This window comes from Mytilus edulis, chromosome 4 (assembly GCF_963676685.1).
Source record: "Mytilus edulis chromosome 4, xbMytEdul2.2, whole genome shotgun sequence".
Classification (NCBI taxonomy): Eukaryota; Metazoa; Mollusca; class Bivalvia; order Mytilida; family Mytilidae; genus Mytilus; species Mytilus edulis.
The window spans coordinates 16,635,061-16,756,956 of NC_092347.1; the positions used below are offsets into that span (position 1 = coordinate 16,635,061).

Genomic DNA, 121,896 nt, shown 5'->3' on the forward strand with positions numbered 1-121,896 from the left:
ATGGCTGTAATTATCTGATGATAACCAGTTAACTTGCTTTTTCAGTTTTATTTTTCTGTTCTTGACTTCTCTGACTTTAATAACATTGCCATTGTAAACACTACAAAAACAAAATACTGATGTATCATAAAAAATAATATGTCTAAAATTAAATCAAAATATTCAAAGATACAACCAGAAAAAATAAAATAAAATAGTTTACACATAAAAAAATAACACAAACTGATAAATTTAATGGAGTTGTACCGGTACATGAAAATTATGAAATCATTAATTTTCCAAAGTTTTTAGAGCTTAACTTTGTGAAGCATGTGATATCTCTGTAACTTTTGTACAAAATTAACAGAATAACCTACAGTTTGAAAGTTTTCATTTGAACGATGTTATGTTTTGCCATGACATTTATGCATCAAAATAATTTATAAAGTTTCGTTGAATTTTATTTTATATAATTTGATACATTTTTATAAGCTTAAATATATATTCTATTTCTTTTTGTTATGCATTAGAATCAGGACAACATTAATACTGTAGTAAGTGTAGTTGAAGAATTGCCACCATCAATTGTGGATTTGATGGTTCTACAATGTAAATGTAAATCTATTGGTGTTTCGTAGCCACAACCTCAGTGATTGAGAAGATTTTTGCAGAAAAAGTACCTGTTATGTTTTTCCATAATACAACTGTGATTGAGAATATATCTGGGCAGAACAGCTACAGCTAGACCTGCACAAGCTCCTTTCTTGTCTGCAGCAACTGAAAGCTGCATTAACTTCTTTGTATGCACCAATTGTCTTAACTGAAGACATTTTACAAGATCTTTGGCTGTAGTAACTTTAGGTAAATTTTCTGCAATAAAATAAAAATAAGTATACATTTCTGCCTTAAAGCTGTTCAGTCATCACAACAATAAACCTCATTTAAGTCCAAGTTAAAATCTTGTTTATATTAAAGCTCATTTAAGTCCAAGTTAAAATCTTGTTTATATTAAAGCTCATTTAATTCCAAGTTAAAATCTTGTTTATATTAAACCTCATTTAATTCCAAGTTAAAATCTTGGTTATATTAAAGCTCATTTAAGTCCAAGTTAAAATCTTGTTTATATTAAAGCTCATTTAATTCCAAGTTTAAATCTTGTTTATAATAAACCTCATTTAAGTCCAAGTTAAAATCTTGTTTATATTAAAGCTCATTTAAGTCCAAGTTAAAATCTTGTTTATATTAAAGCTCATTTAATTCCGAGTTTAAATCTTGTTTATATTAAACCTCATTTAAGTCCAAGTTTAAATCTTGTTTATATTAAAGCTCATTTAAGTCCAAGTTAAAATCTTGTTTATATTAAACCTCATTTAAGTCCAAGTTAAAATCTTGTTTATATTAAAGCTCATTTAATTCCAAGTTAAAATCTTGTTTATATTAAACCTCATTTAAGTCCAAGTTAAAATCTTGTTTATATTAAAGCTCATTTAATTCCAAGTTTAAATCTTGTTTATATTAAAGCTCATTTAATTCCAAGTTTAAATCTTGTTTATATTTAACCTCATTTAATTCCAAGTTTAAATCTTGTTTATATTAAACCTCATTTAAGTCCAAGTTAAAATCTTGTTTATATTAAAGCTCATTTAATTCCAAGTTAAAATCTTGTTTATATTAAAGCTCATTTAATTCCAAGTTTAAATCTTGTTTATATTAAACCTCATTTAAGTCCAAGTTTAAATCTTGTTTATATTAAACCTCATTTAAGTCCAAGTTAAAATCTTGTTTATATTAAACCTCATTTAAGTCCAAGTTTAAATCTTGTTTATATTAAACCTCATTTAAACAAATTTCTTCAAATCCAAGTTTAAATCCTGTTTAGATTCATTAGTTTTCATCTATGTAGCACTATACTGTATATGGTGACACCAGTTATTCAAATATTTGTACCAATTGAATGTAGCCTCATTAGCATCAAGGATTTCTGTATTTCTCCAATCACTATTCCCTAACACAATCCATCTTTATTTAGCCAACTGAATGCCTAACATATGATTGTACTGAGAATAAAAACCAGAGAGTTATATGCAATGTTGTCACTTGTGAATTTTATCGACAAAGATGATCTGTAAAGAGTCACATTTTAGTGTCTGCCTTGTTTAGATCATTTTACAGTTTATTTTGTATTGTGACATAAAATGTTTCCTGTGATCAAGTTTTTTAAGTTGATATCCTTGAAGCTTAATTTGCATAAATCTTAAACACAACGGTTGCCACATGTGGATCAGGATCTGCATACCCTTCCGGAGCACCTGAGATCGCCCCTAGTTATTGGTGGGGTTCATGTTGTTTATTCTTAAGTTTCCTATGTTGTGTCATGTGTACTATTGTTTCAATGTCTATTTGTCTTTTTCATTTTTAGCCATGGCGTTGTCAGTTTATTTTCGATTTATGAGTTTGACTATCCCTCTGTCAGGCTCTGGTATCTTTCGTCAAGGACATATATTAGTTATACGTCCTTGCTTTGATCCCTCTTTTAAAATGTGCAGTTGAAAGAATTTTATTTGTTATTGAACATTATTTTCATTTATAAGCTAATGAATGATTTTCTTTAATCAACGATATATTTCAATATTCTGTACTGAAACTTACCAATCACAACAACAGCTTGACAGTTTACTTTTGGTATTATTGAAACAGTTTCAGACAACATTTCTACAGGTTTAAAATATGGAAACCATTTCCTTAAATTTCTAGAAATATGTTGCTTAACTATCCAACGTCTGTCATATACTGATACCAGCATAGATTTTATATTTGAAAACAGTGTCTTGGGTCCAATAACAAATACAGCAAATGTCAACATTCCCATCACAACCGTTGCAAACCATGTAGCACTAAAACGTTCCACTATAAAACCTATTGTATCTGTAACCATTGTGTTGTTTATGCAAGATATGCAATGCAATATAACATAAGAAAACTTCCCTATTTATAATAAATTGATTTGTTTAGACTTGCTTACCAACCTGTTGTGAAATATGAAATTGTTGTATAAACTAAATTTAGAACAGTTATCGGGACAAACTTGCTAATCCCGGATTTTTCTGTCGGCAGAATCGGGACTTTTTATAGTCGACTATATGATATGAGCCGTACAGTTTCCTATAATTATAGCAGCATAATTGATAGATGATATAACAATTGCGTAGTTATCCTAGGATTTCATATGGTTAGCAGATTTCCTTGCTTGGTGATTTCGTTTGTGTATTTGATCGAATATAACGGTCTTGGCCCATGCATTTCACGATCCCAACAACTTCCATATGGTGTCTCCATAGGCGGATCCAGGGGGGCATGGGGGGCCCGGGGCCCCCCCTTTCGTGGGAAAAATTTGGTTGATTATATAGGGAATCACTGAAGCATGACTGGAGCGCCCCCCCCCCCCCCCCCCCCCCCTTAGGTCAGTCAGCCCCCCCCCCCCCCTTTAGGCAAAGTTCTGGATCCGCCACTGGACTCTCTATCATGATTGTTGTTTTAGGGGCAACGTTTGTATGAAATCATTATGATTGTACACTTTCTAAAGTGAAAATAAATCTGCCACTTGCGGTCTCACTCTTCGAGGAGACAGAGAGGCCTCTCTAAAGTGTAGACGCATCAGCTTTATTTCTGATTTTTTCCCTGTAGACAACAAACAAAACAGTCATGTGAAAACAATCCGTTACCTGAAAATGTTCAGGTCAAAAACTTATTGATGGAAGTTAGAAGCAGAGGTTCATATATAGTTTTCCGTGTGGCAACTCTGTTTGATAAATAAATTTTGACACAATAGTGTGACAATAGTAAAGAAGAAGAAGAAGATTTAACCAGTTTGACTTTGTGATAGTTCCCACACCAATGTTTCCTTTCTTACGTTTTTGGTTTTTTTTTATTAGACAGCAGCACCTGTACAAGTATTTTCTATATTCTACACTTTGTTAACCCATAATTATAGTTGATTCAATAAATTGCATAAATTGCTATATGAGGGGGGGGGGGGGGGGGGTAGGAGGGGTTATGTTCCCGAAATCCCGGGCTTAAAAACACGAAATCCCGAGGTCCCGAATTTAAATAAATAAAAATCCCGGAAATCGAAATAAAGAATTCCCGGATCCCGAAGGGGTAAATCCCGAAATCCCGAGCTTAAAAACACCCGATCCCGGAGTCCCGATAAAGGTCCTATCCCCCCTCCTATATGATGGATCGCGCGCCCGTGTGTGGTTGCTGTAGATAACATGCTGTTGAAACTTAAACTGTCTATAGTTAGTCTGTAATGTAATTTAATGAGTTGAAATATCGTCTAGGCTGTTAACCTTTACTTTAAATAGTTAAAATTATATATAGTTGAATGAAATCAATTATGTATACGACGTGATTTGGCAAATTTAAACTTTCTGTAGGTTAATTAGCACTCGTAATTGTTTCATTGCTGATATCTAAATCGCTTTGTAATACCCCATAAGACCTAAAATTATAATCTTTGGGTATTTAATGTCTGGGAACTGATTTTGTGACACACATATATGAATTATAATTTTTCTTACACCTTTGCCAAATTGAAACTCCTACACATGTTCCCATATATAGTTACTTGTAATTCATGACGTCGTACCCACAAAAAGTAGTTCTTCTAGATGTTTATGATGTTATATACACATTTGTAATAACTTTTGCTACCTTGAATTTGCTGTTTACTTTCTTTCTTCTTTTTTTTTTGATTTGGGGGGGGGGGGGGGGTATTTCTAATTTCATACTAGAAAGTATTGGTTGTATAAACACCAATTTACCTATTAGTATAGTCCATAATAGTTTGATTCTCAAAAGACATTTCATACCTAATGCCTGTTTCATATTTGATCCAATATTTTCCGTTTGTCCTCATGCATAATTTACCAGCGAATCATGACGAGTTTTCAACAAATTACCATAGTGAATTTAGCATGCTTCAAATGTTCCGTCATCCGAACAGAAGAATCAGGCGCGTAGCTTGAGTTTTGATTACATAAAAAAAAAAGGAACAGTGATTAAAATAACATCGGCCTTGTAACGTTGTTCTTCAAAAAAGGGAACTGATTAAAATAACATCGGCCTTGTAATTCTTCTTCAAGGGCTTGTAATTGCGAATAAAAGTGACCGTCGGAAATTTACTTTTCAACCAAATGGTATCTTATATATTTGTTCTGTCAAAGTCTGAATCTACTGTTAATTCTACTCTCTTTTCTTTTGTTTAAAGCAATTCATTATCTGCTGAGATTTGTATGTGGTTTGCATTTTTGTCGAGCCTGTGACATACATTTGTATCGATCCTAAATTCTGTCGGCGGCGTTAATATCTAGTTCAGTTTCTGAAAAGTAATGTCCCAAAAATACTGAACTCTGATGTCAAATAAAATTGAGAATGGAAATGGGGAATGTGTCAAAGAGACAACAACCCGACCAAATAAAAAATTACAGCAGAGGGTCACCAAACAGGTCTTCAATGTAGCGAGAAATTCCCGCACCCGAAGGCGTCCTTCAGCTGGCCCCTAAACAAATATATACTATAGTCCAGTGATAATGAACGCCATACTAATTTCCAAATTGTACACAAGAAACTAAAATTAAAATAATACAAGACTAACAAAGGCCAGAGGCTCCTGACTTGGGACAGGCGCAAAAATGCGGCGGGGTTAAACATGTTTGTGAGATCTCAACCCTCCCCCTATACCTCTAACCAATGTAGTAAAGTAAACGCATAACAATACGCACATTAACATTCAGTTCAAGAGAAATCCGAGTCTGATGTCAGAAGATGTAACCAAAGAAAATAAACAAAATGACAATAATACATAAATAACAACAGACTACTAGCAGTTAACTGACATGCCAGCTCCAGACTTCAATTAAACTGACTGAAAGATTATCTGAAATCAAATGGAAAATTTAAATGATAAAACACATCAAACGATTATGGAGAAGTTTGCGTGAAATTTTACGTAAGTTTGACAGAAACTGTTTATGATCAAAAGTGTATCCAGAGGATAATGATGGAATTCTATACAAATATATCATGCTTGTAAGTGGTATTTGCCAAACATACCTGTTCAGAGGTTAACAAATTTCAAGATCCGTCAAGCGAGGAGATTTTTTTTCACCTTTCAACCGGTATTTTTTGGCAAGGACTATAGCAAATGTTTAATTATAAACGTAAAAAATATCAAAATGACAGTCCCACTTTAAGCAGAAAAGAGTAGGATAAGAAAAATCTTTTAGAAAAAATTAAAGTCAAAGAACATGAACATATGAACTAATTTGGAAAGGACGAAATAACTGATTAATGATTGCAAAAGACATTAAGAAACAAAAGACACACTCTTTTGAAACTGTTCCATGACAAGTACATGTATGACTAGAAACAGGGCCATGACAGTTAACAAGAACCAAGACGGAATACCACATAAAACATAGATACAAATTATGATAAATTACCACTTTATCCTGTAGAACTTTACAGTCATGCCTAAAATTGCACATGTATCCCATGCCAGCACACTCAGTACAGCATTTAGCTTGCTTTATAATTTAAGTGTAACAAGAAAATGTTTCGCTGTGCAATATGTTGCAAAGGTACATGTACTTATTTCAGTGAAAATAGGTTTGAGAAGAACTTATTCATTGGTTTCTTTGAAATATGTACATATTGGTCTTAAACTAATATCACAGGAATTTATTTAAAACTTTTAATATTAACTGGAACAAAATTCATGGAACTATGATATTTGTTCCGGAACTTATTTCACATTTGGTCAAAAAATTAGTTCCGGAACAAATTTTACAGTGCTGGAACATATTTTCTGTGATATAAGTTCCGGCGGTACATATTTCCTATGAAATTTGTTCCAGCGGAACAAATGTCACGCCGGAACATATTTTTTGTTACATATACACATGTGTATAGATGTCTCTGATTCCACCGAATGCTCTTTGGTTTTCCCCCATCTGCCGTGAGATTTGCAAACAAAGAGAGTAGATGTCACAAATGGAAATCACTAAATCAATGACAAATACACCCGACAGAGAAAAGAAAATCTCTGTATATAGAAAACTTGTAAAAATACCATTTTTCTTACCCAGTGAAAATACAGCATAAATACATATACCAGAATTATATGTTTCATTTTTCCGTATTTAAAAACTCTAATTTGGCATTATAATTAGAAAAATCATTTTATAGGGAACATGTGTACTAAGTTTCAAGTTGATTGGACTTTAACTTTAGCATAACTTACTTTGACCAAAAACTTTAACCTGAAGTGCGACAGACGTTGGACGAACGGACGCACAGACCGAAAAAACACAATGTCCCTAGGTTGGGCAAAACAAATAGATTCTAGAGTATGTTTCTATTGATGAGTTTTAATAAGAGTGGTAGTATCTCATTCTTGATAACTTGTTAGCTCCTCGAACCCACTATCATGTGACCAGCCGTTGCTTTGACCTGGACCCACTTGGGGTCCTAAAACCCCTCGCTGAGTTATTATTATAAAGGGCGTACACGTTAAAATGGTCTATATAAAGTTTGTACGTCATCCACATTCACAGCACTTTTGGTCTAAGCTAAGAAATATTGATGATGAATTATTCACTTGTAAGTGAATTATTCGACCTCATTGAATCCTTATTTATGTGACCTTCTATTTGACCCTTCACATAGACTCTATGTATCATAGAGATGAATAACTCATGCATATATGTTTAATAATCTATAATATGAAATTAAACAGACCTAGAAAAATCTAATTGCACGAGTTGGGTTTCTTTTTCTTTTTATATTATGTTTATATCGCTTATATGACCATCGGAGTTTGGAGGTCAACTCGATGCTTATTTAGACTGCGTTAAAACTAAATTACACACGAAACAACTCTACATATTATCTAGCCCATGCCCTGTAAATTGTTTATACTACTGAGACGTTTCGATAAATGTTCTACATGGTTATAAATCAAATATAAGAATTTGAGTCAAATCGGTGAATATGAATTTGACAGCTCAGTATATCGTGCCCCTTTGAGTTGTTCTGTTTAAAACAAGCAAACCGGCAAAGTTTTTCTCTCTTAAAATAATAAACTATGGACATTTGATAAAATGAAAACCTGAATTTCCTGAATAATTAATTTGAAACTTCTAGGTTTTCTTCGTAGGAACATGAAAAAACTGCACACATCACTTGTCCGTCCAGTCGTCGAATAGTCTTCCCCTGTCTGGGATCCGTACAAAAAACAACACATCACTCAGGTTGAGCAGGTACAGCGTAAGGCAGACAGGTTTGTCTTCAATGATTATAAAGACAGCTCACCTGGAGCAGTTTCAAATTTAATTAAATCATTAAAAAGTTTCATTTGCCTTACAGGTAATATTGTTTATATGTGTTCCCCAATCAAGATCATGGCTTATATATAGTTACGCCTAAATATTTACTGTCTTTTACTGCTTCTAAAACATGATTGTGCAATATATAATCAAAAGCGGAAGGTTTACTTTTTTTTTAGAAATATGAATAACATAACACTTCTCAGGATTAAAATTCATTTGCCAGTCCTCTTCCCATTTTACTAAACTAGATAAATCTTTTTGAAGTAATTGTGCATCAGAACTATTATTTACATTTCTATACAATAAACAGTCATCTGCAAAAAGTCTTGCATTGCAAGTAACATTTTCGGGTAGGTCATTAATAAAGAGTAAAAATAATGTTTGGCCTAAAACTGTACCCTGAGGCATACCAGAGTCAACAGCTATAATTTTGAAGATTTAACACCATTTAATAGTACTTGCTGTTGCCTGTCAGCTAAAAAGTCATTTATCCAATTTAAATTTTGATTTCTAATACCATAAAATTCTTATTTCTGGGCTCAGTAATCTTTGATGGGAGACTTTATCGAAAGCTTTGGAAGATTCTAAAAGTATGACATATATTTGGTTACCATATCCCAATGATTTTGCAAGATCTTGTATGCTGATGATAAGTTGGGTCTCACAAGACCTTTTACTTCGAAACCCATGTTGACTATCATTAATATGTTATTAATTGTAAGATGTTTCCTTATGTTGCTTGTTAAAATGTGTTCTAGAATTTTGCAACATATTGCAGTTAATGAAACTGGTTTATAATTAATAGCGTTATGCTTGTCACCTTTTTTAAATATTGGTACAACATTAGCCTGCTTCCAATCATTTGGGATTTTACCAGTATCAGTAGATTTTTGGAAAAAGACTGTCAAAAATGGAGACAATTCTTCTGCAAAATTATGTAAAAAATATGCTGGCAGATTATCAGGGCCAGTGGCTTTGTGTGGATTTAAGTTTTAATAATTACTAATAAATATGTCTGGCATAGTGGGGTGGGGACTTGTACCTTTATTTGGCATAGAAGATGTATCTTCGGATAACCACCAGTATACAAGTGTAGTCCATTTTTGTTTTTGAAAATACAAAAAAATACGTTTTTAAAAATCCTTATTTCATTTTTGTAGTTTATTCATATACTTTTTTTTTGTTTTTTTTTTTATCACAACAGCTATATTATCGTCAATACAAATACAAATGGCAATCTATTGACCTATAGATGGATGAACTTCTTTCATATTTTAATTCTTCTGTCAAGCGGATAAATGTAAATTATCCAGTGGGAGAGGAATATTGGTAACTGGTTAGCCCTGAACAAATAAATAGAAAGGCTGTTAGACACCTAAAATATTTTTGCAAAAATCCATCTGAACTTTTTCAATATTCGGAGCTTTATGAAAGTCCCACATCTCACTGCCATAGCATAAAATGCTACTTATATATGTATCAAACAAATTAGTGTATGTAAAAACTTTCAAATATAAGGATGATATTTTTGATTTGAAGGCAAATATAGCCTTCCTGCCTTGCTCAGCTAATTGTTTTTGAGTTTTTAAAAATGTTCCGTAATAATTCAACAGTATACCTAACTAACAAAATTCGTCAACAATTTCAATAACATTACCATCAAAATACCACTGTTCTTCAACCCTCACATTACCACCATTTCTAAATACCATATATAATATTTGTTTTAGCATTGTTCACAGTTAAACCCAATTTTTTAGTACAATAAAAGTGTGTCTAACATATCTTGTAAGCCTTTTATAGAATCAGAAAATAGTATCATATCGTCGGCATATATAAGCAAAAATAAAGCAAATTCCCGTACTTAATAGAATCATACGGTACATTACCGTTACTTAAAAATTCCATTTCAAAATCGTTCACGTACGATGAAAAAAGAATTGGAGAGAGTACTTCCCCTTGCATAAAGACAACTTTACTAGTGAAGTGCTCTGAATAAAAGATCATAAAAAACACCAATTTGTACACAAGATTTCACATTTGAATACATTGATTTTAGTAATGATAAAAGTTTCCCTGTTATACCAATTTTTGACAATGTCAACCATAAATTCAGTCTACATATTGTATCAAACGCCTGTTTGTAGTCTACAAAACAGCAATATGAACGATATTAACAGCTGTGTTTTTTTTTTTTTTTTTTACAAATACCGAATAATTTTGTTAAAAGTACATTTTTTAATTTTGTCACATAAAGAACCATATAAAACCGTCATCATACATGAGCCCCCCTCATACATACATACATACTAGGATCGCTCGGCCTCCAATCAAATAAAGTTATATAGGCCAAATAAAGTACGAAGTTGAAGAGCATATAGAGGACCAAAAATTCCTAATAGTTTTACCAAACTAATACAATAAAGGCTGCCTTAATTCTACTGTGTAGTTTTCTTTTTATTATACAAAATTGAGGTTTCCTTGCATACTCCTTTACAAAACAGGCGCGTAGCTACGTTTACATCAAAACGCCCGGGCGTACACTTGAATTTTGGTTAAAAAAATTAATCTAAATAAAGGAGTAGGTTCAGTAAGACCCCTTTTTGGCCCCAAAATATAGCAGTTTTACAAAATTGTGAAAATGTAATCTTTTAGCTATTTACTGGAAAGTAAAAAGCTTCTGCTACATAAATATGGTCTGTTTTTGACAATACAATGCACATTTACCGCGGGGTACTAGCATCATAAAGTCATGCTAAATTACAGAAATCTTCACAGTCCCTTCACAATTTTAGCATTTTAGTTCAATTTTAGACGGTTTCCGTCTTAAATGAAAGTGGCCGCATTCGTGTTCATTCATAATGTGAAATGTAAGTTGTATTTGATGATAATACATTACATATATAAAGGTTGAGGATGAACACGGATGCGGCCACTTTCGTTTTTGACAAAAACCATCTGAAAAGTGACGTTTTTTGGCATATTTGAAAAAATTGTCATATTTAAGCTTGAATCGGAGCGTTTTTAAAAACTAAATCAGTTAAAATCTTTCACATAAACTAATTGAATCCATTGGAATAGGCACTTAAGTGTTAAAAAACTGTCCAAAATCTTTCGTTAGATGAATCTCAAATTTGAGTCCAAAATCAGCCCTTACCGGATCTACTCCTTTAAAAAAAAATGGTTCTTGTAAATCTTTCTTCAGACTGTTAATGAATCAAATGGTAGCGTGTAATATTTTTGTTCATTTTCTGTCAAAGTCTGAATCTACTGTGCACTTATTTTCCCTTGGTTTAAAGCAGATTCAGAGATTTTCATAAAACATGGATAGAAGTCAATATTACGGGTCACGAAAAAATATCTAAAGAAAATGTTTGATTTTTGAAAAAAATAAATAATTTCTGTAATCCTTTTATACATATTTTAAAGTAACTGGTTTGGACATTTTCTTTTAACCCAATGACCATTAGATTCCAAATCAACACACTATGAATAAATTAGACTTAAGAGATAAATAAATTAGACTCTAAATTATGTGGCTATTGATGAGGTTTTAATGACAGAAATGGTTTTTATTTCTCCATAACTCGTTTGCTTCAGGGGGCTTCACACCCTCGAACCCGCTACCAGCTGGACCCGATTGGGAATTTAGACACCTCGCTAAGCTTTTGGGCGTACACTTGAAAATAGCCTAGCTACGCCACTGCAAAATCTGACAATGTTGCACAACCTTTTAATATTATATTTTTTAAAAAGCATGTTATATTTATAATGTTATTTTGTTATCAGTATAAAACTACACTTATGACTGTGTGACAAATTGTTAACCAATCTTAGAGGTGAACCCAAAGTCCGTTCCCCTTTCTGAAGATTTTCATTACTGTGTAGCCAATCAGATTATTTCCATATGCCAGTAGTCAATCGATAATGGAACTATATTCTACGCGCAAACACAAATGTGTAAAATAATTTATGAATGAGAAGTCATGTGACAGCCCGGAAGTTACTATCATTCATAAACATATACAGTCGTGTGAATGGCCACAACGAAACACAAACTTTAGGCAAATACACAACGAAATACTATGTTCTCGCGATAGTATATTCATCAGCTGCCAAGTTTTCTTAATGGATAACATTCCTGCTAATTCTGTGGAACCAGAAGAACTGGTAAACCATATAAAAAGCCAACCAGAATGCACTTTGATCTTGGACAGCCGTTCATTCATGTCTTACAACGAGAATCACATAGTTCATTCAGAAAATGTCCATTGCCCACCCATAGTAAAGCGGAGATCTGGTGGATTTGTAGCGTTAGAAAATATAGTACCATGTGAAGTTAAAAGAAAACAGTTAGAAAGTGGTATATTCAGGAAAATAATTGTGTATGACGGAGACACGTGTGACTTAACCTCAGCATCGAAAGATTCTAATTTATACTCAGTTCTGAAGAGTTTAAGACAACAGTTAGTTGATAAAATTGATCCTGGTGATATATGTTATCTTAAAGGTTTGTATATGATTATTGATCTTTTTGTACATAAAGGTGAAGTTCCTACATTATATAGTTTTGATTTACAGATTTCAGAAGGTCAGTGTCACTCTGGAACCAATATATCATATGTACACAATGTATCTTAATATATGTGTATTAGTTCTATCAGAGACATATAATACAAATAATTGTATTATATGTGGTTGTCTCTGGTTCCATGCCAGGTCAGCTTTGAATTAATTTCAAACACATGTAGATGTACATGTAAACTTCAGACTTTTTGTTATTGTACATTTGTTTGGCTTGATCATATTATACATGAACAATGCATATTTTGCCATTACATGTATTTGTTGTTATTTCAATAGTATTTAATTCTGTCTCATAGAACTAAAAAAAAAATTTAAATAAAAAATGATTAATTTTATTTAAGAGAAGGAAATATTTTTGCTTCTTCTTATACATGTACAGTAGCCATTCAGGAGAGGCCTAGGGGACAGGATCTTTTCGGGACGTAGGGATCAGGTGTTTTTAAGCTAGATGGATTTTGGGATATATATCCTTTCACTTTCAGGATCCAGAAAATCTTTTTTCAAATTTCGGGATGTCAGGATTTAAATTCAGGATCTCTGGATTTCATGTTTTTAAGCTCGGGATTTTGGGATCAGGACCCCTCCATCCCCCTCTTAGTAGGTACAAGTACATGCATAGTGTACATGTGTAATAGAATTAACTTGAAAGATAAAGAAATCAGTACATTCGTTCAGTTACATGTATCAACATACAAGTGAGCCATGAAATCAGAGTAAAAATTATAATGACTGAAAATATTCATCAAACTGGCCAATGGCATATATAGTAAATGGTTCATTCAAAATTACTACATTTTATGTTTACATGTGAAAGTAATTACCAAGGAATTTACCTTTAGGCCATGTAAGCATGAATGAATGAAACTAAATTCACATGATTTTCCCTGGATAATATAAACAATGGTAAACACCTTCACATGTTGAATAAAACTTACCTTTTACCTGTGTATTTCAAATGTATGTATACATAAGGATGAAAATTATTTAAATTACATGTACAAGACAGTGACAAACCAAATACTTATTAGTACAAATGTACATCAATTCACACATCAACTTTAGAACATTGTTACAGTTTATAGTCCATGAATTTGACTGGAACTTCAATTTGCAGACCCCCTTTCAAGAGGTAAACCCTTATTTGAAATAAGACACCTAATTGTCAGTGATGATACATAAATAGACCCTCAAATCTGCACAAGTAGTCATTTTAGGCATGAAAAATGTTTAAATGGTGTTTTTTTTCAGTTTGTATATTCATGCTCAATTACTACTCAGTACTGAGACTGCACTGTTGGGGGAAAAAGTTGTCTTTTTGTGGATAATTTTAAGCCATTTTTTTCAAATTAAGATTCTTCTCCAGGGGAAAAAGCTTTTATTCTCCAGTAATTTAAGTCAAACAATATCACTGGACTATGTATGGAGTGTTTACTTATCCCTTTTTACCCTCTATATGGAAACTTATTGCATTGTGCATTGTCAGAAGGGATTCAAAAGGAAGTTTTCCCTTTTGTAATAATGAATTATGAAATTATAAAAGCGTGCAGTTTTCCAAAAGTGACATTTAACATGTATGGAAAAGAGTCTAGAAATATAATAATTAATTAATTAATAATTTTCAGCTTATATTTAACTTGTGTGAATTATAAGAATTAAATATTTAAAGTTCTTTTAATAGGTCTGTATACAGCCTGTAAAATGTACATGTAGTTGACATAAATTGGATATATTTACATTTTGTTCTATAAGTTATATAGACTATAATTGTGACTTACAATTGAAGTGAAAGTGTTCCTTCTCCACCCTTTGCAATTCATTAGAAATTTCTGGCTTTAGGTTATTTTTTCTTTTCTTTAAATTAAACATCAACTGGTCACAAATTAAAAAAAAAATCAGAATATCAATGGAATAAACTTTTAATTTTTGTCAAACTTGTATCTAATGATCATTTGATTGCTGTTACTTTTTGTTTTTATATGACCGCAATAAATATTTTGGGATCGTGTAATGGTATGATGTCATCATCGTCATCCGAAGACACATTTGGTTTCCGGACAATAACTTTAGTTTAAGTGAGTGGATCTCTATGAAATTTAATAAGATGGTTTAATACATGTACCACAAAGGAAAGGTTGGGATTGAATTTGGGGATGATGGTTTCAACCGTTTAGGAAAAGGGGCCCAAAACAAGCATTTTTCTACTTTCAAGATAATAACTTGTGTATAAGTATAACAATTGCTCTGGAATTATACCACAATGTTTAATACCACAATATAATCATGGTAATAATATATCAAGTACACATACATGTACATGTACTTTCATGTAGATTATGAATTTTGTTTTGTTTGAGATGCCTCGATCACATTAATTTATCTTTGATATACCTCAGGGTTCTCACCAGGGATTTATTAGACAAGTACCAGTCCTCCAGTCAAGGGCTCATCATGGTTTTGTCCATGGTGAGTCCAGCAGTTTGAAGATGAATTTTGAATACTACATTATTTATCATTTCAATCTCCCTGACAAAATACATGTAGATTAAGGAAATGAAATAAAATTAAGTAAATTTTCAAACTTTTGGAAAAAAATAATGATGAATGTGCTCAGTACAAAATATACATGTAAAATTTATCAAACTAATTTCATCTTAAATATTATACATATAATATTAATATATATATGATATTAATAAGAAGATGTACAAATGTAGTATGGGTTCCAATGAGACAACTACATTGTATCATCAAACAATTATAGGTCAAAGTATTACCTTCAACACTGAGTCTTGGCGCACACCATACACATATACAGCAAGCTTTAAAGGGCCCCAAAAATTACTAAACAAGGAATTATGTGAATCTGGAATAATTTTGAATTCTGGAAAATTGATGAGAAATTTATGATGAAAACTAACCCAACGAAATAGGTTTAGCCATGCACATGGCTAAGGGAGGTTAGTTACTAAGTTAGTTCTATCTGAAATAATAGTGCAAGTGAAATTAACCTTTAAGCCATGGGCATACGACTAACTTTATTCAGTTGGGTTAGTTTTCATCATATATTTCTGATCAATTTAATATCCAGAATTCAAATAATTTCTTGTAACTAGTAGTTTTTCTGTCAAACATGAACCAAAAGTCTAGTCTATAAAAAAAGAAATGCATTTGAACCACACCAACAAACGACAACCACTGAACATGTTTTGATTGTAAAATTATTTAAACATTTTGAAATATTGATTCAGCATGTTCAGATTGTCCATGCCACTTTTCTACTTTGTTTAAAATTCATGTGATACATTTTTACATGTACTTCAAATTAAAATTTAAAAAGTTGCATCCATGTATATGTACATACAGGTTGTAATTTTGTACTTATAAGACAATGCAATTTCCCATAAGCACTCCCTTTGCGGCTAACACTGTGACACTTTTACTATGTTTCGTGAAAAATAACCCAGAAAAGAAAGTTTTTATGCACTTCTACTTTAATATTCCAAGGTGCTGCATATTTTCAACATTTATATTTCCTAAACATCTAAGAGTTTAAACTTATTCTAAATTCTATACTACCCTTACCTTCATTTTTGGACCTCCTAATATAAGTACATGTATTAAAATTTAGGCAGTACCATATTTTTCTATACTGGTTACATTCCCAAGTGATGTCTCATATGAGATGAAACACAGAGATCATATGAATATTATATATCTTCCAAAAAGAGGCATGGTTTGAGAAACAGCTGTATTTATAAAGTGAAACCTACAGAAAGATATTTCAGTGTATACAGCTTTACAGCATTGAAGTTTGAACCCATTTTAAAACCACCTAGTGGCACCTACATGTACATGTACATTGACCAATAGTCATTACATGATGAATATCATCTTCAAATCAGCTCTTCAACACCTTCCATAGCTCTCATTCTCCTGTCAAGTCAAATTCAGGTATCTTTGTCATACAGATACAGACCATGCATTGGTTGTCTTTTCCTTTATTGTTTGTTGATTGGTTGCTGTCCTATCAAGATTTACCCAAAAAATCCTAACTGACTAGTACTTTTCACCATATTCTACATTGTACTGCTATTTACGTGTACATTTACATATAGTTGTTCCTCAGAACCATCCTCAGGAAATTCTGTAATAACAATGCTGAAATGTCTGTCTCTCTTGAAATAAATATTCTATTAAATATTTTGGAACTTAATTTTAAAGACAATTTTTTGCCATGGCTTAATTAATAGCAAGGAATTTAAGGTCTTTATTTTAAATGCATTTTTGTGGTCATGTTACATTTACTATGTACATGCATGTATTTTATGTTTCACAAAACATGTATATTTGTTCAATTAATTAAACAGTCACACCTTCCTCACATTTCTATTTTTAGACTTTAAGGTAGATCATAAGTAAATATTTTTTGAGACAGAATTTTCTTATACTTAGCCAGAATGAAGATTTTAATATGCTCTTTTCAAAAATATAATAAAAAGGAGGGGTCACCGTGCTATTTTTCAAGCTATGAGTCGTTGAAAATTGCCTTAATTTGGTTAGATTGTTCATGGAAAAACACATTTGTGTGCATAAAAAAAAATCTATGAGATAGATTTTTGAAATAAATTGTGAAAAGATAGGTTTTGTAATATGTTTTAAGAAAATAAAAAGAAAAAATGGTGTCACCGAACTTGTTTTCTTGCTACAAGTAAAAAGAAAAAATTTCCCTATCTGTCCAGTATAATTTTTTTACTAAAAGAGTTATCTTCCCTTAAATGGCTGGTTTGAAAAAAATGATTCTAAAAGCAAGAAAAATGATACTTGTTTAAATATTTTGGATTATACAATAAATTGCCAAGTTTTCTTTATATTATTAAACAGTCTAACCATTAAATTGCCAATCTGTCATCAAATTTGCAGATTTAGGCAAATAACTAGACCGATTTTTTACTGTGATTGTTCAATCCAAGATGGCGGAATACCATGAATCTACCTTAACAGATATTTTTATAACTGTATGTGTCCTAAATAGCACTTCAGATGAATGTGATGTATATATATGTAATCAAACATTATCTAAATAAATACCCACTCCTTCCTGAACATATTTGACATGTCTATATTTAGACAGTGGATTTTCATTACTATTGTGTTTTGTAATATTTTCAGTTATATATGATCCAAACATTATCAAAATACATACGGTTTACTCACACCCTTCTGTAATATGACATTTCTTAAATACATGTATTATATATAGATGATGCAAATTCATGTACTTCAATTATTTTAACAATAATAATAAGGTATATATTTGCACATACATGTACATGTTATGAGTACAATGTTTGCCAAGTTAACAGCCATTGGTTTATCAAGGAAAAAACCATATATTTTTCTTCTTTAATTAAGTTAAATTAAATTTGACTGTGACTGTCACTATATTGCGTATATGAGTGGGGGATGGGTCTTTTAAGACATGTTCATAGTAGGTGGACAAAGGGCAGCCCTGTCATTGGCAATAACACTAAAAACCTAACATTTATGTCATTGTACATAGAGGTAAACATATGGGTATTAAGTGTCATGCCATTTGTCAAGTTATGAATAGGTCATAAGCATAGACAAATTGTGAATAAAAAAATCTGCTATCAACAATTTTCCCAGTGAATTTGATTAAGAGTGACACACAGAAGCAAAGATCCTACATGTTTTTAAAAGTTGGGCTAAATAAAAAAGATGTGTGTTTTCTATAACCCTACCCTCCCTACTTTTTAAACTAAAAAATAGCCTACCCTAAACTTCATTTTACAATAAAAACTGTTAAAGTCAGAATGTATCACCCATAGACTCATGCAATGTAAAAAAAATGTTAAGATAAAAAAAAATCCCTAATTACCTACCTTATTTTTTAAAAAGATGTAATAGGAAACATACATCTAATTTTTTTAGGCCTTGACCCGTCTTCAGAATCTTCTCATAGCTTACAAGTGCACAGTTCTTGTTCATTTTAATTTATTGGAAGTTTTGAATATTGACATATATATATAACAATTTCCTGTCCAATTCATAAGAAGAAACAAAGCAATGCATTGGACAAGAAATGGTCTAAATTAATATTTATTTGTCATATAAGTAACATTATACTTGTGAAATAAACAAAAGTAACAACAACAATAAAAATTAATGTTGATAAAATCTGATATATATATATATAAGTTATAGGTACCAGACAGTAATATTTATTAAAGGAACCAGATTGTATAATACAATTTATATAAGAATCAGACATGCTGCTTTATTGAATGATAACATAGGCTATGATAGTTCATTCATATGCCATGTTGTTCTGACATTCTGTTACAATGTAATGGGAGAACACTTCTGTGTAATAATAATTTTCCTAATCTGGGAACACACTGGACAGTGATAGGCTATACATACATGTATGTATATTTTGTGGTTTTATCATGTGACTGATTGGTGCAATACCACCTGCACTTATCTGTAAACAAACAGAGGAAATGAGTTACAATCTATTTATACCAGAAGTAAACATCCTCCTACACAATCCATGCATTGTAGTTATTGATAAAAAATCAAGGCTAATAAAAAATGTGGGGGATCATCCTATGACAGATCGTAGAATGATGCTGTATTGGAAATCATACAGCTATCTTCCATGGTCAACCAAAATGTATATACAGCCATCGTTGACATTAATTCAATGTTGTAATAAATTTGATTTTAAATACTTTGAATTAAATGTGGGTGGTAAATTTTCCTTTTTAACCACTCTTTCAAATAAGACTAAATTTATTTATAATTTCCCTGTAATCAAATGGAAACAATGAAGTGGGCATAAAGGTAAAATTGATTTTTAAGAAAGAGTGGGAGGATGTGTATAAAATATATGTTAAAGTAGTACTTGTATCACTGTGCTATATACTAGAAACATTATACAAGTACATTGTATATACCTTAATCCCTAAAAACTAGTTTAACACACAGACATACATTAGTCTGGACATAGTCTGAAACATCGTCAGTGGTTGTCTGAAGTCATATCATAACATTTTTGTTACATATTAATTTTTTATTTTAGAATTTGGGTTAGTTTCAGATTTTTATGCCCCATTTACGGGCATTTTGTTTTTTGGTCTGTCCGTCCGTCCGTCCGTCTGTCCCGCTTCAGGTTAAAGCTTTTGGTTAAAGTTTAGGCCATGGTAGTTTTTGATGAAGTTGAAGTTCTATCAACTTGAAACTTAGTACACATGTTCCTTATGATATGATCTTTCTAATTTTAATGCCAAATTAGAGTTTTGACCACAATTTCATGGTCCACTGAACATAGAAAGTGATAGTGCAAATGGGGCATCCCTGTACAATGGACACATTCTAGTTTTTCATTTTAAATTTAATTCACAGCTATTGAGACTATTTATAGAGCTTGACATATTAAATAGGCAGCTGTCTATTGTTGAAGTCTATATGACCATCTATGCTGAACTTTGAATGTCTTTGGGTAATTGTTGTCATTTGGTTGATGTCGAATTGATGTACAAAATGTATAGGTCTGGCTGATTAAAATATTAATGTTTCATGATCACCATTGAAAGGAGCCTTCTAGGACAACTAATTCTGCTATCTACTATCTGATTATGTCACATAGTAAAATAACATACATGTAAGGTAAATAATAAGTTAATTAATCAAATTCACTGATCTAATTTTTGTTTTATTATTTCAGGTGGATTTTGTGATTTCCAAAAGCTATCTCCACAACTCTGTGTGGGACAATCTCATTCTTTCCAAACATCACATTCATTGAAACCAGACCAAAGAGTTATTGACTGGATCACAGTAAGTATACACCACTGGCCCTTGTCACACAGTGAATCACACCATAAGAAGAGGGATACAGCTATTCATATATTTGAACCATACCAAAATGTTTTTGACTTTATTTAAAAAAAAAAGGGGGGTTCACCCTTTCAGAGGTGTATCCAGTCATTTAAAAAAAAGGAGGGGGGTTGTTGTTTCCAATTGATGTCCCAATTCAAATGCATTGACTGTCCCCCCAAAAAGTGAAGGTTCCAACCCCTGGAATGTTACAATGTACCAATGAAAAGAAGGTGTATACATTAGAAAAAATCTGGGTAAAAATATTGAGATTTAACCTCACCATTCTGATTGATAATTTTATATGTTATTTCACATCTTTACAGTTAAATAGATATGCATTGATTTTACTGTATAATATAGGAAGCCCAGGTAACCATATAATATTTCTATAACCATGATAAACTTAACCAACCCTTGGTGAGATTTGGTTACATTATTTAATTTATATGCATTTGTTTCTTTCCCTCATCCCAAACTAACACAGATACAAAGATGGCTAAATTATGATATATATTTATGAATAAAAGAAAGAAAATAACACAGATGCAAAGATGGCTAAATTATGATATATATTTATGAATAAAAGAAAGAAAATAACACAGATACAAAGATGGCTGAATTATGATATATATATATTTATGAATAAAAGAAAGATAAAGAGATAGATATATACATCAAATACAACCTGTAATCCATTTGCCTAGTCTGACTGACTTAACTAGGAGATTTGTGAAATCAAACCAGAATTTTTAATTTTAAAAATTCTGGTTTGATTTCACAAATCTCAAAAATTCAGATATGGCTGTATGGTGCACACATTTAATTTAGCTGTACATGATTTTGATGAATTGTACTCACATTTTGAACAGAAAGTTTATAGATACTTGAATGTTTAGGGCACTGGTGCTTTTTCTCTACGATTTTTAAATGTTAAGTAGAGTCTGAATATGAGATAATTATTTTTAATATAATGTCTACAGACAGTCTAGATCTGTAAAAGGTCATTTATAAGAATCTTAAATGAATTAACAACATTAGAGAGAAAAAAAATCTTTAAAAAAATACAACTTATGTAAACTACATTGAGTATTTTTGTTGTATTTCAGGACCAACCAGTTGAAATACTACCTCATCTTTACCTTGGTAATTTCCAGCATGCCTCCCAGCTAGACATTCTACAGAGACTTGGTATAACCTCACTGATGAATGTGTCCAAGAGCTGTAAGAATTGTTTTGAGGACATGTATGAGTATATGACTATACCAGTGGATGATAATGACTCTGCTGATTTATCATCCTGGTTTGACAGTGCTATTGCTTTTATTGGTAGGTATTAAAGGGCAAAAACTGTAATCTTATGCTATTGATTTTAGTGATAGGTACCGGTACTTGTTAAAGGGCAAAAACTGTAAACTTGTGCTATTGCTTTTATTGGTAGATACTTGTTAAAGGGCAAAAACTGTAAACTTGTGCTATTGCTTTTATTGGTAGATAAAATTGAGAATGGAAATGGGGAATGTGCCAAAGAGACAACAACCCAACCATAGAAAAAAAAGAAAAAAAAAAACAACAGCAGAAGGTCACCAACAGGTCTTCAATATAGCGAGAAATTCCCACACCCGAAGGCGTCCTTCAGCTGGCCCCTAAACAAATATATACTAGTTCAGTGATAATGAACGCCATACTTATTTCCAAATTGTACACAAGAAACTAAAATTAAAATAATACAAGACTAACAAAGGCCAGAGGCTCCTGACTTGGGACAGGCGCAAAAATGCGGCGGGGTTAAACATGTTTGTGAGATCTCAACCCTCCCCCAATACCTCTAGCCAATGTAGAAAAGTAAACGCATAACAATACGCACATTAAAATTCAGTTCAAGAGAAGTCCGAGTCTGATGTCAGAAGATGTAACCAAAGAAAATAAACAAAATGACAATAATACATAAATAACAAAAGACTACTAGCAGTTAACTGACATGCCAGCTCCAGACTTCAATTAAACTGACTGAAAGATTATGATTTCATCATATGAACATCAGGCACAATCCTTCCCATTAGGGGTTTACTATCATACCATCATAACATATATGAGAAGAACATAACCCGTTTCATGCCAACAACTGGTTTTTGAATAAATGTGTTTAGTTCCGATGCAAAGACCCTATAAGTGAATCAATATTAATGCCAAAATATGCAATATTTAATGATACTTGTTTAAGGGCAAAAACTGTAAACAGGGCTATTGCTTTTATAGGTAGATACTTGTTAAAATGAAATACTACATGGATTCATTTATTTTTTGTGGGTATCAATTTTCATGGATAGCGGGAAACTTCATGGATATATGATTTTGTGGTTTTGCTAAAGTCTGCATACAACCTGATGGAAGAATGTATAATTCATTGAACATTTAAATTCATGATTCAACTGTATCCACGAAAACCATAAAAAATTGGTATCCAACGAATACAGTACTGTAAAGTTATTTATTTACACAATTTTTGCTATAATAAAAAATAATTGACACAAATATTCTCTTCGATGTCAGACAACATTAAATGAATGTTTACTCTCATTGAATCCTTATAATGTTGCAAGTTGTTTCAAGTTGTTTCTTTACCATAATTTGTTTAAGCAACAAGTGCAAACATGTTTGTGTCATAACTTACCATTCAGTCATTATTATTTAATAATTTAATTTGGGATGTTACACGTCTTCTGATTGGCTGTCAAATGTTTTGTGTATCAGCTAATAGACATAATTTTGTCATGTGACTGTGATCTCATCAACGTTTTTTCATGATTTACTCCGGCTTAAAATGGAATTTAGAATTAAGTTATAAGGAATAGCTGTAATATGTTTTTTTACGTCAATTCAAAATAAAATAAAAAATGTGGTGCACACTTTAAAATAACATGCATGCTTTTGCGAGTTTTAAGTGTGCACTACATTTTTGTCGAGCCTTCGACTTTAGTTGAAAAAGCGAGACTAAGCGATCCTACATTCCGTCGGCGTCGATGTGGTCAGCGGCGTCCACAAATATTCACTCTGTGGTTAAAGTTTTTGAAATTTCCGCATTTTACTTTTAAATGGGCTTAGATTTTCTTCCAGTAAACAAAACATACAGCCTGCAGTTAAAGTTTTAAAAATATATATTAGATTCATAAACTATCCTGGATTTTTACCAAACTTGGACAGAAGCTTCTTACAATCAAAAGATAGTATCATGAGGAATATTTTTATTGATTTTGTTTCCTCATTTTTGTTGAGCCTGCAATTTACAGCAAAAGTAGGCGAGACACTGGGTTCCGCGGAACCCTTACAAATATTATTTATGTTACTTTTTCATAGCCGGAAATATATTAGTCATTCCTTAAAAGAGACAAGTATTCATTTTATCATACGACAAGTATGTCAAATTTTAAGATTTTTTTAACAACTAAATCAATTCTTCATGCTTTAAAACATATCAGCATCTACAACTTCAAAGAAGTCAGTATACTGTTTATCCTTTCTCTATCAGTCTGCCGTCACATGAATTGAAATATTGTCATATTTTAACAAGAACAATGAAATCAGAACTTCCTGAAATTTGTATCAATGTTACACCCTGTGATGTGTTTTCATGCACTTATCTGCTTCCTACATTTACCAAATACTTATATATTCTTACATACAATTGGGATGTATGACACATTTTTCTCAGGAACTACGAATCAAGCATTCTTCAATCATCATCTTTCAGTTACATTTTATTTAACATAATGGCCAAATACGGAATTATCATCATGAGTCACATTGAATCAGAGCCTCCTCAAATTATGTTTCAAGATTTATGTGAGCATGCTTTTGTGTGTGATATGTTTCCACATCCTCTGGTCATCAATTTCATGTTTAGTAAATACTTGTACTAGGGGGGATAACTTGTGAGCATTTACTAAGAGTTCATAGTTCAACTTGTTAGGATAAATATAAGCAAATGATATCAAAAGAATTATGATTTGTTTGGCTCAACCTTGTTACAGGAATCAAACAAACAAATTATGGGGGATTTAACCTAGACATTTTTATGGATTTTTCTTATTCTAAACAAATACATTGTACATGAAAAATATTTATATATAAATATATAAAGTCTCTGAATAATTGTATAATAAAAACTATAACACAAATTCCCATACGTTTCAGCCATTACGGCCTTCTTCATTGGAATAAATTACAACATTGAAACAACAATTACATTGTTTGGATACATTACGTTATAAAAGTGAAAAACGCGGCAAATGAACGTCATAGAAGTTATTATAAGTAATGTATCCAAGCAATGTAATTGTTGTTTCAATGTTGTAATTTATTCCAATGAAGAAGGCCGTAATGGCCGAAACGTATGGGAATTTGTGTTATAGTTTTTATTATATAAATAAATATATCATAAAAAAAAATATTTTTGGCTGTCCAAATACCTGATACAATATCATTTCAATATAAAAGAATGAAACATTTTGAAAAGTTGTGTATGAATTTGATGAAGTTACCTGCATGTATAACATTTCTTTCTATTACAGATGATGTAAAAGCTAAAGGTGGTAGAGTATTGGTTCATTGTCGAGCTGGGGTTAGTCGATCTGTCACCATATGCCTTGCCTATCTGATGTTTACCGCCAAAATACGATTAGAAGCTGCGTTTGAACACGTACGATCAAAGAGGAGCATGATCTCACCTAGTTTAAACTTTATGCGACAGTTAGAGCAATTTGAAAAGGAACTTGATTCGTCTATCAGTTTGAGTACATCTTCTTCAGATATCTCCATGGCTAGTTCTATGGACTCGTCCCGTGATATAAGCAGCTCTGACTCATGCTCACATACAGGGTTTGAGTTTACCATGTCTGGTTCCATCACGTCACCTACAACACCTCTGTTACTACCCAGTTAACCAACCAGATTTGTAGATTAATGTTCTGTTGGTGGCAGATCATGTGATAAAGAGCATCCTCTGTTATCTAGTAACCATAACTTGTTGTATTTTTGTTTCTGATTAAACAATTAATCTAAAGGCCATTAAATTTTGTATGTTCATTTTCATCCTCCTCTTAAAACAATTAGCTACATGGGAGAAATTACATTTTTTTAATTTTAATACCTGAATCTTTATTTTCTCTAGATCTAAATTTCAGGGATTTAGGGTTAAGATTTATTATGAAGTTGACACAGCATATTTGATAAGAAATACAAAGCTACTGGCACTCTGTCACACTCTGAGTTCAGACATGGATATGGTAAATATTCACAAAATGTAACTTAAGAAATAAAGATAAAATGGGGTGTCAAATTTAAGGTGAGGAGGATAATGTACATATAATTTTAAAGGCTTTTTATTTTGTATTTGTTAATAACAATCTTGTTCTCATTATATATCCTATATAGTTGGTAACTGGTAATACATGCCAGTGAAAAAGAAAATACTTTATAAAAATTATATTGAATCTTTATATATATATATATATAGATTTATGTTTATGTTTACATTTTTGTGAATCATATTGATAAAAATCATTTTAATCAAAATGTAATTTTTCAAATTGAGGATTTTTTCCACTTAAAAATGAATTGTTACAAATTGTTAAACAACATTTATAAAAAAAAAGAAATCCACCTAGAAAAGATATTATATTACTTAAATGTATTTTTATATTAATGAAACTCACCTAAAAAGATCTACAATCAAATTGTTTACAATAATTTTTTGTCAATTGTTTTGTTTATTTAGTGTTTACAGATGTTGATATGTTTATTTATACATTATTTGTGTATCTTCAGGTAAAATACATTTGTATACAAACTTTATTTCAAAACATACCGGTTATTGAGTATTTTATAAATATGCCAAAAAAAATATGTATTATTGTGCATTGGTTTTTGTAATCCCCATATTACTAAAGTTTTATTTGCTTGTGCAGTTAACATTACTATTCATTTCAATGTAAATTAATGTAATTGAAGTAAGGACATTACAATGTATTCTTATTATATATAATGTCATTGTTACAACATTACAATGTGTATACTAATGTCATTGTAGTTACAACATTACAATGTGTATACTAATGTCTTTGTATTTACAACATTACAATGTGTATACTAATGTCATTGTAGTTACAACATTACAATGTGTATACTAATGCCATTGTAGTTACAACATTACAATGTATACTTTTGAAATAACAAGCATACTAATGTCATTGAAGTTACAATGTAAATAAACTCATCATAGATACCAGGACTAAAAAGTCACCAAACTACACATTTTAATGTAAACAAGAATTTTTGGTGAAAGATTATTTGTCTCTTTTGTCAAAGATCAAGGATAATTTTGAAATAAATGTGAAGGATCAATTTCAGGATTATTTTCATGTTATATCTTTTGAAAAGATTTAACATCAACATCCAAGGCATTCCAGTGACAGATAAGGAAAGAGTAATAAATCAAATATCACATTCCACACAATTCATAGTCATGTCAAAATGAAAAGTTTGTCTTTTCAATCAGTCGTACAATCTTTTCTATTTCATGTTCATTTAAATGGCAGATCCAGAAATTTTTATAAGTGGAACCCACTGACTGCCCAACTGACTGCCCAACTGACTGCCCAAGAGGGGGCATGCTTCGGTGATTCCCTGTATAGCCAACCATTCCCCCCACCCTTTTGCAGTATCCCCCCCTTAATCCGCCTCTTCCTATCATAACACCATGAACTTAAAATTAAAAAAGCGGAGTAACTTAGATTCACTAAGCTTAACATTGTTTACATTGTTATTTCATTGACATTTCCTATGTACATTTCAATAACACATATCACAACAGGTTTTTATGGAATGAACTACATTGTACATTTCTACATTTGTTTAAAGGAGTTGGTATGTTAGAATTGGCCTATGACATGGTGCATTCAAAATCATCTGAATTTTGCACTGTTACACTTGAAATGTTTAAAAGTACAAAGGTATTTAACCATAAGAACTTTCATAGATTATAGCTTATCATTTTAATTTTAGAATGAAAGGCAATAACAATTTGAAATTTTCCTTAAAACACCAAATGTCATATTATTATTTTTTGGCACAAATATATTTAGAGAAACATTAAACACATGCATAAAGCACACTAAACCAAACAGAAGTAATAATTATTTTAATTTTTTTGAGAAACTGCTTAAAATTATTAGTTATTAAACCTTTAATACAAGTCTAGAATTCAAATTAAAAGTACAAATTTCAGTGAAAACAATTTGCCAAAATATGTTTGATTCCACTAAAACACATAAGAATGTCAATTCTAATGGAACTAATTTTACACATGCATAATGTACAAAATGGATCTTAAGTTCATAGGAAATTAATTTTTTGTATTTACATTAATATTTTTTGCTGTTGAATGGACACAAATGTTAATAGCATTCAAGTTTTTTTGGGGTTAAAAATAAGGTTGCTTTAAAACACTGTAGCGGGACTTCAATAAGTTAAACAGTCAGTTCTGTTCATTTGCCCTTATTTTGAGAGATTAAAACTTTTGTACAATAATCTGAATGTACAAACATCTAATGTTTATTTATAGATTATCGTTGATCATCTCAACGAGATTGATTTTCTCGCTTAAGCCGGGACGGTGAAAGCGAAAAAAAAGCAATCGCGTTGAGATGACCAATGAGAATCTGTTTATCACTATTTTACCTATGACGACGTTGTCAATTTCATGTCAATTTCATTAGCAACACCAAGTGCTTCCTTAGATTCTAGTGATAATTTTCCATCTCAAGCGAGTAGCATGATATGAAAAATTATCACAAAAAAAGAACAAAGGAAAAATGCACAAAATAGCGATTAAAAATGTTCTTACAAGTTTTCACTGTATATATTCATGTATATTTCTTTGTTCCTTTAACATATATGTACATGTACCTTACTGTTTTGTAAATTTCATATTTCACTGTTTCTTGTGGTTACATATCAAAGCATATAACGAGTTTGTTGATGTCTTTACCAAAAATAAGAAGCTTTATTTGACAAAGGCAGAATACTTTTCTTCTTTAGATTTTCTTATTTTATAAAATATTTTTCTTTTATGAAGCTTTACAATCAAACAAAATGTGTATGTGATAAAACTGTAAAATAAATGTTTTTTTTACAGTCTACCAAGTTTCTATTTTCATGATACTATGTGTGAAAATAATTCTATTTATAGAATGCCCTAAAAGTTGTAACACATGATATTGTATAAAGCCAAAAAATAAATACACGCAGATATGCTGTGATTAACAAGGATGTAAAAGAGTTGACAAAAATTCATATGTGATACTAATATATAAAAAAAGTGCAAAATATATTAAAATAGATACATGCAGGTAAAAAAATGGTGTCAAAGCTGTACCTATACTATAACTAACTATTTCCATGTTTATCAAAAAGGTCTGTATGAAAGATAGTTAAAAATAATTTTTCATACAGATATTTACAATTCCTGATAGAATGTAATTATACTGCATAGATATATAAACAAGCACTTAATTATCACTGAAAATATTAATAAACACTTTATAGCACCTTTTCATATAGGGTTTTATTAGACTTTGATTTGTCCAATTTTTCCATTATGAATAAATGTAATGCACAAATTGGTATCAACATTTGCTTCAGAGCCATATATATTATTTTACTAAAATATGCCTTGATAATTTTCCATGTAGGAATGTTTATGAGGTCAACAGTCAAAGTTAAAGTATCTATAATTAGCTTATATTTTAGAAATACTGTTCCTTGAATTTTTCATTGAGTCTTTTCAGAATTTATTTGATTTATCCCATTGCAAGTAATATATCTTCAAACACATTTTCTGGTCAATACTTGACTAGTGAGTGAGATATCTTTGGGAGTTTTACAATTTACTTTTAATTGATTGTTGATACAAATAAGCAAAACAGGATTATATTATTCTCATGCTCAAAATATTAAATTGATCTCAGATTCTATTATTAGATCTCAAAACATTTTTTTCTATTGTTCCATGACTATATAATAATATTTTCAGGTATTTTAAGTAATTAGAAACTCTTCATACCAAATTTCTTGACTCTTGTGTTTTACAGAATGATTTTGAAACAAATAATGGAACAGAATTAGAAATGTTTATTCATTTTCAGTCTGGTAATATATTGATAGGTAAAATTTAAAGCACACAAGTTCATTTTGTATCACCAAAATGTTTAATTTAAAAATTAAAATTTCTCAGTAAACTTTAACCTTAAGGATTAAAACTAAAATTGTGGATTCGTTTATTTTTGTGGGTATAAATTTTTTGTTGGTTGAGTAAACATTGGATTTTTATGGAAAATTGATTTCATGGTTTTGCAAAAGTTTGTACACAAGTCTATAGTAAAACACGAAATCCACGAAATTGATATTCAACAAATACTAATGAATCCACAGTATATGGTTCTACACATTGTGATCAGATCATCATTTTACACTGCTATGTATGTAAGCAGACATGTGATTGGTCAATTTGAGTTTGATGTAATAAGGGGTACCATTCTAGCAAATCTTGTGACATAATATCAACATATAATTATATTATGTTATAAGTAAGACAAAATATATAATATATATTGCCTGTTAGAATGTTTAGTTACTATATTTAGTTTATTTTGTTGTTTTTGTAAACACCAAAAGGGAACACCTCTTACATTATATGTAAGTGTATGTGTATTTTATATTTTCTTCACCATTTGAGTTATGACACCATCATGCAAAGGTCATGATAATTGAATGTGAATTAACATGTGTTAGAGTACATGCATTTAAAATGTGGAATATTACTGTGTTTTTTGTTTAGTTTTGTAAACTGGGTTTTAGTTTATAATAACATTTGTTATATGTGTTTTCTATAATAATAGTGCATAACTGTGGTGAATTTTGTGTATTAGATGGGTTAAAGATTGCAAATACCCTATGTACCCCATGAAAAAGATAAAAAAGTGTCAATATTGTTTAGAATAATTTAAAATTAAAATTAAGAACGATTGACAGTCAAACAACAACATAGTTTTCCAGTTTTATTTAAACACCAGAACAGCTAGTAGAACAGTTATAAAACAATAGTGAAACAATTTTTACATTCATAAAAAGCATATGACATTAATATGTTGTGCTCATTTTCAACATTGCTTATTAAGAACAAGTGGAAAGAACTATTTGTTCGATATAATTTGTTTTTTTGGCAATAATTTGTTTTTTTCATTTTAAAATATTGAGCTTCAGAAGGCTTATCTATCAGCTATAATGCAACCTATACAGTACCCTTACATTCCAATTTATAAAAAACATTTATTCAAGTCAAAGTACAGAAAGGCACATTTCTTTGGACTAACCATTCATATTTAAGGATCATATTCTCAATTATTTAAAGATACCTGTTTGAAGAGGACTAAGAGTTTGTCTTGATACTGAAGGATTACAGTTTATTGTGGCCATATAAACAGCTTGTTTTTTTTATCATCACATTTGGTATAAATTTTGTGTTAAAGACTAAATATGTTTTATTAATGTTTAGCAGTCTCTTATAATTATCTCTGCACCAATAATAAAGTTATGGTATATATTTGATAGATCTGTCCGACTGGATACTATAAATCAGAAATAATTGCCAGGCCCTTACTAATGTGAATTAAATGACTTGGCAAGTTTTACAATAATAAGAACACGCATTCTGATCATCAATACATCCAAGCAATTATTTGAATCTGGAATAATTTTGAATTCTGTGAAATTGATAAGGATTGTAATATGAAAACTAACCAAACGAAATAGGATTAGCCCTACAGATTCAAATATTTCCTCGTTGTTTTCAGATTTTATTGGGATTACAATTATTAATTTCTTAATTTTGCAAGTTTACAAAAATCACAATAGTTAGATACATGCATAATTTTTGAATTTACAGTAGATGTAGGACAGACAATGACAGAATTCTATAATTTCATTATTTACTGATGGATTCTGGGAAAATAAATTAAAGCAAGACTGTAAAGCAAGGATTGTTACTGATTTTTAAATGAAAAGTAATCCTTTGTTTTGTTTTGACACTGCCTGAGTGAGTTTTCATCATGTAAAGGTCTTCTTCAGTCCAGTCCAATAAGATTGTTTTATTGTAAATATTTCCATTTGAGTACTACCTCTAGTTAACTCACAAGAGTTTATAACAAATTCATATCATTGTTACAGCCATGTTATATCTACTGGTAGATTTTGATTGGCTGGTTAAAATATTATAATTACAGAGAATTAACATAATATGTAAATTTATGTAAGTTATTGTTACAAAAAATGAATGTAAAAGTAATAGAGAAGAAAACTGAAGGAAAATGAAAGTATATTATTTATTGTTTGGAGAGAGTTAAAAGGAAATATATTGTTCAGTTCATATTTATATTTTCTGTTTATAGAAGCTTTATTAAAGAATAAGTTCTTTACTTTAAATTTATAAATATGGTTAAATATGATTATCTAAGCTTCACCTTAAAAAGGGAGTTTAAAAAAAGCTAAAAAAGAAATTGTGATTCTTTTAAAAAAGTGGAAATTGATGACAAATTGTGAATAAAATTGTTGTTTTATACAGTAAGTTAATAACAAGTAACAAACTCACACAGAAATATACCAACTGACAATCTAATACCATGATATTTGTTAATCCATGAAAAGAAATTTCTCATACATGTACATAAACATAATCCAAAAGATATTTTAGTAGATTTAATATACATGGATCTTTGTTGACACAAGTTGAGGTATGTTGTTAATATTGAAAGCCCAATTGATTTGGAAGCAAGACTTTTTTTGAGTTTATTGTTCCAGGTATTTTTTGTCTGTTTTATAAGTATTTATATAATCTTTTGTTTATTTTGATTATTTGAATCTCTGGACGAGACAGTATTTAACATTGCCACTTCAAGTGCATAGTTTACATTATTTAGAATGATTACATCCCTTGTGAATCTGTTTGAGTTATCTCCACTTTAACATAAATTAGATAGAATCTGAAATGAATCTTGCAATGTTTTTCAATGATAAATTTCAAACTAAATTTCTAAGCTAAAGCACGAATTTCACATTTGGATTCAATGGACATCTTCTTAATCTTAAATTTTTTATTTTTTTTTATCAAATTCAACTAATTTTCAATAAAATGGAGATAAAAAATGGAGAAAATAATTTTCCGTCTATTTGTGATAATATTTTTTCCTTGAAAGGTATATATATATATAAATCAGATCTGAGCCACAAAAAAAACCCACAAATACAGACATTTACCAGTATCTCAAAACACAAATTAACATTCTATTAAGGAGGCTGGTAAAGAAAAAATATTTTCCTTAAGATAATTTATGAAATAAAATTATAAAAGATAATGTAAACTATGGTTGTTATAAATATTCTTTATTTTTGTTAAGTGCCATGTTGTACAGAAGTTGTTAGCACTCTTAGTTCTATGATTTATAATTTGGTTTTGTGCCATTATGTATAAAAGTTAATAGTCCTTTGATGCCAAAGAAATGTACTTATTTTGATAAATAACTAATTTTGTCGAGAATATATTGAAGATTGATGACAAACTTTTGTTTTTGTTATTTATTTAAAGCCTATAGTACTTATAAGCTGTACTAGTATAAATCAATTATCAAGCAAATTGTCAATTCTATATTGACTTTTCCAAGGGCTTTGTTAAAAAAGCCTTGTGGTTTAACCAACATTACTGAGCTGGAACTTGGGCCAAAAGAAGCTCTTGGTAAAATTGAATTTAAAATGTCAGATGCCAAATGATTTGTACACACATGTATGATTTCCATTGTTACACCATTACAAAATGTCCTAGTTTAAAGAGAATAAAGAAAGAGGCATTTTGAGGGTATAGCATGGCAAAAACTATTAACTTACTAGTTAAAAGTCCATATCTTCAAGCACAATTATTAGCGTCCAATGACAAAAAAAAATCTTCCTATCCAAACTAAATTTAAAATATCTTCAAGCAAGACAAAAAAAAATGTTGTCAACTGATTAAAATTGAGGACCATAACTGCAAAAAATAATCCATACCTAACAATAATCAAACTTTATTTCTAACTTGTCATTGTTAAACTATTGAGCAAATATCATATCAACATCTGCAAGCATGATGAAAAAAGTGCTTTAAACTGATTACTTATGAGAATTTTCTAAATCCAAGGACTGTAACTGTGCAAAACAATCAACATACTGGAACAAAATTCAAACATGATCTGCAACTTGTCATAATAAAACTGTATACCAAATATCTTTTAAGCTGAAAGAAAAAGAGCGTAAAACTGATTTGTAAGACTGACTGCAGGGAAGAGTGGCACATTTTAACCTTAAATGCTTTGCTGCTGGGGATTTAATACCAAACAGACAAATAAAACACCAGTTATCCACTGACTGGTTACAATCATCTTGTCGGTCCCATTTTTCCATGATGACTTTGTATTGGGTCAGCAGCTTGACTGTGATGAATCGTATGAGTGAGCACTTTCACTATCTGTCAGATATCTTTTCTGATCTATGATTTTTTTTTGAGCCTGCAACTATTGTCACAGAAAGATTGACATAGCGATAGTCCATTGTCCTTGGTCTCATTTTTATGGTTCAGTGACAACTTGAAAAAAGTTAAGATTTTTTGTAATGGTAATTTTTCTCTTAATATGATATATATGGTATGTGCGTACCTTGCAAGGTCTTCATGCCCGTCACACAATTTTCAGCTGCCCTCGACCTCATTTCATGGATTAGTGAACAAGGTCGAGTCCATATCTTAGATACTTTAAGCAATAGGTCTAGTATATTTGGTGTATGGAAGGATTGTAATGTGTACATGTCCAACTGGCAGGTATGATCTGACCTTAACATCATTTTCATAGTTAAGAGGTCAGAGATGAGTTTTTGTGTTTTGGTCGTTATTACTATTACTTTAGGCAATAGGTTAACTATAGTTGGTGTATGCAAATATTTTTTATGTACGCATCAGTTTCTCAGGTTTTATTTGACCATTACCTCATTTTCATCGTTCATTGCTTAGAGTTTTTAGGTTTTGTTCTGTTTTTCTATAAGCGATAGGTGTATTGAATGATTGTAAGGTGAACATGTATTGCTGGTTTTGACCTCATTTTCTTGGATCATTACTAATGAAGACTAGGACTTTGTGTGCCTGACAGATCTGTCGGACACCTTCTTTTAGTTTTCCAATACTGTGTTATTATTTGTTTGGTACAAATTTTTGTGGGTCTTCGTGTGTACGGATGAACCACAAATTTAAATGTTCAACGGATAAAAAAAATAAATTTCCATGTTGCTTGACATGAATTTTTTTTAGAACTGTAAGCCATTACATTTTAAGGTCTAGTTTAAAGTGTAAGACGTTCTTGTTTTAACATTGTTGAAATTAAATATGCGCTGAAGCTAAATCTAACAACGAATTTCTATGACAGCTGTATTTGTTGGTGAGATCAGCATATTATATAGTCATAATAATCACCATACTACTTTTCAATAAACTGTTGACACAGAAATATGTCTCGCTTATGTTATTTTGATAGTATAATGCAAATGCTGAAATTGATATATCAATTAATAGTTTAACATATGAATTATGTGAAACATTAAAAGTCGTCAATGAACCATGACTGAAGATGCAGGGCCAAATAATTTCAATGGAAATGAGAAATCTCAATTATTCTTATACTGCATACCAAATACCATTGACCTACAACTAGTTGTTTACCAGATACTGACCTAATCAAAAACTTTTACATTGTTCCATGGCTGCCAGTGTCTGAATCAGCACGCCTGTCACGCTTTTTACCTTGTTTTATATCAGTTAGATGGCCATATTCCAGGCCCTGTCATGGTCTAGTGACTTTGAATCAATAAGCAATATGGTTGTCCATCAGATCGTCTTTTTCTCAATTTCATGACGATGGGCAAGACATATTTCTGTGAGATAAAAACTTCATGGGGGATTATCAGCACAAGAAGACATAATTGTGCCTGCCTATGGTCAAGAGCCTGTTATTCAGTGGTTGTTGTTGCTTAATGTCCATCATATTTGTTTTTTTCGTAAATTGTCTTGTTATAATTTATGCTGTAACTTTCTGGTTTGACCTCAAATTTACTTATATCCACTTCATGATGACTTTGGAGAATAGTTGTCTCATTGGCATTCATTTAATCTACTTCTCTAGTTTTGAATGAGTATATATGTGCTTAAATGTATTTTTAACGCCTCTGAATACTTTTCAAAGTACTAGTATATAGTTTGTAATATTCAGTTTTCAAATTGTCAGGTCAACACCTATATTTTGGATTATAATCCCCTAACTAGGTGCTCCACAGGGCACAGCTTTATACGACCGCAGAAGTCAAACTCTGAACAGTTGGGGAAAGTATGCACACAACATTCAAGCTTGATACAGCTCTGAATTTGGATTGTGATCAAATTTTTGACATACCTTTTAATATAGAAACTTTTCAAAAATTTGAGAAATTTTGAAAAAAGAAAGAAATGAATTTGAAACCCTTAAAAACATTGGCACCACCCAAAACATTTTGAATCCCCCCTTGGAGCAATTACCCAAAACCTCGATCCCAACCTTTCCATTAAAGTATATGGAACCTTGTAGTACAATTTCAGAGAGACTAGAAAAATGCTTGTTTTTGGACTCTTTTTGGCCCTTAATTCCTAAACTTTGGCCCCATAACCACTAAAATGAATCCAAACCTTCTATTTGTGGTTTTAAACATTGTGGTACAATATCAGAGCAATTGAAATATTTATACACAAGTTATTATCCTGAAACTAGAAAAATGCTTGTTTTTGGCCCTTTTTGGGCCCCTTTTTTCCTAAACGGTTGGGATCATCATCCCAAAAATCAATCCCAACGTTCCTTTTGTGGTATTGAACCTTTTGAAAAAATCAAATAAAGATCTATTGACTTAAACTTAAGTTATTGTCCTGGAAGCAATGTGTATTCGGACGATAACGACAACATACCATTATACGATACAAAAATTTTGTTTGCATTCGTATAAAAAGTGAGAAAGGTCTGCTACAGTTATCATTTTCCACAGGATTATTCAGGCTAAGTTGACACCGGTCCTTCAAACAAGATAAACAACAACATTCAGGCATACATGTATTAGTAGTGGGCCATTTTAAAATATTCATATAAAATCAAACATACACTAACAGTACTGAGGTGAGCAATATAATAACAAGGACCACCTCTTGGTGCAGGATTTTTCACTGAGTTGAAGACCCATTTGAGGCCTTAGGCTGTTGTCTTCTTTTTGGTCATGTTGTCTTTTTGACATATTCCCAATTTCCATTCTAAATTTTAAATGCGACATTATTGCTAATGAACTAAAAACATCCCCAAAAGGAATAGCTTATAATAAGAAACACTACAGGTCATTAAACAACACATGACCAATAGCAAAATCCATATATATTTAGCCAATCTATGTAAGGTTCCCAAGGGAAAGGGTAGGCAAAAGAAGCTAACAATTTATATAAATTTTGTGTTTACTTTTCATTTTGTATGCCAAACAATATTAACAACAATATCTTTTAATTTGCATATCATAAATATTCATAGTCTAACAATAACTATTTAAGGATTTACATTTTACAAAGCTTTGAATTATTAGATACATCAGGCATAATCATACATTTATTTAATGCAATATCATTTTATACATCTTGAAAACAATTCTAAGGTATAAATGAATTTCTATAAAAGATTGAAAATAAAGTTTCAACTGTTGAACGTCATGGTGTATCTGAAAAAGTAAGTAATCATATAAACAGTCAGGAAAAATAATGGACAACGTTAATCAACTACACGAAAAAATGTACTATTTTTTGTAAGTTTCATTGTATCAAAACTGATTTAGCAATAATATACTGCATTCTTGAAATCTAAATAAAAATTTGGCACAATACTTGAGATTCAGATAAACTTTAAAAAAACATACTAAAATAAGTATTCTAAATCTTTGAAATATTTCAACATTTTTAAATACAAATTAGTGCATGTTAAAATATTAAAATATATAGCATTCATCAGGGAATTATTAATTAATTGTATAGAGTTCAAGAATAAGTATACTGATTGATCTCTATTTCACATTATACTAAAAAAAAATAGGTACACAGCATAATGCATTCAAATTGCTGACTGTAATTTTTACTGTATTATAACCTGGGCTGATTAGAAAAATTTGGATGGCAGAGTTATCTCCACTTTTAACATGCTACCTTTGGACTTACCATGAACACTTTATATTTATTGTCCAAAGGAATAAAAATCAAAAGCTTGGACTCATGAAGGATATTGTAACAAGCCAATATTTGAAATAAATATAGATTAGACCGTTGGTTTTCCCGTTTGAATGGTTTTACACTAGTAATTTTGGGGCCCTTTATAGCTTGTTGTTCGGTGTGAGCTAAGGCTCCGTGTTGAAGGCCGTACTTTAACCTATAATGGTTTACTTTTTAAATTGTTATTTGTATGGAGAGTTGTCTCATTGGCACTCACACCACATCTTCCTATATCTATCTAATTATATTGTTGAAAAATAAAAAATAATAAAAGTATATTCCTGTATGATTGCATTTTATTTCAATCCGTCCACGGAAATTAAAATCAAAATACATTCCTTAATGATTGCATTTCATTTCAATTTGTCCACCTGTGTTTGTTAATAAGATTTAACTCCCTTTAAGATTTCAATGCAAACTTTGAAAGCTACCTAGAAAATGATTGATTGATTGTTGCTTGTTTAACATTCAATGGCATTTCTTAGAATTTGCAATTGACATTAAAGTAAACAGGATTTATCAAAGATTTTCAAAGAAATTTAATTGTAAAAGACAAATGATATGAATTTATAAGCCCAACATACATAGCTTCTTGTAAGAACTTCCTTGGGCAAAGTTTGGTAACAAGTTTTAATGATTTTTATAGGGAAAGATTTTCATTAACCAAGCCAATTAACAGAAAAGGCCAAGGCAGCCATGGTTGTTAGAACATATACAAACACGTAACAGCATTTTGATAGAAACTTGTATAAAGCATTCTGAAAGTGTTTTCTTCATTCTGATAATGATTTTTCAGAAGATCAACATATAAAATATTTTTGGAAGGATAATGATGAAAACTTAGTGATAGCAATAGCTAACATGGCATTTACCAAGGTGAGCTCAAATGAGAGAAAGAGATAAAAAAAAAATGAAAGAATGTTTTTGTTAGCACTAAAGTTGGTACCAAAAGTCTTAAAGAAACAACTTTTTTTCAGACAATAAAAAAAGTACATTTGAATTCACAGAATCTGTGATTATACAGTTACACTTATCATAAAAAGAATTAGGTGACATACGTATAAATAAGCCACAAAAAGGACTGAGATGATCTGTTACATGGTAAAATTACAAAAACAATTATTAGAAATGCATCAGCAGTAGTTACATGATGAAGCATGACAGAAACATCTAAAAACAATACAACCTATTGAATGAGGTTTCATATTATCACAATAGTACAAAAGACCATATATGGGCAGTTCACATTTTATTCAGTTGAAAACTTATAATTTTCTTTCAAAATTTGGTAACTGGCTTGTTTAGCAAACCTAAAAGGCAAGTTACACTGACGATCTGAATTATTGATACCTAAAAGAGTACATAAAACAATGCTGTTTTTATATCAAGTCGTAGACTATATTAAGTTCTGTTAAGTGTTCTAATATAAGGTCATCAAAACATTTAGCAATAACTTTTATATTGATATGGTACTTTTACTAAGTCACTCTGTTTCTGACCAATAAGGTTAATTTAATTTGTTTCTTAACTTTTCAAAGTTGAATCCCAATGTATCTCTTTTCGACCAGAAATCTGTGCAAATATTGCATTTAATATTGTAATCTGTATAGAGGAAAGGGAACAAATGAACCTATAAAACAGTTTAATTTTGGTAAAGGATAAAAAAGACAATAAAAGCTTCATTATAAATCACAATAACATAATATTCACATGTAATTACAACTATTTACATAGTGTATACTTTTAAAATTTTACAAATATAGACAACGAAATATACATTATAATAAATAAATACATGTTATACAATTGAAATGATGCAATGTACATGTTTATCTCAAGTCAAACAGCAAGTTTTTTTTATACAAATTTCCCAAACTTTGAAATTTTGTCACTTGTTATATCCAAGTTCATCAACAAATATTCCTCAATTTAGCATAATTGTGTATTCAAAAGTATAAACATGTAGAATAGTGAATTTAACCTTATTCATGTAGAATAGTGAATTCAACCTTATTCATATAGAATCAGGACTTCTTTGTATTTAATGCCCATCACATACAATTAAGGAGTTTAACTATCCATTGTATTTATCATTGAACTTAAACCAAGTCATGAAAACCTACAAGTAAATGTTTTGAAACTGGTACGATCGAGATTCATACTTTTGGGAAGTACAGCATTTTGTATTTTAACATGAAGACTTGTTACTGTAATGAAATACAACATTTAACATATCCTTATACATTTGGTTAATTTGAGGTAGATTTTCATCACTATGGCCTGTCTGTATGATAATGGTGGTATTTCTGCTGTAATGTTTGACATTCAGGGGTTGCTTCCCTTTAATTTGACATTCAGGAGTTACTTCCCTTTAACATGTAAGTAACTACCTTTGATGTAGGCAGCTAATCTCTGTTCAATACACATATATAAAAGCACAACAATTTACAGGAAATTGTTTAAAACTTTGTGTCACAATAATAATAAAAATAAACAATAACAATAACAACAGCCATTTTGTTTGACTTGTAAACAAAAGTTTATTTCCATACCAATGAACAAATTATAAGGTTTCAGGTACAACCTCATGACTTTAAAATGTGTCTTCATTCTGACATAACTTGTGTTCTTCTCTGATATGTTATACCTGGTCAAATCTATTCCAGAAACTTGAAATATTTGAAGGATACTGCCCTCCTTCCCACCATCTGACATTGTCACAGTATGTCTTCTGCTGCATTTTTATCTCAATATAAGATACACATATGGCTAACATTTTTTACATCCACATCTTCTAATTACTGGTAAGTTATGTACATATGATGAACCATTTTTACAATATAGTCTCACTTTCCGTGTTTTGATTTTTTTAGGTTTACAACAGTCTTTTCCACAAGATCCTTCACAAACTCGGAATTTTATTTTTGTTCGTGATTGACAGTTTGTTTTTGGATCAACATAAATATTTTTGAAAACTTTACGGGAACATGATGGCGCTGAAAAAAAACCAAACAGATTTTTTAATAAATACATCAATGAATACATTTTTCAGCAAATAATAAGGACTTCAATTTCTAAAATGAGAAGATGGAAATTTATGAAACAATGCAAAAATTATTAATTTCATTGAAATATGAGTGAATTGTTAATGTTGGCTAGTTATGAACTATAAAAAAGTGCTTAGACATGCTGCAAAGTGGGCTGGACAGGGCTAAACACTAAATATATTATTAGCAAAAAGAACCTTAAATAACATTCATTATGTAATTACTTTGGATTCATTTATTTTCTTGGTTACAAATTTTTGTGGTTTGAGGAAACTTGCATATTCATATATATTTAATTTCGTGGTTTGATGAAATGTGAATATTTGTAGATATTTAATTTTGTGGTTTTAACAAAGTCTGAATACATTTTGTAAGAAAATTTATAATTCGTTGAACCCACGAAATCCACAAAAATTGGTATCTAACGAATATTAATTAATCCACAGTGTTCCTTAATGGAATTCATATACTATTATTTAAGTTTTGACTGATTAACTATTCAATTTAAATCTAATTATTTGGGAATTCTCAAATAAGCTTGTTTTTTTATATAGCAGCATGTGACAAAAAAACAATATGCTTACCAATATCACAGAATTTCCCAGAATATCCTCTCTTACATTTACACCTGTAACCACCTCTCTTTTTCCTTGGTTTACAATGTCCCTTTTTACACCGATTGTTATGACAAACATCGACTTTACATCCTGGCATTACTTTGTGGTTATAAATAGATGCAGTGAAATCTAATACCTTCCCATTCACAGATACTTCTTGGAAACAACCTGAAAATGTATAGCACATGGTTATCACATTGAAAAAAAAATAACCATCCTAAATTCATTTATGCAGCAATTTTAAAACATTCTATGCAATTTTATCTCAAATATAAAAACTGATATGTCAAATAAACTATTATAAAAACCTCCGGATTAATTTGCACTTTTGGCTTTGAGAATTCTGTATATATATATATATATATATATATCCTCTCTGATTCCTTTAGTAGGAAATCTTCTGAAATAATTTCTTCTTTAAATAAAAAAATATGATCTTTAAACTGATGTTTAAATTAGAAGTCTCATAGCATTAGAATTTGATACAAATTCTTGCTTATAGTTCGTTCTTTCATTGGTAAGCTGTCTCCCTTGATGTAAGCCTTACATCTCCTTTTATTCATATCATGTTCTACTCACCTTTAAAACTTGCCAGATTACGTGTGTGGAATTTATCTTTTGCCGCTTGTCCTACATCTTGTGGCATTCCACCGAGATAGACATCTTCATCGTGATTTAGAAAATCATTGTTCCCTTGGTTAATAACACTTCGTGGCTTCCCGTTATCAATCGTCATAGTAATATTACGTCTCTGTACCATTAATTGTATTTTATGAATCTTATCATCGTCAATGGTAACAAAACTGTAAATATAACTGTACATGGTGGAAGCATGATCGTCACCAGTGTAAAAACTTATTTTCACTCGACCACGGAACAATTCCACCGCTAAGTGAGGTTCACTTCCTGTGTAGAAGATAAGTCCGGACTTTGATTCTGTCTTCAGGGAAATGGTAATATTAACTTCCGACTGGAAATCTATCTTGGACATTTGAATATAAGAATCTTCTGCTTTGAATGTCACACTCTTTAATTTCTCACATTTTTTGCCTGAAAACCCTAAAAAAAAGAAGAAAAAAGAACTTGATCAAAGCTAAAGATTTGAACATATGGACTGGTAACACAAAATTTAAATAATAATGAAAAAAATTCTTATAAAGATGATGCAGGCATATTCATATATACATGAATAAATAAATAAAAACCTTTCTGTTTTCTATAAAATCACAGATCTGTGAGTATGTAGATTAGTTTACGCAAATTTTCCTTCTGAATATATAAGATACATATCTCCATGCAGCAGGTATTTATCATTTAAATAATATAATATTTACCTGATACACATTCACAAGAGTATTCTCTGTTGCCTTTCTGTGGATGACATACAGCATTGTTCTGACAGTCATGGTGCTGACAGGGACCAGCAGCAGCATAGAACTGTTTCCTTGCTGGAGGTACGTCACAGTATTTACCGGTGTAACCTTTAGAACAGAGACAGTTATATGTTCCCATACCATCGATACATCGGCCGCCATTCTGACAGATGTGAGTTTTACAGTCGTCGATGTTCACAGAACAATTTTTACCTGACCAGTCTTTTGTACATTGGCATCTGAAATATAAACAAAAATTGTATTGCCAGTGATACATTTTTATTAAACATATTGTTTCCATGTATTTGTAAATTTGTATGTGATCAGTTTCTATTGTATATTTCACGCAGTTCGAAATAACGTTTCAGCCAAAAAAATTATGGTTTTTCTTCCTTTAAATTAAATGGATTATGGTTGATAGGTTAATTTGTCTAGTTTTCACTTAAAGGCACTTTCTAGGATGAAAGTTTTACAGGAACTTCCTTAGTTTGCAATTTGTCAATGAACAAAGAGATGATATTTTACTCATTTTTTTTTACTCTGTAGTGTATTCAGATGAAATAAGCAACGACTATTTCACTTTATATGTAGCTGAAAAGTTTATAATGAAATCCTCTTAAACTTAAGGTTTGGTTTTCAAAATAAGGGTTGGTCAGGAAACCATTACATATATCTTATCTTTAGGTCTGAACAGTCTAATACACATTCTAACAAATGTTGTTTTTTGTTTTACGTACCTATAATCGTTGTCTGTGCTAATACATTTGGCTCCATTTTGACAAAAGTTGTAAACACCTTGACAGAAAGGAATCTTGGATTCACAGTGTTTACCTAAAAAAGAAAAAAAATACTCATACAAAGAAAACAATTACATGTACCCACAAAAAAAATAAAACTTTCAAAGTTATTATGAAAATGGTCAAAAGCTCAGAGAATTAGAAACAGATATTGTTTGTTGGTGTTTATTTAAAATGGTATTTAATCAAATTGAACAGGGAAATCAGTGAAATCATTATGATGACCTTTTATAGCGGACTATGGAGTATGGGTTTTGATTATTGTTGAAGGCTGTACAGTGACCTATAGAACTTTGATAATTCTGTGTCATTTAGTCTCTTGCGGAGAGTTGGCTCACTGCAATGGCAATCATAACGCATCTTCTTATTTTTTATATAAGACTTACCATTAAATCCCATGGCACATTTACATGTATATGTCTGTATTCCATCAACACATGTGGCATTGTTCTGACATCTGTGTTGAACACAGTCATTTATATTTTCTTCACATCTCTCTCCACGAAAACCATCAGGACAGGCACACCTATAGGATTTTAACATTTTCTCATTAAATAACAAAACAGAAATAGAAATGCTCATTGTATACTTGTGCATTTGCTTTTGCAAGTTCATCTTGTGACTTTAAGTTAGAATTTAAGCATAATTGTTCCAATAAATCTGCATCTGATGTAAAGATAGACTATATAATCGGTTTAAAAAGATCTCCATAACATTTTGTTATACAATGTCATATTTTGTTATACAATGCAGTAAAACCATGTTAATACGGTAATAATAATATTATTATCCATTACAACCTCCCTGACTTACTGAAATCTTCCATGATGTAACACACTGCACTCTCCATTATTTACACAGGGATTCCCAAAACAAGCGTTGATTTCATTTTGACATGTGTTGCCATAGTAACCAGGTGTACACTGACAAGTAAAGTTTTTGAAGTCTTGAAGCTGACAGGTTCCGTCATGGAGACAAGGGTTCTTGTGGCAGGCATTACATTTACTGAGGAGTCCAGAATCTTCTTTTGCTGCAGATAAATAATAAATAATACATAAATCATTACCAACAGTTAACAAATTGAAAATTTTTATAAATCTCACACAGATAAGACACTTGTTCCTTCTAATTACTATCAACATTGTATGTGCTATTTTTGACTGCTTCATTACAGTGCAGTGGATTAGTGTGCCCAAGGAGGCTACAATCTCATATAACCTCCTTAGTTTGCCAAACTGATTTACAATATAAAACTTTTTTATAGGATACTTCTAAATGTATAAGAGTCGTACTTATACTTGATCTTATATAAGAAGATGTGGTATGAGTGTCAATGAGACAACTCTCCATCCAAGTCACAATTTGTAATAGAAAAATCATTATAAGTCAAAGTACAGCCTTTCACAGAGAGCCTTGGCTCACACCGAACAGCAAGCTATAAAGTGCCACAAAAAATGATTGCCTGTTTCTAAAGCAAGAATACTTACTATTACACTGGAATGCTGTAGAATCTGTGGTCAATATAAGTTTATTGGTCATCTGTAGAGGCCCAGCACAGGAGGCTATACCTGACTCTACGTAGTCTTTCTTGATATAATCTGACAACCATTTCAAATTACAGTCACAGTAGAAAGGGTTTCCTCCTAAAGCTCTAAATGATAAAATAAGCAAACATAGATAAAGATACCTACAGAATCAAAACATTTATACACTTATGGCAAATTAAAGATCGATTAAGAAACTTAATAAAGGCCTGAATATGATCTCTAGATGACTTTCCTTGTTTTATTTTGTTGTTTAGTTGCTTTCATTTTATCAATATACCTCATATTTTCTTTTATTCATATGCTTTTAGTTTCAAAATATATTAATATAGTTTTTCATTTTGTTGGGTATGTACAAAAATACAATGATGTTTAATAATATTATATTTATTGTAAGTGATGGTAATAATTTGTTCATTCTCGTCAGTTTGCAAATGGAATGTCTAGTATTCTAGTATACATCATTGTTAATTTAGTTCTGTAATCATTTACTAACTAATCATACCCTGTAAGTGTAAGCATACAATCCATTACTAAGGCTTTATTATCTATACTTACAAATGAGTAAGAGAAATGAGATCCTTGAAGGCTCCATATGGAATGGTGGAGAAATTATTACCATGTAAGGATCTGAAAAGGAAAGTGTTCATGGTTTAACAATGTTCATGCAATTCTTATCTTTTATGTAATTAAATATACCTGTAATCAACAAACATTTGGTTGATGGCTGCTGTGAATTCGAATGCATATTTCAAAAATAAGGCTCAATATATGGATTCCCTAATCTAATACATTTTCTAGTTGTTGTCCATTCTTTTGATTTGTTTGAGATTTTTAGCCATTTGATTAGGGACTTTCTGTATTGAATTTTCCTCGGAGTTCAGTATTTTTGTGTTTTAACTTATTTCTAATACATTTTATTCATCTCTCATGAGTGTATCCACTGAAAACATTACTAAGAAAACAAGTTTTATTAAATTATTTGAAGAGTAACATGTTTTGTTTTTCTTCTTTTTTTTCCATAATAAATGTGTTTCTACTTACAGAACTCTAAGTCTTTTGAGGGAGGATAAAGTTGTGTCTGCCATACATTCTAAATGGTTATAACTCAATATCCTGTAACAAATAATAGGTTTGTAATTAATATCATGTATGGCTTGATTTCAAAATCAGAGTCAAGAAGGCATGTAACAAATTTCAAAAGACATCAGAAATAAATATTTGAGGTCAATACTTGTGCCTCTTTCGGCTGCCAAATGGTAAGGTCAGTATTAGTATGTAAAAAGTAAACTAAACAAAATGTCAATCAATATCTAAAGGCATAGCAAAACTGTTTGATTTGAAAGCAGAGAAGATTGGAATTTACACCTGTAATGGTGGTATCATCAGCTGATATGTTTAAGTATGTCATATGAAATCGTGATATGCATGCTTTTTCAATGGAAATTATGACGTCACAATGCATTCATAATAGTACGAAAGCCCATGAGACAAGGATATGATTGGCAGGGGCATCAAAGCAACAAGAAAACCACAAAAAGCAACAGTTTATAGTGTTTCCATCTTCAGTATATAATATCATCTAATTATTTTAAAATGAATATTAGATCTTACAGCAACACAATGAATAATAGCAAGAATGACATACACTTCAGAAACTACTTTTTTTAAACGAAACTTAAGAAATTGTTGCTGTTGACATGAAGCATAACTTGTACAGATTTGTTTATTATGAAGATTTATTATGAAGAGATATGTTGTACAATGTATTGTTTTTGTATATAAATATTTACCAATGATGGATTGTTAAGGTTTTTTTCAGTTTTTTTGTGTGTGACAAGAATTATGAATGATATTAGTACTATCATACTTACAATGCTGTTAATTGTGTACAGTTACTGAAGATATTCTCAGGTAAGGTTACCAGTAGATTATTACTCAGATCTCTGTAAATAGAACCAGTCAAAATTACAAAAAATAGTACATTATACATTGTACAGCCAAATCCACAACTTTTTTTTCCCCCATTCATAAACCAAACAATATTTTATTTCAATTACAAGCTATTGCAATTTGTATGAAAAAAAGAAGACATCAAACATCCAATTAAATTTCACTTATTTGCTAATTGGCTTTAAAGAAGGAACTAAATTGATAAAGGTTAAAAGGCAAAAAACAAAAATGGGTAAAAAAATCACTGCAAAAATCTTCATAGGTACTTACAGTCTTCTGAGGTTTGTCAGTGACCCTATTTCTGTAGTCAGGTGAGTTATCTTGTTTACATCCAAGTATCTGTTGAAAGTAGGATAAAAACAGAAACCATAAATGTTTTTACAGTAACACTTTTGAAAACAAAGTTTATAAAACATATTACGTCTGCAAATCAGCTTATTTGTAAAAAACAACTTGAAAGAGTTAAGATAATGTAAACGTTACATTCATCTGTATAATCAGCACATAATGTGTAAAACAGAATCATACATACTCTGGAGAAAAACATTTTAAAAATCTATGAAGAGAAGACTTCCCAAAAAAAAATTGAATTATTAAATTTTGCACTACATATCAACAAAAAAATGATTTGAATTTTAGAAATGGCAGTCATCTTAAATTGCGAATTGGTCATGAATTTCAGAATAACAACTAGTCGTATTCTATCAAGTGGTTTGAAAAAAGAAGATTTTTATACAACAAACTAATAAATAAACGTAAGAGAAAAGCACTGGATTAAACTTTAATTTCAGGCAAACCAAAAATAAACTTACAATTCTGTTGTATCTTGTGGTATCCCACTAGGAATAGTACTCAAGTTCTTTCTGCTACATCTAACCACAGTACCAGTACAAGTACAGCTAGGTGGACAAAAGGCTCTAGGGTGACAACTGTCAACTGACTCTACAAATATAAAAGTTCATTCAGTAACTTCCATAGTAAAAGTACAAGTACAGCTAGGTGGACAAAAGGCTCTAGGGTGACAACTGTCAACTGACTCTACAAATATAAAAGTACATTCAGTAACTTCCATAGTAAAAGTACAAGTACAGCTAGGTGGACAAAAGGCTCTAGGGTGACAACTGTCAACTGACTCTACAAATATAAAAGTACATTCAGTAACTTCCATAGTAAAAGTACAAGTACAGCTAGGTGGACAAAAGGCTCTAGGGTGACAACTGTCAACTGACTCTACAAATATAAAAGTTCATTCAGTAACTTCCATAGTAAAAGTACAAGTACAGCTAGGTGGACAAAAGGCTCTAGGGTGACAACTGTCAACTGACTCTACAAATATAAAAGTACATTCAGTAACTTCCATTGTACCAGTACAAGTACAGCTAGGTGGACAAAAGGCTCTAGGGTGACAACTGTCAACTGACTCTACAAATATAAAAGTTCATTCAGTAACTTTCATAGTAAAAGTACAAGTACAGCTAGGTGGACAAAAGGCTCTAGGGTGACAACTGTCAACTGACTCTACAAATATAAAAGTACATTCAGTAACTTCCATAGTACCAGTACAAGTACAGCTAGGTGGACAAAAGGCTCTAGGGTGACAACTGTCAACTGACTCTACAAATATAAAAGTTCATTCAGTAACTTCCATAGTAAAAGTACAAGTACAGCTAGGTGGACAAAAGGCTCTAGAGTGACAACTGTCAACTGACTCTACAAATATAAAAGTACATTCAGTAACTTCCATAGTAAAAGTACAAGGACAGCTAGGTGGACAAAAGGCTCTAGGGCGACAACTGTCAACTGACTCTACAAATATAAGAGTACATTCAGTAACTTCCATAGTACAAGTACAAGTACAGCTAGGTGGACAAAAGGCTCTAGGGTGACAACTGTCAACTGACTCTACAAATATAAAATTACATGCAACTTCTACTGTTTGGCTGCACTTCAAAGCAAACAACTCCACTGTCGGCTGGTAGCTGTGTCCTTGCAATAAAATTTTAAAAGGGGTATACCTAGCAAAAATGAAAGTTTGTCTTTGGGACCATCAATATTGTATATTACTTTCCAAAAACTACAGAGAGAAATAACTGCATGCAGATGCGGTTTAGGAAAGTAAAAACAGCATAAGTGTTTCAAGAGTCAACTAGCGAAGGTTGAGAATATTATATCTTTCAATAAAAGTTTTAAGTGATTTACAATGATTTTAACAGGAAAAGTTTTAAAAATGGTCTTTGTAATTCATGGATCTTCTACAAGCAGGTGTTAATGAACTTTTGAAGGATCACTTATCTTACCCAGCAATTAACCATTAACAAAAACTGTATGTAATTATACAAACGAAAGAAAATGCTAAAATAACAATAATCATTATGGATACTTTAATTACTCTGTCTAATAGCTTTACTCAATGAAGGTTTACAAATGGACCATTGCACTTCTTAATAACAGACTGCAACAACAAGCTTCGTGTATACAGTTTATAGGTGTGACAATAAATCTCAGATAAATAGAGATTTCATGACAGAATACAGTTTAGTTCCACATTTCTGCTAGTCTTTTGCACATGCTACTTGTGAGTAAATAGAAAATACAGCAATAACCCTATACAACAGCTGGATATACACCCTTCTTAAATACAATGGTTCAACAAAGGGTTAAATTATTTTATTTCCTCAGTTCAGAAGGGTTAATGCTTCTGTTTTTAACTCTGCAATCAAATTATATTACTGTGCTATAATATATATAGAAATGACTGCTCCCTAGAGAATCTGATTAACATATTCATGGAATATTGTATAACACATTTTGACATTTAGGCAATATAGTAATGGTGTACAACATAAGAGGTCGCTAAACATGTTAGCCATACCTGTCAACCTGTGACGATGAAAATGCAGGTCATGACCTGCATTGAAGAATCAAATCTCAGGTCATAACGCGTACGAACTTTTTCGAGCTGAATTTCAGTATTTATGGTACATTTTCTTATAATGTATATATCAAAGATACCAAAACATCAATGCATGTTCACTTTGTTAAGTCATTTTAAATCTTATTAAATATTATTTCATTGCACTTTTACAGATTTTTATAAATTTGTGGAACCCAGTCTTCTGTGCTTTACTTTTTGAGACAAAATACTACAATCATCAAACACTAGAATTTAATGTAATTCTTAACTGGTTGAGACTTTTGACTATATAACCTTTAACCATATTCGTTATCCTTTCACAAGGAAAGGAGTAGGTCCGGTAAGGACCGATTTTGGCCTCAAATTTCAGGTTCATCTGACGAAAGATTTTGACCACTTTTTAAACACTTAAGTGTCTATTTCATTTGAATCAATCAGTTTATGTGAAATATTTTAACTGATTTAGTCATTAAAAACGATCCGATTCAAGCTCAAATACGAAAAATCTATCAAATATGCCGAAAAATGTCACTTTTCAGTTAGTTTTTGTCAAAAATGAACGTGGCCGCATTCGTGTTCATCCGCAATCTTTATATATGTTATGTATTATAATAAAATACAACTTACATTTCAATATTAAGGATGAACACGAATGCGGCCACTTTCGTTTTACACGAAAACCGCCTAAAATTTAACTAAAATGCTAGAACTGTGAAGATTTCAGTAATTTAGCATGACTTTATGGTGCTAGTACCCGATATATGTGCATTGTATTGTCAAAAACAGCCCATATTCATGTAGCAGAAGCATTCCACTGTCCAATAAAGAACTAAAAGTTTACATATTAACAATTTTGTAAAACTGCTATATTTGTGGGCCAAAAAGGGGTCTTACTAGACCTACCCCTTAGACTATGATAAAATATAGTAATACAGTTAAAGGAAGTATAAATGTAAAAAATAATTTTCAACTTTAAAAAAAAAATTGTATAAAGGTATAAAAATAATGAAAAGTTATTTTTCAATATGTATTTGAATTTTATATTTTTATGATTTAATCTTTTTCACCCATAAAACGTAAATATAAGGAATAATTTTGAATGGTGACAAATAAGGGGAAGTAACTCTAGTTTAGTTTGTAAACTTTGTGCAATTTATTTACCAACTTAAGCTAAGGTAATTGGTGTTAATTAACAGTGTGTTTGACACCAAAGCTGTCAAGTGAAGCCATGCACTTAATGGGTCACTTAATTTGACAGTTTACATAGCTAGATGAACTTCCTGTTCATGGAAGAATTACAAATTTGCCGGTATTTCAAAGGAATATTACTTATGAAATCAATCTCAAGGCTAAGAAATACGGGTGAAATCGGGTCATTTTCGGAATTCCCGGGTTATTTCAATGACCCGGCGGGTGTTCCGGGTGGTCCCTCAGAATTGTGAAAATCTCGGGTCACACCCGCAGAATACGGGTCAGTTGACAGGTATGAACTGTTAGCTCCAAATGGAGCTTTTGTTAGAAGAAGGTACATTAACTATGTGTATCAGTAGGAAAAATGGGTAACCATAAAAATATAGTATATGCCAAACATATTTTGACAATTCACTTACCTAGTGGACCATCACTACAGCAGGGAGGTATACCAATATTACAACCTCTATCACTACTCTCTGTAATAAATGTGAGACATTGTACATTTAAAACACATTATATGTTACTTTCAATAATTAGATTACAGCATTTACCCTGCTCTATAATTACCATAATGAAAAATAAGGAATTGCAATGGATATAATATAGATACAAGAAATGAGGAAATTACATGTAATAAATCGATGCATTTTTTTTACCTTGTTTGAAGAATTCATTTTGATTTAAGAGTCATAAATTTTCATCTTAACAACGATTTGTTTAACTTATGTACAAAATATATAAATTTTATATAATGTGGCTAGCAACTGTTATTAAATACAAATACAGACAATGTCATGTAAAACTTAACACTCGCAACACATAATAAATATATGATCGAATTTAGACTTTCAAATGATGATAAGTTAAATTTACTAACCTTCACAAATAAAGTCTTTGGCCTTGAGATCTGTGATAGCTGAGTCCTTAAACTGATGAGGGGCATTACAAGTTGGGTTACCAGTTATAATGTTCCTCATACTCAACCACTCAGGTAACCAGCCCAGGTGACAATTACAGTTGAAGGGGTTACCTTCAACATTCCTGAAAACAAAACACAAGGTTTAGGTATTTGTACCAAAATACACCACAGCAGATTGTAAAAAAACACCTTAAGGACCTTAGTTTAATAATGTAGCTTAAGAATAAATATTTCAGTATACATGTACCAGTACTGCCTTCAAATGAAAAGAATTCATTCTACATGTTGATTTCACATGTAGGACTTAAGTGGCAATATGATAGATTATATGAATATGATCCAGTATTTCAGAGAAATGATGAGGACAGACTTTGCGTTAGGAGGGGTATTGTAATACAATTGATTTAAGTATGCAGAGAATACTTATGGTCATACAATGGCATGTATCTCCTTAGAAATCGCATTTTCTTATTTTTGACAATATGATCTCTGGAAATTGATTCCAAAACATATGCACTGCAATAAATATAGGAAATTCAAAGAAACTGACCACTATTTTTAATGTCACAGCAATGTGTTGGAACTGCTTAAACAAAGTAATACCAAGGTTACCAATAGATAAACAAGTAAAATCCATTTATCAAATATTTATAAATCTGTAATAGTAGTTCAAACTGATAATAAAACAAAAACCTTAAGTTCAGATTTTCATGGCTGGATCAAGTAATTTATAAAGTTAGAAATAACACCATTTTGCTAGTGCAGAGTATCCTGTTTCCATACTAGACATTCTATTGTTACTGGGACCTTATGCTTTAGAGAGATTTCAATGATATCCCCTGTATGTAACTTCAATGATTTTCAAAGGTACAAATAAAATAGGCAGTACTTAAGTCTAAATTGTGAAGAATGCAATAAGTTTTTGTATTACACAATCTAACTTTACATGTTATTGATAGGGTGACACTTTATCACAATAACAGTAACACTTTCATACACTTAATTCATCCTGATTAACTTTGATTAATTATGTATTTAAACATTTTGATAAATGTGAAGTATTTAAGTATTTCTTTGTAAAGGAAAAGATGAACTGGTCTAGACATTTAAGTATCTATTTATTGACTGATTAATGGACTTAATAAAAATCTGAATTGAAAGTCCTTGAAGTATATCTCAGGACACCTGGTATTCAATAAAATTCATTGACATATTGAATGGATTCTAAATTATTTATAGAATTCACTAACAGCCAATCAAATCAAAGAGTTAAAACGCTCAAAACATAAAGTTTGAATTCTTGGTCACAGTATAAGTATCCATATTCAATAATGTCTTGTGAAGAATTGAGGGGTTCCTATAAATCCCCAAAAAGGAAATATTCCAATTACTATGACTTGATATTTATAAGTCCAAAGCAAAAAATTTAAAATCCCACCTAACAATGTTTTTCCTTGAAAAATAACCACAAATATTTACATCCATAAACATAAACTGAACTTCTCCAAGTATTTGATATATATCTAATATCAATCATGTTTAAATGTCACATTCTACACAATATGCAAATCTTGCAAAGAAAGCATGAACAGGCCTACGGCATAAATAGTTCATTTTAAAAGTATACTAGATAAAAAGACAAAGAGAAAACTTACAAACGTGCTAAATAATGTTGTTTATCAAACGCACCCTCCATCACACATCTGATCTGATTATTAAATAATGACCTGAAAATAAAGAAAGTTTAGTTTTTAATATAGTAAATAATTATAATGAACATAAACTATTTTATAAATAAGATAACTATATTATGATATCTTTACAAGCAAACATATCTGAAGTTAAAAAAATGCACTGCATTCTTGGATATTACAAGTGTATTTTTATCTGATAAAATTTCCTCTTGACCTTAATAATATGTAATCAAACTGAAGAAACAATAATATAAGTTCTTGATATAATATTTATGCTTAAATAAATAAGCAATGATTTTGCCTTCAGAAAACTAGCAAATATAATTCTTGGCCTCATCAGTAACATAAACACTAAACAGACAGTAGAACTATGCTATGCTATGTTTGTTTATGTAATATATACGTGTTTCTCGTTTTGTTAATATAGATTAGACCGTTGGTTTTCCCGTTTGAATGGTTTTACACTAGTAATTTTGGGGCCCTTTATAGCTTGTTGTTCGGTGTGAGCTAAGGCTCCGTGTTGAAGGCCGTACTTTAACCTATAATGGTTTACTTTTCAAATTGTTATTTGTATGGAGAGTTGTCTCATTGGCACTCACACCACATCTTCCTATATCTATATAGCCTCCAGAAAACATTAAAGATTATTAATTTGAATAAACGATAGATTTATCTTGATACATCAGTAACAACAGCCAGAACATTTATACTGCTTTATATGCAGATAATTATCTAATTCTTCTGTAGCTGCTTCTGATAAATTGAATACAAATATTTCAACCTCACTTTAATACAGAAACATAACATCATCACTTTCATACAGCTTTTAAACGTAGTACCTTAATGTATATATCACCCAAAACTTGTTATTATGCTACATTATTACTACATGTTATTTCATTAGCTACCAAATCATATTTCTACTCTTACATAAAATATGACATGTATCGATCAACATTGAAATAAAGTTCATCACAATATCCTAATCAATAATTATGATATAACAAAATCTTGTAAAAAACAAGCATTTTAATCCCAAACTTCACATATTTTTTAACAAAGCAAATAAAAAGGATTTCTTGGAAATAAGCAGCAATCCTACCCACATTTATAAAAGAAAAAAGGCACCATCAAAACTGATAATGTTTATAAACATCAAAACAGACTGCACACAAGGACAAGTATATATATGAATGAAACTTTAAAGCTTGACAACAGTAAAACCCATCAAAAAGGTCCAACAAAAAGGCCAAACTTTCACAACTCTTTATCTGAAATCTTTCTCTTATTAAGGAGATGGCAAGAATTTGGATTGTCAAAATATTTGTCCTTAGCAAAATCTCATGGAGTATGTATATGCCTATTTTAGCAGACTTTATAATACCTTCCGTACTCATACTCAAAATCAATCCTGCATGTTTTTCCCATATTTATAATAAAACAAGCTACCATTTAAATATTTAATAAAGTAATATACTTCTATTTATTCCTTAATGTTAGGAGAAATTTTAGAGATATGTTGAAGCTTACTTAACTGTAAACACTTATATGCATTTCATACTTTGATGTATTTTGTATAATAGCTATAAATTTTAAAAGATTTAACAAAATCATTTACAGTTTATAGGAAAGAATTTATCAGCTATTATCAAATTTAATATCAGCTGGAAATAGCTTTATGTTATCATTTTAAAGTAACAGTTAATCCATTTACTTTGCAATACATAATTCGTGTAAAAGATTCTGGAAATATGCAACATTCCTCATGAAGGAAATAATTATAAGCATTAGCAGTATGTTAAAATAAAATAACATTATATATTCTTCCTTTGATTTTATTTCGATACACTTAAATATAGTTGAAATGATACTGATCTTGCTCTCTAGATATAGGAAGATGTGGTGTGAGTGCCAATGAGACAACTCTCCATCCAAATAACAATTTAAAAAAAATTTACCATTATAGGTCAATGTACGGCCTTCAACACGGAGCCTTGCCTCACACCGAACAACAAGCTATAAAGGACCCATAAAAGTACTAGTGTAGTAACTCTAGTATAGTATTTAGTATTATCACACTTTATACTATGATGTCAACAAACGTAATTGAGTATGCTGCATTTATCATGTTTTAAAATAAACCATTAGTTAAAATATCTGAAAATCTCCCCCTCCTTAAATATTGAAATCTATCCTTTTCAAATTATCATAATATCTTTGTATACTTTACATACACCCTATCATCCTAACATCCTAAAACATAAATGATGTACTGGTATTTTTTCCAAAATATTTGATAAAGACATTTGATAAGAAATAGGACCATTGATTAAGAGGGATTTCCCTTTTATCAATTATTCAATTTTTTAACATAGACTTATAAATATGACAAGCTGTCCCGCACTTCCCCCTTTATCCCTAAACTTCACCCTCTGATCTAAGGGTAACATTGTATACTTACAGGTGACGGAGATTTGGCATCTCTGAGAATGTTGTATTACTTATACATGTTATCTGGTTCTTGTCTAATGAACTGTAAAAGAAAATATTTAAAATTAAACTAAAACACTTCATTAATGAAACAAAATTATTTGCAATTTTATAACTACAAAACTCGAAATTATCCCAATTTAAATATTCAATTAAGATCAATTAATTTTTAGACAAAAACAAAGTCAAATTATTTCTGTTTTTAAAATGTGCCTTTAAGCTGTAGATAGAAACTAATGTTATAAATAGGCCTTTAGAGTTAAGACTTCTCAATTGATTATTTCACATTTTATCTTATTGGGGCCTTTAAAGCTGCCTATATGGAACAGAATTTTTCTCCTTTTAGAAGGCCGTAAAGTGGCCTTTAATTGCTTATCGGTACATCCAATTTATTTAAACTCTATTCTCCGGTGGGAAGTTGTCTCATTGTCAAATACCCCAAAAAAATTATTTTTATATCGGTCATAATTGACAATTCTGTTGTCTTTTGGTGCTTTGTGTCATTTTTATTGATGTCTCATCAATATTTACCCAGTTTTTATTTATAAATAACAAACATTATATTTAGGCAAAAACATTTTGTCTTATTCTGCTGCAAAATCAGCAATATGTTTTGATCTGTATCCAAACTAGCAATAAACAACAACCTGATTTATGATAAATTTGATAAGAAGTTATAATAATAATAATAAAGAGGTCCTTGATTTTGGCAATAGATTTGGTATAAAATCACAAGATTACTGAAGATCCTGGCATTGTCTAACAATAATTTTGGCAATGATTACAATAACAATGAGGAAATAGCTGTCAATAGTTTCCATATTAATCTGATCTATATGTCTAGGTTACTATGTAGGAGTATCATTGATAGAAAAATAAAAAGTCATTTTGATTCACAGAAGATAAGTCACATGCAATCTGTTTTTGGATTCTGTGGTAAATTTGCAGTTTTATTTGATTTTATCAAATGATGATGTTTCTGTCAAGCATCAATAAATTTTGCTACAATAATGTTTTTTTCTAAAATCTTTTATGAAACAGTTGAAATTCCATAATAAGTTTTCAATTTATACATGATGCATGTGATTTTATCAACACATTTTTAATGTATAGTTAATGGACAATCCTGAATGGTTAATTGGAATTTAAAATTTTGTTATATATATAATGAAGAAAAATTAAAGAAAAAACAATGCAATTAGAGTGTGCTGTCTGTTATAACATGCATTTTTTTTCTGGTCCTCAAACTGAATGATCCTGAATGGAAATTGGTCTGTTTATATTGCTTTTGGTGGAAATATTAAAGTTATGTCAATTAAGATGTCATAAATAAATGTCAATATTGAAACTACTCTTCCAGGATATTTTTTTTTAAAATTATTTTTTCATTAGAAGTGACTTAATTAAGGTATCCTACAAAGTAAGACAATTCCTTGGTTAATGGTACAAAAGAGAACTTTAACTTACATGGTATGTACTGATCGTAATCCATACAACATCTTCATCGAAAGTTTACTCAGTTTGTTGTCTGCTAGATTTCTGATAAAATTAAAAATTTATTTAAATGATTAATATTGAAAATTCAAAACAGGCATGAAAAAGCAGACAGTTGGTACACATTAATGGGACAGAAAACCAACAACACAAAATTGAAAAATAAACTAATGTCATCTATGATCAGATTATTAAGCCCAAACATGTGACAAAATAAACATTGCAGACATATTTAAATTATTTAATATTCTTCTTGGAAATGTCCAATAATACCTATTTTCCATTGATAATGATTAGCAAAAACTACCACACACCCTATGTCTAAATTCACAGTGGTTTACCTGCACAAATTACAGATTGAGACAGTTATATGTTTTATAACTTTTCTTGTTTGAAATATTCACATTTCTATTGTTAGGTCTCTGATATAGTAATAAGGTATGGGTTTTTCTCATTGTTGAAGGTCATATGATAAACCTATAATTGCTTACTTCCATCTCATTTTAACTCTGGATGATAGTTAATGGCAATAATACCACATCCCTTAATTTTTTTAATTTGAAATGCAAGACATTAAGACTATTAATAACCATATACATGCTACAAATTATCTACATAAAGCAACAGATTTTACATTAAACAGCATCCGAAAACCTGTACAGAACATCCGACATAGAATCAAAAGCCTCCTAAAACTTTCTGACCTCAAAAGTGCGATAGTTTGTCTAAATATATTCTACATCTTCCTATGAAGATATTAACATCTCTGATTTAGGTCCACCCTGTCTTGCAATTCTATATATTTTTTAATACTTACATTTCTAATAGTTTATTGGCCCCATCAAAAGCCATATCATGTATAGAATCTATCAGATTATTACTGAAATCTCTGAAGGAAAAAAAGGTTAACTAATCAGAGATCTAATGTACAGAAATAAAACCACAGATTTACCAACAAATTACCCAGTTATATATCATCAATCAGGTCTGATTAGATAGAACTACATGTTTAAAAATACTAAAAACTTTATTTTCATGTTTTTAAATAAATGGTAAAAAAGTGTATATTTTTTCCCTCACTTAATGTTTACTATGTCATCATAGACATTAACTTTTTTGACAGTGACAAGATATGATGGTCTTAGTATAGTAGTATCACACACTTAGTAATGTTACAGATCACCAATATCTTATCATAAATCTCAATCTTTTTACTCCAGAGGCCAAAACAAGTGCACTAATTCTTAAATCCAGGACAATTGTTGATGTTGATTTGTTTTATTTTATTCAAAATTCACACACTTTTTTGTCAATAACTAAGTAGAACTCTGAATTTGTTATTAATATCTGTAAAATCTTAGATATGGCATTGATAAGAACACATAAAATCATTTCTATTTGATTGCAAAATAGACAATTTTTTTTCACCAGGCAAAACAGGTTTCTTTTTAGCTCAAGGAAAACATAAATTATGATCAGCCTTTTTGCTATTTAATGGTCGAAATAAATTTCTGGAAGTACTAAATAACAGTTGTTCAAATCTTGGCAATAAACACTGCTTAATCTTAGGTTAATATTCCTTCTTATACTTACATAGATCGTAAGCCATCTAGCAGGGTCAACATTTCAGACAGAGAATCTATTCTTGTAAGCTTGTTCTTGTTCAACTTCCTGTAAACAAAGAAAGGAATTTTGTGTACGCCAAGAACATTACTTAAATTACATGTTAATAGTGAAATGAGGTTCCCTGCAACTAGAAATTAGAAAGTTGTGGAGCTTTTATTTGACACAAATTTACAGTTATATTTGTAATCTGTTTTTTGTTTTTGCTGTATGGCAGATATTCTTTAATTCACATCCTGACAGGTAAACATCCAATGTTCAAGTACAAAGATATTTGTCCATTCATTATGAAAACCAAATTTTATTAAAGTATCTCTCATGCACACTGAAGCATTAGGGAATACTAAAGGTAAAACTTATTTGCTTATATAGCAATATTTTAAACGAATGTATGCTGCTTTCTGGTGGGTTTTTTTCCTGTACATTTTTTGTTTTCAATGCCACAATCTCTTCCATTTATAATTAGTTTCCACATTTTAATGCAAAGCCAACTTACAATGATGTAGTGTAAGTGGGAATGCCTTTGGGTATAGCTGTAAGTCCTCGTCCAGAACAGTCCACTACAGTACCAAGACACACACAGGAGTCAGGACATGCCATGTCTACCATACAATTACCAGCATTCTCTGTTCTGTGATTTTCTGCACCTGCAATCATTGACACAAATTTAAAAATATAACTGTAGACTCACAAGATACTTTTATAAAGTTACACCAGTTATTAAAACTGTAAATTAGAGTTTTATCCAGCAAATAGATAAGTTGCAAAAGATTCAAACGTTATAAAAAAAAAGAAGATTTCACTGTATAAATACATGCATCCTGCAAAATCAAGCATTTGGTACAAAAATACAGTTATTTTGATCCAAAGTCTGCTAATCATTTACAGCATCTGTATCAATTCTAAGAATAAAACATCTAAAAATGACTAAAAGTACAGTAACAAATATCAAATAAATGAATGAAAGATGCCAATGTTATTCATTACAAATGAAAGGATTCACATAAAACTTTTCACAAATCATGCAATTACAATGCAAAATTCTCAAATATGTGGCCCAATTTGAAAAATGGTAAAAACACAAAATAATAAAACTTTATGTGTTCATTTTGGGAATGGTTATGGCAAAAGACATTTACATTTAAACAGGGTCAACTTAAAACAAACCTTTACATTTAAACTTGCTGACTTTAGCTGTAGCTATTTTCTTCCTCTCCATTCTACGAGGACTTTCACATCGAGCACCACTGGTCTCTATAGGATTCTTTATCAGGTACTCCACAAGCCATCCGAGGTTACAGTCACAGATAAACGGGTTTCTTCCAAGATGCCTAAAAGTATAAAAATAATCTAAAGGTTTCAAATTACACATGACATGACAATTGTGGTGCCCTGACAACAAAATCAATGATCTTCACAACTCTGAATGACTCACTTTTGAATATTTATCTTGGTAATGTTTTTAGGTTTATATGATTGACAATTATAAGTTTCTAGGTTCTTTGCAGAAACCCAGGCCAATGTGTTGTAAAATTATTTGAATATGACTGAAAGATAGTTTGAATTTAACTAACCAGTTGCGTGAAAATTGAAAACACATGAAAGAACTATGGTATAAAAAAATATCTTTATCTTTCTCTAGTTGTAAATACAATTTTTACATGTTTCACAGAATTCAGACTGTTCATAAATCTCACTTCTATTACTAGTATTTTTTTTATCATATCATACAATTTTACTATAGTTGTGATGTAGTTTTTTTCAAATTGTTCTGATTCCTAATTTAACTGTCTTGACATATGGCTTTTTTTTGCTACATATAATTGCCGTCACTTTTAAAATGGAAAATAAGGTATATAGCATAACTTACAATGTCTGAATATTCTGCAGAGGTACAAAGGTTCCATTGCCAAGTGATTGAATCTGATTATCATATAAAGATCTGAAGAAAAAATTATCTAAGTCAAATAAAACATTGCTATATTATTTTCTCAGATAAGAACAGTCAACTCCAAATTGCCATTTATCTCTTAAAATAAATTTTAGTTCATCAAATTGAAATTTATACAGTTTCATTTTCTGCATATATTTCAATACATCTATATTTGACCATAGTTTTTCTTTTCTCACGAAATTCTTGATATAGGAACATCAAATATCATCTTTAATATTCTTCCAAGACAAAACGTGAGTTGTAAGCTTTCTTGATGTTTAATAAGTTAAGATGAACCAAAAACAGTTTCCAATAAAGCCTAAAGATCAGACAAAATCAATTGTCTCACAACAGAAAATATATACATTGTTATTAATACATGTCTGATACCCAGATATGAAAGATAAAACTCACAGAAGATTAAGATTATACAGGTCTTTGAAAGCATCCTTCCTTATACACTTGATCTTGTTGGCATTTAATAATCTACAAATAGAAACATGCTATTAATGCAAAAACTAAATATGATGGATGTCTGCAATACATGTTAACAAGTATGACTTTTCTAAAGCAATGCTCCTGATTACTAGGTGATCAATTGTTTGAAAAGAAATAATAAAGTTTGTCACTGGAATACCTTGGTTTGACTATTTTTATTACACTGTTCTTACTACCAACCTTTAACTTATGCAATTCACTAAAATTAAATTATCACCAGTTATCCATTTCAAAAAGATGAACTCAAAATTTCAACAAAATTGATCAACAGGTTTATGTTAATCCTGTTGAGTGGAAAGCCTAATGTATAAGCATAGAAACACTTGTATGAGTTTGGTATTTTAATTTTGTTGCAAGTGTATTTTTTACTGTTGCAAATATCCCATTAAAAGGATTTCAGTGATATACATTTATGCAGTGTACAATTATTTAATGATGGCTTCATTGAAAACAAAACATTGTATACAACTTACAGTAACTGCAGTGATGAAAGACCATTAAATACACCATGTGGTAGGTCTACTATCTTGTTACCATAAAGTACTCTGAAATGATATACAATATATTGATGGCTCTCATATAACACATCTTTTCTTTTTAAATGTTAAATAAACCAGATTTTACTATATAGAACATTCTCATAATGGCAAATTGTAATTATAACTAGTGTAACTGCACTTTTAGAAGAAGTCCACTCAAATTATCAAAAATTTTGTGTTCATTACTTTTTGCTAAACAGAGTTATGACTTAAATTCATATTTAAAGAAAGCTTTCTAAATATAGATTTCTAAATATATTGTTATAGCTTATTTTATAAACTTACAAAGAATTGAGAAATAGCTGTCCAGCAAAAGCATCAGAATCAATCTTGGATATTTGGTTGTTGCTTAGATCTCTAGAAAATAAAGATAATATTTTTTAATATCAGTTTTACAAACTTAAAATAGATTATTTCTAACTGTTAGATATGGTTTAATATTTTTCATTATTTGGAGAGTTGGGTGTTGAAGATCTTTGATGTTTATGTAAAATGTTTCACTGCTTTTGAACTTGACAAATAGTATGAACACCTGCCCATTGTTGAACACTATATGTTGCCCTCTAGATGTCTGTTGGTAATATTTTGATGTTGGGTTGCTGTTTCACTACCATACACCCCACATGGTGTCAACCTTATAAAGCAAACCTTAGAAGGCCAGCTCTGTATTGCCCTACATCTTAGCCAAGTGCCAACCTTATAAGGCATGCTCAATAGTGCTCTAAATCTTTAGACAATGGTCAAATTATAAGGCAATTTCTACATTGCCCCAAATGTCAAATAGGTGCCAAGCTTAAAAGGCAATCACTTTATTGCCCTAAATCATAAACAGGTGTCAACCTTCTAAAGCAAGCTCTATATTGGCCTAAATTTTAGGCAAGTGCAAATCTTACATGACAAGCTCACTATCAACACACATCTTAGACAAGTGTCAACCTTATAAGGTAAGCTGTACATTGCCCCAGATCTTAGACAAGTGCCAACCTTATAAAACAAGCTCTTTATTGCCTTGAGTTTAGGTGCAAACAGATGCAACAGAGAGAACCTAATATCTGACACCAAATTCTGAATAGTCAAAAAATACAAGGAGACAGGGTCGACCACTGATAAGATCCTTACTTGATACTGGCATATTCCCTATGTTAAATTGAGGTCTAATTTAAACTTTTGTGCTAACAATAATACCACAAAACCAAGTATAATGACAATTCTTCTCAAAAAAGAAAACTAATTTAGATAATATTCTTTTATGTTAATTTACATCTTACTGACATGTAAAAGGTCACTTAGAAATGACCTTTCTTAGTGTTGCAGAAATTGAGAATTATATGAAATGATCAGTTGTCATACAAATATTACGTAATGGATGTACAGGGAAAGGATATCGTTTGTCAATAATAAGACAAGATTGTAATCTTAATTACTTCAAATCAGCTCAAATCTGCATTTAAATGAAAAATTCTGTAGGTTTCTAATTCAGTAGTAAAATGGTCAAATTTTACCATAACTTATATAATTCCTTTTTAATTCCCACACAAGAACAATTATTGGGTCAATAATGGGAAGACCAGACAGAGTTCAGTAACTGTAACAGCCTAAAAACAGGAATGTGTCCATTGTACATGGATGTCCTACTCTAACTATCATTTCTTTGTTCAGTGGACCGAGAAATTGGGGTCAAAACTCCAATTTGTCATTAAAATTAGAAAGATCATATCATAAGGAACATGTGTACTAAGTTTCAAGTTGACTGAACTTCAACTTCATCAAAAACTACCTCAACTAAAAACTAAAACCTGAAGCAGGACAGACTGACCAACAGAAAATTGAGATCAATATATAGTTTTTTAACTATTAAACATCATTGTTATATACACATGAATTATTATTTTAAAGTGAATGTTTGTTCCAGAAATATATGATGGCCATGTGTTCATGTAATAATCTAAACGTGCAATAGATTCAACAAATCTCAAAACAGATGCCAAGTCACGAAGAACCACAAATTCTATCCTTTTTTTTCTATGATGATTTTAACAACACCTTGTTAAAACAATAAACTAATTCATATGTCATAATAATTTGGTAAACATAATTTTTTTATCATTTATACAACTCTTCAAAGAAGTTAATATGATTTACAGATTATTAGGAGAAATCATTATAATTTAAAGCCTTCCATACATCAGTTTTACTAATAATAAAATGATGAATATTTTTATGACAGATCAGATGTTCTTATACAGGTGTAAACATCAACTACAGCATAGCAGGTGCTGTGATTTAAACCATGCATGAGATATGTTTTAGTGCAAGATATACTAGATTGGTCATGAAATGACCTGACTAAATCTTTAACTCAGATGCAAAATAATCTTTTCAATTTTTAAAGTCTAAAAATTCTAAACAATTTCATTTCTCTGGTTGGATGTTTTGTTCCTCATAAAAATAAGTAATGAATCAACAATTGAACTTAACTATTTTTCAGAATAATAAGGCATAGATTTCATAGGCGGATACAGGGGGCCCTGGGTAGCCCGGGCCCTACCTTTTGTAGGAAAAATTTGGTTGATTATATAGGAAATCACTGAAGCATAACTAGAGCGGGCCCCCCCCCTTAGGAAAAGTTCTGGATCCGCCACTGGATTTCAATAGTTTTAAAAACTAAAAAGTTCCCAGCATCCTAGCACTGTTCTGTTAAGTCAAAGTAGCAATAACCCTGCATGTTTACATGTATTCCTTATTGTACTTGATAATCTTATTATCTGATAAGGAACCTGCTATAAATAAAGATTTCTGGTGAAATTTTGTTGGTGCCACAAGCATAGCATAAACTGATGGCACAGGGTTATGTCTTTCCTACATGTTGGGGACAAATAATCTCCATAGAAATGAGATATACAGTTGCTAAACAAACAAGATGACTTAATATTAGTCAAACTGACCTAATCACAAAATTTAACATGTAAACTGTGCATTAGGTTCAAAATAGATAGACATGATAGAGGAGCAGGGCCTAATAATATGCACCAATGCTAATACAGATGCATATTGAATACATTTTTCATGTACTTTACAAGCCCAGTTTGAGGACAGTCTCTTGCATGAATCAGAAGTCCAATATATCACCTGTGTACTATCTAATCCACAGGTGCACCCTGAATAAACACCCATCTGACAAAACATGATTTGTACTGTCTCCTCCACAGGTGCACCCTGAATAAACACCCATCTGACAAAATATGATTCCTATAGACCTGGTAAATCATTTCTATGATGGAACCATTGCTGGGGAATCAGTTATGAGATTGGGACATAGCATGAAAAGTAGTTAAAACTCTTCAGGAAACCTCATTATATATCTCCAGGAAATCTCATTACCTATCTCTTGGGTGTCAACATGGTAGACATTAATCATCATATCAATCATACTTTAAAAATATGATATTCTAAAGACTTTTGAAATTTAGAACTCTTGCAGTGACTGAACCAGGACTTGTGGTAATATTTTCTTACGACTTTTGAAATTTATACTGTAGGTTAAGGAGTGACTGACCCAGGACAGGGGAGTATTTTCCAGATGCAAAAATGTCCTGATGTCCTTTAAACAGAGATTTTACAAATCAAATATATCATAAGTTCTGGATTGTTCATGAAGATTTTTAAGAAAAAGGCTAGATTGTCAATCAGCTCTACCTTTTATGTTACTGTCTAGTGAATCTTTGGAATTTCAAAAAGACTTTGGCTTTCAGAAAAACAGGAGCATTTTTCAATATCAACATAACAAATTATCTTTCTGACATTGTTTGATGTTTGACAACAAACATATTAAATAAGAAGATGTGGTATGATTGCCAATGAGACAACTGCATTTCAATCTTGGAGATTATATATACAATACATACATTGAATTCTTATAGGTAATCCCTTACATTATTTAATGAATAAATTAATGTTTCAAAGTGTAACCTTTCAAGAGTAAATTAACATAGAGTAAAACCATACAAGAATTTTATTTCATATAATTCCATAAATATGTCTTAGATCAAATTTAAGACTAGTTATTGTATCACATTAACGGAAATATTGTGTTTTCAATTATTTCTAATTGTTTACATTTTCTGAAGAATTAATGCAAATGCTGAATATAATGCAAATAAACATTTCTGACATATAAATCATGTAATTTCATTTGTATGTTACATATTACATGCTGTTAACACCATTCTAATATTTCTAATGGCTTATAAAACTTATATTATATAATGATCAGAGCTATTCAAAATCTTTATCATATTACTTTAAAATATGAAATTACAATAAATTTTGAATGCATCAAACTATCACATTAGAGATACATATCTAATACAAACCTAGAAGACACACAAAAATGCAACAAATTTCAGTTTGAATATTTTTATTTTACCAGTTTTCAGGATGAAATTTTCTTTGAAAACAGAGAAATAGAATTGCAACAAAGGAGAGGGATACATCAAATCTCTTCAATAAAGGTCTGGTATGATGGGGTGGTGTAATAGGTAGTCATCACTATATATATATATATGTATTGGCTTTCATTTGGCTGGTTTTGCAATTTCAATAAGATCATAAAAAATCCCCATACATAAATTCAATTTGATCAGATCTGAGAGACAAGGAAAACTTGAACATAAAATCTTGCAAACAGGTTAAATTAGGCTGTTAGTTTTCTTGTTTTCTTGCTTTACTTTGTCATTTCATGACCTTTTAAAGCTGACTATGCGGTATGGGGTTTGCTTATTGTTGAAGGCCGTACAGTGACCTAAAGTTGTTAATTTCTGTGTATTTTGGTCTCTTGCAGAGAGTTGTCTCATTGGCAATCATACCACATCTTCTTTTTTATAGCACTAGAAATCACTATTGAAAATAAAGGTTTTAGTTTGTATATTTGTAGATACATACATTCTTCTGAGTCTCTTCATGTCACTGAAAGCTCCTGATGGGATATGGACTATATGGTTCTGTTCCATACGTCTGAAAATATAGGAATTCACATACTGTTAAGGTATTTACATTAGAGATACTAATTGTCAGAATAGATACAGGTGCATTTATTTTCTAGTTTTATTATGTAAAACATCATTAATTTAATGTTTTACAGTAATGCAAGGACACATTACTAATTCTTGAAAGGTCCTGCATATACAAGGACAAAATGAAAATCAATACGCTCACAGTTTCCTGATCTCTGTGAGAACGAAACCTACACCTGAATTATTCTTTTCCTATTTTTATGAATGGTGTGGTATTTTTCTAACACTTCTAGTTATCATACATATATTAGCATATAACTAAATGCATTTTATACAAATTAATCACATGACAATTTCCTGAACCCTATAATTGCTACCAAGATAAATACATGTTTTTTTAGATGTCAAAGTTATATTCATACTCATTTTACTATAATTACATATGTTAAACCACATGTTCCAAATGCATGTTGTCTTTCACAATAAATATTTACACAGTAGCATGTCAGTTTATCTTCTCTGATGTAGGTAATACATGATAGTGATGCACTTTTTACCTGGGATTACACCAAGAAAAACAGCATCTTTTTGTGGTGGTGTTAGACCTGAATGAAGTTTCTGATGTTACGGTTTATTTTGCCTTAATTGTAGGGTTCTCTTTGTCACCTTTATAACTGTGTCTCAAATTATAGGTGTGGAATGTTACAGTAGATTTTCTTACAATAGTTGAATGGACTAGATCATTTTTTCCCAGTGGGTCACTCACTGGTGGGTTTAGAATAAATTAAATAGTCAGTAAGCTAGAGAAACATCTGACTTGATAGTATTATTGATGTGTTACAGTAAGTTTGGAATTTTATATTTATAATTAGTAAAGGTTGAGTGAAATGCAAGGTAGAAAGATGTTTAACTAAATATATATCTACACAATTGTGAACTTAAATTATATTTTTTCCCTAAAGACATCAATGTACAAGAATAACAACATTTCAATTAATCCCATTAACATTCTCATTCAAAATCAAGCATAAAGAAATTGCTGTGAGTTAGTTGTTTTTACTTACATCCAGGGGCAAATAGTTCAGATGTTTTCAGGACAAGAGCTTCGAGTATAGAAGATAAAAGTTATATATCTGATTATATTTATGCTTTATTCATACCCTTAATGTTTGATGTTGAAATTCAAAAAGACAAAACTCACATTTCAATGGTGTCTTCTGGTAGATTGGTAGGGATTGCTGTCAGTCCTAAATCTCTACAGTCGACCACACCCTCCATACATCTACATTTACTAGGACACCGGGCCTCTACTCCACATTTTGGTGCTTTGTAACTGTCCATGCCTATAAAGCAATTTACAGAACATTAGTTTTATAAACTTTATCAATATTAAGATGTTGTTTTAATTTTCAAAACTCTTTCTTTTCATTGTTATTGTTTGGTAGCTGTGTCCTTGACACATACTCCACTATTTCTTTTTTCACTTTGATGCCTCTTAGTTGGGACTTTATACTTTTATAAGACCACAACTTATGACAGCTGCCGATACTAAGTTTCAATGATCAGTGCAAAGATTTGGTATGGAGTTGTTTTTTTCCATTAATTCATTTTTGTCTAGTCAGCTTAAAATGAGAGATTTTAAAATTTTATACATCAATATGACCATGGCTACAATCTGAATAGAGGTCAATGCACTGTATGACCTCTGACTTCAGAATGGTTTTACCTTGACATTTGAACTGTGACTCTGGAATATCTACCATCTCTATGGACTGGAGTCGTGACGGTGAATCACATTCAGTGTAGAGACCCAGGCCTCGATGTGACCTCAGATATCTTGGCAACCATAGTAAATGACAATCACACATGAAGTTATTGTTGATCAATCGCCTGAAAAAAATGGAGAGAATTTAATGTTAAGGTATGTTTCATGCAACCATGCAGAATGAACAGCAATTGCCTTCAGACTTAAACACATTCATCAAAATCTTGTTACATCCATTGCATCGTATAATACTGGTAACTGGGAAACACATTTGAAATACCATAAACACAGCTCTGGGTTCTTTGAAGCTAAGTATGTTTTGTGTTTTAGATTCATAATATTTCATGTTTTCCCCATTATATGAAGCATATTTACACATATTTTGGCTAAAATGAAAACTATGGAAAATTAGTCAAACAAAAATATCTTATCTCTTACAGTTTCTAGGTTGTATCTTTATCAAGTTTTCGGGTAAGGCTTTTTAATTATTCATACCATACAAGTAATTTGGAAGTAATGGAGAGCTGAGAAAAACAGACAAATGTGCTACATCAATAGTCTGTGTGCCTACACCTGAGACATTAAATGTCAGAAAGTCAACATTCAAAGTAAAAACGTAATGTTTATACATTCATTAATAGCTTAAACAACTTTAGTTAGAAACATTTAATCTGAGCATTTAATATGGAAAAAAATCTTCACAACATGTCAATCAAGAAAGTAAACCATATCTAATGTGTTATTTACCTAGCTGTACCCAGTTAAGACTGACGCTTAAATTATAGTGATGACATCATTACCATTATCAATATCATTTCATTTAAACAGATTAACACACAATAAATGTACATAAAACAGATCTTTACTAAAGGGGGCTAAATATTGTCTTGAATTAGCTGAAAAAGGTATTGTCTATCAGGAATATGACAGTTGTTATCTATATGTTTGATGTGTTTAAGCTTTTGATTTTGCGATTTGATTATGGACTTTCTGTTTTGAATTTTCCTAGGAGTTCAGTATTTTTGTGATTTTACTTTTTATATCTATAAAGATAAATGCATTTAAGTTTAACAACTGTCTTGTATTTGTTTTATAATTTCATTTGAAGTTGAAGAATTGTAAGTAAACTCTCTTTGTATATTTGGTGTATAAAATGTATTTTTGCTGATAAAATATCCGAGTGAAGTGTTGCAATGATAAGATGATAAGTATACATTCAATCTGTCATACTTATAACATGATCTAAAGAAATATTTCACCACATGTATGACTGACTTTTGACCTGTGTAAATTAGTCTTGTTTATCGTCTATCATTCAAAACTGCTGTATCCTTTTATCTTCATTCCATATGTCAAAATTTAACTCTTCTTAAAACTTAGATTGTACTGCTTCATATTATCTGTATACCTTCTATGCTTGAAGGCACAGCATGAACTCAATGACTTTAAAAAATTCACTCCAAATGTTCATGTTTTTCTAAATTTGCTAACCACTGTTATGGCATTTGACCACAAAGAGGAATAGGGAGTTACCCATCTTAAATTTACATTGCCAATCATAGATTTCTTCATACTGTAAATAATTGTATGCATTTCTTATTGAGATTTTGTCATTTTAAACTAAAATTTGATTTATTTTTTGTGATATTGAGAAAAATCTGGTTTAATTTATACACAAAATTTCAAAATGTGAGTTTAAATTATTGCGATTATAACCCTGTCACATTTTCGCAACAATAAAAACATTACAATAATTTCTGAATTTACAGTATATTCTCTTCAAGGAGAAATGACTTTAATGAATAAAAAAATCAACTCTAGGATTAATCCAAATAGAAGATTATCTAGAAAACTTGGCACAAGGGTAGCAAATTGTTATAAATGAAATGCATTCAAAAGCTGCAAAAAAGCAGATAAAAGTCACACAGACAAAATTAATCCCAAAGTTTTAATCAAAGGACTCTTTAACATGGTACAAGTTTGTAAATAAACTTATCAATCAGACTTGTGTTTTCTTGGCTTGGAATGTAAAATGACTGATTACAGGGATAAAAAACCAAGTTTTGATAGATGTAAACTTGTACCTGTATACTTATGTAAATATTGATAAGGAAATACAACACTTCTAATATAACTTGTATAAACATCATTAAAGCTACTTACTCTATACAATGCAACCAAAATTTTTAAATATCATTTTAAAATTTCTGACACGAATATTAAAATCAGACATAAAAAGATAAATGCATTTTATAAACAAGTCCTTAACATAGCGAAAATGACAACAAATCAATTGACCCCTGTAAAGGTCAAGTACGAGCATGCAAAACTTTGATTTTTCTGCAGCGCTTTAAAGCAAAACTAGGTATTTCCTATCAAAAACCTGCAAATATGCAGTTGCACAATGACTCAGATAAAAAAACAAAATAAAATAAATAGGTTTCAAAATGGAATCAAAAATATGTGGCTTAGAGTAATGACGTTGTATCACTTAATTTTTCTCCCATGTTATTATAGAATGCTAATAATGAGAGTTAATTAAGGTATATCTAATATAATTATCAAACGTTAACTAAAATAGATATAACCTCCGATAAAAGTTCAAAGTCTTCTAAAATAATTAGGCATATTCAATAAATAATGTTAAAAATACCTTGCTTTCTATATATGAAACTAATCAAAATGGAATGTTAAATGTTTCAACAAAATGCACAATTATGAAAAAAACACGCTAATGTTGACTATTATATACAGGGTATTCGTCATTTTGTGTATATTTATACAAATGTATTTATCTTCCAATGAAAAGAAACTGGTTTTCATAAAATAAGGAGATGTTGTTTGATACTTGATGAGACAAGTCTCTAAAAGAATACTTATGAGGTAGATTAAGCAATTAAAGGTCAAAGTTCAGCCTTCAACAATGAGAAAAACCCATACTTAATAGTCAGCTATAAAAGGCCAAGACAGAACAAATTGAAAAACGATTGAAACCAAAAAATTATCGGACTGATTTATGACATAACAACCATTTTTTTATTTTTTTTATCTATATTTAATAGATCTGTTTGTTTCTTAAAGCCTACATACATTAACCTTTAAAAAACATCTTATTATAAAGTTATAGAAAAAGAGAAAACGATTGGTAAATAATATAGCTTATGTACTCTTATAACCTGGTAATAACAGACTTTTTATGTCACGTAGACCTCATCAAATGTTTAGACCATCATAACATTAAAAGTGGTTAAATTACAGCATTCATTACGTTACAGTTATTATAATATTGAGACCTTGCTTTTCTGTTAAGTATTTATTAAAATCTACATTTTAATTTACACATGCAAATGAATCAACCTTAAAAAGTGAAGACCATTGAAAATGTACTTTAAAAAATGAAAAACAAAATATCAAAACATAATTAAACTTTAATACATTTCATGAGAAAGACGCAAAAGAATAGAATTATTTGTATATAGAAGAATGTGAATGACCGACGTGTAAACAGTATTGTAAACATTATAGAAATTTACAAAGGTGTTAGACATCAAATATTTACTGGTTAAATAACAATCATGTAATAATCTATTAGCTTCAGATTTCTCATATTTAAATTCTAACAGGAATTATAATAAAGACCTCTGATGAGAAAAGAGGGGCGATGTCCTTTACTTATACTAAAATATGACAACATTTTACCACCTAAAAAGTTAATATTAGCAAGGTGTGGTGAGAAAGTCTTCAGTTTTGTTATCTTTTTATTGTAGCAGAATGGCTATTTTATTGTTAATCCTGGGAACTTGTGGCATAGCAAACATCTAGTTTTATAGTACCAAGGAACTATCATTTATGGAAGATTTACTAACTCAATGTGTTATACTCTATTTTCATTATTCTCCATTCAAATATGGAAAAATAACACTTTCATTATATTATTGTGAGCTTCACAGATTTTTTCTAACCCATGGCATGATTTCTTGGCTCTTTCTCATTAAACTTTACTCTGTACTTTGAGTACAAAATTTTTGCTCAAAACCAGTAACCAGTATATAGATTTGCTTCAATGTTTTCTGAGTCGGAATATGATAACCATGCTCCAAAACTCTATAACCACCAGTGCAGAACTCTTAATTTCCAATTTACAAGGTTTTTTTATTGGATGGTATTTCTCCCCCTCTGGCTGACTGTCAACTGTGGAAGATTAAAGCATTCTTACACCTTGTACAACAGCTTTAATGAAAGGAACACAGCACAGGAAAATACATTTGTTAATTAGGCCTCGCTGATGTAACCAAATGTATCAAATGTGTAAAAAGCATTTGTACCATTAAGATTTACACGATAGTAATATAGAGGTGTAAACATCTATTCATCAGTTTTATCAAAGGTTGTTCTCCGAGAGGGTTTTTTGTTGAAAATGCATTAAGAAAAAAAATTATTCACTTATATAATGACATTAAATGGAAAAACAAAACAATATTCTGTTTCATCTTAACAAGATATTCTATCTAAACAATAACTGGTTTGTTATCATTACTTCCATTGCATTTTAATGAGAACGATAGCATTTTTATTCAATTTTCACCACTTATAATTCAGAATGTATCAATATTTCAGAATTGTAAGTAAGATCTTCAACAACCAACAGACCAAAATGCTAGGAGTACAAAATTTACCATTAGGTAAATCTAACTACAGAAGTTTTGATGTTTTGGGTTGCAAGAATTTTGTTTTATTACACCTGGCTGTTTCTGTCCAGGTGAATACCAGAGAAGGCTACTTACAATATTCTGAGATTTGTCATGTGATCAAAGAGTCCTCGTGGTAATGTTGTTAGGTTGTTGTTGTTCAATGTTCTGAAAATATTAAAAGCAATAGTTTTTATAAATGGTAACTACAAGAAAGACAAAAAGTAGCATCATACATAGACTCAGATCCAATATGTGTGTGTCTGCTATCTAATTGTGTGTGGATAGCTCTCAGGGATAGCTTTGCCTTCCTTTTGTTTGTATTGTATAAATATTGCCTTTGAAAAATTATCTGACAATACAACCCTACTCTCTTGTATGTACTGCACTCTGAAGCAACTGCTCTCTACACAAGATTTCAGTTAAAAAAAAGTATGTTAATTTTGAATGTTTTACTGTATTATAAGTGTTTTCCATATAAAGAAATTTTGTGCAAGAACTCTATTGCTTTGGTTTTCACCAAATTTCTTTGAGCAATGGTCTCCTGGATATACACTGATTTACAAACTTAAGTTAAATATCCTACTTACAAAATTTCCATCTTTTTCAATGGTCTTAGTGACTCTTCAGATATACAAATTATCTGGTTATGGTCTAATTGTCTGAAATACAAAAATATACATTGAATTTGATTGGTTCTTTACATATTTTGAGAACTATAGGGATACTCTTACTGGAGGTGATTCCAAACTGATTGTTTTACAGCTTTAGCAAAAAAGATTGATTGTGTTATTCATAATTGAAAAAAATCAGGACTTCTTCGGCCTGAACACCAAAAAAAAAACATCGGAAGTTATAAAGACTTCAAAAGGGTGGAGGGAATTTTCAGCAAGGAAAATAGAAGCTGTCACAAAGATGTAACATTGAATTCAGTCACTCTTACTTAAAATTCACTGATGTATTCATGATGAATTTTTAATTATGTCTTTGGGACTGAGGCCTTACTTTCTGTAGGACAATTTTTAAAGATGAAACATAAAATTCTAATTTGAGGACAGAGTTTAAATAAATATTGTTTGTATAAATGTATGATATTTACTTCAGAATGAGGACCTAATATCTGTTTTGTTAAATAAATATTCACCATCCTATGAAATAACAATAGTACTTTAAACAAAACAATCATCATTCCTTACAACTAAGGGAAGATAAGTCTTGAAAGCAATAGATACATCTGTGAGTCTGACAGCAGAGGCGGAGTTAGATGGGGGCCAGGGGGAAGGGGCCCCAGATTTGTTGGCAAAACTTGGTTGATAATAAAGGGAATTGCTGAAGCATGACTGGAGTGAGCCTAATTATGCAGTTAGTGAGCCCCCTCTTATGGAGATTTCTGGATCCGCCACTGGACAGCAATATTTGAGTCTGAATAAATATCTAAGTTATAAAATTAAATCAGTTCTTTTGTGTGAGTAAATGAAAAATACTATCGGCATAGACTTTATATCATTGACTGGGGACTCACCAAAATTTGCATTCATGTGACTTTTTGTAAGGGCAAGTTAAAAGTGACTAATATTGTGTACCAAATGTCAAATAAACATTACAGGTCTGTAAAGGACCGAGCTCTTGTTTCCTTAAAGGAGTAATGCCATGAACAACATTGTTTGTTAATGTATACAGCAATGATGATGTATTTTCTTATCAAATAATTAATCAACATAGACAATAATTATAGATAATTAACAACTAATTAACACTAATTTATGGTGACAAATCTCATCAAATAAAATGTGTTGGTCCAGAAAATCAATTATACCTTGCACTAGGTGTGGTTTTGTTACCAATAAACACTCAATAAAAGGTTGGAGAACCAAGACCCTATTTCCATGATGAGAACTTTTCTATTAAGATTTTAGAATACAATGTTAAAACATATGCTTTACAACTTAAACTCTGATCCAATCTGATCGGTAAATTCTTCTTAAGCTTCCAAATTATAGGATTTACAACATATTTTACGGCCTAGATCTGATTTAAATTCACAAAATATCTCATATAACAAGGCAGCCTTTTATTACAGGACTAATTAATAAAGACTTGGTGATCCTTGGGTTTGTTATCTTTAGGTAAAGTGATATGTTGAATGACTTTCTTTCACTTTAATACTGAAAACCTAAAGATATTTAACTGTCATTCTTCCATTCAAACTTCTTTATCTTGTCTGTGAAAAAAACACAAATTTAAACAGTCCATTCACAAATGAAATACAAGCTTTCAACACTTTTCCCTTCATTTTGTTGTTGGTTATTACTATTCCGTTTTTTTTGGCTTTTTGGGATTTGGTAAAAAAATAATTATTGTGTAAGAAAGTAACTAAATTTAAATATTGAGGATTATCACTGCTATTTTTCATTTACTTAAAAGCATATGTCATCCATTTCTGAAACAAAAGTATGGAAGGTCTTTTCAGGCAATCAAAATAAATAACTTAACATGCTAACATATTTTGTATGATCTTCTATTTCAAAATTCAAAACAATTGGTTAATGATCGTTAATAAGCAAACAAGTAACATTCAAGTTTAAATTTCCCAATCCTTCAAAAAAAGTTACAAAAATTGAAAATAAAACAATTGTTGATTTAATCGGCATGCGTTATCAAATATTCTCCAATTATCTGTTCATTGGTTATCTATAGAAAATTAAGGGTGGATTTTATACATAATTGTTAATAGGACAATAAGACAAAGACTAACAAGTTAATTTTATTATCAGATTTGGCAATAAGTTTGCTTTTATGACATTTACTTTCACGAAACACGATTTTTTGTCGGAGTCAATTACTACTACTAAGAGATTCTAAATCATATTTTTTCAAATACTTCAGATTAAATTTCAATTTATCAGATCTTAGATATACTTAGTTTCAATTGTAATAGTGAAAGTGTGAATACTTTTTATTGTTGTGTTTAAAACCAAATTAATCATAAATCAAACAAACCCAACATTTTATTTCAAAGGAAGCCTATGATTTTATTGTATTTTCTCTATATCCAATATATTGAACTTATTTTCTTTCAATTTTAAGCAAGTTTATGTATCAATTTGATTTTACTGGCTTCTTTCAGTCTACAGTGTATTGAAAAACCAAATACTTTTCATAAAGAGCAAATTTCATATATACAAATATGTTGTGAAAAAATAGCCTTAATAAAGTCAAAATATAACAAATCAAAGCAATATTTTTTTTGTTCTTATTATTTGGAATCAAGTAATAAAAATTTGAGAGGATAAAATTAAAGATTTAAAGTCATAACCAATGACAAAGGCACACACTTTAATATTGTTTTCTGTAATTCAAAATTTAGCTGAAAAATATTTTTCCAGATTTTAACACCTAAAAACTGGATCCCAAAATAGCAGCAAGTGTCTTCACATATACTGCCACCGGGGAAAGTAAAACTTATACATTTCTAACAGTAAAACCATGACCTAACCTTTTAAATACTCAGACGTAAGCCAATCATTACTGGTACTCAATACATTCATGGTATAAAGGCACATTATATGAATATATATACTACCACAGCCTAACACCACTATTAACCCTATTGAAGCATGCATATCTGAAGCATTCATTAACTATTTTGTAGTAATATTTTTTTCTAGTTTGACAACCTACATAATTCTACAGGTTTTGTATGTCTTTTATAGTAAAAGGCAAAATGAATTTCTCACAATAGTATATATGTGGGGGGGAAAACACCAAAAAGATCATAATCATTACATTAGCATAAGAAGCATGCAAGCTATAAAATGATATGTGCTTGTAGAAGTAACAGATATAAGTATTTAGATGTGTTAGTATGAGGCGAATGTTAGTTTGAAACTTACAAATTTCTTAAACTTAGAGAACCCTGTAGAGATTTTCTGTTGATAGATTGCAGTTTGTTGTAACTCAAATCTCTGAAAATAAAGTCAAAACTAAAGCAAAAAACATAGGTGGTGAAAAGCAACAGAAATAGAAAAGATGTGCATAAAGTAGAAACCCAAGAAAATTTATGAACAAAACACATAGAAACTTATATCTTGTAAAAAAAAAAGTAATAAAGGTCTTTTTCTCTTGAAAATATAGTAAAATTATATAATGAAAATGAAGACAAAGTTAGTTACAGTAAATTCTTGTTTAACACTTCCAAATTGATAAGCATGATATAATTAAACATCTATACATATAAAATAAACTTGTGTGCACAAACAGTTGTTACTGGTTCATGGTTAACATCTCATATCAATCAGTTTTGGTTTGGAGCAAACAGTACATATGGAATTCTTTGGCTCTATTTTTGATGACAGTTTGCACATACTTGTCAATCATAATGAAAAAATACACATGTTCAAGTACTAATATTCTATATTTATATCCAAAGATCATATGTTCTAAAACTAATACACAATAAAACATCATCCATTCCTCTATTATAAGACTGACATGAGTGGTTAAAATAAACAAGCAAATCTAGCTTTATTTGAAAGTCTTTGGGAATTTCTTAACCATTATTTACGAATCTATATTTTTAAATTTTACTTGCTTAATGACGTATTATTTTGAATCAAATATATTTCATTTTCTTATAAATTATGATTTTCCTAGACAGAGCCTCAACATCAAATATATGGAATGTCAAATAAATTCATTTCCTTATATAACTATAATTTTTGTGTGACCATATTATATACATGTTTTGATTGGACCTGTCAGCAGTAGATTATTGATCTTAGTTCAGTTAGTACAATTTGTAATATGACATTTTGACCAAGCATGTTTTTAGGAAGGTGACATGTGACCAAGTACCAATGATAAGATTTTACACCTGTGAGAATGTCATCAAAATCAAGTCATACTGACAGAATTGGTGACATTCTAACCTCTCAAAATAATAGTATCTCATACCATATAAGACAAAGATATCTAACAAATAAGTCATCTCTTCAAATATATTGTGTCTTTATATCGCTTTTTTAATTAAATTTATGTATTATCTCTCAAAATTTATGACAAATTTTCAGAGGATTCAGTAACCAAAAGTCCCCCCTTCTTATTATTTAAATCCCTGTTGTGATTTATTGAGTTTAAGAAGTGGACTTGCTGATTAGATTGATATCATATTATAGGTTGCTTGTGGAATTACAGTCAATCTCTCCTTACAAGCAAAAAAATCCCCCAAATTGAAGATGACCGGTGACTAAGAAATACATAGATACAAAAAATTTAGACAGGAAAACAACATTATGAAAATGCCACTTTCAATATGTCAAGGTACTAGACACCCACAACTTGTACGTACTGTGAAAAATGAAAGTCATGAACTTAAAACAAGGTTAAATGGATCATTTGATGGAGACTAAAGCTGATGGCCATTGCATTAAGATGACAAGTTTATGACAATGCCATTACTGTCCATATCTAGTCTGTTGTGAAAAATGTGCAACATGACAAATTTACACAAAATCAGATTAATATCTGACAGCTATTTGTAAGAAGAACACAAATACTCTGAAAACAATTTTCTTTTGCTGAACACACTATATATTGTAATCATTTAGTTTTAAGTTCAAACTGAAAGAATTTCACCACAACTGTTGTATTCATTTTTTTCATGAGCAATTCACTACATAAAATATTGAGCTCTCAAAACAAATGAATTCAGTCAAACACATATTGAATTTTTAAGACATATTTTGAATCTGCAAGCAATGAGTAATCAGTAATCTACAGCAATTATCCATGTTTGTTTCCCCAATTTTATTTGCAGAATTTCTGTTCTATTTAGAATTTGTTAATGAATAATTATAAAATATTGGTGAAATTGAAACTTTGTTAACTGCAGGTAACATACATAACATTACTTTTACCCAATTTCTACCCTACCATATCACTAGCTATCATTTCTTGTAAGAGCATGAATAATCATAATAGAATTGGCTACTAATGAAACTAATTTGGCAAATACAATTGGGTGGTTTGCCTTGTAACAAGTTTTCCTTTATAATTATATCAAATTAGAGGTCAAGCAATAAAGAATTCCCTGTTTTGAAGTTCTTTTTTTAACAACCTCAACAAAATGGTCTATCTAAAGTACAAAGACAATTAAAAGTGCATTAGTCAATTAATATAACAATTAAAGCTACTATCAGTAATTAAGAAGCAACTTAATATTTTGTTATTTCTTTGATTTGTGAACTTAGGCCTTCCGTCTCGACAACCGCCATGAATGTGCAGTAACACCCTGAAATATCACCCCAGGTTGCACAGCCTTTCTGTGACTTGCAAATATTATACAATTACCTTAAACATTGTAAAAAAGTGAAAAAAGTCTTTAACTTTTTAATATTTAGTTGATCAGATAATGGGAGTATAAAAAAGTTTTTAATGTTTACTGAACTTCTGATTTACAGATCTGATCAGTGGTCTAACACACGATCTATTAAATATCTAAAGTATCCGATATTAAAGTCTGCGATGAACTTAGGCTCTGAAACACTCCTGATAGCCATCCAATCAGATACCATGTTAATCGATACAACTTTCATGTTACTTTTTGTTCGCACCCAGACATTTTCAATATCAATTAAAAATCAACAATCGACAAACATATTAGGTGACTAAATTTACACAAAAAGGTATAAAAAACCATTTATCGAATAGATTAATAATAAATAGGACCACAATTTTATGAAATGAATTAATTTCCGCTAATGTGTATATTGATGCAATCACTCATAATCGATCAAATTGTTTCATAAATTGCCTGAAAATGAAACATCTAATATAAAACCATGGCTCATTTTTGTGACTATTACAGATTACCGAACTTCTCTTACAACTGATATTAATTTTGTATACATATTTTGTTGCAATTAATTTACTTCGCTTCTATTTCCATATTCCTGCTTCAAAAATGGATTTGATGAAAAGGGGAGGCTAAAAATAAGTGTTAATTTCAGTAAATGACACATATATACCCCACAAAGCCTTGGATAGTAAATTTAGCTTTTTTCTGCTTAATTTAATTTACATCAGTTTTAATCAACACATTGCTCAAAAATCTATAAAAAGTCTGTTAATCAATTAGCTGGGACTATAGTACCATAATAAAATTTCTAATTAGCTGTGCATCAAAGCACATGGGCTGCTTGTATATAAAGTAAGCAAAGCATAAAAAATACAAGTTCTCTCACCAGGGAATTAATTTCATCAATTTCCACATGATTTTTACTTAAATATTCAAAATGGCTATTTCTATAGCTTTAAACAAGTTACCTAATACCATTAATTAAGTAAGAACTTTTAAATAAATCAAAAACAGCTAAATATTCTATTTACCAGAAACCTTGAATACAGAGGTGAAAATATAAAACAAAATTATTTCTGTTCAAAAATAAAAGTGTGCTATTTTGATACTTAAAAGCATCCAATTTGGATTCCAAAGTTTGGGAATAATCAGAATTCCATTATTTTTGGTATAATGTTAAGACCACCACTGAGATGATCTCCTTCAATCAATCAGCTGATATAAAATAAAAAAGTATGATTTTTTTTTTTTGAGTTTTGAATAAGTTTAAAATAGGGTTTAGAAACTCTTAATGCCTGGTAACTTTAGTACATTCAACACCATTGAAAGATACATGTAGCTGAAACCTTCAAAACGTGAATTTTCTTTTGTTAGTAAATTCTGAAAAAAAGATATAAAAGGGAACTATTTTCAAACATTATTTTCAGAATATGATGATGGCGGTTTTAACGACCTTGATTTCCACTAGTCTTGCCCTGTCAGTTTTCAGAATTAGCCCCAGTTCCAAAGATGAAAGTCTAGCATACAGTAAACAGAAACTATTCCTATATATATTGCTGATGAAGATAGATTATGAAATGTCATTTTATGGGTGTTCTCCTGTAACAGTGACATGGACAAGTCAACACTGCAGGTTTACTAATAAACATCTGTATCACCCTGTCAAATCTAATATCATTACCATCATATTAGTATATGTTAGGCTTGTAGAACCAGGGGATGGTTATTAACTGGAACATTTAAGTAAAGGGATGCATGGGATTAGGTGATAAAATTTAAAAAGACTTGTTGCATGTATTTGTACCTGAAATATAGTAAAAGAATTGTTGCTAACTGACAAACATTTACACGCCAATCCACTAACCAAATCAAAGTTGGTATTTTTGAGAAATATTTTTGTGAGCATTTTTGGCAATATGCACCATGAACACTTTATGTAATTGATCGACAGAAGGTATTATTAGCAACATGAAGATATGCAGTTCAGACAGTAGACAATTTAACTTCTTGTTGACCCATTAAAGTATTTAAATTGTGTAACTAGGTCCTTCATGATATGCTACACAATTCAATCTTTCTGTATACAAAAACTGATTTTAAACATGTCTTAGACAGAAATCATCTAGCATGTTAAGGTCCAAGTTTATCAGCTTTCCGGTATTTTTAGCCTTTGTGTTAAAACCAAATATCACAGGGTAGATCTACCGAGTAATTGTATCTTGTCAAAACTTCTATTTATTTATGACAAACCATGGAAAGAACCCATCCTACAGTTCATCAAAAAGATTACCCCTTCTCTGTTTAAATCCTATACCCAAGTTTAAAGGTTGAAGACATTTCCCATAATCTTGTTCCAACTCTAAAAGCATCAAACAAAACATAAATTTACAAATTCCAACTATCATTGACAGTTCTAGATTAAGATAAACAGATGTGCAATTGCTAATTGTTTATGTGTTAATTGAAAATTATCTGATTAATTAAAAAAAAAATCAGATAGATGATATAGCATATAAGGTTTAATAGATTGTAGATATTTAACATACTGTAATGACAGCTCAATTAAACTGACATAATATTTCTGTTAATACAGGGGTCCAAATTCCTGGTTTTGTAACCTATAACAGAATTAAACTTGCTATATTGACTTCTGATTTACTCAGTTTCATTCTATGATCTATTTCTAGCAAGGAAAACACATGAAGATTTATTACAATTACTATTTGGCTGAATTCAAAACTCAAATAACTTATTGACAAAGTTAAGCTATGATGAATGGTGTCATTGGGCTTCAGACCAAATGTGAAATTATACCTTTTTTAAACAAGTGCCAGTTCAGTGGGCTCCAGACCAAATATACAATTACCGGTATACCCTTTCCAAACAAGTTCAGACAACAAAGTTCTAGTTCAGTGGGCATAGTTAACTTTTTAACTATCAAACAGCTTCTAGACTCTAACCTTCAGGTGGAACACAATAATTCTGAATTGTTTTCCTATATATTATACTTTATTATGTCTATTTTAACATTGTTTTGTCATTGTAGTACCTTAAAATCTGTGTGTTTATGATTGCCACAAGGAAAGGAGTTTTTCACTGAATTTTTATGAGAAGGTTAATATCAACAGGTCATTTTCAATATGCTTCACTTGTATATTTAGTGGACTCAATTTACCTCCATGAATATAATGTATCTTATGTCGAAAGCTTATCTATTCCTAAATGATTATGTATAAGTGCTGTATGATTGTTAACTACTAAAAAAAATATAGAAAAAAAAAACAGGAAAAGAAAAAAATAACCAATCACAAGGGATTTTTTCCACTTTTTTTTTGCCGATTACCTAGATTCTATCTCGTACATGTAAACGGATTACAATCCTCCCTTGTTATACCTAACAATTTAATTCTAATGAAGACATAAATAACTATGTAATCTGGTGCATTTATCAACTGCATTTAATGTCATAATCGTTACCTGATCAGGTAAATAATATGGTACAAAACTCAGGTCTTTAATTCATCAGAAATCTGATTCAGATTTGTGCAGATAACTTTAGATCTAAGGAATGTAACCTCATGTTTACATGTTTGCTACAAAAGTCAGACAGTTTGTTGACATGGAACGAAATTTATATACCATCAAGACCCATAAATAAAACAAACCAACTGTATCTTTTCCCAAACAAAACTCCAGTGTTAAATGGTCTAATACTCATTATGTGTGGTATCTGAGGGAAAAGTTTGGTAGAAGAGAAAAATTACAAACTGAGTGAGAAGCAAAAGGAATTTTCAGAGGGAGGGTTTGAGAGGAAGTTCATTTATCTTACCTCCTATACATTTCTAGGAATGTGATTGGTTAAACGCGCCCTCGTGGAGACCGTGTATATTTGATATTAGGTCAGTAGGGAGGCGGGGCTTATCTCATACACGGTTAGTAGTGGTGTTACGTCCCTTTATATTCCATATAAGGTAGTAGGGAGGCGGTGCTTATTTCATACACGGTTAGTTGTGATGTTACGTCCCTTTATAAAAACAAAAAGGTACTGAGAAAAAATCGTAAAGGTTTCAACAGATGAAGAAATTAATGATTAAGATTGAAATCAATTCATAAAACACATTTAAACCTAGCAAGTTGTTATTGTTGGTATCTGTTTTTGTAGGATCAATGGAAGTAGTTTCTTAATGCTAATAGTATTGAAGACTTACTCATTTTGATAGGTCTAAATTTCACGTTAAGACAGTCGGTAAGATAAATTCGTTACATAGTGTGCTAGAGACCTAATACGGTATATATGGGGTCAGTAAATTCCATATGGGGATTCGAGCTTCGCTCTCACCCCATATGGAATTTACTGACCCCATATATACCATATTAGGTCACTAGCACACTATGTAACTAATAATATTTGTCAGACAAGTCAAAGGAATGGAAGTGAACAGCAAGTCACTGTTCCAGTGTATTGAGACCTGTTGTATGTCATTAATAGTTCTCAAACATATCAGTTAAATTCTTTATTTTCCATATCATTAGACACTATCTATTATCTAGAGCCTACTTAGAACTAAAAATGTCTCGTTTGGATTCTTTTTGTGTTGTTAGGTTACTGTCTCATTGATGTATACCTTACATCTTCTTATTTATTTTTTAGTATTTAAGTCAATTGGATTTGAAATCGGATCTCTAATTGCAGCAAGAATCTATTCACAAGCTGTTTATTTCTAAATCCTTAATCTGGATGCACTTCATTGTACCAGTGGATAAGATTTACACAAACAGCTCTAGTTTTTTGTCAAAATCAGTTTCACTATCTTAACAGGTATATTGAATTGTGATTAAACAATATTTATTGACTTATAATACCTATCTGTTCAGCAAATGTCAGAGATAAACACATCTAAACAACATTAGGAAGAATTTACACCCTAACATACTCACTTCTTATAGGCCAAGTAAAACACATTCATTTTCAAGGTTCTCAATGTTAAATTACAAAAAGTGAACAAAAATTGTAGCCTACAAAAAATACTAAAAAATATCATAAATTGAATAAAAAAAACAATTGAATTGAAATTTTTATATGTTTATCTTTTATAGTTGAATTGATAGGTAATTCATTTTGTAAATATAGCTATTTCTTGGGGAGGTATTGGGTTTTGCTTATGGCCATTTTTTCCAAGAAATGATTCCCATGTTTCTTCTCGTAGACACTTAACTAATGAATTTACCAGTATAAAAACAGCCAGAAAAGGGTGCTTTCATTGTAATACATGTATAATTTTTCAGTAAACTTTATTTTATATAAGGTGCAGTTTTAGGTATAAAGGCAAATCATATTGCAAATTGCACTACTGTTTCTTACATAATTGTACCAATAACTTGATATGCAAATGACAAGGGAATTCTACCTGCTATACACTCATTTATAGCAAACCCTATCATAGTTTTCCATAGATTCACCTGCAAGTTACCTGTCCATTTAAACTTTTGTAAGTTCTATTGTCCCATTGAACAAATACAACAGGTATTGTTCTCTGTATAGTTTATTTGATGGGACCTTTAAATTTCTTCCAAGAGAAATCTATCACTCATTGATTAATTTACCAGAGTAAAAAAAAATTCTTCCAAATAAATGAAAATACACTTGTAATTGTTCAATATACCCTGGTTGTTGTTTTTTATTCTTCATTCAAAACTGAGGTTTTGTTATGTTTTCATGAAAGGATGTCAATAGTGTATTTATTAGGACAGAAATCAATATAATAGATGCCCAAGGTGTATGTATGTGTGTTTTTTGTTTATTTTTCAAATTCTGTAAACCAACTTATTTTCACAAATAGTTATTCATCTCAACTTATTCCTTTTATGTTGATTTCTCAGCTATGTATCTGAATAGATTAATAATTTTCTTGCTGTTTTTATGTAAGGGAAGACCAAAAAATAACATTTGTACAAAGATTTATTTGTACTCTTATAATAAGACACAACACCACAAAATTGCTTGCAAAAATTAGTTGGTTTACATATTTATACCCCCGCTTTAAAAAAGGGGGGGTATACTGTTTTACCTCTGTCTGTCCGTCAGTCCGTCCGTCAGTCCGTCCGTCAGTCCGTCAGTCCGTCCGTCAGTCAGTCCGTCCCATGAAACTTTCGTCACATTTTTCTCAGGAACTACACATCCACCCTTTCTGTAATTTGGTATCAACATTTATATATGTTAGCCATACCGTGTGATGCGTTTTCAGATTCATCACTTGACAACTTCCTGTTTACCGAACACTTGTATGATTTTACACATAATAGCCAAGTTGAAAATTTTCGTCACATTTTTCTCAGAAACTACACATCCACCCTTTCTGTAATTTGGTATCAACATTTATATATGTTAGCCATTCCGTGTGATGCGTTTTCAGATTCATCACTTGACAACTTCCTGTTTACCGAACACTTGTATGATTTTACACATGATAGCCAAGTTGAAAATTTTCGTCACATTTTCCTCAGCAACTACAATACAAGGATTTCTGAAATTTGGTTTCAGGATTTATATAAGTCAGCTATACCGTGTGATGCGTTTTCAGATTCATCACTCGACAACTTCCTGTTTACCGAACACTTGTATGATTTTACACATGATAGCCAAGTTGAAAATTTTCGTCACATTTTTCTCAGGAACTACAATACAAGGATTTCTGAAATTTGGTTTCAGGATTTATATAAGTCAGCTATACCGTGTGATGCGTTTTCAGATTCATCACTCGACAACTTCCTGTTTACCGAACACTTGCATATTTTTACACTATTAATATTATCCACTTGCGGCGGGGGTATCATCAGTGAGCAGTAGCTCGCAGTTTCACTTGTTGCATATTTTTTTTCTATTTGTATTTCTTTCAGCTGGATTGCAATAAATAAATAGGGGTAAATGCAGTGTAAAATTAGGAATCTTTTGTTAATAAGTGATTCCAAATCTTCAAACACTTTATGGAAGTTTTGCCATTGTAATAATGAATATTACATTTCTTATGAAGTTATTGTGTACAGATTGAAAATTTAGTCTTAGAAACATGATTTTTTTTATTAGTTGTTAGTGCCTTTGAACTAACTGTCAGTTAATTGCAAGTACTCTCAGATCTGTTTTTAGTGTCTTTTTGTTGTTTTGATGTACATTAGTACCAGGCCACATTCACTTGTATTTTTGTTAATCTGATGAGTAAAGCCTTTTCAACTGATTTTAATAGTTTGTTCTTATATTGTACTGTTATACCACTATCACAGGTTAGGGGAGGGTTGGGATCCTACTATCATGTTTAACCCCGCCACATTATGTATGTATGTACCTGTCCCAAGTCAGGAACCTGTAATTCAGTGGTTGTCGTTTGATTATGTGTTACATATTTGTTCTTTGTTAATTTTTTTTATAAAATGAGGCCAGTAATTTTCTCATTTGAATTGATTTACATTGTCATTTCAGGGCCTTTTTTAGCCAATTATGCGGTATGGGCTTTTATCATTGTTGAAGGCCATATGGTTACTTATAATTGTTATTGCGAAGCCTATCAAAGTTTTCCACAGATTCACCTGCAAGTTACCTGTCCATTTAAACTTTTGGCAATTCTATTGTCCCATCTAACAAATACAACAGCTATTGTTCTCTGTTTAGTTTATTCAATGGGACCTTTAAATTTCTTGCAAGAGAAATCTATCACTCATTGATTAATTTACCTGAACAAAAAATTGAACTGTCAATGATGGAAATACATGTACAAATAAGTAATTATGAAACTGCATGTGATGTTGTATTTATTCAATCAAAAACACATTTTCAATTTGTTTGATATAAACACTGATTTAAAAATTAAAAGTTGATTTCTGATCAAATTTTAACATTTAACCTATTAAAATTAGTTTTTTTAGTCTGTTCATAATTTAAAACTTGAAATGATAATGTTTAAATAAAGGTCTTCATAAATGTATTCTTTATAAGGGACGACATCAAAAGTTCAATGTAGGATAAAAAACTTAATTCACATAGTTTTTTCACTGACCCCCCTACCCCCCCTCTTAACTTAATTTGGAAAAAATTGATTTACCAATAGGGATATATGTAAAAATCGATTTTAGATATACAAAACTTGCAGAATTTTAACCCCCCCACCCCCAAACTATTTGATTTAAGTTTTTTATCCTACATCGATCTTTTGATGTCGTCCCTAACTGAACAACCACAAAAAACATGAAAATTCTTGAAAACATAAATGCATACAGTAGTTAAAAAAAATCAGAAATAAACTTTTTATAATTAAATCAGTGCTTATATTGAACAGATTGAAAATAAATTATTGATATTGAATAAATACTGTATCACATGCAGTTTATGTGAGTTTATACATGTATTTCAGTGAACAAAGAAGATATTTTTTTGGTCAGGCAAATTAATCAATGAGTGATAGATTTCTCTTGCAAGAAATTTAAAGGTCCCATCAAATAAACTATACAGAGAACAATAGCTGTTGTATTTGTTCAATGGGACAATAGAACTTACAAAAGTTTAAATGGACAGGTAACTTGCAGGTGAATCTATGGAAAACTATAATAGGGTTCGCAATAATAGTGTTTGTTATTTATATCAGATGTGTAAACAAACAAACAGCATGTTCTAATTAGTACCTACAATAAACTGAGACATTGAGGTCAAGTAAAGTGGACATTAATAGTCTACAATAAGGCCAATTCAGGTCAGACAGCAGTGATAAGGATAATTATTGTACAGTTATAGGCTTTCTAAGGTCACACAAAGGTGTTACATATTCAAAGGATGGCAATTTTTTCAAATAGCATAATGCATGAAGATAATATGCAATGACAGGAACAGTCATGAACAAATAATAGATGTTGACATTATAAAAATAGCTGATTGTATATGGGAAACAGCAGATTGTATATAGGGGGAAAAGTTTGAACTTTTCACTAAAAAGTGTTTTCACTAAAAAGTTTTTTTTTCTTTTTTTACATATATCCAAAACTTCACATGACATATATGATCATATATTGGTGAATATTGAATACTATTGCTTTCAGAATGTTTATCTATATCTATAAATTAGTATTACCCACTATATTTATGTTTTCAGCTCAATCAGCTTTTTAAAAAGGTAAAGATGGAATGAAAAAGACTCAACCTTCGATCTTTCTTTTAAATTATAGTGATCTAGTGGTTTGAATTCTAAATACTATAACTTTTTAAACCAAAAAATATTTTGCTTGTCATTTTAAGCTTTTGACCTATAATTTTCTCTTGAAAGCGAAATTGTTTTATAGATAAACAAAGAAGTAAATTTTATTTTTGTTCTGACTTGTATCTCTGTTCATTAAGAAAATGGCCAGATGCCATTTATATTTTTCATAAAAACTAAAACTCATCAAATGGGAATAAAATTCATCAACTTCTAAAGAAAAAAAGATTATCATGAATTCTTGATACTTTGATGTCTATATCAAACTACAATGGTGTATCAATGCTGTAAAGATTTACATTTAATGAAATGGTACATGATATCATAGTCATATTAGTATTATTTCTATTCATTTCATTTCAGGTTTCTTATAAAGACATCAGTACCAGACAACAAATGGAAGTTTTTAACGACCTTGACTGGCTATACAGCCCTTGCACAGTCCACATCTACCAGTGGCAGATGCAGAACTTTTTATAAGGGGAAGGGGGGCTCACTGTCTGACCTGAGGGGAGGGGAGAAGCTCATTCAAGCTTCAGTGATTCACTATATAATCAACCAAATTATCCCCCTCATGATCTGCCTACGTCTACTCAATGTAATATACATAAATATTTGAATTCAGATTTATCAGATCAAATTATTTGTTTTCAGTTTTATTATGAATTATGAATTTTTAATACTATTAGGACCAAATATCAAGAACTAGAAGAAGTACCCTTTCATATTCCTTCTTTTATTTTTTTATTGGATGATGAATAATTGGGACAGGAGGGTCCAGAGACACAGGCATAAAGGTATTTAGGGAAAAAATTCTGACACGAGTGCCTGTCAGGTATATAGGAATTTTTTTTTCTGAGACGAGTGCCTGTGTCCAGAGAAATACCATATATATTATAATAGGAAAATCCAAACACTTGTATATTGCTAAAGACTTAATATATGATGATCTCTACATGTCTTCTGATTTTGTGTTTTGGGGTTGCTGTCATATTGACATACCCCACAATCTCATTTATATTCATGTCTGAAATTTTTACATTTAAGGAAAGAAAATATGTATGCAAAAAATCATTTATTTTCTATATCATGATCATAAACTTTAATAATCTATCAACAATAGTAGATTTGCATCAGATACTAATAATTCATACATAATAAGTTCTTTAAAGTGGGAAATATACGTAATAACTTTGTTACCTTTACAATTTGTCAACATTAAAACTGTCAGAAAATGAAGTTTTTTTGTTTATGACAAACAACAATGGCCACCAACGCAAGACAAAATGTTATCTGAGGAATGTTAACAGCTTCATTTGTCAGGCACCTGTCACCCAGAATGCACTTCACTTTGTGCAGCCAAAAGTAAACACAATCAGCAAACTGATCTTTTTAAATTTACTTGTCAACCCTGCAGTGACAATACAAGTGTTGATTATATATCAGATTTCTCTTTTACATAAACCGTTTGCACCTTTTCTCCTCTTGTCAAAGTAAATTAACTATATAAATATATTTTACACTAACACCAAAGGGAGATAATTTCTTTATGTAAGAACTTTTGCAATACTAATTAAAACATAATTTTGATTTCTTATAAGTACACATGAAAAGAAAAGCTTAATTTGCACATTTTTTGATAACCACTATGAATGAAAAATTTTAAGGCAATAAGACAGCATCCCACAAACACTAGTTCACCAAAAATAGATACTTAAAGAGGTAATTATCTACTGAAGGCAAACACAATTAAAATATCCTTACAGGGATACAATTGTTGTAGCTGTTTTAGAAATACACACAATATTTGTTAATAAATACCAATTTAGGGTGGTCTTATAACCATGGTAAGTGTACTTGTAATGTCAAGATGTTTTCAAGTGTTTACAATCTTCTCTCAAATACTGTATTTTTTACACAAATGGAGTTCAATTCATATCCCTTGATTCCCACATACAAAATTCAATAATATAATAATTTGGCTGATCTGGATTTAAAATAAGTTGTACTGTCGTCTGCTGTCATGTCCCAAGGACCAGGTGTTAAAGTCAGGTGACATTTTGTAATTATAATTTCATTAAAATTCCACTATGGTGTGCAACTCTGTGAAAACAATTTTTCATTTACAACATTTTTCAAGCTGAATTAGCTGATCCTCTACATCTACAGTTTTATCATGTAGGAGGGAAATCTATCTTTTATCATGTAGGAGGGAAATCTATCTCTTCTTCAAATATTTCATGGGATACTATGTATACAATGTTAAAATTTATAATTATCAACTCTGACATAGCAAGTTGTTATAATAAGAACCACTTGGACTATGATATAAAAAGAAGATGTGGTATGGTTGCCAATGAGACAACACTTCAAATGACACATAAAATTAATAAACTATAGGTCATCCTAAGGCCTTCAACAATGAGCAAAGCCCATACCGCATAGTCGGCTATAAGTGATGTATAATTATTTTACATATTTTATGGCAAAAATGAATTTAAAATAAAATAAAGCAATTTATTTAGTTACTATTAATCAAAAGTTTAAGGTTTAACATGACAATTTAATGTTAAGTATAAGCCTTGTATTCTTATATTTTTTGCAATACTTTCTTGCTGATTTTTATACTTTCCACTATATTTTTACCAGGACATCAATGAATTTCAATCCAAATGATTCACAATTATCAATCATCTTTTCTTTCATCGATGAAACCTTTCTAAACTTAAAATTAAGAATGGTTTGATAGTTCATAACTGACAGAAAAAGAAGAAATAAGTAGGTTATGCATAAAATTTATTTGTTCATACAAATTGTAATACTAAACATGAGAAAAAAATTATTCAGGGAAAGTAAGAGGCGATTACTTTATTACCCTTGGAAAAAATACAAATAAATGAGAATAGAGTAAGTCAGATAGACTAAAGGTGTTCTTGATGAATACCTTTAACATTCATTAGTGAGTATCCATTAATTTCAGTAAAGTGTGATTAATTATAGAAGTTGAGACTGCATCCAGGTACCAGATAATAGGAAACCAGATATGTATGTCACACACCATCCTGACACATAAATATTCCTCATAACAAATTACTAAGCCTATAATTAGGTGCTAGTAATATTAATACCCATAGATTAAATACTTATATGATATCTGATACACATGCCTTTCAATTCCTTAATGTCAAAAATCTTCTCTACCATATATCATTGTGACGATTTAGAGTAGGAAAAGTGTGAAGTCATCTGTATGTTTTATGTGATGTGCTATGTTCATACTGTTACAAACATTTCATTCAGATGGATAGCAATTAATAATAGATAAATTTTGATGAATGTTTGTAGATTGAATGGAATTAAAATGACATATACCTCCTGTATAAAATGTTCTTGTGACATAAATAATGTGCACAAAAGATGCCTTGACACTTGTCAGGGTGAAAACTTTCACATGGAAATGTGTATTAAAGTCAACAGTGTCAAAACATTCATTCACACAGGTATTTTGTGCAAGAACACCCATATGCATGTAATAATGAGTAACAGAAAAAAATGTAATAATCGATGTAATAATGAATGCATTCTTCAGCGAAAATGAATATTCATCTTTAGATGCAAATTATAGTGTAAAGGTTATAATTTAATGTTGACATGTTTTCTAAATATCTGTGTATCTTATATAATACTCCTCTTTAAAATTCATTTCAAATTAAGTCATCATAGTAAAAAATTATTTTTATGCTATGAATAAATATCTCTTGTAAAATTGTAAAATTCTACACCGGTAAATAAAACATAAAATTTTATGAGTTAAATAAACCACAAAATTTTCAAATAAATTAACACATGATTATAAAACGGTAATGTGACTTTTCAATGAAGCGCTACTGTTGTATATCAAACAATGTGTATTTGTGGGTTTCGTCTCATTATATGGTTGGCTACAAACGTTAAAGAGATGGCACTATGATGTATACAAGATACCTAATTACAGAAAAACTTATTACTATTGGTAAAAGGGAGGTGATAGTTTGAATCCAAACTATAGAGAACCATTTTTCACTTGTTTCGTTGATTGATAGCATTTGATTTTGTCAGTTTCAGTGACGGATCCAGGGGTTGGAACCCCCCCTTTTTTTGGCCGATCAATGCATTTGAATGGGGACATATAGTTGGAACCCCCCTTTGTCCTGGGTTGGGACCCCCCTTTTTAAAATGGCTGGATCCGCCACTGAGTTTTATGGACATCCTATTTTTGATATGCATTGTAGTTTGGTATTTTTGTTATACTTTTTATCAGACACAAAAATAATGCATGACATTAAATTGTATGTATATAAACTGGTATATAGCTCTGACTCTGTGTATCACACATTTGTATTGTTACAAACTGTGATAGTTTTAACAGAACTATAAACAACTACTGAAATGAAAACTTTAGGTACAAAGAAAGTCACAAAATTTAGGTCAGTCTGACAATTCAATCTTTATCAGGTCAGTATATAACACTTTTATTTCTTATCTAATGAAAACCAAAACAATCCAACAAAAATGAAATTTGTTTTGGAAAATAATCTAACTAGTTTCTAGTGTAGATATGCATTGAGACAGTTGAATTCCAATATAAAAATCAAATTTGTTCATAGATAACATTGAAGGCTGCAATAGACCTTGAGAATGCTGAGTTATCTTTTCTGTTACATGTTAAAGTCTATGAATGTCGAGTTAACAAGTACTGTCTCATTAGAACTAGTGATAAAGTAATAAAATAATTATAGAACTTGATAAAAATACCTCCCTCCCCGACACAAATAACTCTGAGAAAGAGAGGAATAAAGCATACCATGTATTTTATAAAATTGCTAACAGTTCTAGAGTGGGCAGTCAATTCTAGACATTCTACTCATTCTTTTGCCAAATTTCTGCCATGACAATGTAATAGATCACTCTAAATGCATTCATTAAGACTCTAAGTCTCCTAGAACTCATCCTATACACTGGCTAATATGTTTTTTTGTAGAAAAATTCTATAAAATAACTGTTGCAAATCAATGCCTATAGATAGCACAATAAATAACCAGCGGTACTGCTAGCTGTATTACAGTTGTAACCTGCCACATTACATACAACAAATTATTCACCATTATATGGAAAACTTATGTCAATGCTGAGGTTCTTAAGCTACAAAGTAGTTAAAGGCTCATTTAGAAGCCTAATTTATTATAAAATTGGCCTTTCAGAATTAAAGATTGGCTAGGGAATCATGAGGGTCAGTTGAGCCAATGGAAACATCAGAACCAATAACTTTTTTCATATCTTCACTGATAGTTTGGCAGCATGCATACCGGTATGTGCTTTTGAGTGGAGAACTGAGTTGTTTAGACATAATTGCAGTGCAAGACAAAAAAACAGATAGTACTATAAGACATATAACTAACTTAACTATCTTACATCACAAGATCTATGTCATAATGTGATGTACTTATGTAATATAAAGTGAATGAGAAACAAGAGACATTTCCATTATTTCACATGCATATTACATTCCATTAATTTAAGAGTAAAGTGTTCATCTTCTGAAGTTTCATAGTTGAATAGTAAAGTGCTCATCCAATAAATGTTTATGACAGAATGAGAAACGTTAGTGCATTCTACTAACTATATGTCTCCATAACTGTCTAATACACCACATGAAAACAAAAGAAACAAGAACTACTTGAGGAAATTAGTGATTAGAAATCTTGTTGCACAAGCAGAAAGACAAGATATTATGTATTGAAGACATACCTAAATACATTAACAAGTAATTCAATTACTCAGGACTTATATCACATATTCAAAGTCAGATACACTGATGAGTTATAAAGTCTGTTAAATCAAAAGAAGAGACAACTGATATTTTTTTTAATTTTAAAACAGAGTACATCTTATTTACCAAACATGCTTTACTAGACAAAAAATACAGTTCTCAGATCAGAAAGAAACCTATTAAGGAAAAAGCCAGCAACCATAACTATGCATTGCTAATGACGAATTGAGAAAACTGGTGTGTATGACCAGAATTTGAAGAATGTACTATAGCTCTGCATAGGACATAAAAACTGTCACATTAGTAATACTTGACTGGAAAGAAATTACAAAATTTAGCTTGAATGTCAAATAACTCACATTTTATATAAAAAATGAATAATAAAACCCAGAACTTATTGTCATAACAGTTAGTCTTCAAAGACAAGATCAAAGGTTTGCTGATTACATAAAATTACAATACACAAGTAAAAAGACACCTTTAGATGAATAGATTAAGTGGTAATTTGTAGCAATTTAGATATAAGATCTGTTTTGGGCCAACTGTGGTTTTTGGTTGTTCAATTTTAGGGTTTAACTACTTTATCCTATTTTATTAGTAAACTTTTATGAAGATTTTATATGTTTATTTCTTTACACCACACTCGTTTATAAACTTGAAGTAAGATTTTTAACCACAAGTCTGTCTGAATTACCAGTACAGTCTAGTAATGTAAATATGATGGTTCAAGAAGTCTTAACTTATTAATGTACCTTAAAGTTCTTGATTGTATTTTCTTATATCTTTTATAACAGACTATTCAATGAAACCTCAGAAAAATTTAGTATCTTGCTGTTTAAACAAAATTGAGCATTTTTTCAAATTGTAAAGGGCATAAATCTAGAATGGTAAAAGTGTCTGCATCAACATTTATAATCCATGTTTTGAAGTAATAAGCATTGTGTATCATAACATTTGGTTGAGGCAAACCAATTGCAGGACATACAGACGGATACATGTACAGACAGACAAGGATAACACTTCAACGCTACAGTGGGGTGTTAAAAGAAAAAAAAATTACAAAGGACAATTTCTATCCCCTTCTTTGTCAGATCAATGCACTTTGTAACTCAGTTTGTATCATCTTTACTATATACTATCTCTTTTCTGTCAATAGGAATAGTACATGATCTGCTTTCCCTGGTATTATCCCTTACTTATGATAAAACAAATATCAGTAAATCCGAGCTTAAGTTCTAACAAGTACTGATTAAGTAGAAGATCCATATGTACCACTGTTTGTTATGTTATATTTACAAATATGTAAATTCTGTCTGAAAGATACAATACATCACACATCAAAATAAACAAAAGTTCAGCCTTATTTACATGTAATAAATCAGATCTGACAACTTACCAATGATAGATAATTTGAACAGAACCATTTTATTGATAAAGCAGAGAGGTAGTTAGCTAAATCTGTGTGTACTTTACAATTAGAACTTGCCCATTAAAACATAAGATGGTACAGTTTAACTAGTTTTTCTGGTAAATAATGACTTCTTCACAATTTTTAGAGTAATTATCTATGACTGTATAACTCCCAGCATCTGCTAATAAAGAGAAGCTTAGTATCCATCTTTAACCAGATGTTTATAGACAGACAGTCTAGGAAATTAGTAAAACATGGACAGGTCTTCAAACAGTACTTTTTATCCATTCTATTTTCTTAATTGCAAAAAAGGGACTCAATACATAATGAAACAGGTGAAAAAAACTTTTTTTTCAAAACAATATTAATGTTAATTTGAAATACATGTATATTATGTTCCCTTTGAAAAATCCATATCATAACCCACTCTGTTATTTAGTAATGACCAATTTTCTGTGAAACAGCTTAATTTCTTAAGAGTAAACTTTTCAGCCTTAATGCCAAAGACAGTTTTCTCCACCAGAGATGTTTTAATAATTAGAACATGAGGTTTTCACACCTAGATAGTCTTTCAACACAGTCAGACTTAAATAAGACAGGATTACCAGATGTGTTGTGTATTAAACATGATGTTTGTTATGAACAGAAGTCACCAACAGTCATAATACACTGTTTAGACAAGCCAGTTTTTCTAAACAGACGACTGCTGAATTTGTCAACATTAAATTCTTTATTAAATTCTGCTGGTTTTATGTTTCAAACAATAATTGTCCTTAAACTCACAATTCAAAATATTGTCAATGTTTATGACTGAAATAACATTTTATTATACCACATAAAGGTACAGAAACCAAACATGTTACAGACTGTTTTAGGTTTTATTGGCAAAACATGTAAATATTTTACATTATACTTTGAATCAGGTCCAATTTTACTTCAAAAGGACAAGACACATTTAAAATCTTTATGTGTGTTACGTCAGAAGATTAATACAAAAACAATGCATTTGCACTTCTATTGCAAACTTCTTGTTAAACATCAGTTTGATTCAGGACATATTTTTATTTGCTGAGTCAGCATATCTAAATATACAGCTATAGATCTTAAGCTGATATGTTAAAGTTCATGATGTTTTAAGTTTAGATTTTACTGGTATGTATAGTTATTGGGTAACCACCAAACAATAAAGAATAAGAACAAATTTCAAAAGGACATTAAGAATATCACAAAGTCACTGAAAACCTGAAAAACTTTGGGACACCAGTAACGGTCTTGCAGAATTCCTGTCTTTAAATTAATAGACTATAGTTACTAAAAAAAGAATATCTATGTTCTCCAGGTGTTGAATGGCCTTATATATTGCCCTGATACCTGTTTTTTTCAAAGTTCTTAAGGCAAACAGTCATCCCCTAATCTTGCAAGCATATATTTATGAAATACCTTGACATGTAACTAGTTATGGAACTTTTTAAGGGTGATATCACAATTTGTGTAATGATTTATTACGTTCACACCTATTGCAAATCATGGAAAAACTGCTGATTTTAGCAAATTCAAATTTTTTAAATTCTTTGATCATATTTCATAACATATAAACTATGTATTTTCTTTTTACCACAGATGTTCAAAACTTTGGAAATAGAATTAAATCTTTCAAAATTGGCATTATCATCGGTCTAAATCTATAGTTAAAGGGAATTTAGAGGAATATACTTCTGCGAATATTTACCTTCCCACACCTTTAACCAGATGATATCTTATCTGTATTTTCTGTGGTTTTTTATTACCCATGTCAGAATCCCATGTCAAGTGCTATAGAGATAATCTTGTATGATAAACCATGTTAATCTGCATCATACCCACTGATAAAATTTGTTAATCTTCCCAATTCTTGCTAATAATAAGAGTTGTTTATGACCGGTTCTCTGGACTGTTATGTAAGACAGGTACTGGGAATGTTATGAAATCTCTATTCCAGTACATTAGTATGAAAAAAATGTTTACTACAACCTACTTATCAGCTAATGTTAAACTAGAAGCTCAATTGATAAAAGGAGCTAACTAAGGTTGCTTGAAATTCATAAAAAAAAGGGTAAAGATTTAAAAATATAAAGATCAGAAAGTCTATGTCTGAAAGCATATTTTACCCTTCTTTTCCCTTTTAGGCCCCTTTTGATATACCCCCAGGACTCTTCATATATTTAATAGGCTCTGACTGATCTAACATTTAGCTTAGACTAATCTAACATTTAGCTTAGACTAATCTAACGTTTAGCTTAGACTAATCTAACATTTAGCTGAGAGCTTCACCGTTGAAAGGAATCCAGTAAAGTATCGTATAGTATCTAGCAATTTGAACATAACAAAAATGTGTACTTTAATTTACAGTGAATACATTAGTCCTATGGGGCTATAAGTGTCCACTAACAGCAAACTTAGCCTGATGGTAGAACAACACATGATAACTGACCAAAGCCAATCTCTAACAGCTGCTGGTCAATAGATAAGTGGACATTACTGATATGAAGATGGCTAAAGGTCAGTTCAATACACAATGACTGGACAATTCAGTTTTTTTGACAGGAATTACAAGAGATCAGAGCTAATCCTACAGAATTTATTTACTTGGTCATACAGTTTATGCAAATACTGTATAAATCTGCTGGCTTGCCACCGTTTTGTCTACTGAACATTGTATATAAACATTTTATAAAAAGATAGTAACATTTAGTGTAATGTACACAAGACAGTAACATTAATTTTAAGGTCTAACAAATTACTTTCATACTATAACCTCTAAATCTACTTGATGTGTGGCACAAAAAACTAAAATATACAATACTTTACTGCTGAAACTGTTATAAATCATCTGTTTTTTTTAGCAACAATTATGGCAAAAAATTATACTTTTCGTGATAGTGTTTTATTTTCATGTAACTGAAATTGGTCTTGTTCATATGTTATTTATCTTGTATAACATATCCATCAACTGAACACCACACACACCCAAATATATCACACACGTTATTTTTATATATCTCATTTCCTGGTTTAATGATAATGTGTATAATATTCTAACCTTTTCTTTTTTTTTAATATTAGCCCATGTGCAAAAACTTGAATCAGGATGGACCTTTATCTGATATCTATTAAACAATTACAAAGTATTTACATAAAGGGGACATAACTTATCCTTTCAAGGGGGAATTCAGAAAAATAATTATTATATACACATGTATAAAAAATTGAAAATTCGACTCCAAAGTTTTGTATAAAAAAACACTCATGATTAAATTTGCCTTTATTTAGCATTTGGTATCATTGCTCTTTTATTTCCTTGTTTTAATTTTAACAAATAACTTCATTTCTATGTGTTAGATTTAAACAATAACTTTAATAACAATGACAACAGACTTGAAGAAAATTGGCCTTATCATGGATTTTAGAAATATGGCCTCTCACATGGATTTTAACACTGTGCATTGTAAAAATTCACTCACATTCCAAAAGTTTAATCCTAGCTATTTGCTGACTTAATAGTTATATAAAAGCTTTTTTTAAACATGTAACCCTAAAAGTTCACTCTGAATATGATCTTACATATCAATGGTCCTTTTTAGTATCTTCAATGAATTAAAAACAAAAATGCATTTATCAACCAAACATTAAAAGCATAATTCAATGTTGCAATCTAATCAGAATTTAAACAAGAGTATGAGACTTGATAAAAGAGTAAAAAAAAAATTTAAATCAAGTTTTGTATATATGTGCTGTTTTCTGTATGTAAAAAAAAGATGCAATTTTACAGTATATCCATACCAAAAATAAAGTAAGGGTATACAGAACTGAAGTGAATAAAATGTGTTTTTAATAATGACATCAGATTGTTGGCTTACTTAATATCCTACAAAAGAGATGTGTTTTATGAGGGTTGAAAAGATCAAAGGTGGATGTGTATCAATACTTATAATTGATGTGATATTTAGATTAAATATTTATTTTGAGGATCTAATAAATATAATATTAAAGACTATAAAATTCACCAAATGAAAAAAAAATATAATCAGATCTTACTTGTGTTGATTCATTTTAAAAAAGACAAAAAGGGTCTTCTTTTAAACATGCTCTATCAACCTGGGAAAAGCAGTCAAGCTTAAGTCTTTATTCATATCAAATAGAAATACAATTTTCAGAAATTCGGATTGAAATAATTTTAGATAAAATGAATGTTATCAACATAAACAATGATATATCTATAATGTAATTGGTATCTTAAATATGGTGTTTAAGTTTTTGAATGAGTGACCACAAAAATTCAAGATTTAGGAAATAGCTGACCATACTTTGAAGGGTACTGACCGGTTTATGTTGAAACAACCTATCTCATAGGACTGGTTTGTGTTGAAATAACCTATCATGTAGATTCAAAAGTTCAAACTTAAGTAGAATAAGGGTAGGTGAACTTGGACATTTATCATTTTATTCATCTTAATTTATGTTGTTTTCAAAATTTATTCTTTTGAACTTTAATCTGTCTTGTATAAAAACACTGGCCTGAGGTAAACTTGCCTTATTTATTTGCCACATTAGGTTTTATTCCTGAACGGTCAAACATAAATTAAAATTTTATCTATTCTGGAAAGAAACTCCATTGGGAAAACTTATAAAACAATCTAAAAATAGTTAACCCATAGTTAAAACATTCAAATGAAAATATGAATTAGTCAAGTTTCTTTTTTAGAGTGGTGATCCCATTCTAATTACTTAAAATTCTTGATCACTCACTACTATTATCTATAGGTCAAAAGATCGGTTTCAGCTTGAAACTGCAGAACATTTGAATTTCTAAAAACAATAACCCAATGGAACACTCACTCTGCTGCAAGAGGGAGTTAAATAGCAAACAAACCATTAATTCTAAATGGCTCTACCATTGATATACAAATTTTTGGGTCTGCAAGCTGGAATTTATTGCAATACATAATTTGTACCACTAATATTTTGTCTTTTACTACATGCACAAAATCCAAGAAGTATTGTAGATGCAGATATATTAACCTTGACAGAGTCAATGTAATGAATCTCTAAAAGCTTTAAGTTATAGTAAATCTGTGGTGTTATTGTCTGCATTGTGTGACACAATACATAATTATAGGTGTTTCATGTATTTTATCTTAATAAATACACTGTACAATTGTGTCAAACTTGATTTCTAAACACTACACTACATTTTCACATAACTCGGTAAATATAGGTTTCAAGTTCCGAACTTCAAATAAAATCAAAATATTTACTCTATGTTTTGTGAATAGATGTCTATAGTTTGTATATTGACAGTGCATTGTGCAATAAAGAAAGAGGACCATATTTCAACCCAGTTTTGTTTAGACTAGGACCATTCTTCAATACACTTCTTGTTTAGCCTGTCGTTTTTCTCGCATAAGAACCTCCAAGTTGTTGACAGAGCAATTTAAAAGGTTACTATATGAATGTAATGGTATACAATATAGATCAAATTTTAATACACTGTTTCAGATTCGGCTGGCGACAAATATCCTTGGGCAAGACAAATATCACCCATATTGCTTCTTATTTATCAATGAAACTTTAAGAAATTCAACATTTTTCTCATGATTAAATTAAGTTTGGGAGTAGTTACTGTATAAAATATTGTCTATTATACAATAATCTAATAGAGCTGTGAATTGTTATTAAAAAATAAAATTTCCCATACCTTCTCAAGCAGACATACGTTATTTAGATACCCGTCATAAGAGTACAGTTGAACAAAATAATCAGTGGGAAAAACTTCTTTCTTACTTCAGAAAATTGATAAATGGAACTCATCAACTCATATTCAGAATACCAGGAAATATGTATTTTAATATATATTGCTTCAGCTAAAAGAAAAGCCTTCTTAGTAAAAATAACTTCTTTTTCCTTTTATAGTTAACTGCATACTAGAAGTTTAAGCATTTAAATTGTAGAAATGACTAGGAACATATATAAGTATTGATATATATATATATATACTGTTCCCTGAGTAATGACTAATAAAATCAAGTATATGTTCCAGAAATAATGCACATTAATGTACATTAAAGAAAATGTTAAAAACTATAAACAAATGACAAATTATTTCAAACTTTTATGATGTGATATGATTTAATGCCATGAATCATCACTAAAATCTCCAGGCAATATTTGTACATTTTATATCCTCATTCTTTTTGTAAGACACCTAGGTGAGGGGGGGCAAGGGGTTTAACTGTTATGCTGTTATGGGGCAATTTAATTCTTTGTTATCTGTTATTTTGAAAATATATTTGCTGTTAGCTGTTATTGTCTGATTCTTTGTTAGCTGTTATTGGGCTTTTGGTTTTTTTGTTATCTGTTATTGTGATAATGTATTTGCTGTTAACTGTTATTGAAAATTGGAATGTTAGCATTTTTTTGACAGTCAATATTCGGTATAAATTGAAGATCATTGGCCATTGGGGTCTGCCACTACTAATATGTTTGTCCCGTATTCAAAGAAGGATTCCATAAACATATACCCATCACAGAAGTGAGGTCCAGGACAATTCAAGTACCGGTATATCTTATGATTCTTATGATTATCCTTTGTAATAAATTCCATTTTTTTTATGAATGTGTATTTAGAATTATCTTAATTTTTTGTATGAGAATAATGTTCCTTGTTTTCCGTACGAACATATTAAATTAAAACAATTCTTAATATGACAAAAAGGAAAACATATGGCCAGGAATATCTGACAAGGATCTCAATTAAGGACTAGGTCCTAACAACCACTTAACCTTTTATATAATATGGTACATAGACTCAGCTCGTTGATTCTTTTCAAAGCAGAACCAAATGCATTGTACAATGAAAGTTCCAATCATGAACTTCGGTTCGAAGCTGCACATAACTCATTACAAACAAAGATTTATTTCGTTTCAAGCCATTGTTTCCCTACTAAACTATGTATTCTACTTACTAGTACACTTGGTATAATCAAAAACCTCAGCTGATAAAAAAATGTTCAAATAAGGCCTTTGAAAATAGTGGAATAAATTGCTTTTAGAGTGTCAAAATTCGTTCGAAGTACTTGATAAATTGCATGCTTATAATTGGTGCTTTTGATTTTTCTACCCTATATACCACTTTGCCTCATAGTTTTATTAAGAAAAATTCACACACCTCATTAAATGGTCATTTAGAAAAAGTCAGAATTTTCAAACTCTTTTAGGTCACTTTTTTTATGAGCAACAAAGGGAGCTTCAGTCAATATATATAAACAATACACCAACGTTTCATGAGAACTGCTGGAAACATTTTTGTGTTAATGTCTGAAAACTGGAAAATCACCCCTTTTTAATTAATAAAACCCGTTAACTCGGAAACGTAAAATCTCAAATTTATAAAAATTGAAAGTTACCTCATGTTAATAGATATAAACAATTCACCAAAATTCCTTGCTTTGTGAAAGCATTTTTGAGATATTATCAGAAAACTGAAAAAAACACCAATTTTATTGAATAAAAACCCATTACCCAGGAACTTAAAATCTAAAATTTATAAAAAAAAAAAAAAAGACCAAAAAGGGAGCTCACGTCAATAGATATAAACAATTTCCCAAAGTTTAATGCAAATGGTTAAAGAGTTTTTGAGTTAATGTCCGACATGTTGACAACAGACGGACAACAGTATACCACAATACGTTCCGTAAACGAGCGTATAAAAAATATAATATATTGAGTAGTAATTTAAACACATTCTAGATACATAAATTAATACTAAAAACATAGTCATAAAAAAATGGAATGCATTACAAAGGATTATATCCGTAATAAGAAATACTGATTTGTGAAAGACCGAATTATTTTAATATTTCATTTACTGTTATCTGTTATTGTCCATTTTAATTCCTTGTTATCTGTTATGAGCCAAATCAATTTGCTGTTTTGCTGTTATTGGGACCCCCCTTGCCCCCCCTCCTAGGTTAAAAGCTTTTAACAAATTTATGTAAGAATTTTATACTGAGGATAGATGCTGGTGCATAATTGTAGATGCATTGCCATGAGGTGTTTAAATATGTAACTATTAAGACAAGGGGCTGGTACTGACAGGGGGATATCAATGACAATATAATGTCAAACAGATGATCAGATAACCTCAGATTGCTACTGGTTCTTGCTCTAAAGATGATTGGGACCATTTATTCCTATGATCCACTCTTATAGACAGGACAATCTTGTCCAAAAATGTTTGTAGTAGGAACATCTCAGCTGTATGACTTAAAAAACTAACTCAATAATCATGAACAGACCAAAGTTATTTCTATATTTCAGGATGGCTTAGTTGTTATCCTAACAAAGTAAAGTTTTCCTGCTAAGCTTAGTTTTGATTCCAACTGCAACAGAGCAACATTGCTATGTCGTTGATTCATAGACAGAATTATAATTTATAGCTTAATACCAAAAAGAACTAGTGCACACTGGCATGTTTACTAATAACAAAGAACACACGATAAAGTCTAAATGAAAATTGCAAGTTTAAAGAAAGAACACACTGCTATCTGGTGAAGTCTAAAGTAGGAATGTAACTTGTAACAAGAACACTTTGCTATCAGGAAAAGTCTAAAGTAGGATCATAATTTACAGCAATGAACACACTGCTCTCTAGTGGAGCTTATGTTACAGAACCACTATTCAGTACAAGATACTTTTTGAACAACAGAGTACATATGACTAACTGAAGTTGCTAAATAAAAAGTAGATAGAACCTCATATCTGAATCTTCACTTATCCTTCCGTCAATTCTCAATTTATCAAATTTAAATAGATTTTACAATCAGTTTTCACATTTATCTAATAATTTTTAATATATTTATCAACAGTAATCCTAGCTTTCACAGCTTCCCTTCAATCAAACAAGCACCTGCTAAACTCAAAACAACCAATCAAAGCTGTACTCTAGCTGCACAAGAATTCCTTCAATCATAGAAGTACTGGCTGAACTAAGCATGTCAACAACATCAACTGGTTCCCACATCAGTCTGATCTGACAATCATAGACAAATAAAGGCCAGGTTTACAACAAATATTTTTTCCTCACTTACTTCTACCAAACACAGGAAAACAAACACCAACAATTAGGCTGGAAATATTAGTAATGAGGTGAAATTTTTCATAGGTTTTATTACACAACATAGGTTCTGAAATTAATTTCCTGGTTTGTCCCCAAAATTGTTTTGTTAAAATTCTAATACAAAACACAGGTACTGGAAAGCAAGCCTTTGACATCACAATTAGCAAAGTTACTAAGATGAAAAGATAGAAAAACCAGAAACATTGTCCATATTAATCTAGGCAAAAACAAGTTAAAATTGGAACACTATCAAGAGTAGCATTGAAACCAGTAAGGAGTTAGAAAGTAAACCAAAATGATCTACGGTCTTTAGTAAGTGCTTGGTCATTTATAATTCAAGATCTGTGTATGTCAAGGGACAAAACACTATATTACACCTTCTATCGTGTATATTAAAGGTAAAACTTGACAAATGTTTAATTCACATTTATTTGTGAGAGGTGTAAATCAAGCACTTTACCACCATGTGAATATTTGGTATTAAATCAGCCAAATTTACATAAAACACATTACAAAGTGACACTAAATCTACTGGTATTAAAGTGGTTTCTCCTTCAATGCAAAGGAAATTTTATTAGTGTGTCCAGATATAATTAATAAAACTGATTTATATGATTTTGATCCCAGAGGGCTTTTCCTTATCATAACTGATGAATGATTCGACCATAAACTACCTGTATTTATTGATGTACAGGTGTGAACTAGTTATGATAATTCATATTTTGATGGATAGATTAGTCTTATTTATTGTTGATGTTTCAAGTGGTAAGCAAGGCTAAGAAATCTCCCCAAATAATATAGAGGTCAAATATACAATCACGATTCATCTGTTCAGGTCCAATGGTCATAAAAGGGACAAAAATGTGGAAAATTGAATTTAAATTTCACAGATTTATCGAATTTGTAAATTTATAAAAGTTTTAATAGTACAGAAATCATAGCAACTTGAATGAGTTTGGCAACCCATCAACTATGCGAGGATTTTCATGTATTAACTGCTGGGTAATGGCTATTGAAAAACGTTATAAACCTTAGAAATGATAAAATATTATCACTGGTAAAAGGATACCAAGATAATCATATCACACAGTAGCCTTACATTGGGTACAAATTGATAAAAGCCTCATAACTATCCTAAATAATGACAATTTTATCTCTAACATGACAGCTCCATATTCCGTTTGCAGAAAAAGCTACTTATGATAGCATTGGTTACTGAACACTTTTTTGAAATTTAAGTTGAGAATGTAAAGATCAAACTGTGAAATGAATTGATAGATATAAAAGTCATTGGACATATGATATGGGGTAACACTCCTAAGAAATTACAAGTCTTGATTGACAATTCTAAGTCATTACTGGAATCTATCTAGATTCAATTTAGATTAGTATCAGAACTTTATCAGAGATGTACCAAAACTGCAATAGAAATAATTAAAGATGGTAAAATATAGCACAACAGGATGTCCACAGGACAAAAGTTCACATAAAGTATCTCTATAGATGACAGCATTGTTGTACTGTTTCATTATGCAGTATGGGATGATAAATAATATTAGGTTGAATAAACTGGTATTTTCAATGCAGATATTTAAAACAGAATATAAGCTCTAACCAATAGCAGAAGACAAAATATGAGACCTTGAATACATCAAATATGTCTCAGAATCAGTGAATAATAATAAAGATGAAACAAATCTTGTATTTTTCGTTATTTTTTATGCTCTTTTATATTGTATAGACAGCACTGTAAAACCATAAACAAGGGAGATAATAATTCTCAAATTCATTTATAGTAACAAAATTGTACAGTAAATTTTAATTTTAGTTAAATTTAATAATACCATTCATCAATAGGCTTATACATTTGATTCTGGACAAGAATTATAATAATGATACACACTTCTTGTAAAAAGTATGAATAAAGCAGAAATTACAAATAAAGGTTTTCATGGTAAGTACTTCCAGTTCAGAAGACAAAATGTTGATATTTCCACAATTAGACTGTAATAATCTACCAATTAATGACCACACATGAAAGGAGTTTTAAGTAGAAACACTTGATATCAATGAAGATGACCACTCAAATCTTTTCCTATCATTTATTATATCTTAATTCTTGGGAAAGGATGAAACTTTTGAAAGACTGACCACAAGGTTCTTACTTTACCAAAAACCTAATTAGATCACTTATCCTCTTTGAAATGACCGTTTAAATCTTTTTCCTCTTAAATACACATTGAAAATGACCACTTGAGTCATGTCAGGTCAGATATATACAAATTGTCAAACTTTTTGAGAATGTCTTAACTATTTGATTTACTTCAAGAGGACTAAAAGTCTTGGTCATTAAATTTACATGTCATAATAACAATAAACAAAGCATTTAATAAATATTTATTCTCATTTCTAGTTTAATACATTTTAATTGTATATAAAACAGGTATTTAACAGTCTGTTTATATAAAGAAACAATTCAATACATGTAATCTTTCTTGAGAGTAAAGCTTATGTGAAGTCCATTAGGAAATTCAAACAGTAGCAGTATTGAAATCAAACAATCAAAGCACAAAAGTACTCCTTTAATCAAAATAGTGCAGGAAGAGCAAAAGTTAAAATTAAACCATAATTCTATTCAAACATGAATATAGTAGTTTCATGATAGTCAGAGAATATGGAGCTCAAATTATCCACCATGCAGAGACTTTTTACACAGGGGAAAAAACCTCCAAGAATATCAGGTCATTGTCTTTCAAAATTATAATTAAAAAGAGTTAATCATCCCTAGCAAGTACATGAAGTATATATAATTCAGTAAATTATGGTCAAATATATTGTTGTAAGCAGCTGTGGTTTATCATTTAAACATTATGACAAATTAGAAATACTGTATGTACTTCAATACCTATATAAAGGGATGTAGTACTTATATAAGACATTTAATGACTATGGTTATACTTGAAATACTTTATATTTAAGGAGAAACTTAAGTACTCCCTAATAATTTGTTCAGCACAGTGGGGTACTTTTATACATAACTACCCACAAATTTCCTAACCAGCAGTTGGTTAGACATTTAAACTTAACCTGTCATATTCTTCATAAGGTACTCCATTCAGTTTTACCATTCATGCTGTATTTATATATTTGTAGAAGTATCTTTATTCACATTTGTTGCCTTTAGACACATTCAAATGAGCAGTTACATATATGTAACTTAAAACTGTTAGATAAACTATATGATAAAAAGAAAAACTTGGTCATAACTAATACAGCTGTGAAATGGTAATACATGTAATTACAACTGGTTAAATGTTTTTTTTTTGTAGTATTTTCACATTAATTCTTTTTGATAACTTTTCAAACTTTTGAAAAACACAACACTGCTTTAATATTTTAAAATCAAGCTTTAGATTGCTCTCTGTACAGGTTTAAACTTGACCTGATGATGATGATTCTAAATACATATATATACACTGTTAGAAGAGCTAAACATGTATACTGATATACAGTGTATATATTTTCCCAACAAGAACATCCTGATTATCAAAACAGATCTGTAGAATAAAATGGCTGCTGATCATTAAATTAATATGAGGCTGTGGAACAGATAGATTGAAGTAGTGGAAAGTAAAACACTTATAGAAGGTCATTTCTTAAGAGAGTTCATTAGTTAATGGATAGTTTGTTTCTGATCTTCTAGTGATAACAAACATGTTTTATTATATCCCTCTAGGCACTATACTGATACCATCTTTATTGGGGATATCAGTATTTTTTAATCTACTGTTTATCCATTAATTGCTTTTTAGGGATCAGTCACAATGTCCAGCTCAGGCCAAACAAAACGGACTAAAATTCCTTGTTACTTGGCAGCCAATCTAAACAAACTTGTCCTTGCAGATCAGAACAATTCGCTTCTTTGTGTCCAAACGGAACAATAAATATTAGTTATCGCAAGGAGGTTATATTACCTCCTTGGTTATCCAGTACTCAAAATAGAATTTAAGACAACATCAAGTTTTTTTGATATGGCCTACAAATTTTTAATTGAACTATATCTGAAAAGGCCAGACATCCTGATAAAAACTGTACAAACACATCACTTGACCGCCAAACAATGACCATTACAAACTGATTATTGTACATGTATACAAAATGCTTTCTTATATCTTAAATAAAATTCAACTTAGTCAACTATTTTTTTTTGTTAAATTAACAGGTTTTGTAAATTTTTATATCTTTGTTCAGATGCACCCAAAAAATATAACTTTGGTTTTCTTTTTCATGTTGATGATAAATTTAATTCTTGATCTTTAATATAACTAATTAACCTTTAGTTGAAATACATGTTGATATGTTTTAAAAAAAAATCTATTTCTATAAATTTGTTGGTTGCAATTTTCAAAAATATATAGTTTAATTGTATATAATATAGACCGGTATATATATATGCAAAAAAAATTAGAAAATACATATATCCAAAGTTCAAACTTCTAACCATTAAAACTTCATTGTAAGAAATATTTGACTGCTTAAAATATTGTGTTTAGCTTCAAGTGGCCTAAAGTACAGTTAATATGTTACGACAGATATATTAACAATGGACTTAAATGGGCAGCTCTCTCAGAGGGGCCTGGAGACTATATAAAATACCAAATTAACTGAATGGTTTATTGAATAAATAATTAGGTTTTAATTCAGGGAATAATGTCCAGATAATTGGGGATAACAGTCTCATTGACAAGCTTATGTAACAAGGGATATACATTTTTGTAATAATGTTGTGTAACAGGGAACCAGGTTATTGTTCAGAATGACAAGGAAAATGTAGAAATTTGTAATGATATATAAAATAAATGTCCAAATGGTGACATCAACGGCCACTTTATCAGATCAGAAGCTTAAAATGAACAGATTGACACTGGTGGATGTTCCATTCAACCTATCATCAAAATTAAAATTTTATTTTATTTCAGTTTAAACTGTGAAAAGTTTTTCCCCTGAATTATTTGGATGAATCTTGGTGTGTAAACTGTTGAAATAATTATAGTAATACATTTAGGTCTTAGGATGGACTGTGGTGAGATAAAAAGATGTATTGTCACAGTGTCCTGTAGGGTAAAACTACATGTATATAATTAGTTACGGCATGTTCAACACATACATGTATAATGATACGTGTTAATTCATTCGCGTTAACACCCCTAAATTTTGATACAAACATATGTATAAATCATCCATTCAAAAATGGTAATTGCTTCAAACAATTTCTGTTGAATAGAACCTTACTTACAAAACAAATAATTCATAGTACAACTTAATCCTAATTTTCATTTTCACCCAAAATAACTTTTTATTAATATGAACCTGAACCTGAATGTACTGTGACGTAAAGATTTAATTTTTGCATGGATTATTGTGATATGAATTGTAAAGCCTCTGTAGATGAGTAACACAGAACTTATTGACAACACTCAGCTTAGGTCTTATACAAAAGTCATACCCTTATTGTTCAAATCTTCATACCAAGGTGTAGTATTGTTACCTAGATCTGAAGGTGTAGCAAATAAGAGGTAAAGAAGGGGAACAACAGCAATTAACATTATTAAGTCTTTATATGTTCTTTAAACTGTTTGATAAAAATTGCATTCGTTTTCAATGGAATTTGTTGGTATCTTAAAAAATGTCACTTAGACTTCTATATATATAGAAATCATCAAGATAACTGTACCACTGCTGTTTCATATAAGTACCATTTTAGCCATTTTTACAATTTCAATTGGGTGTTTGTGACTTTGCCTTTAAAAATGCTACTATTTTTAAGATGAACCTATTGAAACATAAAAATCATTCCAAATTAACATGATGGTACATGTTTTGGTATTAACATTAGCACTGGATTTTTGGATAGTTCACTGCAAGGTAATGGTATATATAGTAAAGAATATTACCAATATTCACTGTTTCTATTCCAAACAAAGAGACAAAGTTTCCAGTGATCGTAATGGATTACTTTAATGGTTCATAGTCCCATTGGTGACCATAATGTATTTATATGTTGCTTGCAATCATCAAAAAAATAATATAACAAACACCACTTCATCCTTCTACCCTACAGTGCCCTCTTGGGTATCACTTCATAAAATATAAAGAAGCCCCAATCTTAGGACTAATACTTATAATTTCCAATAACCTGTAAGATTGGGTTTTATTTAATTTTATATTAGTTTTGTGGTTAAATTTATCAGTCATTTTATTTGAATACTGTTATAAATCTGTCAATAGAAATATGCAACAGCACTATATCAATCAATTGGAGGATAAAATTATTTCTAGGTTTTATACTTATTTGTTTATATGGACCTAAAATCTTAGATATAATCATTTCTGTTTAAACAGAAAGTGAAATGAATTCAGTGAATTAATACAAAATCAACAAATCAACATACCATTACATCTATTAATATAAATAAATTATGATTTAGCTTAACATATTCAGAGTCATGGATCATCAGTGATCCAAATCGTTTGGTTGCTATATCTTGCAAATTAAGCATTTTGTTATTGTTTTCAGACTCTTATCATAAAAATATGATGGTCTATAACTTGAAAATCATTGTCATTGAACATTCAGAAACATGGACCAGAAAATGAAGCAAGGATATAAATTTATCTTTTTATATAGTTTAGACTGAATTATACCACTTGACGTTTGTAGACTTAGAGTTGGTTAAGAGCTTGACATATATACATTATATACTTGTCTAAAACAAAAAAGACCGTAGTAGTGAATGTTGACCCCAAGATATCTTTTTTCATAAATGCATATTCTCAATTTTTCCTTCTACTTTCCCTCTCAACTAAATTCAAGCAAATAACTTAATATCTGCTGAAATGTTAACCAGCAGACATAATGTTTGTGCACACAAGCATGACAAATTTTTAAACATATAAAATGTTCTACTTACAATCTCTCCAAGTTTGGCATTTCAGAGAACAGTTCATCAGGGATATTGTCTAGCTTGTTTCTGTCTATTCTCCTGCGGATATAAAATTTTGAAAGTAATCATAACTGTCTAAGATGATAGAAGATCTATATTAATCTGGGCACTAGAAATTAATGTATAATTTTTTTTCATTCACTTTTCAGATAGTTATTTAACACAGTAGCATCATAGAACCGAAGATTTAGTGATTAATCAATATTATCTTGATGTCCAGTGGCAAATATTTCATCCATATTCAGGATTAGTCCAAATAATCAGTGGCGGATCCAGAACTTGACCTAAGGGGGGCCCGCTGACTGACCTAAGGGGGGGCCGCTCCAGTCATGCTTCAGTGATTCCCTATATAATCAACCAAATTTTTCCTACGAAAGGGGGGGCCCAGGCCCCCCAGGGCCCCCCCCCCCCCCTGGATCCGCCTATGATAATTAGGAAGGCATTACAGAAAAAAATAAAATAACCTTTTAAAATTCAAGTCGTCATAAATTTTAGGACTAATCAGAGACATATATATAGTACAAGAGATTCGCAACTCTAGTGCATATCTTTATAAAACCAGAGACATACAAGTCTCTGATAAAACTATTTAAATTCGTGATGAGAAAACCGGCATTACCCGCACTATCCAATCTTTAGTGGAGTATACAGAAATGAATGTGCCCAGTGGCGGATCCAGGGGGGGGGGGGGGGGGGGGGGGGGGTTCCGGGGTGCGCACCCCCCCTTTATTTTTGCCGATCAATGCATTTGTATCGGGACATATGTTTTGCACCCCCCCTGCACCCCCCCCCCCCCTTTGCCCTGGGTTAGCACCCCCCCTTTCGAAAATTCCTGCATCCGCCCCTGGTGCCTGAATTTATAGTGTTAGGCATTGGATTTTTGACAGAAATAAAATGTTAAGAGTTTTAAAACAAGTGAGTGTGCTCTATAGTATAAAATGTTATTTTCCTAATTTCCTTAGTCGAACCAGACTGAGAGACATATATACACACACATATATATATATATATCGTCGCTGTTATGCAAAAACCTCGTATCTCAATTTTTTGCGGAAATCTTTTTATCGATTATTAAGAATTAAATATGTATGTTCCACTGAATGCGAAAATATCTGATCTTCTAACCAATCATTAACCCGAATTCTGACAAGTGACGAAAAAGTGTAGTCGGATTGGTGAGACATTTTGTTGTGCGAAAATATCATATCTCAAAAGAAAAAAAAGATGGCACTAGCAGCTGAGATTATAACAGGTTCAGTTTTGTCTAATATATTATGTATAGCTTAGAAAATACAATATAGGTGCAGAAATTTTTGCTCGCCTTGGTAATTGATTGGTTAGAAGATACGATATTTTTGCATACATTGGAACATAAATATTTAATTCTAAATAATCGATAAAAAAAATCAGTTTTTATTGCCTGGTGTAAAATTATGAAAACCTTAGATACGAGGTTTTTGCATAACAGCGACGATATGTCTCTGGTCGAACAAATGCAGTAACCCGGAAGTCATTAAACTAAAAGTATAATTATCATTGAATGGACACGATAATTTTCCGGGAAAAGACCGTTATTGTGATAATTTGTAGTCACAATGTCTGCCCACTTATGTTTTTGAAATGCCCGTGGAATTTTTATCCAGGTGTCAAAAAGATTTAGCACCAAATTACGTTGTCTAACCAATCGTTTGATCATAATCTAATTACTTATAAAAATTAGTGATATGAATAGAAAGCCCTCAGGGTTACGGCTATCTGATGTACAAATCAAAGTCGTAAATTTGTCAAAAATCAAATTGTTTAATTTTCAATTATCACGTATTTATCACTCGCCAGCAGCAAAAAGGCTTTCCCATGATGTACAACAGCATTGCAATACAGAGAAAGTGTCTGTTTTAGTCCGAACTTGAAATTTCAAACGTTGTACATATTTTTTTTTTTAATTCTTTACCTTAGGCCTGGGACTATAATACTAAGGACTATTATACTACAATAACTACAAACATATTGTTGCTTTCATAAATATATATATATATTTTTAAGTTCATGCATTTTAAACTTTTTTGTATTTTTTCTTATTTCCCATTTAAAAGTACATACACAGAATTTATTGTACTTACAGTCTTTCCATGAGGACAAGGTCACGGAACGCGCCTCTTTCTATTGTCTGGATTTGATTTTCTAACAATTGCCTACAAAAATAAAATAAAGGTGCAATGAAATTTTATCCAAGTTCGATTTTAATCTGCATGGGTGGTAGATCTGTTAAATATGGAGAAAAAAGAAGAATTTCTGATATAGATAAAGATACATAATTGCTTTGCCATGCGAAAGGGAGCGATTTAAACAAAAGCTTTAGAACTTATTGATAAAAAAAAAGACTGTTACACATAATTACGACCTAATTCGGAATCAAAGTCAACGTTATACTACATATGTAGTATAACGTAATCAGAGATCAATATTTTAATCAGATTGAATGAAAGTAACAGTATTAACTTTGTGAAGACACAATATCTGCAAGTTTTCTTTATAGTGGCATTTACACATGACATATACAGTACTATATAAAATTCCGAAGACAGTACACGGTGCTCAACAGCTGATGTCGAATGTTCGATGTGGTGGTTTAAAAAAAAGTCATATTAAGCAGGGAAGTTTTAGATCATAAAATGAAGATTTGTATCCTACGCTATGCACATTAATGTTAAGACATGATATCCTCGTTATAAAAAGTCAGAGTTTGTTGATTACAGTGGGGTCTGGAGGAATCATTAATATTCTATGCAACCGTGACTTAATATTATTTCTATTCTGAAACAAAATTCCACACCAAGGTTTATGTTTTTTCTTTAATTGATATGTAAACATACATTCTGACTTAGATAGAGAGTTGTCTCATTGGCACTAATATCATCTTCTTATATCTTTTCTGAGGATAACTCCTTTACATATCGGGAAGATATTAACGAGCTTTGACTTAGCGTCGATAATACAATACCGATACATATGTACAGATACACTTAACTGACAACTATCATGGAAAAGCTGACGATCTCCTCGTGTTTTGGCTGTTTCATTCTAAATCCCATTTGGGGTATCAGTGTTTGAAATTTACTTTAATTGCCGCTAATAATCCATATATCTTGGTTTGTTTGTGTTGGAATTAATGGTTATAAAACGAAGGTGTTAAAACCAAATCTATTTCTTTTGTAAAAGCGCAAAGTGATGTAAGATTTTATATTTAGCATATCACTTCAGAAATTGTCAAATAACCTGTGAAGAAAGACGGATTACCGAATGTAAATATAAATGTTTGTTTAATTCTTATGGCCGAAATATAACCTCTTTTCGATCAATTGTTCTTGGCTTAAAGTAGATTTAGACATATAGTGCAACTCGTAAGATGCAAGTTGATGTGTGATCGAGCAGAAATGGGAATACAGAGTTCACAGAATCGATCATTTCCAAAAGTGTGACACTATTATACTTATAATAAAATAGTCCCAGCTAAAGTGTGGTTTTGTTTCGGGTTTTGCACGCTAACCCTGATGGTTCCAAAAGGATATATAAAATGTATACATGTAGGTCTTGATATATATTTTAATTTGTGTCACTCAACTGATTATAATCTTGAGCTGAAAGCATCTCTTGCATTCATTCTCCGATTGAAATTTATCAAATGAATTATTCGAGTAAAATAAATCGGGATTTTTTTAACGGAAAACGAGGACTTGCACATGTCTATTCATCTAAAGAGAACCGATGTATGATGACTTACAATACTTTTAATTGTCTCAGACCCTGGAGATCATTCTTTCTCATAATTGTCAAATTGTTTCCTTGGAGTTCTCTGTAAAAAAATAAAACAAACATTATAATATTGTGACAGTAATATGTTCTGAGTTTGGCGGACAATCTACGTATTTGAGTAAAACTTCAAGGTATTGTAAAAATACCTATGTAGATGTAAAGGTTGCCTGTAGATATTTGCCTGTAGGGATAAAACGTTAATTGGTCATTGTCGTGAAAGAAATACAGTGTTATGCATTGCACTTTTTTTGCCAATATTTTACCATTGATACCGTGTTTAGTGAATTGTTAAAAAATACTCATATAGTTTGTTTGACAAAATTGTGAAAATAACAAGAATCCCTGGATATTGCTAACCATAACTTTTGTTCTAACTGAACTTCTGTGACTTTTGTTTACATACTATGCTCTCTTGGGGTATTTTTTTTTTTTTTTTGCAGTGGAATTTTTAAGAATTCACATACAACAGAGACGTATATATGTCTCTGCATACAATTTGTACTCTGATATATTTGTCCATTAAAATCAATTTTAGTATGAAAATAAATCAGTCGCTTTTCAAACCTGATTTATCTTATTCCATTGATGCTATATCTATTTTATATGCTCCTTTATGGATATCATTTAGCAGTGATTTTTATATAAAATGCCTGCATATTTACAAGGTATAGTTGTATTGCATGTAATTTAACGAAACATTAAGAAAAAGGCTTTTAGCAAAACATGTCTTTAGAATGCATTTTTTTCAATTATGAACATCACATGAAATTATACTTTAAAATAAAAATTGTTTGTTGCTTGTTTGTCTATACATATCGTCCACCTTTCCGGGGTTACCAGACAAATGTCCACGTCAATATAGTTCAATATATAATTTATCAGTTTGTGTATGTTAAATATACGGTATTACCCATAGAAGTAACAATAGGCTTGTTATGTTTAATCTGAATGTAAGAAATCATTGGCCATGTACATGTAGCATTGTGGCAACGTCGTCACGTTAAAGTCGTCCGTCGCCCGTTAGATAATGTGTGAAAACATGGAGTAACAAAATATCTCAATTACTTTATTGACTTAAGATTGTTTTCTTTGTGATATGTATCAGATAAGACAATCACTAAACGAGAATTATGCAGGTTTACTGATATCAATAAACCCAGACGGATTAATTTCTATTTAAGCGTATACTTTGAAATGTACAGTAATTTAATTCAAATCCGGTGCAGAATGTATAATAGAATTATAATACTTCAAAAGTTTATATACTTAAAGGTCGTTGTAAAAGTGTGCACTATAAGCAAGTTGAGCAACTTGTAAACTCAGTAGATCATAAACATATAGAATGGATTTGGGTGCCTCTACCAAATCAGAGTTTTGTTATTTAACTTTTTTTCCATCGGTAAAGGGCTTTTTAAAATTTCTTAAATGCATTCGTGATATTCCTTGTGTGATTGGGTATTGTTTTAAACTGAGATGAAACAGAGATTTAAAAATTGTCTTTCGAAAATCAATTAAGCTGCAAATGGATAGTTGGATTTCCTGTAGTGACAAAAATAACATTGCACAACGTACATGTTGCCTTTGATGTACATGTAAATATGTAAATCTGACATACATTAACAAGGTCTCTATATTAAAACTTTTATATCTATATTTAACAGTTGTTATTGCTTAGGTAGTATTTTGAAGGCAATTAGCATTACAAGAGAGGCGAAAGATACCAAAGGGACATTCAAACTCAAAAGTAGACAATATTAAAGCTTCAATTGTCGTATGGTTTGAGGGTTTTCGCTAATGCAATAAAAAGAAACTGAGAAATAAAATTAGATCGATTCGTTGTCAAATAAAATTGTAGACACAAACTGTGTCCACTGAAACTGAACAATATACGAAAAGCTCCCCAATACGTCACTATTTATCTTTTAAATCATAATACTTACAACTTTTGTGTGTCTTTTGGAATATTTGTAGGTACATATGACAGTTTTCTGTAACTACAATCCACATTTTTACCCTGACAGACACATTCTGTAGGACATCCTAGAACACTTTCTAAATACACAATTAAACTAATTAAACAAATCCAATGAAATCGGTACTTGAATGGATGTCTTCCTCCCATTTTACAGTAAATATTTTATATTTTTCACAAAAATTTTAAACTCCTAGTATACAACAAAATCAATCACATTGCAAGGCTAGCCCTTTAAACACTCAGGTATTGACTATTAAACTTGATATTCCTTTAAGTTAATTGCTCCACGAGGTATTTGATAAATTTCTTCAATTTTTCAAACCACTTTCACCAATCAAAAATAATCCATTAGACAATCAGAACAAAAACATATTTTTATAATTTTTCACAAAAACTCCCTACTCCAGTGATTACACTAACATAGGTATGATCCATTCCACGAGTCAGGGGTGGGCGGGATTATTTTCTGTTTCGTACACCAATGAAATTAGCCGGTAGCAATTTAGACAGGTGATATACCACATCAAAAACAAATATTGCATTTTTTTTATTATTAATTATGAATTCATACATATGGTATTATTCTACGAGTCGACTCTTAAATTTTTTGTGTACCAATTAGCTCAATTACCAAAATGTCTTTGTCTGATAAAGGCTAAGGACAGTAACTTTATTTCCGTAAATGTTGTTATAATTACAAGAAAACGTACAGAAAAAAGAAGTTTGTATTTGACCGAAATTACCGTAACACTTTGTAATTATAGCCTCCATTTAAGATGTCAAACAAAAGAAAAAGAAATGTAGACAGAAAATGTAAATAAAAAGAAACAAGTTTTTATGATACTAAATAGCCTTACGTGTATAAGTTAATCTCAATTATATAATATTTTTGATGTGTACTGCATTTTTAAAAAATAATAATCACGTTGCATAAAAACTGTAATGCTAGTAATAATCAAAATGAATTGTGTGATATGTTCGAATTAACAAAACGCTTTATGATCGATGCAAAATTTAAAGTATTTCATATTTGTAGCATATCGACGTTGTTTAAAAATTGGAATGCCATAACATGTTTTCTATATATTCTATTTGTAAGTTTTGACATTTTATCGGCATAAAACAGAGAAAAAAAGCAGGATTATAATACATATAAGATCTACACATACTGAAATCTAGAACCCCATGAGACAACAACACTCCACGCTATCCGCAGACTTAATGTCTCAAATCTAAGAATAAGAAAGATGACAGGAATTAACACCATTTCTCATGAGATATTCTTATAACAAAACTAACAATTGACAAAAAGATTCCTTTGGAATGACGAACGTATGCCTGTTCAAACGAGGTTTGAGGAATTAGTTAATAATTATAACTATATAATGTGTTATATATTTATTTGACTTCGTCTTTTTAGTCATGGCGTTGTCAGTTTATTTTCAATCTATGAGTTTGAATGTCTCTTTGGTATCTTTCATCCCTCTTTTAAAACATCGGTGGATTCGTTGGATTTAGGGTGAATTAAAAGTAAATAAATATAATGTTAGCTGTGCTTTTATCTTTGAACAGCCTAGTGTCTATATAATGTGCATGTAACTATTCCCAATTATGTGCATACAATGCCAAATCTCTGGGTATTATACTTGGTCAAATTTTCTGACCAAAGACAAACAAATTGCAGCAGCATCGATTATAGTATATTATCTTATTCGGTTTTACATCAGCATAGTTGGATATAATTTATTAACGAGGGGGACTCAACTGCCAGAAAAAGACTCATTTACAATATGCTGTAATTGACGTGAGAGGAAACAATTAGTCTTAACTGTCCAGGACTAGACACTAACGATGTCAGCCATAAGACAAAAAAATCGTCGGCTCTGATTGTTATACAAGAAAAACACATTGTGAATGAACTAATTACGAGAACAAATGGTTTATCTGTCCATTATCGGTATTCTTTAAAATATATGATGGACATACATTACATTTGGCAATATCATTATTTAGACGAGCTTATAGTACAGATGGGATAGAAATTTGAAAGTTTCATTTGTCATTGATCTGTCGTGGTATCTCCCTTAGTGTTCTGCCAGTCTTATAATGAAATACTGAGATTTCTACGGTAAAACAAATTTTGTTATGCAAAAATAAAAATTCGTACAAGACTAAATTTACGAGGAAAAAAATGAAGATTGTTGTGACCATTTATATCATTCTCTGAGGTCATTCAAATTCTTGGTGATGGTAGATTTATGTTGCTTTATTCCCTGAAAAGCATGTTTTGTCTTAGATGTAGAGAATGCGGTACAAAAAAAAATAATACCAAAAAAATAAACGAACAGTCGTAAAATATAGTTCCTTTGTTTACATTTTACATCGACACACAACCTTATGCACTGAACCCATATAATCTCAAAATCAGTATTTTGTACTGATTTGGGTGGGTATGAAACTTCATATAGCTGAGCAGTCTGACTAACATGCAAGGCAAGGCCCAAGTTGTACTTATACAAGTTTTTTTTAAAATAATTACAAATGAAGAAAAAATAGGAAAAACTAAATATTTCAGCAATAAAAAAAAATGAAATTCGGACACTTCCTGTTAATAATCAAAATATCAAATTTTAGATAGACGAGATTACTTTTGAGAGACTAGATAAATCAAATACTATTAATTCTAAACCCTAGTTTAACAAAAGACAGACTACTTCCCTAGTTTAAACGTGTTATCTTTT

General features: G+C 30.6%; 3 protein-coding genes across 6 annotated transcripts in view; 1 reads left to right on the forward strand and 2 right to left on the reverse strand.

Moving 5' to 3' along the window:
- LOC139521725 (deoxyribonuclease TATDN1-like) overlaps positions 1-3,037 on the reverse strand; it is an 8,191-nt gene extending 5,154 nt beyond the window's left edge. The window contains exons 1-3 of one of the 2 annotated variants that reach the window (XM_071315287.1): positions 2,629-3,037; positions 660-849; positions 1-100 (exon numbers count right to left, since the gene is read on the reverse strand). The exon at positions 1-100 is cut by the window's left edge and continues 142 nt beyond it. In XM_071315287.1, the coding sequence (XP_071171388.1) occupies positions 1-100; positions 660-849; positions 2,629-2,914 (576 nt within the window). In that variant the 5' untranslated portion in view covers positions 2,915-3,037. Of the gene's footprint in view, positions 101-659; positions 850-1,926; positions 2,050-2,628 lie in introns of those variants that run through there. The other variant, XM_071315288.1, reaches the window with a different exon arrangement.
- A 9,319-nt stretch (positions 3,038-12,356) lies between these two features.
- LOC139521730 (dual specificity protein phosphatase 2-like) lies at positions 12,357-30,955 on the forward strand. Its single transcript, XM_071315294.1, has 4 exons — positions 12,357-12,879; positions 20,707-20,819; positions 21,968-22,187; positions 25,430-30,955. Exons 1-4 carry the CDS (start codon positions 12,498-12,500, stop codon positions 25,798-25,800), a joined length of 1,086 nt encoding a protein of 361 aa, XP_071171395.1. The 5' UTR covers positions 12,357-12,497; the 3' UTR covers positions 25,801-30,955.
- Positions 30,956-39,989: 9,034 nt separating this feature from the next.
- On the reverse strand, positions 39,990-119,600 carry LOC139521720 (protein slit-like). Of its 3 annotated transcripts, none has more exons than XM_071315278.1 (36): positions 119,121-119,600; positions 117,149-117,220; positions 115,488-115,559; positions 113,335-113,406; positions 78,292-78,363; positions 74,989-75,060; positions 74,495-74,566; positions 69,672-69,835; positions 69,147-69,288; positions 67,875-67,946; positions 63,219-63,290; positions 62,868-62,939; positions 62,311-62,382; positions 61,834-61,905; positions 61,131-61,294; positions 60,460-60,610; positions 59,934-60,011; positions 59,158-59,229; positions 58,314-58,385; positions 56,818-56,889; positions 54,318-54,389; positions 52,621-52,784; positions 52,160-52,219; positions 48,448-48,577; positions 47,906-47,974; positions 47,557-47,628; positions 46,727-46,798; positions 46,241-46,312; positions 45,626-45,789; positions 44,952-45,168; positions 44,525-44,664; positions 44,079-44,172; positions 43,303-43,580; positions 42,548-43,027; positions 41,936-42,136; positions 39,990-41,300 (listed from the first exon to the last, which is right to left on the reverse strand). In XM_071315278.1, exons 1-36 carry the CDS (start codon positions 119,300-119,302, stop codon positions 41,074-41,076), a joined length of 4,401 nt encoding a protein of 1,466 aa, XP_071171379.1. In that variant the 5' UTR covers positions 119,303-119,600; the 3' UTR covers positions 39,990-41,073. The 3 variants fall into 3 exon arrangements, with proteins under 3 accessions (XP_071171379.1, XP_071171380.1, XP_071171381.1); XM_071315279.1 differs by having other exon boundaries at positions 61,137-61,294; positions 119,121-119,583; XM_071315280.1 differs by lacking the exon at positions 78,292-78,363 and having other exon boundaries at positions 119,121-119,442.
- Between the last annotated feature and the right edge of the window lie 2,296 nt (positions 119,601-121,896).

Coding starts and splice junctions, on each gene's coding strand:
- LOC139521720 (XM_071315278.1), bottom strand. CDS start 119,302: ATGGGAGGAAGACATCCATTCAAGTACCGATTTCATTGGATTTGTTTA. Junction 61,295..61,833: donor CTGCAGAATATTCAGACATT/GTAAGTTATGCT, acceptor TTATACTTTTAG/GCATCTTGGAAGAAACCCGT. Junction 56,890..58,313: donor TTACGATCAGTACATACCAT/GTAAGTTAAAGT, acceptor TTTCTTTTACAG/TTCATTAGACAAGAACCAGA.
- LOC139521730 (XM_071315294.1), top strand. CDS start 12,498: ATGGATAACATTCCTGCTAATTCTGTGGAACCAGAAGAACTGGTAAAC. Junction 12,880..20,706: donor TGATATATGTTATCTTAAAG/GTTTGTATATGA, acceptor TTATTATTTCAG/GTGGATTTTGTGATTTCCAA. Junction 20,820..21,967: donor GAGTTATTGACTGGATCACA/GTAAGTATACAC, acceptor GTTGTATTTCAG/GACCAACCAGTTGAAATACT.